Source organism: Mus musculus, chromosome 11 (assembly GCF_000001635.26).
Source record: "Mus musculus strain C57BL/6J chromosome 11, GRCm38.p6 C57BL/6J".
Classification (NCBI taxonomy): Eukaryota; Metazoa; Chordata; class Mammalia; order Rodentia; family Muridae; genus Mus; species Mus musculus.
In genome coordinates this window covers 64,404,932-64,549,110 of record NC_000077.6, presented here as the reverse complement: position 1 = coordinate 64,549,110, position 144,179 = coordinate 64,404,932, and the positions used below count along the sequence as shown (strand labels likewise).

The window sequence follows — 144,179 nt, the reverse complement described above, 5'->3', positions numbered from 1 at the left end:
TGTAGTTCCCAATTATCAACCTATGCATCACGACCCCTTGGGGATCTCACATATCAGATATCATATCAGATATCCTGCATGTCAAAAACTTGCATTATGATTTATAACAGTAGCCAAAATTACAGTTATGAAGTAGCAAGAAAATGATTACTGTGGCTGGGGTCACCACAACATGAAGAAGTGTGTTAAAGTGTTGCAGCATTAGGGAGGTTGAGAACCCCTGTGTAGTCAGTTTTAAATCAGTTTGAGTTGCACAGTGAAGAAAAGAAAAGAAAATCTGGGTGTGGTGGCGCACACCTTTAATCCCAGGCAGAGCCAGGCGGATTTCTGAGTTCGAAGCCAGCCTGGTCTACAGAGTGAGTTCCAGGGTAGCCAAGGCTATACAGAGAAACCCTGTCTCAAAAAACAAACAAACAAAAAAAAACAGAGAGAGAGAGAGAGAGAGAGAGAGAGAGAGAGAAGAGGGGAGGGGAGGGGAGGGGAGGGGAGGGGAGAGAAGAGATAGCTACCAATTCATCTCAGTGTCAATTGGTAAACGATGATGTTTTTAAAACATAGAGAAATACACACACACACACACACACACACACACACACACACACACACACACACCAGAAAACCAGGCTATGTGTACAGTGCTTGCCAATTTCCAAGCTGTAATTGCTCTCACTCGGGCATCTCTTGGGCTGTCTGGTCATCAATGAATATGACATATGCAAAGCTCAGAAGACATGAAACTCTGGCCCTTCCTCACCAGTGGGGAAGCTGCACCACAGCACTGACACACAAGCTGCTGTGGCTACTAGCAATCTGGATGGTGGGTAGTCCTAGGAATTTCTCCCTCATGGTAGTCTTGAAGCTAGCAGGAATGTAAAAGAGATAGCTATACAAACAGTGAGAGGAGGTGGGAGGGAGGCGCAGGAAAGGGCTGGTGCCTTAGCAAGAGGGAATAGCACACACTTGAGCACCAGCCTAAAACCAAACAAGTAAGAAGAGACTTTCATTGGCCACAGTGGAGTCATGGAACTGAGAAAAGCAGCATTGAGGAGGAGCTGTCTGCCTGGCCCCTGTTAAAAGTTACCAGATCTGATGGACTGGCTGGGCAAGAGAAGACATTCCGAAACCTTTAAAGAAAAACAGCTCCCATCAGTTTTCCATATGGTGGCTCTCCCAGTTTGGTTTCTGTTCTTGTGATAAAACCTTTTAACAAGAGCCACTTTGTGATGGAAGAGTTTACTTGGCTTGTAGGTTATAGTCTATCACAGAGGGAAGCCAAAGCAGGAACACAAGGTTGAAACCTGGAGGCAGGCATGGAAGCAGACCTCATGGAGAGTGCTGCTTACTGGCTTACTCAGCTACTCAGATGACTCAGGCCTGCTGGGCTAGGAATAGCACTGTCCACAATGACTTAGGCCATTAATTAATTAAGTATATATATAATCAATTAGCAGTAAATAAAATGCCCTACAGACAAGTCCGCATGTCAGTCTGATGAAGACTATTCTTCAGTTGAGGTCCCCTCTTCCTAGGTATTTCAAGTAACAAGCTGTGGCTAACTATGATGTTGTGCCTACAGTAAATTCCTGGAAAGAAACATACCTTCTAGCTTGCTACCAGGAAGGATTTGTATGAGGACTGTTCAATGATTGATGCTTCATTGAAATATACTTGCATAAGGCATACAGATTGGTTCAATGGCCTTTGAGATAACCTGGGAGAAACACTTCCCATGAGGATAGTCATATAATAAAGAACAAACAAATAAACAACAACAACAACAAAAATCAAGTGGATCATTTTTTAGGAAAATGTAAGTACAAGAGAGATACAAAAAGAGTAGAGTTATTTGTCCTCTATCAGCCCTCCCTGCAGTGTGAGACTCTGAGCGTGAGGAACACTCAGCACTGTGACAAGCAGGTCCCCATGTTCCTACTCTGAAGTCCTTTACCACAGAACACACTCTTGTCTCTATTTCTATATCCTACGCTCAAACAAATCACAAACAATGAATCCATAACACATCAAGCATGTTTGTAATAAGGACAGCGTTTGAAGTGTTAAGAAGACTCTGAGGAAGCCCTGAGAAGAAGCAGAGGTAACTTTGAGTTATGGAGCAATGGGATGAAGCACAATGACAGCCCTGAAAGTTGGCAATGACCACAGTATGACCACAGTGGAAGAATGAGAAGGTGGGGGACACTGGGAAACATCTGAGGGAGCACACAGAACAGAACTGGAGTCAAGGGGGCATGGGTGGGGAGTAGGAGAGAGCAGAGGAAGTCATTAAAAACAATGATTCAGGAGGAGGCAGCAAGAGACTTTGAAGAGAAAGACTGAGTGGCTAGAACTCACTCTGCAAACAAAGGCATAACAAAAGTTCTGGGAAGTCGTCAAGACCTTCTGGAAGATTCCTACAGTGATAGCACGCAGCCAGGAACACAAAAGTAGCAAGATCGTACCTCAGTACCCATTCTGATAAACACCGAAATGTGATCTGCTCAAGGCGCCATTTATACTAAATGATGACAACTGATACCCAGCATTGATGAAGAGGACACATGAGATCTCCAGAGGCAGCTATACAGACAGGTTACTTTTGGCTGGACACACTGCCAGGGCTTGAAGATGAGCCCTAAGCAACTGCATCCAGCAGTATGAAAGAGGTGGGCTGGCCAAAGGAAGCAAAGATAACATCTTCCTCGTGGAAGAAAGAATAAAGAGGTGCAATCTGAGAAACCAGCTATCTCAGTTATCCTCACTAAAATGCCCTGTTTCCCCTGCAAATGCCCAGCCCTTATAGAAATGTTACGACTTGCTTCATACACCTTCTCTGCTAATAATTGGGTTAGAAAGAAATGGAATGGTTTTATTGTGGTCATTGCAGAAGAGAAGGGCAAAGCCACCTTGCACTGCCTAACATGTGGTAGCTGCTCAGAAGGGCCTTGCGAATGCAATACACTTGGCTTTGAAAGTCTCAGCTTTGATGTGCCCTGTGACCATGCGCCTGTCACATATCAGAAAGGGTAGAGCAGCCGCTGAAGGCTCCGGAGCCAAAATAGACAGGTTGAGGTCAGATCCCAGCCCCTCCCACTTGGTAACATTATGGCAACATGGCTACTCTGTGTCTTGATTTTCTCTTTCATAAACTATGTTTCTAAGGAGCTGTCCACAAAAGATTATTAGGAACCTAGGGGAAACAATATGTAAGCTTAGCTTAGCATCTACTCCAGAAAAAGCAGCTGACAACAAATGGCTAGAAATGCCTATTAATGTCTCCTTATCTGAGCATTTACCTCTATCCTTATCAAATGAAAGTTCAAAATTCTTTGACATCCAAAATGGACCAGGACTTTTGAAGTTCCTGAAACCAACTGACAGGAGTGTGTCCCCTGCTGCTTGCCATAAATACAGTCTTGATTAAATTTCTAGCTTGTGAACTGATCAGAATCATTTTGCAGAGGGTCACCAGAACTCATAAGTTCTTCTAAATTTCTCCAGGTCTCCCCAACTTGCCCTTTTCTTTCCCACCTCTGCCCAGGTTAAACCATTTCCCCCGTAGTGTGAGCCTGGGATGCTGCTGCTGTGCCCTGAACAACTTGCTGCCGGGACCCTACTTGCCCTTGGGGGCTGGAGGGGAGGTGGCGCTGGAAGCAGATGAGAAGTGCTCCTATAATAACCTCACCCAGACTCCATTGGCCCCAAGGAAGCATCGCTGCTAAACAGCAGTTCCCGATTGGCCGGCACTGTCTGGGCCAGCAATCCTTGGTCTCTCAGGCAGTCTTTACTTAGGTCCCCCTGCAGGAGATGACTTTGCAGCTTCATGGCATTGCATGGAGGTTGCTGTCACCCTTCCCCCTACAGGATGAGATGCATTTGACCAGGCACCATTTAACAAGAGCACAGAAGTGTCCCTCCTGGTTCAGAGAGCTTTCATTCTCTTAGCCCATTGGCTGCTGTGGAAAGGAACCCCAGACCTGCTTAGTTGTATCACCTCCACATTCTGATAGGGTGATGCCCCAGAGCTATCAAGGGCCCAGATGGTAGGGCAAGCCCAGGAATTCTATGCTTTCAAAGAGCCGTTTGCAGTGCATGATGAAACCTTACACTTCCATGCCCACGTTACCCTGAATGCAACTTCTTTTCCTTTTCTGATGTATCCACACAGTGTATGCGAGCTGCCCAGAGCAGTCAAGAGGGGGGGCAAAATCTATATTTATGTACCATTTATTATATTGTGCTGGTAAAATTGTTCTATCTTAATTATTGTGGTTTTTTTAATCTCTTGTGTCTAACTAATACATTAAGCTTTGTTATAAATGTACAAATATAGCAAGCCACATAGTATATCTAGGGTTTGCAATGGTCTGTGGTACCAAGAATCCCTTTGGGACTTGACGTAACCCCTGAGGATAAGATGGGACTTGTAAAATTGTAACTGGCTTGGACAGACCCTGGAGCCCAGCCCAGTGTGCCACACAATACCAGAGTATTCACTTTCTCCCTCCAAACACAATTGAGAAGCACCAGCCAGTGCACTGGCGTGTCCAGCGCTGTCTGCTGTGGGTTGACAGGCAAGTCAAGGAGAGGTAAACACAGAGCTGAAGAGATTGCTTACTTCAGCAGCCTGCCGCTGAGACCGGGTGTCAGGGAGGAGACCATGGCAGCGTGGGTAAGAGGAGTCAGCAAGTCAGACCAGATGGTACTGCTGTCTCCTACAGAATACCAAAGGCAGACTGCTTGACACCCAGATGACAGGGCCAGTGAGACTGAGCAGTGGACAGCTAGTGGAGGCCAGCAGTTGCCCTGGAAGGACTGGATTGCCTTTCTCTTTGCCTCCAGTTTCAAGGAGATGCTATATATGAGCTGTGTAAGCCTGCAGCCGTGAGGCTGAACACTCCTAGTTTCTCACTACGGGGAGAGTCTGTCTAGGCTTGCTCTTTAGTTTCAGATTGATAGAATAGGAAGGGTCCAAGGGCTTGCCTCTCCTCTATGGAGGAAGGCAACGAGGATATGAGCAATGGACTAGAGGAATGTTTGGGGAGTCTGGGCCTCAAGGAAGTTGGGACAGCCAAGGTCAAAAATTGCTTTGCATTCCCAAATTAGACTCAATTGAAATGTAGAATATTAGCAAAGACTTAGTGCATAGTATTTGGCATTTGATTGCCAGTCCCAATCCTTTGTTTATGCCCCTGGCTACTCACATCGAATTCTGGAAACTGAGCTTAGGGGATGAGAAAGGATCAAATTGCTTTTGCTGGCTTTAAAATCCTGAATTGTTCGAAACTTCAAAAGTTAAAAAAAAAAAAAGAATGCATATCTTCCTTTAAAAGAGAGAGAGAGCTAATATATGTTAAGGATGTCATCAGTATTTAGACAAGACAATTTTAGTGAGGGTATCTGAGGTAGCTGACTTCGCCTCAGGTTATGGCCTCTATCCTTTCCAAACATTTTCCATGAGGAGCAAAGGGAAACGACCCAGTGATTGCCCTGATTCTTTAACTCCATCCCACTTCCCTCTTCCGGGTCTGTGGAGAGCTACAGCACATGCCTGACTGCATGAAGGAGAGGGACAGACAGCTGTCTGCTGAGTGCAGAGTAGAAGGCAAATGTCAGCGCACTTCATAAATCCACATCTGCCCATACTACTTGTTGGCAAATCCGTTCTCTGACCCTGAAGTCAAAGTGGAATAACATCCTTCTGCGGGGACTTTCCACCCTAAATCACAACTCACTTCTCGACAGGAAGGTCCCCGAGCGAGCCAGCTGCCCAGCTCCCCTTTTCTATTGGAGGCAGCTGTGTGTGCTCATCCACTCCTTCCTTTGCTAGAATATAGGCCAGAGATGCACACAGGCAAAAGGGTTGTGTTGGTGGCCAGCATGGGCTCCAGATTAGTAATGTCTTAGAAAGCCATGGTCTATGCTTCCCGGCTACAGCTCAGCCCATGCAAACAACATTTATTACCAAATTGCCAAATTCTTGATGGAAAAGACCTCATTGTCTCCATTGCTGTTGGGGTTAATGGGGCCAGAAAGAGAAGGAGGTTCCTAGTGTCCTCAGGAGTAGCTGGATCAAGCAATTCATCCCTGGGCAGCATCGCTGTTAGCTGGTAAGAGGGACCTGAGTTATTGGGGTAGATGGCTGTGGTAAAGGACGCTGGTGGATGCAAGCTTCCCTGGCAGTGGAGAGCTGTGTACCCACCGGGGCAGCTCAGGGCTATAGAGCAGATGTATTTCCTGCCTTGCTTGTATCACTCAAGTTCTGTAACCAAAGAGGTCCCTGGTGACACATTCCTCCAACAACTCTCTAAACCACATTTCCCAGGAAAGTCTTTCGGAGGTGAAGTAAATGTTAACATGAAACATGGTGAGGGGCCAGGTCAGGTAGTGCTGCGGACTGGCTGTAACAATTCACACAGAGCAGCAGACCCAGCAGACAGGTCTGCCGCTGCAACGTGGGGGTGGGGGTGGGGGGCTAAATGAGTCTGCCAGTTTCTTTATACAGCTTGTCCAGAGCAGAGGCAGAGGGAAGCCCAGCCTCCACAGGAAAGACTACACTAGTGGTCAGAGATAGCACTCAAGCCTCTCCAGGAGGCTTGTCCTAAGTGGTTAATTATTAACGATCATTGAGATGCACTGCGGTTGTCGCACACCAGGTCTGATTGTGAGAGCCTGGTATTAGGCTTTTATTGAATCTTTTCAGTTATCTGGATAGGGTGCCCCTATTGTTCCCATTTTCCAGATGACAATGAAGTCAGAAGTGACATCATCTGCTTTGTAGACTTTGGGGAAGCCAAGTGGCACCAGGGTATCTGTGTGTGCATGACAGGCACCAGAAATGGAAATACAGTAAAGATAAACTCCCATGGTGAAAGGCACAACCTTTTTTGGGATCCAGAAATTGTGTCCATTTTCCTCTTCCTTTCCCTCACCCCATTTTATTCTTTTTCAGTCCCTGACTGCTGGTTAGTGTTAGCTGTAGTGTTAGGACGTAGTGTAGGGAAGGGTGGATCTATGGCAGTTCTCAGTACTGAGATAAGATAAAGACAGCAGAGAGGGAGCATGGGAAAAAGCAAAGCACATACACAGGCGAGCACGAGGCACATGCAAGCAGGTGGTGTGCGCACGTATGCGAATGCATGAATCACCATTGCATTAGGGCTGGAGTTGGACGTATCCTGGGCAGGGTGGCGCGGATGGAGGGGAAGGATGTAGAAGAGGGACAGAACCCTGTGGTGAGAAGTAGGGTCTATGAAGTAAAGTCTCCCAAGCAAGGCTGAAAGGAAGATCAAAGCAAAACAGGCTCAGCAGTGAAATGGCTCCGTCCGTACAGAAGAAGAAGTCAGCCCTAAGTCAGAGATTGTAATTCGCTGGCTCAGAAGCAGAGCAAGTGATGAGCACTTCAGATGAGCAAGACCAGATAAGCAACGTGTGTGCTAAGAAAAGCCTTGGAGGAGATGAGATTCCAGTTCCTTCACACAGAGGGAGTGGGAGGGACTGTGTTTTGAGTGGACTTTCCAGCCATCTTGAATTGGTTAAACAAACCAGTCTATGAGAGTCTCCAAGCTCAGCAAAGGCAGCTGACATTTATTTGTTTGTTTATTCTTGATAAATGGGTAGAGTTAATGAATGGCTCCAAACTTGCCTTATGAAAAAAGGGGCACTAAAGCTCTAAACTTGATTGCCTTAGACTCAGGATGCTATTAACTTAGGTGTACTTAAGCCAAATGAGCACAGACCTCAGTCTCTCATCTTCAAAGGGATAAAAGGGGAGCCACACACACCCTAAAGTGATGCCATTGATCCAAACTCCTTACTTACTTATTGTACAGGCCTTTGGGTAATTCCTTCTTCTGGCTGAGAGCCCACCCTTTTTCTAGGCAACAGACTATGGCAATAGTCACAGCACACCGCATCTGAGAGTAGTCTGTGTGTTGTATGATTCTGCCTGTCTATGGGATTCTTCTGAAGGTATTGACTTGGAACAAACAAGTGTGTTGCAGACGTCTACTTGTTAAGGGGCCGAGGATGGGTTTCAGGGGCTGCATGAAGCCTGCAGATGCGGAGAGCATCTTCTAACAGCTGAGCTAAACCCCAAGCGACAGCAAGAACTGTGTCCTCGATGCCAAAACTCTCCCAGAGAATTCTGCATTTACCCGAATGAGCTCCTGATCAGCTTCTTCCACAGAAGAACCTCCAGGAGCAGATGCAGCCTGGTTAACTTCAGGTTGGCAGACTCCAATCAGAAGACAGAGGGAAGCTAGCCTTGGATGACTGGCCTGTAGAGACTGTGAGGTAATAAGTCTGTGGGAAGTTTATCTCCAGTAATACATGAGACAAACACTAACTTCAAATGACAGCAATAAATATCTCTGGCCAGTCCGTGTAGCTCAGTAAATACTCCAGTACTGCTCTGGATTGACTCCCAACCCCTGCAAGCTGAGTCACAATTCAAATTCCACACATGGAAACTCGAGATTATTTGGAAAATAGGACTTTGCAAATGAAATCAAGTTAAGATGCTATGTTCATTAGCTGTACATCAACTTGACAAAAGCTTTAATCATCTGAGGGGAGGAAACCGTAACTGAGAAAATGCCACCATAAGGTGGAACGGTAGGACATTTTCTTAATTGGTGATTGATTTGGGAGGGCCCAGCACATTGTGGGCTGGGCCACTCCTGGGCTGGTGGTTCCTGGGTCTATAAGAAAACAAATTGAGCAAGCCCTGAGGAGCAAGCTAGGAAACTGCATCCATAGCCTATGTGTCGTCAGCTCCTGCATCCAAGTTTTGGCCCTGCTTGAGTTCCTGCCCTGACGTCCTATAATGATGAACAACAATGTTGAAATGTAAGCAAAATAAATTCTCTCCTCCCCAACATGCTCTTGGTTTTATGGTATTTCTTTGCAAGAATAGGAAACCTAAGACGGATAAGATCATCCTGGGTTAGGATGGGTGTGTTCTATATGCAGTAACTAGAATTGCTAAGAATGGTGAGACTTGGAGGCTGAGGACCCTCAGAAGGAAGATGGTCATATGAAGACAGAGGTAGGAAAAGGAGATCCTATAAGCCAATGAATGATTTGGGTGACCTTGGGTGACCCTGGGGTTTCCTGATTTAAGTTTCCCACCTTTGTTCACTCTACCTCCTGAATTTACAAGCTATGAAAGAATAAATTTCTGTTGAATAAAGTAACCCTATTTATAATACATTATTAGGACAACTTTAAGAAATAAATAAGCGTATGGCCTAAATCCTCAAGACTTCTAAATCTATGCTCATTAAGGTGATGATATTTCAGGAAAGGGTTAGATATGTATTGTGCAGGTAGGTACAAGGAAGAGCAGTAGAGAAAATAATTAAGAGTGTTCCTGCTGATATAAATCACATCACATAAGCAAGATGTACTGCCAGATGTAAAATGGAAGAAAGAGTATTAATTTCATAATGATACAGGAGCATTGTTGTGTCCTCCTCTCTTAGAACATACTCTGCTACCCACAAAAATAAATTTGATTATAAAATATAGTCAATTAATCTAAAGTAGAAAAAGTGGGGGTAGACAAAAAATGGATGAGTCAGCTAGAAAGCAAGAATCAAGATGAAAATCTTCACCTCAAATCTGTCAATGATGTGTTAAATATAAACGGTCTAAATACCTCAACTCGGATTGCCAAACCATTCCAGATCTAATTATATGTAAGAGAACAAATGTGATGAAGATAAGAGGACAAAAGAAAAGATTTCCCATGTCAGCACCAACCAAAATAAATCTTGGATGCTTATACTTAATAGTAGGAAAAAATTAGAATTTTGAACAAATATCTTGGATAAAATTATTTTGTAATAATAAAGAGATCAATTCACTAAATAAACACAGAAATCCTGAATGAACCCACTATAACTTCAAAACACAAAAATTAAAATGGAATATACCTATGAAAATAAATAAATATGAAACTTCTTGAAATATTGGATATACTCAATACCTTAATTGTAATAATAATAATAATAATTCAGTGGATATTTGTATATATAACAATGTATAAGACTATAAATTAACAAAACACAAAATGGCAATTTCATGAATTGTTTGTTTAATTACATGTTATAGAGCTATTAAAAGAATATTATAATTCTGGGCTAGAAGATGTCTCCATTGGTAAAGTTCTGCTATGCAAACATGAGGGACTGAGTTCAGATTCCCAGTACCCACATAAAAAGCCTGGAATCCCAGATATAGGTAAATGGAGTGAGGGATCCATGGATGCTGATGGCCAAACTAGTGAGTTCAGGTTCAATGAGAGATTGTGTCTCAGCAAGGAAGATGGAGAACAGCTAAAGAAAACACATAGAATATGTGTTTGCCTAAACGGGCAAAAGAATATTCTCTCTCTCTCTCTCTCTCTCTCTCTCTCTCTCTCTCTCTCTCTCTCTCTCTCTCTCTCTCTCTGACACACACACACATGTACAACATGTACAAACATATACACATGAAGTATATGAGAAACTTGAAAGGAGTAAGATAACTGTTTAATTAATAAATTCCAGTTAACTTTTACTTAATCAGAAAAAAGAGATTCCTCTGTGATTCTTATAAGTGAGTGTTAGTTATAATCGATTTGCATAAAAGGAGGGACCACATTAAGTGCAGAGTTTGATAAGGCTTATTATATAAAGAGCACAAAGCTAATATTAGCATTGAAATCCTCAAATTCTGCTCACACCATCAGTAATGTTGGGATCTTCAGGCACAATGTTCTGCAAATAAGTATCAGACAATTTGCCATCAGTGTCCTTGTGTAATGTCGAAGGCCTTTATTAAATAAAATATAAAACACAAGCAAAATGTATTTTTAAATCAAAATAACACTGAAAGGGAAATGCCCAGCACGAAATGTATTTGAAGACATGTTTCATAGTGTTAAATTTTTATCATAGAAAATATATTTTATATAACATAGAAAGAAAACATGGTACAATGATACAGTTTAATAATTTCATTTGAAACAGGCACCTCCCACTTAAAGCTAGTTTAATCAATAGGGTATTTTCATTCATAACTTCCTAGTGGCTTTCTTATGGAGAACTCATACTTCATGCATTGAGCAGTTCTGGCTTAAACTTTTGGGATGGGCAAAGATGTTATTTTTGTCCATTAATTTATTTATTCACTTGACATCCAGATTGCAGCCCCCCTCGATCCTCACAGGCACCCCCTCTCATGATCCCTCCCCATTTCTTCTCTGAGAAGGGGGAGGACCCTTCCAGGGAACCAACCCACCCTGGCACCTGAAATCACTTCAGGACTAGTTACATCCTCTTCCTCTAAGACCAGACAAGACAACCCAGTTAGGGGAGCAGGATCCACAGGCAGGCAACAGAGTCTGAGTAAGCCCCCGTTCCAGTTGTTGGGAGACCCAAATGAAGACCAAGCTGTATATGCTACTTGGTTGGTGGTTCAGTCTCGGGAAGCTCCCAAGGGTTCAGGTTAGTTGCCTCTGCTGATGTTTTTTGTGGAGTCCTTAACCCCTTTGGGTTCCTTAATCCTTTCTCCAACTATTCCACAAGACTTCCGGAGCACGGTCTTATGTTTGGCTGTGGGTCTCTGCATCTGTTTCAGTCAGCTGCTGGTCAAGCCTCTCAGAGGACAGTTATGCTAGGCTCTTATCTCTCTTCTTGGCTGTGCCCCAGTCCCCAACTCTGCTGGCTGTCAAGCAAAGATGTTCCTTAGAACAGAATGTGCCTTGAGTGAACCTCACCCGCCCCCACAATCAACTTTCATAAGAAGTATTCAAGAACTGGCATGAGACAGAAGAAGTCCCATCTCCACTGAGGAGTTCTATGAGGAGGGGAACATTTGGAGGCTCAAGACACTCATATACTCGAAGTGGGTAAAAGACACTTTTTTCATGACTCAGACATGGAAAGGCTTTTTTAGGTGCCTTGAAAGGATTTTTGTAAAATATTAATGATCATCAGACTTGGAACTTCAGACAGAGGGCCTCTTTTGTGTAGCACACACCAAAAATATTTCTACTTCAGCAAATAGAGAACAAGGTGCACCAGATGAACCACCATCCAGTGTGGTCCACACCCACAAATAGACCCACTAAACGTTGTGCTTCTTTCTTGGTTGTAGGAGGGGCCAGGTGCAATAACTTATCTTTCACCTTAGAAGGAATATCTCTGCATGCCCCACACCACTGGACTCCTAAGAATTTCACTGAGGTAGATGGTCCTTGAATTTTGGTTGGATTTATTTCCCATCCTCTGATACGCATATGTGTTACCAATGAGTCCAAAGTGGTTGCTACTTCCTGCTCACTTGGTCCAATCAGCATAATGTCATCAATATAGTGCACCAATGTGATATTTTGTGGAAGATCCAAACGATCAAGATCCCTTCTAACTAAATTATGACACAGGGCAGGAGAGTTAATATATCCTTGAGGCAAAACTGTGAAGGTATACTGTTGGCCTTGCCAACTGAAAGCAAATTGCTTCTGGTGGTCCTTATGGACAGGTACTGAGAAGAAGGCATTTGCCAGATCAATAGCCCCATACCAGGTGCCAGGAGATGTGTTAATTTGCTCAAGTAACGAAACTACATCTGGTACAGCAGCTGCAATTGGAGTTACTACCTGATTTAGTTTTCGATAATCAACTGTCATTCTCCATGATCCATCTGTTTTCTGCATCCACACCCACAGTGTCACACCCATTCCAACCAGGTCATACCTATTCTAACAAGGCCACACCTCCAGATGGTGCAACTCCCTGGTTCAAGGATATACAAACCATCACATTCCACTCCCTGGTTCCCATAGACTTGTTCAAAACCATGAGTCTATGGGGGCCATATTTAAACATAGCATAATGCAAAATGCATTTAGTCCAACTTTCAAAGTCCTCATAGTCTATAGCAGTCACAACAATGTTAAAAGTCCAAAGTTTAAGGTCTCTTCTGAGATTCATTCAACTTAATTAACTGTAATCCCCAAAGCAAGGCAGGAAACCCAAAGCTGGGCAAACTCCAAACTCTGCATCTCCATGGCTGATGTCAAAGCTGTCTTAAGATCTCCACTCGTGGTCAAATGAGGGAAGAAAGCTCTAAACTAAGCCACACACTTGGATTGACTGCGCCAAACTATTAAGAGAATCTGTTAATTTACTTATTTTTATGAATCTTAATATGTTTACCAAAGAGCCACAGGAATTTCAGATTTACTTTTGGGAAGTCACAACTTTTAACAGCAGCCAAGAGATTAGGAAGCTAAAACTGAAATCAATTGGACTGATAGACAGAATGTTAATGGTACAGTCCATAAAGGCAGAGACATTGTAAACTTTCATTCCACAGCATGTAAGTCTTATTTCCTAGCAAATATCTTCATGGTTGGGGCTTGGTCTGGTGCTGCTGTGCATACAAATTCTAAATTCTGAACCCCAAAATCTGGTTGCCTCTAGACAAGTGAATTTTCATGAACATCAGCCTTTATTGTGTGAAACTTGCCCCCCAATTTAAAGCTATTGGTTAAATAAAAGTGGCTACAGCCAAATAGTGGGGCGAACAAAGATAAACAGGGCTTTGGTTACTGGGCTATGGGTTGCAGGTAGGAACAGGTAGGGAGGCAGACAGGCAGGCAGGCAGGCAGGGAGGGAGGGAGGGAAGGAGGGAGGGAGGGAGGGAGGGAGGGAGGGAGGGAGGGAGGGAGGGAGAAGTCAGAGAGAGGAGGAGGCTGCTATGAAAGGAGATAGACCAGGAGCATGTGCCCAAGAAAAGTGCATCCTGAGGACAGTCTGGTGGAACAAAAATGCAGCCTAGGAGAGGCTCAAACAGCAAGTAAGTTGGGAAGTACAACTGGGAATCACCCAGAGTAGAATATAAAAAATTAGATTAGGGATACTCACCCACTAATTGTGCTAAAGCTGATTATTTATTTAAATTGGTAGAACTCAGTCTTGATTAATGGGGGGCTGGGCAAGTCATGGTAAGAACAGTTACTATATATATTACAACAACATTTCACTTTGTGGCAATGTCAGTAAAGGTTGGATATGGCAGATATCAGCACCCATTGTTCCATGGCTTCGGGTCAGACTTCTAGACAGCATCCCAATTTGATTAACCTAGTTTTTAGAGTGGTTTGGATGAGGCAGCATCCTGGTTAGTGCATGACTTAGCTCTCCTCAGGCTTTCATTAATTAACTGTTTATTTATTTTCCTTTTCATGTATGTTGTGGTGTTCATGAGTGTTCATGTATGTGCATGTACTTGTGCTCTGGGTTTGCATTTAAGTCTGAGATTGACTTTGAAAATCTTCAATCACTCTCTATTTTATTCATGGAGAAGGCTCTTCTCATTGGAGAAAGGGCTGGTCCAGCTAGCCACTTTGCCCAGGAGTATTCTAGTATTCTGTCTATTCCATCACAGCACTAGAATTCTAGGCAGGCTATCAACCCCACCTAGCAGCATTGTCAACACCCTTAGCAACATTACCATCCCCAACTAGCAATATCACCACCACCCTCGCCTAATGACATTCATGTGGATTCTGGGTATCTAAACTCAGGTCCTTACACCTGATACTTGTGTGATAAATACTTTTAACTGCCAAACCATAGGCTCAGCCTTCATCAAGCCTTACAGAAGTGAATTGTGGCGTAGACTATATACCCTCCAGGTCACTACACACATGATAGCAATCTCAGTGCTAGAATTGGCCTGTATCATCACCAGGATTCACCTGGGGATTTGTTTGATGAACTTAGCTTTCAGACCTTTATGTATCATTACAATACTGTGTCAATCATGAACAGCCCTATCTGGAGACTGTGACAGAAACCTTTCACACCTTTGAAGTGGGCTATTTGCACTTGATGGTCACCCCACCAAGGAACCTTACTTTGTATTGTCTGTTGGACCACTTACCAAGGGAAGCTCATGATTTGATTCTGAAAAAGAGAGGGACACAAAACCATAAAACCAGTTTCCATCAAATTGTGTTACAGACAAAACATTTGTGCTCTGCCTTCCCTACAATCTGTATGTTGAAATCCTATCCCCCATGTGATATGGTGGGATGTGGGGTATTTTTGATGTGTTTAGATAATAGATGAGAGATTAACGACCTCATAAATCAGACCCACACTTGCTCTCTTTTCCATGTGGACAAAGCAAGAGCAGACCTGTTACGTACCAGAACCTGACTTCACTACATAACCAATCCACCAGTATCTCAGAGCTATGAGGAAAAATAAATTTGTATCATTTCTGTAAGCCACACAGTCTATATTAGCTTATTATAGTACCACATAGATGAAGATAAATTGTTAGCAAGCTTTAACATCAGGAAAACGGAGAGTATATACTTGGGCAGTCTGCTAATTTCAAGGTAAAATAATCTTGAGGTAATGTGGTTATCTCAGATTCCATCTACTCTCCAGAGAGGACTGGAAGCACATAAGAATAATGGGATAAACTTGTAAGGGACTGAAGCATAGACATGAACACTTTGCAGGTATTAGCCTGTATAGTAATCCTATGTTCTAAGAACAGTCCTCACCCCTTTACAGACTAGAAGGTGAGGCACAGAGAGACTAAGTGTATCTCGGAATCACACAGCTGTAAAGGCACAACACTGAAATTGAAATAAGAACCAAACTGAGAGCCCTTGTCCTTCACTAATACTCTGCAAGCACCATCAGTAATGAGATTTTATTTAAAATATGGAGTTGGAAGGGTCTGAAAGTGTGCCAGGTGATTTGTGAGCTTTATTGATGTATCTAGCCCCCAAATCAGCAAAGGTTCAGTGTGGATCAGTTTCATCTGGTATTGCCAGCTAATGAAATATGTCATTACAGTTCCTAGAGCGTCTATATGAATATATCTATAGTATATAGATGGAGGCTGATAGTGTCTGGACTGGGTAGTTATATGTCAACTTGATACAAGCTAAAGTTATCTGAGAGGAAGGAACCTCAATTACAAAACTGTTTCCATAAGATCAAGCTCTAGGCAAGTCTGTAGAACATTTTCCAAATTAGCAGAGAGGGGAGTCTCATGGTAGATCCCATGAATACACCAAAAGAAATATGGGTCTGACATAGATTCTGACCCTGGAGAAAAGGCAGAGACAGAAAGACCCAGGAACTTGCTAATAGAAAAGCAAAATGAGACGATTAAGCAACAATTGTTTCTTTTCTGAGGTTTAGGCTGTCCATTAAACACAATATGGAAATATTAACTGGAAAATTTCATCAATAAGCAACTCGGACATTTTAAATGACAAGGTATTTTGAGAGGGATCATGAATACTCCATTTTATCCAGTGTGAAGCCTTCTTCTGTCCCGAGTGTCTAGGCTGCATCATCTACCTGTTCACTCAAACACCAGTGGTCCTGGGCTAGCACACCATTGCCATGGTGTCCAGATGTGTGCAAGCAAGACTTTGTACTACTTAATGATAGCCACCAAACAGTAGAGATGCTGGCAGCTCCAATGTGCCAAGAGAAGTTGCAAAGTGTTTTCTTTCATTAAACACTCACCATAAGATATTTTGAGACACAAAATGGAGAAAGTGTATGTGTGTGTGAGAGAGAGAGAGAGATTGCATTAATGTAGTTTACTATAATATATTGCTATTACTATTCCATCTTATTAATGAAAGTCTTACAGTATCTGATTTATAGACTGGACTTAATCACATGCCTGATTTTATGTATAGAAAATGCACTGTGTGTCAGTTGTGGTGCAATCCAGTTGCAAGTGTCCACCTCAACTCCAGGAACATAATATACTCAAGGGACCACTGTGACTGAAATTTGTACCAACACTGGAAGGCGGTGGGGATTCTCTGGGTGTGGGTGCCCACTTAAGGACTGGGCCTTTACAGCCTATCCTGGGAAGGTTGGTCTCTGATCATAAGGTACTCTTAAATTAGGTCCTGCAGTATTCTTCTCACCTCCACATCAGCAAGCATCTAGGGGTGCCTCTGTTGCACAGTGATACTTGCATTCTATGGACGAAAACAATGAAGCACAGTTGCAAATGGTTCTTTTCTCATGATCATCTCAAGTAAGCCTGGGTTCACTGTGGGTGCCCTTTCAGTTAAAGAGAGAATGGTGAATGGGTAGTGTTAGCATTCTGTTTAAGCTCCACCCCACAGTTACCTGGCAACCACCAGATAGCCTGACCCACTATAAAAGGGGCTACTTGTCCCCTCCTCCCTCTCTTACCCTCTTGTTCCTCTCTTGTTCTTCTCTTTTTGCTCCCTCTCTGTCTCCACCCACCCTTAGCCATTCCTTTTCTCCCTCTCTCTCTATGTGCTCATGACTGGCCTCTTCTCTTCTCTTCTCTTCTCTTCTCTTCTCTTCTCTTCTCTCCCCCCTTTCCCCCCTCCTCTCTCTCTCTCTCTCTCTCTCTCTCTCTCTCTGCCTCTACTACCCTCTTAACTCCCTTCCCCATGCTCTGAATAAACTCTATTCTATACCATACCATGGTGTGGCTGGTCCCTCAGGGGGAAGGGATGCCTTGGCATGAGCCTGCTGAGACATCCACTTGCCCCATACCTCACCACACCCCCATAGGACATATCTCCTTTCTCTTCATCTTTTTATGAACACATCAAATAGCAAATGGACTGTTTGCATGGGTGACTTGAGACATAAAACATGGATGGGACATGGAGGAACTGGTCTTCAGAACTCACAGGTTTATGGTTCAAACACAAAAGACTAGATGGTGCAACTCAGCTTTGGAGCTTAGGAGGGCTACTAGAAAAAATGAGAACATTGTAGTACCTCACCTCAAGGTAGCTCACATCAAGAGGAGAGCAAATGTGGTCTCTCTGGAGAGCTGGACACAGCATGAGTGCTCAGGGTGAAGGCGTTGTGAGAAAGGATGAGTGGGTAAGCCTCCAAGCCATGAGTGATAGGCAAAGCAGAACCCATCCAAGTGAAGCCACTCTGTGCTTTAAGAATGGATGATCAGGAGCATCTCAAAGCACAGGAAGTTTGAGAAATAGCCGAAGGACTGGAGAGGAGCTGGTTCCTGCTGTTGAAGCAAAGAGTGGCAGACACTAAGGACAAAGAGAGCCAGGGAGGCAAGAAAGTCCAAGGAAGGGAGGAGTAGGGGCCACTCTAAAGGACACAAGGGGGTTATAAAAGACAAGGCTAAAGGTTGGGAAACAAAGAGACTCTTTCTCTTTACAACCTAGTAAGACATCGAGTGTCCAAAGCAAACCCAGAAGATAAACATTGATGAGTGTGTACAATGTTGTACACTTTCCCTGTATTGCTGGAAGGAATGATAAATAGTATCGTCACCACAGGACAACACTGGGAAGATCTTTTAGCAGTTAAACAGAGCTCCCACCCCCACATGACCCACAAAATTCCATTGCTAGGCATGCACTCAGAAAACTGGAGCCAGACTGTCCAGTAGGTAATTGTGTATTGAATCCACAGCAGCCTTATTCACGGCAGTGAGAATGGAAGCGATGCACCCTGCGCTGAGACCCATGAATACACCCATGTGATATGGTATATTTCTCTCTGTGTGTTTGCATTATAAAATATTATTCTCCCTGTCTTAGTTAGGGTTTTACAGCTGTGAACAGACACCATGACCAAGACAACTCTTATAAAGGACAACATTTAATTGGGACTGGCTTACAGGTTCAGAAGTTTCAGTCCATTATCATCAAGGCAGGAGCATGGCAGCATTCAGGTAGGCATGGTGCAGGAAGAGCTGAGAGCTCTACATCTTCATCTGAAGGCTGCTAGCAGAATACTCACTTCCAGGCAGCTAGGATGAGGGTCTTAAGCCCAAGCTCACAATGGCACACGTACTCCAACAAGGCCATGCCTCCTAGTAGCGCCACTCCTTTGGCCAAGCATATACATACCATCACACTGCCTTAAAGAGGAAAAGAATCCTGGGACATGGTACGGTGTAAATAAAGCTTAAAATGGTTGTGCTAGGGAAATAAGCCAATCACAAGCACCGCCTATCACAATAGTCACATGAGAGTCTAGAGTTGCTGTTGCATAAAGTAGGATGGTGGTCACCAGGGACAGGCAGTGGAGAGAGCAGAATGTTAATGTTTAGTGAGTAAGAGATTCTACCTGGAGTAATAGGTTCAAACTAGAAACAAATGGAAATAATTGTTGTAAGACAACATTGTTGATATAGTTAGGACATTGAATTATGTACTCAGTGGTTAGGATGGTAAATATATATGTATTGTGTGTGTGTATGTATATATATATATATATATATATATATATATACACACATATATTGTGTATATGTGTGTATGTATGTATGTATATATACATATGTGTGTGTGTGTATATATATATATATACATATGTATATATATATATATATATATATATATATATATATATATATGTATATATATATATATAAATTTTGATGGAGTCCAGAAGATAAATGGGAGTTAAGAAAATGTCTCCAGAATCACTGTGAATTCACCCAAGTCCAGGCTGATCCAGTTTCCTGCTCAGAAAGAAGCCTTCCCTCCTCTCCCCACTGCCTATTTGGCAAACCCTAGATTCAGAAGGCACAAGTGGCCGATCATTGGCAGGAAACACATTCTTCATTCCTAAATGGTTGCAAATACTGAATTCTCTTTAGAGTGCCTGCAAAAAAAATGGCTCCTTCCTGCCCAGTTCTTCAGCAAAAGTAGGAAGGGCACAAGATGCAGAAGACTTGAAGCATGAGAATTTGCAGAAAATAGCCCATTAAAGGAAAAGCAGCTTGTCTGGACCAAATCAAAGAGACGAGAGCCCCAACAGTTAGCACAAAAATAAGGGAGTTTCCTTATAGTTATATTTTACTATTCAACGTGGGCGAGGCAGTCTGCAAATTAAAGGGGCAAAATGAATAGATCAGGAAAAAGCCTCCGTTTAGAAACTGTTATTAAGAGTATCCTTGCTGAGTCCTTCTTACAGAACTATTTTAGAAGCAGGGCAGATAGTGCCCTAGAGCTCAGGGCTAAGGTAATGTCAGGGCATCCTGGAATGAGGGAAAATATACAGACACACAAATCAGAGACAATGCCTGGCATTCCCTCTTACACTGACAAACAGGATTGCTCTAAGGAGAAAAGAAGGACTTGTTGGCCATGTGGCACAGATAATTTGGTGGCTATGATAGTGAAAGTATAGATTTGTTATTTTTCCTAAGACAGGTTCTTACTGTGTGGCCTAGGTTGTCTTTCGACTTGTGTTCTGCTCCAGTCTCCCAAGTTCCAAGATTACAGCTGTGCATTCTATTGATATCCATGAATAACAACAAACTTGGCCATAGTTTTGAGGAACAAAGTGATAGAATAAATGGTATCATTTTAAAAAATGAAACAAAGTAGTCATGGCTCACAGCCTCATTCAACAATATACCCAGAGGCTGGAGAGACAGCTCAGCTGTTGAAAGCACTGGGTGCTCTTGTAGAGGATTCTGGTTTGATTCCTAGCATTCACATGGCAGTTGAAAATCATATGTAACGCTAGTTCTGGGGGATCCAATACCCTCTTCTGGCATCCTTGGTATACTCACAATCCACATCTTTGCATGTGGCAAAACACCAACAAGTATAAGATAAATACTTAAACATGCAATGTCTCCAGACTTGTGGAGATGGAAAAGACCCCAATGATGGGGTTGATCATCTTTGCAGTTTTGATGCATAAATAAGAGATGCAGGCTCCACAATGTTGAGTGAGTCAGTTGACTTCACCAGTGATAGCTAATCAAATGTAGTAATAAGATTGTTCGTGAGGTTTAGAGTTTCATCACTAGGGTAGAAAGAACTGGTAGAATCTGAAGCATATCATTAAAATGAGGAGGTGGGAGGAGGCATGGCACACATGCTCAAAATCCCAGCTCCTGCAAGGCTGAGACAGGAGGATTGCTGGAAGTTTAAGTCCATCCTGGACTACAGAGTGAAACTACTACTTCCCTCCCCAAAAAGGTGAAATCAAAATGTGATTCTCAGATAAGCAATGCTATCTAGGCAGATGAGGCCATGGAGTGCCACATAAGGGTTATAGTTTCATGGCTTGGTGCCCTGCTGTGAACATCAAAGTCCGACATTACCAGAAAGCCCCAAGATTGATGCAAAATGGTGGACTCCCTTTGTCAGCAAGACTTCTCCTCTGACCTTGTCTGGGTAGCCCAAAAACCCATATACCCTCTACTTGCATAACGTCACGTAGCCTTGCTTAGGTTACAGGTTTAGCTCCATTTCTCCCAATAAGAACTCGATCAGCAAGCACCTGAGATTTCCAGAAAGTCTCCCCATGCCTTTTCAGTAACTTAACCTTCAACCAATTACCTTTGCCCATCCTAGATATCTCCTTCCCTAAAACTATGTAACTCTTGATTCACTCTGATTTAAGTTGAACTGTTTCCCCAAAGCTGATCCCAGAATGACAGACATCATTTCTGTTTGTATTCATGGGCCTTCTGAAACCCTGTCCATCAAACCTGCTGCCTTTGTCCTTGTGGGCCAGTGACCCCTAGGAGAAGGGAAACCTACAACGATTCACTATCATTCTCATTGCTTAGACTCAATGGCACATGGGAAGCCATAACCCTAATAGAGACGATGGGCTGACAGGGACACAAAGACCCAGAGCAGCTTCAGGTTCTAGAAACCAACTCAGAAATAGCAGCATGGACAAGGGACTCAACAGTAAAACTGGCAAAGATCAGGTAGGAAAAAATGGGGCCAGAATCAAGTAACTAAGAGGGACTTCACAGACATAGCGAGCAGGGATAGTGGTGGGGGGCAGATTGGTAAGGTACCATGGGGCAAACATTGAAGACATGATGAGGGAAACTGAGATTAGGTAATGTGCCTGAGTTGGGGAGATTTCCAACCCATTGATGGGAAAACCTAGAGAAGGCTGGTGGAAGGGACACACCTCTAATTCTCTGTGCAATCATTGCAGGTAGCTGAGACTAATCAATGGTCATCTTCTTATACTACACTTTTAATTGATGACTTCATCAAGTGGCAGGTCCCAAGGGCTCTGAAAGAGTCCAGGATTTATGAGTAGATGCAGAATGGTTAGCTCTGCTCTTGGCAGACCCTAGAGAGGGGAAGCCAAGGCTGTTGGTATTCTGCTATTTCACATTCACAGTGGGAAGAAGAAAGCATCTTCCACATGAAAGTTTCAGACTAACACAGGTGAAAGTTGGCAGGAAGGGATTTTTTTTTTCCTTATGAAAACCTACCCTAGGAAGATTTACATTCTGAGAAAAGTAAGGAAGCCTAGAAAGGACAAGTTAAAGGTTGAGTAGTCTGAATAGAAAATGAAGTATGATATTGGAGCAAAAGCATTACCTGAAGTGGGGAAAAACAATTAAGGATTTCATTGAAAAGAAAAGAGAAATATAAAACCCATGCACAAACTTTGATGCAAGTTTTGACACAAGTTAAAGCATCTAAGAGATATCGAATGAAGTCAAGATAGGAAGTTGCTGTGAGAGGTTTTGTAACTCCTTTGCTTGTGGGCAGGAGTAGGTCTGTGGAGAGAGCTATGGTGGGTCATCTCATTGTGTTTAAGTCTATAGTGAAAGGAAACACATTTAAGCCAAATGCAGAATGTAGTTGTGCTGCCTTATTCTATAGGAAGGACCCACAGTACCATTATAGAGCATATAGTTAGTCTGTTAGTAACAGAACAACTGATGCAGGATTTAGGGTCAGATCCTACAGACAGGGATAAGAATGAGGTTTGTATCTAGAGGTATCACTTAATGTTCTTGATAAAAGACTTTGTTCCTACAGAAAATTACAGTGAAATTGTTAGAAAGCTTTCCTGCTTCCTACTACTCTGTTTGCTCAGCTGTTAAAGACTTGGGGAAAAAAACTCAGAATTTTAGTGCTTTCTGGGAAAACAGGTGGAAGAGAAATACCACCACCTGCAGCAGACGGCCTTTCAGAGTAGAAAGCCAAGTTGCTGGCTGGATCCCTCTACTGATGGAAAGAGGGGGAGGTGGGGCACTGGAAGGTAAATAACTGGCCTTCTAGTAATGTCTACATCTCCTACAGAGTGTATATTTTGACAATGTGCCTTCTTTGTCATTCGGGACATTTTCTCAGAGAGAAGGTCCATGGGGGACAAAGGCACCTGAACCTCCCTAGGTGTTGACATTGGGCATTCTCATTGCTTTTTGAGAACTGAAGCTGACAGCCGTTGCCTAAGTAGATTATAAGGCTTTCCCCAGGAGCCTGCAACAGAATGTGAACATTATTAAGTATATGCATTTGGGAAGGCCAGTAGAGTCAGGGACCAAAGTTCAATCAGATCAGCAACATATGGTTGGAAAGGATACAGAGATGCGAACATAAAAATAGGAAGTCGGATGCCAAAGAACCCATCACATCATTCCCAACAAAGACAAGATTCCAGGGGTGATGAGCACTCTAGGTGTCATATAAAGTGACATTGAGAGATGCCTGGAGTGCATGGACCAGAGGGTGCCAGCATGTGAAGTAATAAAAGCTGGTCCCAACTGAGGACCGTGGCTTATTTATGTTCCATCGAGAAGCTAACCAGGGACTGAATCATATCACACTTGATCCTTGAGAGCACCTAGATGACCACAGCAGGACATGGGGGGTGGGAGGGGAGGAGGAAAACAATTCAACAGGACGTGTTCCCCACTGACTGCCACTTCTTATCTGACAGGAAAACTAGGGGAGAGTAAATCACTGAGTCTGTGGTTATTAAAAGAATACCACCAACAGATGAAAGCTAAACTAATATCGCCTAATGTCTCACGATGGGTCTATATAAGAAACTATTTCTAGCCGGGCATGATGGTTCATGCCTTTAATCCTACCACTAGGGAGGCAGAGGCAGGCAGATTTCTGAGTTCGAGGCCAGCCTGGTCTACAAAGTGAGTTCCAGGACAGCCAGAGCTATACAGAGAAACCCTGTCTCGAAAAACAAACAAACAAACCAAAACAAAAAAACAAAACAAAAACAAAAACAAAAAACCCAAAAAAACAAAAAAAGAAAGAATAAAAGAAACTATTTCTATTTTTAGTCTTTAGTTTCTCCCTAAGCTAAACTCGCTATGTTATCACCTTATTCAAGATGCTGCAATTTCTCAAATTTCCCCAGATCTACCTTTCGTCATGTCTTTGAGGGAAGGGCTACCATCCCAGCACTCCATTATCTAACAAACAGGTCTACTATTTCCCTATTCATGTTCTCCTCCCACAAGCCTGAGACAGAATACAGATGTCTCTGCATGTTGATGACCATATTTCAGGGCCAGGGATACTAAGGTAACACTGGTGTTTCCCCAAGCAGCCTGAGCGTTGTTGTTGGGTCATTTTTCCCCACCTGAAGTTTACTGAATCTGTGTTGTGGAAATATGATTATCTGTTTGGCGGGAGCTGTTTCTGAAACTGCTATGGGAAGGCCCCATTCTGTTCTCTTTAGTACTTCTCTTTGCAAAAGGGCATCTCCTCACTACAAGTTCCAACCAAAATACTGGAATGGGGGCTGATGGGATATTAGTCATACACCAGTCAAAACGCACTGATACAAAAGGACTTCACCATTCTGAACCTCAGACCCCCTTGGGGAACATCAGTGTTACCAAAGCACCCCTGGCCTTTGGAACCTCATCAACAACAAGCAGACACATCTGTATTCAACCTCAGCCTTGTGGGAGGAGAACGTGAATAGAGATGTATGCCTGGTTCATCGAGACACGCCGGCCTTATGACAGACTTACATCATTTTATGCCATGAGTTTCAGCATGATTGACAACTTGGTTGACACATTTTTTTTGTCTTGAATGTTCATCTGGGTAGTACAGCATATATAGTAGCATTTAAGACATCTACCCTTGAGATACCAGTAGCTCTTATCTCCGGGGACAAGAGAAGAGGGATGGGAAGTAATCTTGGTTAAGGATCAGACTCTTCCTTCATAACTTCCTCATCTGTAAAGCAACGCTAACGAGAGGGGGGAGTTGCTGTTTAATGAGTGTGTGCATGAGTTATGAGTGTGTGTGTGTGTGTGTGTGTGTGTGTGTGTGTGTGTGTTTCCAGAGACTAGAAGAAGGCATTGGATCACCTGAACTGGACTTACAGGTGGTTGTGATTCTTCAATGTCAGTACTAGGAACTGAACTTAGGTCCTCTGGAAGAGTAATAATTGCTCTCAACCAATGAAGGGGCCTCTGCTCTGTGACGATAAAGCATTACTATTTTACAGACACATTTGTGGATGGCAGGTTTGGTATGGCTCAAATATGACTCATCTGGCGTAATAGACAAGGATGCTAGGAGAGACTTGTCCCATTTACAGCTGTAAAATTTGGGGTTTGGTATTTACTGGCTCATCTGTGTTTTTAAACCCTATATTTGAATGCAAGATGGACATTTGAGCCACATTATCAGTGGTGTTTAAGGTTGAAGATGGTACCGAGAGAGAGAGAGAGAGAGGGAGAGAGAGAGAGAGAGAGAGAGGGAGAGAGAGAGAGAGAGAGAGAGAGAGAGAGAGAGAGAGAGAGAGAAGAGAAGAGAAGAGAAGAGAAGAGAAGAGAAGAGAAGAGAAGAGAAGAGAAGAGAAGAGAAGAGAAGAGAAGAGAAGAGAAGAGAAGAGAAGAGAAGAGAAAATTAGAGTGTGGTTAATTCTTTTAAATTAATAAAAACCTAGGTTTCTAGAAACGTATTAATGCCCAGATGTTGGGATGAAATCAATGCACCTCAGGTGCTGAGTGATGCTCTTACATACTATGCCTATGATCCAAAAACAAAAGGTTCAGCCTGGCTGCTGTCCTGAACAATGTTCCAGCCCAAAGAAAAGCTCGGGGTAGTGGCATGGCTTTACAGAAGAGGGTTTTAAAGAGGGATACCCATCCACCCCCAACCCCCAACCCCCCTCCCTCCCACTCCCCTCCCTCCCACCCCTCCTACCTCTGTGTTCCACCTGAGATCAAAGCCTATTGTTTGGGGTAGCTAAATGGACAACTGTATAGGATGCCAATTCCATTCACAGCAGGAGTGAGCTCTCACTGAAGGCAGAAACATTTTTGTCCCTTGTCCTCTGCAAAACTAAGAGAGATCCCCAGTCTTGTTCATTATACATTTCTGAGATCCAAACCTTTAGACACCTTTTGGGAATCTTACAAGTTAGAAAGTTTGCCTGGAGGACTCTTTTCATTCTTCTCTTAAATAGGATGAACAAAAACACCTACATGCAAGAGATCCTTTGCATTCAATTTTGTTCTTTTATTATCTCTTCCATGGGAAAAGAGGGAGGTTGCTGAGTGCAGCTGTTAGATACAATTCTGGGTTTTGTGCAAGCTGCTTTTGCGTAATGGCAGGCAGAGAGGGGAATACAAAAGATTCAGAAACACAAACAAATCAAAAGATGAGCAGGGCTGAAAGTGAGTCTCCGGTGGCCACAGGTGATGGCTCTCAGCGACTAAAAACAGACTGGCTCTGGACACCAAGGGCATAGAAATGTCGGAGACAAAGTGGAAAGGGCGACCTAAGTTCAGGGCTTAATTCCCATGCATGAGATATCAGCAAATAAATCCAAAGATGACAAAATATTTAGAAACTTAAAATGATGTCTTCACTTCATTTTAACGCCGTATTAGTCTTCCTAAGAGGCATGTACATCCCTGACAGGGCACCTATGACAAACCCACAGTCACCCAGCATATTGTAAAACAAACTCTAGTTTCTCTTGATTGACAGCAGAGAAAACAGCACACTCTTTTACTGTATTAGCGTGTCTGGCCCTTTAAATTTCAGCAGATAAGAGAAATATTGATGGGATAGCAAACATGTTCCTCATGGTCTTAAACCTGTGGTAAAATGGCGCTGACAGAGTAATTATGAATGTTTTATATGATCAGCACATACGTGCTCCTCGCTAAACCAATTTAATTCCCATTAATGTTAATCTCGTTAATACCCACTCAGAGAGCAAGGAGTACTCTTAATAAACTATTGATTCATTTGAGCCATTTAGACAGGGAAGGGAGGAGACATCACCATTCCATCCACAACTATGTCTCTTTGCTTAGAATATTTTCCAAACATTAATGAGCATTAGGTTATAATTCATATGAGAGGGAAATGATGGACATGGATAAAGTGACCGAGTGACAGCTTCAATCTGTAGGGGGAGCTGGGAAGAAGTTGTTAACTGAGGTCAGACCGGAGATACTACAAAGAAAAGGGGGGGGGTTCTAAAATAAGGAAAATGGAATTCGTATTGATAAGTTCTAATTGAATTGGGTTTTTCTTTAAAAAGAAATAAAGAAGTCAAACCAACAGCTAGTAAGTGCTACTCTGCGACACTCCTGGTTCTGTCTGTCCATCTTCTCTCAACAGAAGAGCTCAGTAATTTCTCTGGGACTCAGATGACCACCCATCGGTCAGATCTCCTTGTCTAAGCATCCTTTGATCAGCCAAGGGGCAAGATAGGCTCCCTAGAGGGCTTGTGTCCCCATCTCTGTGACTTCCTTGAATACAGCTTTGTAATGAGGCTGTGTGCCATAGGCCAGCCCGGGACTCACATTGCAGTGACAAGTCCCCCTTGTGCTTTCCGGACCACTCCGGAGCTTCTAAAGCTCCAGGTGTCTTATATGCTCTAGCCGGGTGGGGTCAGGGGCGGTGTCATAAAATAGAGAAAAAGCAGCGGCAGACAGGATTTTTGTCCAGGATCCACTATCCAGCTTTAAGATGAGTCATTCGACCTCCCTGAGACTCAGTTTCCCTCATCTCTGAACTAGAAAATGATGATCTCGAGAAACACACTACATGCTTGCAGTGGTGGTGTAAGGGCCAAAACTACCATCGAAAATGGCCCTGTGCATGCTGAGTATCTTAGCGAGAAATGACTTAGGAGAAAAGTGGCACAGGAGAAAGAAAACTGGAAGGCCAAGTCTCAGTTCTATCAGGTCTTTGTGGGTAACAAGAGAGGTTTACCCTGGGGGGTTTCCTAAAACAGTTTAGTGGAGTACTGGTGCTCATTCTTTGTGAATGAAAGCTTATAACGCAAAGGAACGGGAGATATGAGATGCTTAGATACATGAAATCTCCTTTTCTGCTATGCGCATGTTTGGTGCTGGTTATCCACGGGGACCGGAAGAAAAAAAAATACTGCAACACATACTCTTAATACAGAAATATTAAACCGTCTTTTCTCTACCGACTGGTAAAAAAATATATTATATTTTGATATTATTTTTTTTTCTTTTTAAATTACTTCTGCTATCCATCCCAGCCAAAGTCGCGGCCGGTCATCTGGTAGAACTTGCGGTTGAAGGGCCGGTAAAAGTCACGCAGCTGCCGCAGCACCTCCCGCGCAATGGTGGGGTGAGCGCGGCCCTTAGTCTTGCCCAGGCAGTGCGGCTTGCCGCTGCCCTCCGCCTTCTTGAGGCACGGGAAGCCCTTGGTCTGGTTGAAGTAGAAGTGCTTGTCGGTGATGATGCGCTTGAGGCCCAGGAAATCCTGCACGCGGCGCAGCTCGCCGGCCGGGTCGCTGACCAGCCGCTCCCCGCTCACGAAGAGCATCTGGCCGAGCGGGAAGTGGCGCAGCCAGGGCTCCAGGTGCTTGGCGTACAGGCCGATCTGGATGGCGCTCCAGGACGTGTCTATGAGGCCCGCGCTGCGGTTGCGGAACGTCAGGCTCTCGAAGCTGGGGATGTCCGGCCGCTTGGACAGCGTCTGCGTGTAGTCCGAGATGGCCCTGGTCACCGGGTCGCGCACCACCACGATGAGTTTGGTGTCCTTGGACATGGCCGAGATGCGCGCGGGTGCCTCCCGGGTCACAAAGTAGCTGGGCGTCTTCTCCATGGTGATCTGTCCCTCGAGGGTTCTGGGCATCAAATCCCTGTGGGAAAGCAAGAAGGCGTGTTAGAATCTGGAGAGTGAACCAAGTCCCCTTTTGGACCCCAAGAAGTGGAAAAAGCCACCCAGTCTGGGCTCAGACTTCCCCTGTGGGTGGCAATTCCAGCTCCCTGACTTCCTGAATGCCTGGTGGCAGTAACTGCTCTGCATTTCTTGAGCATGTCTTTTAATCTTAACACTAGTGGCCATAGGTGAACATACATATAAACAACAATTCTGTTATTTTTGTATAGCAGAAAATACAGACAAACCTATACTAGGAAGTTTCCGAGTTCATCCGTCTTAATTTTAATTTTAATTCCTAATGTAAAAAATGTCTGTTTTGTGCTAGTGAGTGAATCTGACTGTGCTTTCCACTCGGACTTGCATTTTATGCATAAGTCTGTGTTCCATACCATTGGGACAAGCATGAGACATAACGCCTCTGTCATACAGTTTTTGTGGCAATTATTGAATGCACCTCAAGTGCTCTGAAATGCTCCCAACACAGCATAAAGGCTCTGTTAGTTAGTTATCCAACTACAGTATGCAATGTCTCTGTGTCCTGAAAGAGAATTACATTGTCACAAACACAATTATAGTGCTATCAAAACGCATTAAAATACGGGATGCCATCCTGTCCAGGGCTGCCTCAAGTCTTAGAGTAGTGTTGTAGAGTAGTACAAAAACTAATAATGTCTCTCAACAAGGATTTCCTCATTAACAACGGGATCTTTTAAAAATATTTATTATTATTATTTTTTAATTATAAGTCTCCCTGTGAGTTTGTACACAGGTGTTTCTGGTGACCAGAAGTGAGCACTGGCTCTCCTGGAGCTAGGCTCAAATATGGCTCTGAGCCCCCTGAGAACTAAGTGCTGGGAGCTTAACTCTAGTGCTCTCAAAGAGCAGCAAGTGCTCTGACCCACTTAGCCATCTTTTTGGCCCCTTCTTTTCAGCATAATATCAAAGTGTGTCCTCCCCTAACGGTGATTAATTCATCCCTAATTCCAGCTACCTGCCTCCAGCAACAGTCCGAAAATAGTACACGGAAATTCCAGGAATAAGCAATCCATAATGTTTACATCACAAGCCATTCCAAATAGCATGGGAGAATCTCCCAGAGTCCCTCTCTGTCTATGCCGGACACGAATCTTTCCTTTTCCCAGCACATCCATACTGTATGTACTACTTGTCCATTAGCCATGTAGTGGCTAACTTGGCAATCACATTAGCTGTCACATTATCAAAGTTCCTATGCAGTGGAGGCTCCAAAGAGAAAGGGCAGCCATGGGGCATCAGAGCACAGCACACAGGAGCACACATTTAATACTGCAACTGCATGCAAAGGTACGGGGCATGTAGGGAAAGCAAAGGTAGCAGGAGGGGCTGGTATTAATCTGCATTTCAGACCCGTCCCCAACTGGTGCTCTTGGGAGGAGGGCAAACCTCATGGGTACAGTGGAAATGGCTTTTGTCATAAATACCTATCGGCTACATTGAAGAGTTCTGCTTTCTCTTTTGACAGCTGTATTTATTGTTCATTTTATCGGCTGTTTTGCTTCCCTAATTTTGTAGTATCTATTTAGCATTCAGACTAAAAGGGTGTATTTTTAGCACACATTCAGCACCCCGTGAGCAGTTTTAGTGTTGGATGCTTCTCTTTGCTGGTGTCCTAGCACCTGCCCCATCTTCACTGGTTGCTAAGTAGACAATAAGTGGGAAATGTCAACTATCAAAGACAAAGCACGTCAAGTGACTCTCATGCACATCATATCCCCTCCAGGAATGCACAACAATGGCCAGTTTCACATAGGAGCTTCCCTCATCTACTCCCTAACTATGCCAACTGGATCGCTTTAAAGCCAATTGGCAGACATCCTCTCAATTACTTTGCAAGTATTTCTTCTCTCATGAGGGTTGTTTCTGGCACACATTCCTCAGCCTTGTGTGCCTAGTGCTAACAATGTTTCAGCTCACACAATAGTGCTTTCCTCCCATGTTTGTTATTTTAGAAATCTTAATCAAGTGACTTTACTCTTCTTTGAGGTGGGCATGCTAGTTGTATATTTGAGCTATGGTGCTCAACTCCTATTTTTAACTCTGAAAGAATTTTGCGATTTATTTTATAACCCATCTCTTGACTATACCTTAAGATCCAGATGTAGGTGAGCACAGCTGGAAATGGGTGCAACATACCTGAAATGCCCATTGCCCTTCCTCACCTGTGCATGCCAAAGACTCCGAGGAATCAGCTAGATCAAGCACTTCTGGAACTTAAGATGCCCTTGTACAACACAAGCCAGGAAACCTGGCCAAAGCTGGTTGGAATCTCCCAGTAAAAGAAATTTGATCAAATCTATGGGAAAATGTTGAGCTTTAAGCAAACACCAAATATTCTGGAGGGGTAAGGGGTGTGTGTTGACTTAAAAACACAGGGGCAGATTCCTGTCTCCTTGTCTATAATCTCTAAGTTATAACTAGTTTACTTCACATTTTGCCTGAAATCTGAAAGAGAGGGCAGACTGCTCTTGGGAGTTCTTAGCTGGCTCGTCTCTTGGAGCAAATAGATCCCTAGGAGCCTTTCTCAGAGATTGAAGCTTCAGATTGTGCTTGCCCAAAACAAACACTACTAAACCGCAGAAAAAGAATCTGTATTTTAAAAGTCTATCTCAAAGAAGTGCTTAAAAAGAGACAGCCCAACAGAATTTCTCAAGAAGGTCATTCTTATCACCTCCTGTCACCCATGGGATGGGGAAATCTGACTGGTTCGGTGGGAGGAAAGAATTTGTTACACCATGGATAACAACCCAGGATCAAGAGTTCTGGAGACTGATTGCACAACGTGTGTGTATGTAGTTAATACCCTTAAACCTAAGGACACAGAGACAGACCACTTTATGCTGAGTACAGTTTACAGCAAGTTTTTAAAGCCCTCAAGAAGGAACAAAGGCTTTGAGAGGTGGATCTATCTAGATTATGTCTTTTGGCTTAAAGATGACTAAGCACTGGAGCTAATAAGTACGCAAGGGGGCTGTGGTTTCACTTTCATCTTGCTAAGCCAAAGGGAAATAAAAATAATTTTGACCATTTGTAGAACTGATCTGAAATCAGAAAATGAAATTTGTGGCTTCTACCTTCTAACTGCTGACAGGATGGGGCGGGGAGAGACAAGCTGTAACTTGATTTACCTAAGCTCGGGTTTTCATTTCAAAAGGGAAGTCAAGGCTTAGGCATCTGGCCTGTAAAGGACAGACAGAGCAACTCTGCTCCAGAGTGTTGCGCAACATTGCTCTAAAATTAGTGGTGACCAGTGACCTGAGTCCCACTGGCAGGAGGACCCCCTCAGTCCAGACAACAGAACCCCAGATAAAACCGGAGATGCCTTCTCTGCCATGACCCTGGGCTATCCAGCGTTGGCCCAGTGGGCTTAGACATTAAAGAAGCTTGGCTTGAATGTCATGAGCTGATCAATGTCTTTGGAGAGACACAGACTGACTGGTTGTTTTGGGAGAGGTGAGCATAGTCTTCAAGTGGATACAGTTACCAGAAAGAGCTGTTCATCAAAGTTTGTGTCTGCTTCGAATGTCATGCCACCATCATTTTGGAGCTGATATGTCATTGGGTAATCTCTATGGGTCTAGGGATTGTTCCTGTAGCTGTCTACACTACAAAAAATGTTGGAGACAAACAAGCCAGGACAGGCAGGCTAAGTTGATTGTTCTTTTCTACCAAAGCCAATGGTCAAGACCATAGATTCTGGTGGGAGTGCTAGAATGACCTGGAGGTCTTTCTCTCTCCCCACTGAGCAGGGGACACACTGCACTTGCCGTTGTGTGGGGCCTCTGGCATAGTGTAAGAATCAGGATGCCCCTTTGGATTGTGTGGCCAATGCTTCACCATTGGTCTGCATACAGACACCTCTGTTACTGGGAGAATCATCCAGAAGTAGCCGCCCAGGCCACTCAGCAACTACATTTGGTATGCTTCTAATCTAAATAAGAAGGTACAAAAGGACCCATGTGTTCAGGCATTTTTACCAATATGAGCCCATTTTCCCTGGATTCCCATTGTCCTCATGTTGTCTTCTTGATCCCTGTGTTCCCTATGTAACTAGTACCAACCTTTCTCCATATATAGCTTCAAATGAATGAATGGGTGGATAAATGGATGGATGAAAGGATGAATGGATGAATGGGTGGATGGGTGGGGGTAGATGGATGGATAAATGCTCCTTTCCTATTTGTTTTTATTAAATTGCATTTATTCAATTTTGACTGATCATCTCTTACTATATAGTACATTCAAACAAATCCTACATTGCTTGTAGATATAAGCAGGCTGAAAATTTACAAAAGTAGAGTCTAATGATTCTGAAGGAGGAAAAATGTTTAGAATGCATTGAAGAAACAAATTAATAAAATGATAAACTGGAGTAAACGAAAAGTAAAGACGTTTGGCAAGCGATACCATCATGTGGGTAAAGAGACAAACCCCAGCATGGAAGTATTTACAAACTGTATGTCTGTCAAGAGCCATATCTGTAATACACAAAGAACTCCTACAAATCAATAAGTTAAATAAATAAATAAACAGAATGAAAGAAAATGAGCAAAAGCCTTGAATAACAATTCCATAAAAACACAGTATTCAGATGTTTAATGAATTCTTGAGAAGTTATTTGGATTGATTAATCAGGGAAATGAAAATTAATACCACCTGTATCAATACCCCAACCTGACTCATCCACCCATACAGCTAGAGGAAAAGTAACTGAGGTTTTCCCAGTGTGGGTGAGGATGTGCAGCAACTGGAATCTTACTGGTGGAGTGCAAGCAGACACGGTGACTCTAGAACTGGTTGGCACCATTTATGAGAGCCAAATGCATATCCCCAGCAACTAGTGACAGTGCACAGCTGTCCACCCATGGTCACATACTCATGATGGTCCCAAATTCAAGGTACCCAAATACTCATCAAAACCCGAATACACCCAACATATACGCCCAATACAGCACAGTCAGAATGGATGGCTTCACATCTGCCAATCACACCTGCTTGTGTCTCACAAAGAACACTAATCAACTCAGCCAGTCCTGGTACTGTGTCTGCCATGTGACCTCTATGGTGGTTTGAGTGAGATAGTCTCCAAGAGTCTCTGGCACTTGAATACTTGATCCTCAGTTGGTGTCTCTGTTGGTGGGGGTTTAGGAGACATGGTCTGGGGTGGTAGAAGTCTGCCACTGAGGTGGAGTTTGAGAGTTTAAAGGCCTACTCCATTTCAAGTGTGCTCTCTTGGTTTCCTGATGATTTGAGATGTGAGCTTTTAGCGTTCCTGCCGTCATGCATGCATGGTGCTTGCAGGCCTGCCTGTTCTCTGTGATGGTGTCAGACTCATAAATATCCCTCTGGATCTGTCAGCCCCAAATAAACCTTTCTTTTTATAAATCACCTTGGCCGTGGTGTTTTATCACAGCAACAGAAAAATAACTAAAATAGCATGCTCCATGAATAGTTGGTGATCAGAGCTCTGAAGATGGCTTTGTTGGCAAAGTGCTCACCAGGAAAGCATGACGACCTGAGTTCAGATCCCCAGAAATACACAAAATGTCAGACACAGTACTGTGTGTCTGTAACCCTGCACTGGGGAGGCAGAGACAAGAGCATCCTTGGGGCCCAGTGACCAGCATGTTCAGCCAATCGGTGAATTCCATGTCTGGCTGAGTTAGGTGAGAGACCCTGTCTCAAATAAAAAAAGAAAAGTGAGCCTCTACATTCTTGTGTGTGGCTCCCCTCACAATTGCACTTGTGCACGCGCACACACATACAACCATAAAGCCAACAAAAACAAAACAAAACAAATAAACAAGAAACTCCTGTATCAACTGGTATATCAAAACAGCTTCTAAAGAGATGGAGTCCACCTGTCCTGTTACTCCTCGCACAGTGTATCCACTTTGTGTAAACCTGTTGTCGAACTGTACACTGCAAGTTGTATCGTTTTATGTATTTACATTATAGTTGAATAAATATTTCACTACATATTATAAAAAATAAATGGCCAGTTCCCCATAAGGCTCCAAGAAAAGCATGTGTTTCATAAAGGCCAAACAAAAAATAAATCACTTTTGCCAAGCCCGGCATATCTCCGAATCGTAGGGTTCATCTATCTAGGATTCCTGGACCCCACCCATGAGCACTATGCTCTTACTCCCGATAAACCATAAGAACGGGAGGTGTATAACCTTTATCATACACGTGGATGCCTCTTCCCACATCTGGGGCACAGAGATGGTCATTGCCACAGAGAAGGTGCTAAAGAATCTGGCCTGTGTGGAGGGATGATCTGATGATAGCTCTGTAAGTGGTGCTTGCAAAGGGCTTTAGAAATAACATTCTCATTTTATCACTGGAGATCTGTAAGAGAGATAAAATGGACCTATGATCTCCTCCAATATAGTTAACTAATACTAATACGTATTACATAATAATACTAATATAATACTGAATGTATACTGATAATAATACTGCCTAGTTGGTAATAAACGGTCCTCTCTGTGCCTGGGACTTGTTTCTTCCTATTGCGTCAGATAAGAAGCCAGCAATGAAAGGGGTTTAGAAAAGGAATCTGCAGATAAGGACTTAAAAATAACAGCTTGGGCAACCACTGGAGAAAAGAGATCCCAAGAGAGTGATCCAGAACGCTGTGGAAGATTCAGAAAGGCCTGGGCTCAGGACTAAAGACAATGAGATGAAATACTTGTCTGCCTACGTGAACTACTTGGACCAGTGGCTCTTAACCCGTGTGCCATGAATGAGTCACACTGTGGGGTCTAAGCACCTTTCACAGGTGAGACCAGTGGAAAACATATTTACATTACAGTTCATAAGAGTAGCAAAATTACAGTTATGAACTAGCAACAAAAGTAATGCTATGGTTGGGGGTCACCACAACATGAGGAACTGTACTAAAGGGTCTCAGTATTAGGAAGGTTGGGAACCACTGGGTTAGACTAACAAGATGAGGACACAATCAATGACATGCCAATGACTGTGCAGGTGAGGTTAGGTGGACAAATGATTTAGAAAGCTCTTCCAGTGTAATCCGGGTGTGAGGAGCTTATCGTCAAAGGTGACAAGGACAGAGGAGGGGAGAGTAAAAGTCATGTTCAGAGCAGGGACATGAGGATGCTGCTTTATGTGGGGGTGACGTGTGTGTTTCCAAAGAGGATTACAAAGGCTTAAAGGCAGAAATAATGGTGACTTTACAAACTAGCAAGTTTGGGTGCTGTGCAGGTGGTAATCCTTCCCCACCTCCACCCCCACCCTCACCCACCCCCCCAAAAAAGAGAAAATAGAAACACGTATGTAGTTTTCTGTTTGGTGGCATTTGAATTACTTGTAAAAAGAGGTTATTTATTCCCAAGGACACAGAGGGAGACAGCATTGGTGTTGCTCTGAAATGTGGCTGTTTCACACTTCTGTGAAGACAGTCAGTATGGCTTCATAGGAAACTCAGAACGGAGAGAAACAATACAGAGTTCAGCTACTTTCTGTCACTAATAAGCTGTGTGACTTTAGGTAATTCTTTGGGCCTCTGTTCAGCAAAACACAATTGGTTCCCTGTATGATCAGGACACTAATTTGTCTAACGTGGTGTTCTGAAGAGTAGAAACAGAAAGATAAGGGAGTTGAGGGCTGAGTGGATTCTTGCATTTGATAAAAGCAAGTTCGTGACAGAGGAGAACTGCATCTATCTCATGCTTCCTCGAAATCAGATGAAGTTCACAGATCAGGCTGTGTTACAAGTAACAGAGCCAGGGAAGTCAAGATTCAAGCTTAGGTCCTAGGAAGAGCCTTACAAGAAAGAAGACAATGGGCACTTATGAACCACTTTCCACAGACGGGGGGAAAAGAATCATCACTCTGGTCTCACAACCTCTGGACCAGCTAAAAATGAGAATTTTCCCTTCAGAAGACAGAGAGGCAACATGGTTTGTCCAGAGTTAGTTATGACTAACAGGAACAGAATAAAATTCTAGGACTTTCTCCAGTTATAATACATGTTCTATCAACCCTTCCAAATACTAGGGCAGCATCAGTGTGACTCCTTCTATCAACGGCACTGGCCATCTTGGACACTGTGTCTAAATGTTTAATTATTACGTGCATTTCTTTCCTCCCATTCATCTTGGCATGTAAGCTGCCTGTTCCAAAAGCTGCCCTCTACAAGAGAAGCCTAGCTGTGAGGGGAAGTGCTGAGCTGCAACTCAAGGGCGATTTAGCTTGAGGGATCAATAAATCTGGTCAGTTTGCATGAGCATGCTCTCAGTCTGTCTCCTGTGTCGGTTTCTGCAAGCCTCCGGCTGCAAAGTACACCAGCCAGGGCTTTCTCTCTGGATGGCCAATGTCTGCAGGTAGTCCCTGGAGATCCCTAAGCGTGTGTCTAGAAGGGAGGAAACCACATTCAATCGGGAGCTGTCAGCTTGCTGTCTCTGGGGCCAAGGCTTGCTCATGTTAATATTTCTTTTCCTGCTGCTGTGATGTGAGACCCCTCTCAAACCGGGACTCGTGACTCTGGACAGGAAACTCCTCCTTCTGATGTTTGAGTTGGCTTCTGAGGGAGAGGGAGGCTGATGTGATGAACCAGCTCCCACACTGAACAAACTTGTATGGAACACTCTAATAATCATACTGAGAGACGTTAAATGTTCAGTTGAGAGCCCGGGATACTTTCCGGTGCTGTGGACAGTCAGTGCCTTCCAACACCCTGAATGATCAAAGGACACAGGAATGGAAGTGATTCCGACTATCCTCGATTCATGATTCATCAGGCATCAAGGTTTATTTTTAGAGCAAAACTCCAAGGGAGTAGATAAAGTCTAGGATTCTTGATTGCTCATTTGGAGAAACTTGTGAAAGGCAGAATATACATCTATGGTCATCAACAAAAAAGCACCTTGAAAGAGGAGGAAAAAAGCTATCTTGGGCCCCATGTTTAAAAAGTGACCATGCCTGTGAACATTGATGATCAGCCTCAATGATCATATCAGTCATTGATGATCTAAAACAACGGTTCTCAACATGTGGGTCTTGACCCACACAGAGGTCACGTATCAGATATCCCGCATGTCAGATATTTACCCTATGACTCATAACAATAGCAAGATTACAGTTATGAAGTAGCAATAAAGACATTTTACAGTTGAGAGATCAGCACAACACGAACTGTATTAAAGGGTGACTGACATTAGGAAGGTTAATCTAAAACTAGACCAGATTCCCCCAAGTTTCATTGTCCCCCCACTGAACTTCACTAAAGCCTCCTTCTCGGATAAAACATAGCTTCAGATGAAATTTCCACCTCTGTTTATGTTGTCACAAATGCTACTTCAAAGTGCTATCTGACCCATGGAACCAAGAGCTCCTCTGTATAGACATACAGTAAGACCATCAGTATCTAAGAAACCACATGGGTGGGTAGGAATATGTCACTTTGCTCCTTCAGAGAGGGTGAAAGCCATCTCTGAGACTGGGGTTTCTTATACTCCTCTACTTTGCCTGCAGCTCTTCCACCGAGTTGCTGCCTCCTGCCCTAGCAGGGCAAACACTAGCAAGTGTGCTAGAGTTTGGGAATAAAGACTCTCAGAGACATGCATGTAGAAAGGGAAAACCCAGTTAGGCGCCCACTGGGGAAGAGAGTTAAGGATGGAGCTCTAGACTACATTAAGTGCCCAAGCATCGTAAAAGTTTAAAAGAAAAGAAAATCACTTTTATGCTCAGCTAAGCTTCACTTCACCTGAAGCAGGGTCAGGATGACGTGATGCTCAGAAGTACAAAGATTTGAGAAAACTTGCACCCACCCCGGTTCTTAGAAAGGAACTTGCATGCTCATTTTAGCCAAATTACTGAACAAGTCAAGTTAAAAAGCTCTTGAATGAGTCTGTGTATTTCTTGAATGAAGTCTGTGTATTCTGAAAAAAAAAAAGTTAGGAGCATCTAAAATCAGAACAGAATATGAGTCTTACTAAACCACATTTAATGTAGTTAAAATGGTGACAAGTCCCAGAAATAAAACAGCAGCGTTTTACATGGTCACAAGAACCAATGCTGGAAATTCACAAGCCCCGAAGAGGGGTCTGCATGTTTATGAGCAACTAACAGACAGACAGAGAGACGAGACAAACCAAGAGATTAGAGATAGACAGCAGACACCCAGATACGGGAGAAAAAGAGACAAACCATCCAAATTCCCCACTGCTGTCTTCTGAGATGCTCCATGGAATTGTAGCCTTGGGGCGGGGGGCCCTGAGAAATCCCCTAAGTTCCCCAGTGACTTCCCATTGCACTTGGTTCTAAAGTTTCCATGACACAAAGCTGGCTGAGATCCTGTGTGTCTTAACCCTTAGTTCGCTAGTCTGTCTTACTTCCCATTGTCTTCATTCTAAAAAAGACTGTGCCCAGAGCATGGCCACCCTGATGTTGGTTCCTGAAGAGTAACATTTGTCATTGAGCTCCATGGGCATATGCGAACGCAAGACAGCCGTAACTAAAACACAGCCCAACAGCCGAGGGGGACATTCCCTAAATGGCTCAGGAACCAGGAAGATTTGTTAAACATTAGATTCGATCCAGCTCTCCTCAGCTTACCTGGAGCTTTAAGTCAACTATTTAGAAGAAGAAAGTGGAGTTTCTAATGAAAGCATGGAGACCATGGGCCAACTTGGATAAACACTTGGGTCCTCAGAGACAGCCTTGGCAACTCCCTCTGAGCTTAATGACAGGTTTGAGGACTCTATTGCTGCTGTGTTACTGTGGGCAGGGTCTTCAGCAAGGCCGCCCCATCAGCCCAGAATTATCAGGCCCGTACATGTGTACAGCTAGAGATAAGGCAGACTGCACATCCATGACTTGGCAAGCAACAACAGAAAGCTTGCAGTGGGGACAATCTATTAAGGCAGGAGCAGTGTAAATTTGAGACCACAGGGAGTCAGTCTCTTTGCTCCATTTTGTCAGTGGTGGGCTTTGGCTTCTTCATCCCTTCCCCCACCTCTCCCTGCCTGCCACTTTTTTCTTCCTTTTGCTGAGTTGTAGACACAGAGTAGCAATGAAATCAAAGGCCTTATAAGTTTGGGACAGGAGAAGAGCTTGAAGTTATGATTCTGGTGGTAGCTGGTGGCCCAGACTCCCTGGATGCTCTTTCTAAAATTGGTCTTCAGCATCCTGGGCAAGCCTCTCAGTTTCCTTGATTTTTAAGTAATAGAAAACAATACAAATGTAATGCCAAAATAGCACCAAAACCAATGCCAAATATTTGTCAAAGCCTCCATCTACAGCGAAAGTTCCAGGGTACCAGGGTCATGGCATGAGGCTGCCACCAAACTTCAGGAATGCAAGGAGGGAGTGTCCATCATCATGGTGGGGCATTTGCCACTGCGAAGGGGCAAAGCCATCTGTGGAAGGGAACACAGACAGGGGGCTCTAAGTGTTCACTCGAACAGTTCAGAAAAGGACATGAGTCTCTCATTCAAATGCACATACATACGGTAGAAGCCATCATACCAGTAAGCTATAATACGGTGCAACCCATAGTCCTAAACATGGTCTCTCATCACCAAGATCGTTCAGGCTCCAGGGAAATGCTTCTCCAAACCTCTTTCCCTAAACTTTTGAAACGAAATCCCTATATGCTATGAGCATGCACGGGAGGCACTGATGGACTGATACCAATGCTGGAGATGAAGGAAAGTGCTTCCGATTTGGGGAAGGATTTGAGTAGGACAAGAAGTCAGAAAAGGGGAAGGACAAAGGATGTGCTGAGCAGAGGTTCCTGCTAGTTAGAACCTGCAACTGCTGTGTGTGTGTGTGTGTGTGTGTGTGTGTGTGTGTGTGTGTGTGTGATTTGCTTCTCCTGATCCAGTTTGTGACTGAAGGTGCTCACACTCACTATGAACACATAGCATTTACACATAAAGACAGAAGCACGCTTCTCACAGAGGCCAGGAGCGCTGCTTGCAACAGGTTGACCTGTCTCAGGGAAGCAGGCCATTCATCACATGGACTCTATAAGCACCTAGGAGGCATCCAAAGCTGGATCTCAGAATGCAATAAACAGAAAAGGCTCAGGAAAACTAAACTACACACTTTTAAAAAAATTAATGAGTCTATTTTAAATAGGTTGCATTTCAAAGTTTTACAGAGTCACGCAATTTATATTTTAGACTGTCCTATAGCGTCATCTGATACCTGGCCAACCGCACTCTTCTGGTGGCTTTCATTCTCTGACAGACAACATTTAAATTAAGACACATGAAAATTTCTGGCAAACTGGGTTTCTTAAGTTCTACATTCCACTTTAATTTACATTTTTTATCAGAGTATATTATAATTTCCACATTCTTTATATCTATGATCGCCAAACTAAACTCCATACTTCAAACCAACATATTTTTTCCAACTTTCTGATTCTATCTGTGTAAAACACAAGTAACAAGCATCCCACAGTGCCGGAGGCTGAGAGAGGAGGGGGCAGCGAGTGGCTGCTTAGCAGTTATGGGGTTTCCTTCTGCAGTCATGAAGATGTCTGGAATCAGGCAATGGTGATAGTTAGCTTTTTATTTCTCTCAAACTTTTGTGAAAGCAGCCAAAACTATTTTCATTTTCACTTTCTCTTTTTCATTTATTCTTTCCCTGTTCTTTAGTTTTCATTGTTTTTGAGAGGCTCAGATGTAGTATGTAGCCTCAGATGACCTTGAACATCTGACCCTCCTGTCTCCATGTACCCATTGCTAGTATACACATACTTATTTCCTTACACAGTCTATACAGCTTTTGAGCCGCATATAGGGAAAGGATAGAAAACATGTGGTATGCAGCTCTAAAATATTTACTATCTGGAACTTTTCAGAAAGCATTTCCCAGTCTGTGATTGAGACCATTACTGTCAATAGAATAAAATTAATATGAGGAATATTGATTGCGACATAATTAGTATTTACTGAAGTTAAGGGTTGAAAAATAAATCTTAGTGTGTGAGTGTCATAGGTCATGATTTGTGTATATCTTTATTTTTATGGCTCATCCAAAAGCTGCTGGCCCAGCCACAGCAAATCCCAAATGAACAATAATAATTAAATTGAGTCATCTTTGGTGTTGTGCCAACTTTTAGACATACGAAAACAATAGGTTTAAGCTTATTTTTTCTGTTTTATTGTTACCAAGGAATATTTGTCAAAGTAAAGGGAAAAGCACATTTCATCTAACAGTGAATTAGCTTGATTTATAACTTTTTAAATGTTTAGGCATGTGGTGTGTGAGCCTTCAGTGGTACCCCTGTCCAGGGATTTGGAGATGTGAAGGGTAGACCCAGAGAGCATGCAGAGGACCCTGAGAAGTCATTAGGAAGAAAAATGAGGCAGAGAGACAGGACCCTTGGTGCCAAATAAACCTGAGGGCTGTCAGGAACAGACCCTGCAGGAGAAGCGGTTCACATGCACTCTGTCCCTCTGCCACAGCAGAGATGTCTCAGACGCCTCCCATCGGTGCACTGGGCCCAAACCCTTCCATCAGCACAGGGACACAGCCTTTTAGGCACTGTGCTGAGACTGAGGGAACACAACTGCTTTCTAAGAGGCCCTTTAAAAATATTTTCACAGTTATGTTGTTTTTCAGATCATTGTATCTATGCATGCAGTGTGTTATGCACATATTCAACTCCAATCCCCACTCCGCTCTGACATACCTTTCCCACTTCTGAAGACTCCTACTTCCTCCCAACTACGCCATCTCCTACTTCCATGCTTTTTTTTTTAAATTTACATCTAAAGTTGCTTTGTCTGCATGTATGTGTGTACTATGTGTATGCCTGGTATGTATGGTATGGTACTATGTGTATACAAAAGCCTAAAGAGGGTGTCAGGCACCCCTGGGATTGTAGTTACAGAGGCACCATGTAGGGCGCTGGGAATCAAACCTGCATCTGCTCATATCAGCACTTGAATTTACTAGTCTTTTCAATTCTGTGGCTGGCTGGGAGCTGTGGTTTAGGTCTCATATCATTGGAATGCTTTGTGAATAGCTCCAGACCAGGAAGAATACCAAAACTCCACACTCAAAATATGTTTTTTCACTGAAAAATTATTTCTTTAAAACATCATAAAGCCAAAAAAATAAAATTCTTAAGTAGGAGCATTGTAAGCTGGGGAATGTATGCAATTCACTGCACACATCTAACAAATACATGCTGACTGGCTCAGTAGATCAATTTGTGTTGAATTATTACTGTATACATAACAGGCTTGTTCTCAACAAAGATTTTAATTTAGCAAGCATCACTGTGGATCTGCTTGGGCCAAACATCCTATTAGAAAATAGAGCTGCCAGGGCCAGGAAATGGGAGTGGGTAGGTTGGAGAGCAGGGTGGGGGGAGGGTGTAAGGGACTTTTGGATAGCATTTGAACTGTAAATGAAGAAAATATCTAATAAAAATTTTGTTTGAAAAAAAAGAAAGAAGAAAATAGAGCTGCTTGGATTACAATGTTCCTGCCTTCAAGAACGTGCCCCCTACAGGAGGCAGACACTGTGATAAATGCATTTCAGTAGCAGAATGGCCACCCTGCGCATGGTTTTATATCTAGAGAATATTGGTTCCACCTAAAGGATTTAGAGGAGGTTGACCAAGCAGAATTGTGAGAGCAGAGAACGGGCTGCTGATGACAATGGCACCATGAGTGGCCTTCAGACCCTCCCCAGGGACTACAAAATGGAGGCTTTGCAGGCACGAGCAAGGGGCCGTCTCTCCCACATTACATACAATTCATTTTATCAGAAGATTTCCACAATGGTTCATCCAGGTCAACTGAGAAATGGAACATTTTGAAGAAAGTGAAAACATGGAGGTTAAAGAGATGGAAGCATTTCCTGCTGAGGAAGAAATAAATTAAAGAAATACAAGTTCAAACACACCCATCTTTCTCATGTAGAAGACTGTCAAAAGTAGCATGGGTAATGCATTCCCCCAAACAGGAAGCAGACTCGTCATTATTTGCTGAGACTACAGTTACGGAATTGTTTTTTTAAAAAATCAAAAGATTGTGGTAAAAGCATACAACAGAACATTTCCAGGGATTAAAGGACTGAGCTATGTCTGTTTGCTATGACTTAGACAGACCTGCAAAATAATGCCAGGCTACTTTTGGGTGTTTAATTTGTGTAGCTCTTTGTATATTCTGGATATTAGCTCCCTGCCTGAAGTGTACCTGTCAGAGATTTCCCCTCATTCTGTTTACTCTTCTGGTATTTCCCTTGCTGTACAGAAAGCTTTGTGGTTTTGATATAGTCCACCTGGAGGCCTGTTCCAAAAGTCCTTGCCTATACATACACCTTAATGTGGATCCTCTAAGTTGGCCTCTAGAGGTTTCAGTGTTTTAGGATCTAAGCTAAGGTCTTTGATCCACTTGGAGTTGATTCTTGTTCGGGTCAAGAGATAAGCATCTAATTTCATCTTTCTGTGGATGGTACCTAGATTTGCCATCCCTGTTTGTTAAATAGGCTGTCTTTTGTCCACTGCATGTTTTTGACACCTTGACTAAGAACTAGGTGGTCAGAGCTGTGTGGGTTTATGTTATTTCTAAGTATACTATTCTCTTCTCCTGGTCTGCAAGCCTCTTTTTTATGCTTAGTACCAAACTGTCCTTGTCACTATAGCTCTGTAGTATAATTTGAGGTCAGTTCTTGTGAAATCTCCAAGTGCTGCTTCTGTCTTTAGGATTGCTTAGACTTTTAATGGTCTTTTGTCTTCTGTTTGGATTCTTGGAATACTTTTTCTAGTTCTGTGAGAAATGTTATTCTGGCTTGTCAATTTGATATTAACTAGAGTCATCTAGGAAGAGAGGCCTCACTTGAGGAATTGCCTCCGTAAGATTGGCCTGTGGGCATTTTCTTGATTGATGATTGAGTTGAAAGTTCTCAGTCCAATATGGAACAGAGCCACCTTTCGGCAGGAGGTCCTGGGTTGTATCAAAAGCAGGCTGAGCAAGCCAGAGAACAGAGTTCTCTGGCTATGGTCTCTGCTTTAGTTCTTGCCTTGAATTCCTGCCCTAGCCTCTCCTGATGATGAACAATAACTTATAAAGTAAATGAACCCTCTCCCTCCCATGTTACTTTTTGGCCGTTGTGTTTGTCACATCAAGAGAAAACCAAACTAGGACAAATGTATTTGGAATTATCGTAGGGAATGTCTTGAATCTGTAGATTACTTCTGGTAGCAGAGATTATATGATAAATAGAACTGCCCATCAACACATGGGCTATTGAAATGAAGGACCACAAATGGCCAATAAACATCTAGTCATCAGTGATACGGATATTAAAATCAGAGATGCCACCTTAATCCCAGTCAAAGAGGCTATCATTGAGGAGTCTGAAAACAAACGCTGGAGATGTTATGAACATAGAGGAACACTTACTCACTGCTACTGGGAGTAAAAGTTAATACAATTATGGGAATGATTTTGAATGTTCCTCAAAAGTTAAAAACAGGATTAACATATGACATGGCTATACCACTCCTGGGTGTGCACCCGACTAGTGAGGCTCTGTATTCTCCTACAAGGATAATCACAGATACATGTTTATTCCTACTGTATTCACAATAGTAAGGAAATACGATCAGCCAAGTTGCACACAAAGGGAATAACATAATACTTTTCAGCTCCTTCCCACTTTGCTGCAAGTTCCAGTGCTCTGCCTTCACTATTAGGGTATGTGTAGACTAGCTTCTAGGGAATGAAAGATGAAGTGAAGTTGATCTCCTTCTGCTGCAACAGCTAAAGTCTCTTTCATGCCAGCCTTTAGCAACTGACTCCCCAGACATGTGAGTTCAAGCCATCTGGTTGACCCACTGGTGAGTGACCACATGAGCCAGACTAGCTGAGATTCTAAGGTAGCATGCGTCAGCTAAATGGCACAGATCTGCTTAATGAGTAGTTGTTGCCTGTCTGCGGTTTTTGGTGATGTCAGGAAACATTGTTTGAGCCATAGGTAATTGGTATACTGAGGTTTTATGACTATAAGCTTAATAAAATACGGGCAGAAGCACCCAGCCTTACTAACAATGGGTGCCTCTAGAGAATGCAACTGCTGGCCCACAAGAATGTAAGCACTGAGAAACAGAACTCTTACTACCTCTGGCTTGATACATTTCTTTCCCTTAACTGTTCTTAAAATCCCAAACTTTATAAGATAAGATAAGGAAGTCCTAATCCTGGTGGCTACCCTGGCTTTAAAATAGTCTGAGGAACACAGTACTCACATTGTATGTCAAAAGCTTTAGAGTAGCCAGCTTTTACTCATGTCTCAACACTGATGGGCTAACTGGTCATGAACGAGCTACCTAATCACTATTTTTCCCAGCTCCTTTGTGGAGATACTAGTGGCTCCAGCTGAGAGTGGGGTCATTTAGCTCATGACTATGCCTGTTACCAATTGGAAATGCCATGGTAATACCCATCTTGTCCAAACGTAAGTTAAAAGCGTTTCAGATAACTGAGAGTGTTGGTGATGGTGGTATTCTTAGTGGTGCTGAAGCTGAAGACAGTGAATTTTAGTCATAGTAACAGCAGGTTGTCCTATGATCTATAAACCCCTTGATGCTGGTCTTGTGGCTTTTTTTTAGATCACTCAGATAGTTAAGATATTTAACAGACAACCTAATACCAAAATGTAGAGCTATTTCATTCACTTCCACCAACGGTCTGAGAGAAGATATGGCTATTGTTTAACTCTTGCCAAGAGCAGACGTATAAAGAAAATTATTTGTTGACTTGATTTGGTCAATCGCCCTACCTTAAATATCAACCAACACTTTTAACCATCTGGAAGGCAGTTAAAATGATGGCACACATATACAGTCTCTGAGGGACACATCCTAGTGTACAGCACGGATGCTTTAGGAAGAGTAGGATGTGGAGACCACATGCAACAGGTCAAGATCAAACAAGCACTCCTCTCGACAGCTCCAGCATTCCCAGGCCTCTTAATCTGTAATATATTTTGGGGGAAACAAGTCTAGGGTTTCTAGCAGTCCTACCACACACTGACATCTTAGAAGTTCAGAGCCAGGCAATGTGAAGTAACTGGCCTGCTGTGCTAGGTAGTTTTATGTCAACTGGACACAAGCTAAAATCATCAGAGGAGGGAACCTCAGTTAGGAAAATGCCTCCATAAGACCAGGTTCATGGAAGATCTGTAAGGCATTTTCTTAATTAGTGATTGATGAGGAGAGCCCAGTGTATTGTAGTGGTGCCATCCCTCGCCTGGTGGTCCTGAGTTCTATAAGAAAGCAGGATGAGCAAGCCTTGGAGAGCAAGCCAGTAAGCAACTTCTGTGGCCTCCATATCAGCTTGTGCATCCAGGTTTATTTGGCTTATAATTCCACATCCCTGCCATGCTTAGGCTCCTGTTCTGAATTCCTTCAGTGATGAGCAGTGATGTGAAAGTGTAAGCCAAATAAACCCTTCCTTCCATAACTTGCTTTTGATCATGGTGTCTCTCTGAAACAATAGAAACCTTACCCATGATACCTGCCATTAAATCAATTAAACAGGATGACGAACCTCTGACCCTACCCTTTTGACTTCCTTCGGAACTGTTCCCAACCCATGCATGTCTGAAGAACCAACCTATAGTGACTACCCCAACAACACAGAAGAATATACAGATCTGTCCACCAAGATTAAAAAGAGCTCTCTTGCTCATGATATAACCAGACCATCGTTTCTACATGCTATTGTGATGGTTTCAAACCTTCTGCCCCAAAGCAGATCCATCCATTGCAAGCTCTCTATCATTTTGGAAGGCTCTGTAGGTTTCCTGTGACCCACTCTTGGCCTTTCTTCCTTGGGGCAGCAGCTACCTACCATCTCCCTAACCCCTGCCTCTCTGCATGGCTCAGAACCTGCCCCTTGGCTGGGCTGACCTACAGATGCCATTAGACGCCCTTGTATTTTGTGTTCTGCTTTCAGATTCTCTCTAATAGCCAATTTCTTTGGAGGCATACAAAAGCAGCCTGCTCTTCTCTGCCCCAGTGAGCAGGATGTCCTGTGCTTTCTGATGCCCCAGCCTTTCCCAATATAGACTTCATCTTGGGAAAAGAAGTAATTAGCCTGATGGGAACTAAACAGCCATTTCAGCAGTTTTCTCACTGCTGGGTTTGGAAGCAACAGAGGCCCAGGCAGGTCAGAAAGAAGTTGAGTATGCTACACTCTCAATGCCCCACTAAGCTCAAATACCAGCTACTGGCACCCAAAGCTCATTAGTTCTGACCAACACAGCTAATCATCCGAGTGATGAATCAGCTTTCATGAGCACTCAGAGAAGCAGTCACTAATGTTTTAACCTCAAAGTACCCTGGATGGCCTGGAAGACCCAAGTCTTGAGCAATGCTATAAACTTGAAAAACAGTCCTTCAAGTGCGATGATACAGAAAACTAGGTTCACGTGGGAAGGCCCTTATATGGGCTAACACTGCTCTTGGAAGAAACGTTGGCTTGCCATTATAGGCAAGGTTCCATGCCCCCTGGCAACCAAGAGAAGTCTTAGGATGTTTCTCAACTTCAATGCAGCTGGCAGTATAGACACAGAGAAGTTCTTCATACCGTGCTGTGGTGTGCATTGTGGGCCTTGAACATATCCCTAATGTGTTCATAGCTACCCTCTGGGTGTTGGGTGGCACCCTCCCTTCCCTAGGTGTGATAAAACCAGAAATGTATCCAGACATAGCCAAAGGTCATGAAGAGTCCAAACTGTCTCTTGGCTATTAACAGCTGCCTTAAAACATTGCAATACGCTGGGCGTGGTGGCACACGCCTTTAATCCCAGCACTCAGGAGGCAGAAGCAGGCGGATTTCTGAGTTCGAGGCCAGCCTCGTCTACAAAGTGAGTTCCAGGACAGCCAGGGCTATACAGAGAAACCCTGCCTTGAAAAACAAACAAACAAACAAAAAACAAAAATAAACAAACAAACAAAACATCGCAATAGTAGACTTGCTGGGCATGGTGGTGCATACATTTAATCCCTGGAACTCATGAAGCAGAGGCAGATGGATCTCTGAGTAAAACTCTGTCATGCACACACACACAAAAAAAGTCAAGACTATAATGAAATGTAAGATATAAAATAGACACTACCATGCAAGATAAAACATTATTCATAACCACTTTTTATTTACTAGCTTTTTTTTACATTTTCATAGAAGTAATACTAATAATACAAATCTCTAAAAGGCTGATTATTTACTTGTATACTGTGAAGGTGTTGACTTTGTTTTCCACTTAGATGTTTCGCGTTGCCCTCTGTTAGTGTGCTGTATACTCTTCTGGGTTTGTTTTGATTTAATTCAGTTTTCCTTCCAAATGCTTGTTACATGGATTATTTGTTTATTTATTTATTTATCTCATTAAGGCAAGCCTGACATTCAACCTCTACCATAGACAACATAAGGATGTCAAAAGAGAACACCAGCGGCCATCCAGGAGATCAATGCGTCTGGACAAAAGGAGTAAAGGAAAGATTGAAACAAAACTCCATCTCTGGTCTTATCTGAAGACACACTCTACTGAATGGTGTCTCCTTAAGTTTCACGTATTTAAACTATATACATGGAGAGAGGATGCAAAGCTACTTGATGGCTACCAGGTGCCTTTGGTCTGTTTTTACTGTCAACTTGACACAACCTAGAGGCACCTGGAAAAGGGGGACCCTGGTAGAACTATCTTGATCCGACTGGTCTGTGTCCATGTCTGTGAGAAATTTTTTAATGTGTTAATTGATTAATTAATTAGTTAGTTAATTAGTGTGGGAAGGCCCAAACCACCTAGGCAGGAAGGCATGGACTGTGTAAGAAAGTTAGCTGAGGGAGCGAGAGAGGGATCTAGTCAGTAGTGTTTCTCCATGGTTTCTGCCTCAGTTCTTACTTGAGTTCCTGCCCTGACTTCCCTAAGCGATGGTCTGGAATGACCTGGATGTGAAATCATATTAACACATTCCTCCCTAAGTAACTTTCATTCATAGTGTTTATTAGCACAGCAACAGCAAAGGAGGTAGGACACTGGGACCAGTCCCATGAGAAATGGCATCAGTTGTCATCTGGGGACATGTGGCATAAGCATATGGAAAACTTAAGCAAGTATGCATTGGTAAAATAGAGTATGTTAGTTAGCATCCCAGCAAGGTGATAAAATGCCTGAGACTGTGAACTTATAAGAAAGAAAGCTTTATGGTTTCAGAAGGGTCAATCTGTGATCAGTTGACCCACTGTTTGGGGGCCTATGGTAGGGCAGCATGTGATGTGGGCAGTGTCTGGAAGAAACCCAATCACGTCATCATATCTGAGAAGTAAAAGAGGTGAGAAGGAAAACAGAAGGGGCCACAGTAAGAAGCAGAGGCAGACTCCAGTCAGAAGTCTCACCAAGAAAACAGACAACAAAAATGCTGGTGAGGATGTGGAGAGAGAGAAGAACCCTTATCCACAGTTCTGTGAACCATCAGTAATTATGCAAATCAGTGTGAAAAAGGAATTTCCATACAGCCCAGCTATAACATTCATATGCCCAGAGGCCTCTCTGCTCTCCCACAAAGACACCCACTCATCCATATTCACTGTAGCCAGGAAGAGGAACCAGTCCAGATGTCCACCAACAGAAGGATGGGTAATGAAAATGTGCCATATACACACAAAGGAATTTCACTCAGCCATAGAAGTATTGAATTTACAGGAAAAAATGATGTATTTGTAAAGCATTACATTATATGAAGGTGGCCCAGAAAGACAGGTATAGCCTGTTCTCTCTCATGTACATAGTCCAGCATCATGTATGTGTGTGTGTGTGTGTGTGTGTGTGTGTGTGTGTGTGTGTGTACACACACACACACACACATAAGTTTAGGTGACCACAGGCTATGAGACTAGGAAAGAGACAACAGAAGGGAAAGATATGTGCTGGAAGAGGTGGGGTAAGCAGCATGCATACCATGCAGTGGAAAGGAGGATGGGAGAGTGAAGTGGTAGGGGCTGATCTGGGAAATAGGGAGATGGGAAAGGGAGAGCAACAGAAGTAAATTTTGAATAACATCTTAATAAAACTTAGTGTTGTATATGCTGATTAAATTTTGTGGGTTTATTTTTGGTTTGGTTTGGGGGGTGGTTTTTGGAGACAGAGTTTCTCTGTGTAGCTCTGGCTGTCCTAAAATTCACTCTGTAGACCACATTGGCCTCAAACTTACAGAGATCTGCCTGCCTCTGCCTCCTGAGTGCTGGAATTAAAGGTGTGCACTGCCACCACACCCAGCAAAATGCTTTGAGGTTTAAGATGAATGAATCTGAGACAGGAGGAGGAGTCAAACACAAGCAGTCATACCAACTAAGACATTCACATAAAAACAGAAGGGACTAGAGCCTGAGTCTAAGACTCAAAGAGTCTTTAAAAGGCCCAAATGATGCTGTATCTATGTTTTTCTAACATATTTCCTTTCTATAAATACAGTGACCTAGCCATCTGTACCTGTGTCTCTGTGGATGATGGGGAAATAAACAAGGAAGATATAAAGTGATATAGTTCACACAGTTGTATTCTCAAGAAGGAAACAAGCTCGGTTAACTAAGATGTAATGATGTAAGGACGAGCCCTGCACTCTGGGCATTCCCATATAGGGGTTGGGCTTAAGAACAAAAAACATGAAGAATGAGAGGGGGGACACACAGATAACAAACCAAACAGGCACAGGGAATCATTGTAAGAGCAATCCATGAGAGACGGTGTCAATCAAATGTCTAACTCTGCAAAGACAGAAGTAAAGATGCTGAGCCATCAGAAGACATGATCACTGGCATGCCAAAAGCACATTTCCAGGATCTGTGTCCGTCCCCAAAAGATGAGGTTCATTGTTATTGGAATGCCCTGTCTTCACCATGATCATTTGAGACACCACATATGTATGCATGCACATATGGAAGCCAAAGGTTCATGTTGGGTGTCTTCCTCCACCACTTTGCTTTCTACCTTATGCTTTAAGATAAAGTCTCTCACTGAACCTGAAGCTCCTGTATTTGTCTAGACTGTCTGCCAGCAAGCACAAGAATGCCTCTTTCTCCCCATACAAGGTGCTGGAGTTACTGGAGTACACCACCATTCCTGGCTTTTACATGAATGAGGAGATCTGGTCACAGGTCCTCATGCTTGACCCAGCAAACACTTCACCCACTGAGCTGTCTCTCCAGCGCTGAGGAGGATGGGAAAAAAATCCCTAAGCCACAAACATGTTTTCCTTCAAACTATTCACTGACGCCCGTGCATTCTTTGGGTTAAGATGTGTAATACCAACTTCCTGTTTCTTCTTTGAGGCAGACTGTTTGCTCTCTAGTTCCCTGTGAGAGTTAGTTTTGATTTTTTTCTTTTGTTGTTTTTGTTGTTTTGTTCTGATTTTTTGCTTATTTTTCTCCATATCTTTTGATCAAATATTTTCTTTTAGAATCAGGAGACTTGTGGGGCATTTTCATTATTCCTGATGTCCAGTACATCTTTTAAATTGCTGCTTGAACTCTAGAGAAAATAAATCGGATATTTTGTCACTCATTTTATGCTTTAATTGTGCATCACAGAAGGACACAAAAGAATGACATTCTCACTCTGTCTCCTCCAACTGAGCCTGTCCTTTGAAAGACACAGCCTTACGTCTGATCAGGTTTCTCCCTCCTGACCTCTAAGGCCACCAGAGGTGAATCTATAGTTGCCTATATTTAGCCCTAAAAGAGATTCTTCTTTGCCCTACCCCCCACCTTGACTTCTTGTGACATCTGTCCAGGGTTGAAGAGAAGAGAAATATTACTTTCTTTTCTATGATTTCCTTTGTCAAGCTGAAAGTCAGATAAATATCCCGTGGGGAGGAAGTAGGGAGTGGGTGCAGGAAATAGTATGCCAAGAAGGAAGTTAGAGCAGAGTGGAGAGGTTGGCTGCCCTTTATGTGACCTCCAGGAAGGGTCTGAGGTCAGCCCCTTGGACCTCGTGGACCCTGAGATTGTCATCTGCAGGTCTGAGTGCCACTGACTTGCCCTGGCCCTTCTGTCTTCACTGAGTGGTCTCAGATCTGACCTGGTCACTGCACTGCAGCCTGCTGTCCCTTGGGCCCTGGTATGTGAGCCTCTGGCTGCTTCTCACCATCTCTCGTAGGAGAGGCATTCCATTCTTGGCTCCTAGATTGATTGCAGTTCTTCTGCACAGCCTTCTCTGAATGCTAACTGAGAGAGATCTTTGACCTGTGGACAATGACAGTCTGCTTCATGACAGACAGTACATTTTCTTTGTTGATAACCGTTGGTTCAGTTTTTATCCTGGGATCTCAGAGAAGAGCAGACACACAAACTATAAAATTTAAATCTCTACACTGAGCTGGGAGGCATCGCCAATTCTCACTGTTTTCATATTTGGGGTTGGGTCAAGCTATGGATTGGAAGTGTTTATCCCTAGGTATTCACAACTGGCTGCTTGATCCCCAGTATAGTGGCTTCTTTAGGAGGTGGGACCCAGTGAGTGGTTAAGAAGTCCCAACTTCACAACTGCATCAGTGTTGACCCAAGGGAGTCTTCCAGGGGTGAGAGCTCTTCCTAGAGGAGCTGTTGTAAAGCCAGATGACCAGCATGGTTGGCTCCTTCTGCACATGGCAATTTTCTCTACCACGTTGTGAAACAACCTAGAACACCCTTACCAGGATGCCAGCCTTACTAATTGGACCTGGAGCCACCAGAACCATGCTTTCTTTATAAACGCTTTCTTTATAACCCCAGGCTCTACTTATTTTGTGATACCAACAAAAACTAGGCTAAGACAGTCATTTCTTTAAGATATAAATAAATTTGAAACAATGGACTCTTTCCAGCACAGGGTACAGATAAATTCAGAGAAGTAGGTAGGGGGACCTCACATCTTTGATCTATGGTCTCCCATCAAGAAGTCACACATAGCATCTGTCACCATTCTAGGGACAGGGGACCCTATGCCAGGGATTCCTCGATCCTGGCCACAGATGCCAGCCCCATGTTCATTCTGCATCTTCCCTCTGTACCCCATGAACCAAGACTGTGTGTGTGTCAGAAACAGTGTGTCAGGAACAGAGAACAGATGGTCTGTGTCTGTCCTTACCTTCTATCCCTCACCTTTGTGCTTGTAAATGGATTCTCCCCTGCCCCACTGGGGTTTAAAGATTCAGAACAGGGGCCTGCTGGATTCCCAAAATGATGCTCTAAAGAAAGATGAGGGAGGGCATGAAACATGAGGAAGAGAAAGCAAGGATGCTCCAGGGACACAGAGTTGATTCTGCCTAATTATACTTTTTAAATCGCTCTAATTGTTCTGTTTAATTATTGATGTGGAAAGTGTTTCCTTGTAGAGGGGGAGTTGAGTAATCAGTAGCCCTGAGGACCCGCAGCCAGACATCACCTGCTCTGGGCCTGGTAATTAAGGCATTACCAGTCACCACTCAAGTGGTCCAGGCCCCTGGGAGGCAGCTCCCTCCCCCAAGAGCAGGAGGATGGTTCCACCACAAGGCACACACAGGGACTTTGGAAATGCCCTGAAGTTTCTTTCCTGAGAACAGAGAGGGAGAAAGATGCTTTGGTTTACTCCTAATCTGCTCACTGATCTTCTTTCTTTTACTAAAACATCTTTACAGACCACCTCCAGTCCCTCCAGTCCCTCCAGTCCACCCCTTGCTCCCCTTCATTATCTGTAACTGTGTGGATTTCAAGTAACAAAATTCAACTATTTCGTGGCAATAAACACTGTTTTTAGTGTCTAAGAGGAGCTCAAGGACCTAGTCAGGCTTTAAAGGGTTTTCTTGTTTTCTTATCCAGTACCTATGCCCCTTGGTGACCAGGGAAGAAGCAGTGCATAGGGGTAGTTAGAAAAATGGACACTGACACATGCTATTGGTAACAGAGTAGAGGTGGGGAAGGTTGAGTTGGCCGCTAGGATTTGATGCGAAGTTCAGTTCAGTGTGGATCAGATCCTCCAAAGCAAGGAGCTTGAGTCCCAGCATGAGGCCTCTGTTTCCACACGTGCAAAACAACAGTGCAACCAAGTCCTTTCATCATCGAACATTCTAAACCTATGGGCCACAAAACCAGTGAGGTAAATCTAGTGATGAACCCTCCAGCTCATCCTTTGAGAGAGGAGTTGCTATATTCCTGGATGAAATACGGTCAGCTGACAGGCACCTGCCATTGGAGCCCTTGGGGTCACCTCAGCATATGCTTAACTCCAGATGGGAGTCCATCAGTGACAGAATAAGGTAGCTGCATCCAAGATTAGCACAGTGCCAGATATTTGTGATGAGGCATCTGTATTAGAAAGCATAGCACATGGGGCTGACAGGAACTGTCTGATTGGCAGTCTGAGCAGTCGTTCTTACCGTCCTTCTCCTTTACAGACACCTCTCTCTGAGTCACATTTTGCACTTGCAGAATTTGTTGCTCAGAAAAACCAAATAGTAACAGACAATGAGCTGAGAGGTGGGGCTGAATCTAACTACCGAGCAAGCAGAAATCGGGAACATGATGGGAGTAGTCTTGGAGTTTGGCTTTGATGGATAGGTAAGCGTATGAGGGTAGAAAAAAGAAAACAGATGTTTCAGGGACAAAGCCATACACTGAAGAATGGAAATGCGAAGAACAGGATATGTGTCATGGTATAGGGTTGACACTGGACTTCAAAATGGGGTGAGTCTGGGGAGGAAAGCTAAAATGCACTGAATCCAGTATCAATAGCCACAGCCATTGTAGGTGCCCCCACCTACACATGCCTATTGGTTTGCACACTCCAATAAAGGAAACTGCCAATCCTTAGAGAATAATGAGCTACCCAGAGCAATAAAGTATGTAGAATTCCAGAACACAGAACTTTTGACAGCCACTCCCTTAAAAAAATATTTCATTTCTATGTAGGTGGTTTCCTTGTGCAAGTAGCACCTGATATTTGTTAGGCAGAGAATGAATTGTTTGTCCCATGGTACAGCAAAATCAATCATATCATAATGTCAATCTATCGTATAAAATCCACTCTCTCCGCTCTCATTTTTAGGAGAGAAATGGGCAGCTTACTCATTCAGGATAGAAAAGGGCTTCCTCATGGGGACTTAAAATAATTTTCCCAAGACCATTTTCTAACAATGAGGACCACCCATCCTAAAGAAGACCTCATTCATAGACATTGATTTTTATTCATTAAACAAACCGCAATAGCAATAATCCATCTTTAGCTAGATTTCAAGCCTATGTGCATAGTGTCCTGTGACTTTTTTTGATAAATGCTCCCAAGTTAGCTCACTGCAGGAAATATTGTAGGTCACAAAGCCAGCTTGGCTTCCCACAACGATCTCTAGAAACACAGCCCTTAAAAGACCACTACAAAATTCTGTTTACATTACTTGAATTCATTTCCCATTTGTACTTGATAAAAAAAACAAAAAAAAAAACAAACAAAAAAAAAAAACACTCCAGGGAATAATATATTTTGTGGGCCAACTTTTAGGAGGTGAGAAGCCTTTTGAACCAAACTTTGATAGTAAAAAAGGAAAGAATGACCTTCTAGCTTCATCTCTTGCTTTTGAATGTGATGCGCCTATCCTCCAACATGAAGTTAACGATGGGGTTCGATCCCAACCCAGCACACAAAGAGTCTTAGCAGACTTGTTCTGAGATGGAGATCCCTGATAACAGTGGCAGCTGACAGCACCCAGTCTGCTGTGTAGGAGGCGAAACTCACTGTAGGAAACACACTTCTTACCATATAAATAGGATGTTCAAGGTTTATGGTTTGCCAGATTGCCAAACAATCACATTGAGAAGAGGGAAGTTGTGTAGCATATTCCTATCGTGTGTGTGTGTGGGGGGGGGGGGTGTCACGATTCAATATTCTATTCTTACCACTTATGATATTAATGTGGAAATCTTTTGTGAAGTTTTCTGGAGACGACTAATATTGTTTGTAAGAAAACAGTAACTCAAACTTATCCACTATAGCTAGGAAAACAATGTAATCCAATGACGTCTGTATTCAAATGAGGGTGAGCGAAGCTATAGTGGTTCCTCCCTTAGAACTATTTGAAAGCCACACCATGAGGTAAAAGGGTGTCTAAGCAGGTGAGTGTTACAGCCAACCTCATCTTGTCTACAAGGATCACCTACTATATCGAGTTAATAACACTTATGTTTTTGAGAAGGCACTCTAGTGGTAGAGACATTTAAATTTACTTCTGTCATCTATCTATCCATCAGACATCTCTACGTGTGCACCAAGGGAGGAAAATCGCCCATCAGGACAGAAGGTAGGACCAGGAGAGCTCATAGAGACATATCTACCTTCATGTCACTTTGAATAGATGCAACCCAAAGCTCCTCCACCCCTCAAAGACTCTCATGCTCAGACCCGCATAGTCCCAGCTGAAATCTTATTCTGATTTTTAGGTTTCAGTGAAGTTGACAAGGAACTACGGGGCTCATTGTATCTGGTCATGTCTTTGGGTAAAGAATGTCTGAAGATAGCAAGTCCAAAGCAGATGGCTTCATGAAGTCTTGAGCTGAAGACAAAAAAATCTCAAAAACTATGTAGTTCACTTACACCATTTATAACTGTGACAAAAGTTAAACAAGGAGGGCATGGCTGTCTCTACTTTCCAGACAACAAAAGAGCCACCTGTGCAGTCAACTTGACAGTAAGAAAGAGTGTAGAACTTGAATTCAAGACAAGTTTCCAAGGCAGTACTGTTAAAGTCAGTGGACCATAGTAGTTTTTACAACCCTATTCAGATAACCTGCTGGGATGAAACAGATTGTTCTCCTTGCTTCTCATGGTAACCTGTTTGTAAATATTAGAGGAACTTGCCATCATGTGACAGTTTAATTTAAACTGTAGCCCTGAATCATAGACTTTCTATGCTTACTCACCCTCTCCCAGTCAGAGTCAGTAAAATATGCAGTCAGAACAAGTGTGAGCCACCCAGTCCTTGTATTGTGCATGCGTGGCTTTCACTTCATGAGTGACAATCAGTACAAGGCAGGCATTTTAACCCTACTAGTTGGTGATTTTATAGCATTAACTCAACTCCCCCCTACTTGAGCCCTGAGACTTATTTTGGTAGGCAACTGACAGTCCTGATTGTTCTTCTCTTTCTGTGAATGAACACATTGGATTTCATATTCTGATTAACAGAGGCAAGATGCTACTGAGTTTCCAACTGGCCAGCTGAGATGACCATCCTCAAGGCCATCTTAAAATCATCCTGTATACAAGGGAATGTGTCTTGGACAAGAGCCTGACTTGATTAATTCAGCCCAATGCTTAGAGAATAAAACACAAAGTGACTTCAATGTCAGCCATGGATTGAGTCTGTTCCAACAGTCGCTGATTCTTTAGACAAACTCATGGGGAAAGAGCTCACTCATCAACATCCAGAACTTGGGGTGAGACTGTGCACACTTTTTCTTACAGAGCAGTTCCTGGTTGACTGGCCACCCATCCTGGCAGATCACATGCCCTCTCATCAAAATGGGCTTTAAAAATGGATGTTGTGTTTGTGGGAAGTGTGAAGGATGGTGATTCTAGCTACATCCCAATATCTGGGAAAAGAAAACTGAATCTGTTTATCCCCTTTAAAAATCCTGCAGTCAGGAAAGACCTCCTTGAATGTTAGAAACTTGAATAGAGAAAAATGTCCATTGCTCTTCCCTACCCCCACTCCCTGTTCCCAGCATCTTTGTTTGAACCGAGTCTCAAAAAACAAGTAAATCTTGGGCCAGACTAAGCAAATCACCTTAAAAAGGAAGGTTAGAGAACTGTTTATTATTTGAAATGTCTCTCCCCAGACCTTGTTTTTGATGAATTGGCTTCAGCTTCATTACTTCATGATATATCTCCCTTGACATTTAATTATACTTACTCTAAACACATTAAGCGAATCAGTCCGAACAGCTTCTTATTAATATGCAAATTTCTCCTTTGAAAACCCATGAATCTGTGAAAAATCTCTTTAGGCTTCCATTAAACCCACTCAGGAAGTTGTATACCTCACACAGACACTTGCCCCATTCACTGACTCAATGATTCAGTATTTACTAATTGTCCAAGTTAACTATTCTGGCCACATCAAGGGGAGGAGGCAAGGAAGCGAAGGAGGACAGGGAACCAAATGGGATTCAGAAGCTGAGCACTTAAAAGATGAATGATCAGAAGACCCGGCTTGAATTAGAGGCTGGTAATTAGAGTCGAAAATCAAGCCACATTGGAAGCCCTGTCAGCCAGATGAGCTGAAGCAGCCTGCTAGCAGGGTGAGAGCCGATGCCTCTCACCACTGACTTCTCTGGCAGTTGGTGTTAAAGCTGCAGAAGAAGCTACGTAAAAAGGATGTGGGGGTCTCCTGCACATGGAGAGATGGCCTGTGCCATCCAGAGTGCTGGCTGCACACATGCTTCTTTCTGCTTGCACTTACAAAGGATCTGATTGCTATCTGCAGCACGTGGGGACTTAGATAGGAGGCATTCTAGCTAGCACAGGCCCAGGGAGATAACCAGGAAGGAGTCCGGAGTTCAGATTGGTAAAGAGGGTCCTGAGGCTGACAAGGGTCAGAGGCATGTTATAAAGAAGAAAGGAGAGTCCCAGAAAAACGGGAAACGGAGCTCAGCTCGGCACTTTGGGCAGAAGTAAGCTGGGTGCTTGGCAACCGGGCCATCAAGGCAATAGAGGGAGAAAACTGATTTTCCAAGAGAATCCGAGGGCTCAAAGAAAGAGGAGCATGGCAGACAGCAACCTAGGAAAGGAATCTGCGCATTAGGGACTTGGGAGAAAAGCAGTCCTTTAGTCCTTTGGACAGGACATTGAAGGTGGGGGTGGGGGACAATCATTTTGTTTAGTATTGTTTTGCTTTGGTTTTGTAGTTCTGAGGCTCACGTCCAGGCCCTCACATATGCTAGGCAAATCTTGCACTAAGCTTGTTCCTGGCCACAAAGTACAGCCTGAGCTGTCCTCAAATTCACAGTGCTTCTGCTTCGTTCTGGATGCCCAGTGATACCACCATAGCCGCTTGGTTTCTTGAGTAAGGTGATAGCATGTGCTCTGTGCTTTTCAGTAGGGCTGAAGCTGAATCTGATAGGTGACATTAAGGAAGGGGCTCCGTAAACAACAAGGAGTTCCACACACATGTGACCCCTGAGCAACCACTTTCATTCACACGCCAATTTACAGCTGCCCTCAGGCACCACAAAGGAATTAAGCTCCTAAGTGATGCTCACATCAATGTCTTGCTCCAATCCAGATCTCGTATAAGGTGATTTTATATTACCTCATTCTCACAGTACCGAGAAGGAACGGAGAGACCAGATATCATTGTCTCAGTCCTGTCTGCAAGAAAATTGCCTGGGACACAGATCCTGCATTAGCAATGTCCCCGGGCTTCTGAGGAACATCAGCAGGCACAAAGAGTTGTCATGGAGTGTTTATGTTTACATTAACCTTGTGGATACCAGTCATTTAAGAGGGGACGCATCTTTGGCAAAGAGTTCAGATGAGAATAATGAAAACCTGGAGAAATCTGAATGAGCCGGGATAGGTGATGTTACTTCCATGGTCATCCCTTTGGCAACCACCTCCTCCAGCTTTGGACAGGGTCTGCAAATGGGGGTAGCAAGAGCCAAAAGGGAGGAAACACAACAACGCAGAACAAAAGTGCCATTTACTGAGGCCCAGGATTGTAACCTCCAGTTCAGTTAAGGTCTGTGCCTCAGCTTCACGTCCTTGAAGCAAGCCCAGGTGTTTGCTTTGTGATATTAACAGACACAAGTTGCTTCCTTGCCACTGAGACCACAGAGTATGACAGGACCATGGTGATGTAGATAAGAGTTCAAATTCTGACTGTGCCATTCGGCATCTGGGCTGACCCGATTCTTTGTTTCTACAGGTGGATTTAACAATTAACTTCAGTGTTGTTGAGAGAATTAAGGAAGACACACACAGTAAGAAGGTGCTTGGACTAACTGTAATAGCAATTACTGCTGTTAGGCATACTCCCTGTGGACATGTTGCAGTCATCAGAACTTGGCTCTTCAGTGCATGCAACCTCAACCTGCAGAACCACAGAGCACAGAGTCAGGGCCACAGAACACACCCTCAGGACTTCTTGGTACAGAAGGCTCATTATGTAAAGCCACTGGAAAAACAGAGGTATTGAATACAGATCCATTGCTTCTAGGGCAAATACAGGGAGTTTCTGGTCTCTATATCAGGACTATCCAATTCCCAACCTTGTTTATTCATCAACATTGAACAATAGCCAGTGGCACTGTAACATAGGTCTGTAGGATGCTTAGACGGCATGTGCATTTTCTCCATAGGACACTAGGCACTGGATAGCACTTCAGCAATGTGTCATTTTTAACGAGATCACAAAGCAAGAGTGTGAAAATGTGAAAGTCAAGCCCTGCACAGATATCCTAGAATAATCTGCCACGTGCAATCTGAAGCAGGAGCCTAAGGTCACTTTGTTCACCCAGAGCTGTAATGTTTAGGTACTCAAAGTGTCCTCTGGTGTGTGCATGTACGCATAGAACATGGCTCAGCTTTTATTCCAGAGTTGCAGACATGTTTTAGTGAGTGATGCAAATCTGTAAAGGAGAGAATAGAGCATACTTCATGGGTGGATAGATTGAAAAGGTGAGATGTAAAACCTGTAAAACTGGGTAGCTAAACTGTGATGTGCTCCCCAACTATTGTGTGTGTGTTTCGGTGTGTGTATTTCGGTGTGTGTGTGTGTGTGTGTGTGTGTGTGTGTGTGTGTGTGTGTGTGTGTGTGTGTGTGTTTTCAGTGAAGAATGAAAAGTTAATTGATATCAAATTGCTTCCACTTTACTGGCCTATACCTTCTAGATTTTCCTGACCAGGAAAAAGGGGAGCCCACGGAATTATTCTAGATTTTCTTACAGATACCAGAAATAGAATGTGTACCAGATTAGCAAGGTCTTTTCAAAGTGGCTCAGAAGCAGCTCAGCAAAGGAAAGCTGCTTCTTAGCCTTCAGGAGTCTCACCAGTGGGCTTAGGTTCAGGGATGCTGGCATCATTCAAGAAGAACTCACTTAGCCTCATTCCAATTCATTTTCCCAGATGTTCAGCTTCCAATCCAAACCTATAAGGTGCTTAGGTTTCAAATAAAGGCTTAGGTTTAAAGATACGTGTGAACCATCACACCCACTGATGGCTAATTTTTAATTCACTATGTAGACTTGATTTTTTTTTTTTACAAATAGAATGGGATACATTCTTGCTCAAAAGAAATATTTTTAAAATAAACCTTTCTTAAAAATCTTAAAATAAATTACAACCATCTCTCTCCTTCTTAACTTCTTGGGTACCAGAGAAGGTACCAAGCCTTCTCATATCTCAGATGCATTGGGGAGATAACAAAAAGGGAGATGTTCTTTGGAATTAAGACTTACAATCTGTAAACTAAAATCCACTTTACCAATAACATTGCTATCTGGACCCACTAACCCTTTCAGGGTGGGCTCACATCCAAGAAGCTGACTATAACGCAGAGGGAAGATCTTGTCATACAGTCATGAAGTCAGTATGTGTTGAAAGTATGTTCACCTCCTCCATCTTAAGAAGGCCACACAGACAAGGGCCAATGCTGAGGAGGGCTCTGTTGTCACTGGAATGCTCTAGTGCTGCAGTCTTAAGTCTCCCAATCCCTGTCAGTGTACCTCTGTGTGTTTGTATGTATATGTCTGTGTGTTTCATATATGTGCATATGTGTGTGCCTAAGGAAACCAGGGAACAACCTTAAGTATCAATCCTCTGGCATCAGTAACTGTGGTTTTTGTTTGTTTGTTCGTTTGTTTTCTTTTGAGATGGAGTCTCTCCCTGACTTGGAACTCAACAAGTAGGCTAGGCTGGCTGGCCAGCTTTCCCCAGGAATCTGCTTGTCTCTCGTCGCCCACTGGTGGGATTACAAACAGGCAGCACCGTGACTAGCATTCTTACATGAGTTTTAGGATTCAGACTCAGTTATTCCTGTTTGTGAGGTAAGTAGTCGACCATTTAAGTCATCTCCCACTTCTCTGTACAATCATATCTGCCTCGAAGCCTTCCCAATCATTTTACCCAGGACTCCTATATCTCCCCCCACCTTTGTCCTGGCTTCACAGTGCGCCTCCTAGCTCTATGAGAGTGACTATACAGATTTGTGGCTCAGAGCTCTTTCACGTGTCACTCACAGGTTTGCCTGTCAATCTGCAAGGGACAGGAGCTTCTCTGGAACTAGGACTGCTCACATATGCACATCTCCACATGGCCTCTCCATTCTGCCTCTGCACATTGCTGTCTGCCCAGGTGAGCCAGAACCAATCTCTCTCTCTCACTACCAGAACCTAACACACAGGGTCCAAGCGGCAGCTCCACTCTGCCTGGGCTCAGTTAACCTTAACTGATAGAATGAGCTAGCTAAAATGCAAGTGATGAATGGAGCCCTTTCCTGTGTGACATGGGGACCCTCCACTCACCCTGGCTGCAAAGTGTCACATGTTTTATGCATGTGCATCTTTATACAGCAGCTGGAGACACAGAAACATCTTATATCACCTAAGGCCAACTGTCTGTCTGGAGTCTGGCTGCCTGCCCTGCAATCCATCCTTCCACAGCTCCTTCATCTTTCCCAATCCCCACTCCTGGGGCAGTCTTCCGCCTGCCCCCATTACATAGCACAAAGGCGAATAAATCAACATGAATCTCTTATTATCTTATTTTGTCTCTGTTCCCTCCTACCTTGTCCTCCCAATCCTGAATGGGTTGAGAGAAATTAATGCCGGTGTCTCTGGCAAATGTATTGCACCTATAATTCAGTTCTAAAACAGGCCGACTAGCTGTGGCTAAACCTTGGAGGTTCATTTTTCACACGTGTAATTGAATCCCTCCATTCAATTTTCTCCCAGGTATTAAAGACAACTGATGCCTCCCTGAGAACTCTTATAAAATATCTCCCAGGCACTTGTCAGTGGAGAGCAAGGTTGCCTCTGGAAGCCAATGGAGACAGGGCAGGATGTGAGAAGGCAGTGGCCCAGTGTTTGCCTGTAATTCACAGGCTAAAGGTCACTGTGACGTTCTGCAAGTTGTAAGAATTCTGTATTTCCTCAGTGCCCACTTGATGACGTCAACATTTTTGCAAAGCTGAAATCTCAGCTTAGGTATCTTTATCAGGAAATTGAACTGACTTTTAGAACTAACGCATATTAGTTCACACTTAGTATTTGAAATGACATATTGTTCACACACTGTGTTTCAATCCAACAGAAGGGGGTTTAATCCAGAGACTGCCCAGGGATGATGCTCACAGTGGTCATGTGTAGATAAGATACTTCTGGTGTTTACAAATAATCATTTTTTTCCAGATAAGTTTATTTTGTATTTTACTTAACTTGTTCCATTCCTATCTGGCTTTCGGCCACTTGATTCTGACACAAGTCACCAGTAAGCCACTGAAGTCACTTCCTGCCGGCTTTTCTGGTGCTACTTTCTCTTCCAAAGTCCACTCAGTTTACCCTGGTTTTTGTTTTGTTTTGTTTTTTATCACTGTCTCATTTCTGATCCTCATCCCTAATCCTCCTGTGTTTTGAAATTCTTCGTGTGTGTGTGTGTGTGTGTGTGTGTGTGTGTGTGTGTGTGTGTCACATAGGTAAAGGTCTGGAAGAACACTAAAACAGCTCATCCCAATGAGACCCAAAGAAGGAACTAAGGGTGGCAAGATTGGTAGTGGTTCCCTTTACCTACTGAGCCATCCCTTTGGCTATTGAAATGTTCTAAGCAGTAATTCTGTGTCAGCTGTTCCCTTATAATGGGATTTGAAAACCATGTGCCAGTGAAACAATGTGAGTCAGGGATAAAGCTGGATGCCTTTAATACCAGCACTGAGGAAGTAGACAAAGGAGAACCTCAATGAGTTGGAGGACAACCTGGTCTGGAATTGAGAAAATTCCAGGCTAGTCAGGGATACACAATGAAACTGCCATCTCAATGATGTGCTTGTGTGTGTGTGTGTGTGTGTGTTGAAAGGTACGTGTGGGTTTATGTTGGTATGTGTGTATATGTGTGGGTATGTGGGTATGTGTATGTTTGAAATACTTGACACTATGATTTGCGTTGGTGACACTGCTACAAAGCCAAGAGCCATGTAAAGGGACTCTGAACAACACCTTTCAACCCGAACACCTGTCTAAGCAACACAGAAACACATGCAGGGTTTACCCCTTGGCAAGTCCTTGGGGGTTTATTTGGCAGTTTGATTTGTCTTTTCACTAAGTGTCTCTGTAACATCAGGACATGGCAAAACAGAAGTACCTCCATGCAGGAAGGAAAATGGCCCTGGGAGGGGACACAGAACAAATGCATCAAGCCTTTCTTGTTAGATATTGGTTATATCTCACTGTACCAGAAAGCACCACAGAAGGTAGGGCTCAGAATACTTCAGAAGTGGTTAGTTACCCGATTCTGACTCTGAAGTGTTGGGAAGATGCTGCTGAGCATTTGAAGTTCAACCAATCATTCACTTTAATTTGGCTGAGAGCTGAGCTGGAACTATCATGGCGGACATGACTTCTTGCCACACTTGTGTTCTTAGCCATGACAGCTGAAGAGCTGAGGACAGGTGAGGTCTCTCTCTCTCTGTGGCAGAACTGTGTTTTATTCGGTGGTCTGTGGCTCCAAGTGAGATGGAAGAGAAGCTTCCTGGTCCCTGCACGCCATTACTTCCACCAAATGCTAATGTACTCATGAGGCTAGTTCAATTCAACAGAAATTGTTAGATTCTAGGTCCTGATGGGAGAGCTGGCATACACACATATAGTAGAGAAGAACTGTTGGTAGATCTTGGAGACTCTCTACCAAACTATTCCTCCCTGCTCTCCTTCACTCAGACTCTAGCAAGGATGAGGACATTAAAGGTCACATGGGCGCTAAAGACCCCTGGCAGTTAGCATCCTCCCCCAAACGTTTACCTCAAAGGTTGAGCAGTGCAAATAACGCCCTTTGCTTTTGATGTTGCCTCATAGTTGCCCCTCCATCCTTATTTTAAATTTGTTGGAGTCTGAACCCAACTAGTTGGTCTGTGGCCGAGATATTAAACTTGCATAGGAGTTTGAGCCCATGCAATTTCTTTCTCTGTTATTTATGCTACTTCTTCAAATCAGAAGAGACCTTGGATTCTAAGTGTCTCAGGAAAGGAAACATGCCAGCCACATTTTCATTTATAGACAATGGAGTATTTTCTCATTGAGCTTCTAGGAGTCTAAAGGACTCTTCAGAATTCTTATGTACAAGTGTTACTGTCCATTTGATTTTAAAGTCACCACCAACTATATAGGATTAGATTACTTGGCAAGGTTTCAAATTTGACATTGTGGGAGTATAAGGAGATCATGGCCACTGTTCTCTAGTTTGAACTTAGTAAATGAATCTAAATTCTCTCCATTCAACTTGGTTGAGACTTAAAGAAGACTCAGAGCGATAGCATTTATGTCAAGGAAAGCTAGTTCCTCAGGATGAATTAAATATGCCTTTTCATAAGAAAAAGAAGGGTTTTTATTTTTAATTGACTTTACTGTCATAACTCATCACAATGTCCTTGGGTGACAATCTTTAATATTCTAGTGCTTTGTGTCCCTATGTGTTTAACAGTGAGCAGGATAACTTCCTCTTTCTGAGCTCACATTGGGAATTCAAAGGTGAGCAGGAAAAGAGAATTAAATAGAGTCTAGTTGAGGGAGGGGGTTGGTTTCCATGGCTAAGAGCGGTTTATCCTTGTAAAACTCTTGCCAGCTGTTAATCCAATTATCTCTTTGGGATTCAGTTCACAAAAATTGGCATTTTTTAAAATTATCATCATATATCACATGAAAAATGTATGCCTAATTGATAAAATATATTTATTTCCTCAGCAACTCTTTCAACAGTCAGTTTCAAATTTTCCTGCATTGAGGGAAACCTGCCTCCTCCATCTATGTCTTTTTTCTGGAAAGCCATTTAAAAATACTTTTCAGACTTCAGGAGAGACATGACTTCCTGCTTATGGGCCAATTTTGTTCATTATTTCTGTGGCTCATCAACCAAGTTTCCCTGTAGAAGGTCACCTTCTCATAGAAAAAGCCTTCAGTCTATCCTCTAGGACAATCTTGGTGGTCATCGCCCAAAGGCTGCTGAGAAGACAGAAATGGGAAGGAAATGTCCCAGGCCCCGTATTTAGACAGAGAAATCCACTTTTATCAGTTTTGTTCATTTTCATTTCGGTTTAAAAGCCCACTTGAACTAAGAGTTCTCAGGTCATCAATTGTTTGAAAGCAACTGCGTAAGGGAACACATGTGGTTTGTAAATCCTGCTAAAGCTATTTTTACATTGTGATATAATTCTCCCTACTGCTGCTATGAAAGACTTTTTTTTTTTAAACTGAAAGCTATGATGTAAGCGCTTCAGACTGACCTGTTTAGCCCCCAAAGGCCTCCTTGAAGGTTCTGCCCTGTGCTTTGAATGTGTTTTGAGTGGATGCCAAAGATTTCCAGTCTCCTCAGCTCAAGAGGGCTAAGAAGCCAGGCCAGGGGGGAAATCCCAGCTGTAAAGTTTGAAAAAAAATCTCAGATATTAATTCTGACCCATGTGCCAACATGCTGCCATGGCCAGTAAAGCGAAGTAATCTTGCTCTAGACTTCTCAATCTGTGTCCTACTAATGGATTTTTATCCATAGTCCAAAGGTTACAGATTAAAGACCCCATTTCCACCTCTTTTCATTAAATTATTCTAACCTCACCCTGCGTAATTCATCACTGTCTCTCTGGCTCTTGGTAGAACATGTTGGGAATGGAAGAAGCAGTGTACATGGTCCTAGTCTCCACCTTCCACACACATTCCAGGAACAAAGGCTATGAGTCCAGCCTCTCAGAAGCTGAGAATGGGCTTCCCCTGGTTCATTCTGTGCTGCAGTAGTCAATTCCAAGAGTCCTGTGACCCACGAGAGCTCACGTTTTAATGGCATCGTACCCCTTGTTTCTTTTTCTTGACACTTTCCCATGTCATTTGAGGTTGCACCTTTGAACATCTTGGCTAGGATCATGTGTTGGCTGTTTACATAGCGTTCATTCTGTGCACACCAATCCTGACTGGCCACTTGGAGAAAGGAAATGAAGGTCAGGAAGTTCACGTGGCCCTAAGCTCTCTGCACCTGTGGATTGCATTGGCTTCACTGGTTTTCTGTACATTTAATAAAGCCTGTTTATGAAATGGGGGCCTTGACGTCACTGCTACTTGCCATGTGTCAAAAAAAAAAAAAAAAGCATTAAAAAGCATGGAAATCCTAACCCGCAATGAGATTATAAATGAGAGTTAGCAGATCAAATGAAAACCTAAGAGCAAGGCCCAGATCCAGTAGAACTCGTGTCTTTGTGTAGGGAGGGGCACCAGGAACAGGGTTGCACAGGGTAACGGCATATAAAGCCATGTGTGCACATACTATGTGGAGGACTCAGGAGAGACTGACCCTGCCAATATTTTGATCTAAACTTCCTGCTTTCAGAATTGTATCCGAATAAAACGATATTGTGCTGACCAAGAAGGGGGCTCAACAGTAAAAATATCTGCTCCTCGCTCAAGCTCAAGCTCAATGATGTGAGTTCCTTTGAATCCCATAACCTGTGGTAAGGAGAAAACAAGAGTCCAAAATTTGTCCTCTGAGCTCCACATGCAAACTGTAGCAACACACACACCACCACCACCACCACCACCAATAACAACAACAACAATACTACTAATAATAATAATACTAGCCACTCAGCCTATAATAATTTATTATTGAAATACATTTTGCCTTCCTCTTAAAATATTCACAAGATGGATGATGGCTGGTATTCTTAAGACAGGAACTGGCTACCAGAGCAATGAGGCATGTGATCCTACAATTAGAATTTTCATCCCCCCTCCCTGCACATGGCCCACTAGCAAAGAGAGATGGGACAAAGATCCTGTGGATCACAAATGGGCAAAATGGGAACCAATCACATCTGTATACGAAGAAACATCTATAAACCTCCAAGTGGATCACTTTGTAGAGTTCCTAGGGAACTGAGCACACAGAGGGACCCAGGAGTGCAGCTGGAGACAACATCTTCCCACATGCTTGACCTTGTGCGTCTTGACCATCCTCTTAGCATACATTTTTGGTAACAACTTTCCCAGCAACGGGCAACTATAATCAAAGATTTGCCTGTGTTCCATGAACAAATAACTAAATCCCAAAGTGGGTGATGAGAAACCACTGTAGCTATTTGACAGAAGTGTAGGTGACAACCTACCACTTAAACATAACATCTAAAGAAAGTGGCCATCTAGTGAGACTGAGCCTATAACCTGTGAGATCTCTCACTATCTCTAGGTCCAAATTGTGGGAACTGAAGTTCATGTTTGGCTGACATCTATTGGAGAATTCGTTGGCAAGAGTGCTGTGCTCAGTGCTGCATGAAGTCGAATAGAGAGCAGTCGATTTTCCCCTCTGCCATAGTCAGAAGGGGAAAGATCTTTATCCTTATATCACAATTATATCCTTATCCTTCAAAAATGCTGATTTGTAGATGAGGCTTCAATGTAGAGAATCACAAAGAAATGTAGGAATATTTGGAAATTGTAAGATCAAAAGCTGTGGGGCTGGAGAGATGACTCAGTCATGAAGAGTATGCACTTCTCTTGCACAGGACCTGCCTTTGGTTCCTAGCACCTGCATCAGACATCTCACAACTGCGTGTAACTCCAACTCCTGGGAATCTGAGGCACTTTTCTGGACTAAGTGGGCATTTGCTCTCACATGTAGATTTCACAAACAGACATATACATATACACATAAAAAAAAAAAATCATCGTCATTAGCGTCACCAGTATCCTATCATCACCATCAACACTAACCTCACCTTTCAGCAGCAACAGCATCACCAACACCAACACCAATCATCACCTTCATTATCCTCACCAGCATCACTATCACCATCATCATCATAATGGCTATTTGCAGAATAAAATGAAAATACTTTAAACAGATAACATACATACATAATTCAAAATATGAGGCACTATAGATATACGTAAGTGAAGATAAGCAAAAAATATTTTCATTTCAATTTAATCAAAAGCATAAATGTAAATGTGTGTCCACTGAGAAGACATTTACAAATCCCAATGCTAGAAATGTGTATTACATAAAAAGAGCAACAACACGAGGTTTAAGTGAGATGGGCAAGGCATTCCCCATTCCAAAACAGGTAAGACACACGAGGATAAACTATGGAAATAGAGAAGCATAAACTAAACCAGTCTTCAATTGTCAAGAGCCTGAGGTGACCCTTCTAATTAAAGCAAACAGCCCTTTCTGCAAGTCACCAGTTGAAGGTCCTCTATTTGGAACAATGACTGAAGCCCAATATTTTTTGGACTGGCCCAGCCTGTTTGTGTGCTCATTGACTGGCACTGTTATGGAGAAGTGTTAACAAGAGGCTGTGACTCAGGTGAGCAATAAGGACCAGATGGTAACAACACAAAAACAGCAACTCCCACACCCTGGTCCTTACAACAAGCATAATTATTATAAATGGGACAATGATGGCATGAGCAGGGACCTAAGGTTTCCAGGGGGACCTGCACAGTAGCATCCTCTACCCAGGGATGCAGCCAAGACTCAGATAACAAAAAGCCCCCAGATTGATTATTGTCTATGAACACGGCACTCACTCGATGGGTCATTGTCCCAGTCTGATTAATGAAATGATGATGCTAACAGGGGTGTTCAGCTTGCTGCATCCTGTGGCCTACTCACGTTGTGCAAAATACCCCCCTGACCATCAATTCTTGGTGCCCTTGTCAGATAATTGTTTATGAAAAGACGGATGCGTGTGGCAATCTTGAGTGAAGGGGGCTGATGTATGTGTTGTTAAGGCTTGAAATAATCAGCTTGGCAATAAATGGCCTGTGTGTTTGTCAAATGACAAGCTGGGAAGCATTAGCATTCCTCAGGCACCGTGCCTTCCTCTCCAAGCTGGTGTCTAATGACTACCAAAGATAGCCCATGAATAAACGCTTAGCCTTACCCAGACGTATTACTCAGCCAATGCAGACATACCCCAAACAAAATTGATATCTTAATGATACAAGTTTGTGTAGAGTAATAAAAGCCTAGTGAGAAAGACCTGGAGAGTGAATGAGGCCAGAGACATTGTTCCACAAGGACGTACTTCCCTGCAATGTGTAGCAGCATTTGCTTATGATCATGAGAAAGTTTGGGGCTCTGGCCTTTTCTCTTCTGTTCAATTCCCCTGACTACCTGGAAGGCCTATCTCTTCTCTGGTTTTACCTGGCAGCTAAACATCTCTAGACATAGAAAAGGGTTTAGATTTGCTGTTACGTTTTCTCACACTCTACAAAGGTATTGCAGTCACATGATCTCTGATGTAAGACAGCTAAGACTGGGTCTGAGTAGTGGTAGCCTTTGGAAGTGAGGCACAGTCATCTCTTCCAAAGAAGCCATGGAAGAGACCTCTGTTGCCCACGCCCACACCACCCAGAGCATCCTGCACGATGCTCAAAAACTCCCATGGGACCCTTTACATCCAGCTCCTTGCTGGCCGCAAGTTTTGTTTGAATACAGGAGCACATGTGCACATTTCTCTGCTGTTTCCAGCAAACATCCTCCTTCACCATCATAGAATCCTGGGCAGCCCCTCTGATCCCCACTAGGATACATGTAAGTTCAACTTGTCCTTTATAGATGGGTTCCCAGAAAAAAATAGCATCGCCTCGCCAACTCCATTAACGAGCTTCAGCTCATTCCTCTAGTCTCTCCATCCTCTGGTGGCTCGAAGCCCTGACCGTCCAATGGAACCCACACCCCCTTTTTGAGTCTCTTTTCAACTTCCTTTTCTTCACTGAAGCTCAGTGATTCAGAACTTTAATCTCCTCACCTCGTTAGCAAAGAGGGGTGACATCATTTTCAAAACTTGCCCTCTACCACATTAACCTTGCCTTTCCTCCTATAGCTCTATATATTAGGTGTCCAATAAATATTTGTTGAATGAATGAAATATCTGGAGCATGAAGGATGGATTCTGAAGACAGATAAGTTTGGGAGAGTTGAGATTAAGTGTGTTTAGTCTCTAGCCTAAGATCCCTCAGATCTCTTAATGCGCTAAGAAGCTGGGTGAAGCTCCAAGATCATATGGAATGTGACATTGAGCAGACTTATTTCACATGGAATTCGTGTTTTTCAGGTTGCCTAGGAACCTCTCAAAGAATTACATTAGACTTAATGACTACCAAATTTCCTTTTGGTTATGCAGTTTGATGCCAAGTCTCTCTCACAGAGACCTGCCTCTCATTCCTATCCATGGGGGGGGGACTCTTTAACTTTATTAATTTTATCTGCCCAAACCTTCAACACTGTGTGTCTTACCTATAAAACTCCAATCCTCCCTCCCTCTCTTCTCTCTCTCTCTCTCTCTCTCTCTCTCTCTCTCTCTCTCTCCCTCTCTCTCTCTCTCTTCCTCTCTCCCCCTCCCTCCCTCCCTCCCTCTCTCTCTCTCTCTCTCTCTCTCTCTCTCTCTCTCTCTCTCTCTCTCTCTCTCCCATACCCTTGGAATCCCTGGAGAGATAGATTAATGTCTTTTGTAGAATAACAAAATGACCAGTGACTGTGGACCCTGCTGCTTCAGAATAGAGACTCTTGCCAGAAAGTCCAAGACAGGCTTTGAGGGCTGAAACCTGCAGTTCTGATCTATCAATTTCTGAGGAGAGCAAGTCAGCTAGAGATTAAGTTAAACATCAAGGACCAATGATTCATAGAATCTCACTTATACAGTAAGTGTTCATAGAGATTCAAGCCAGAGTCAGAGCAATTCTGGGCTGGCGAGCATGGGACGGGTTCTGGGAATGTGAGGTAGCCCAAGGAAGCAAAGATACCCTTATCTCCATCCGCCCTGCTTCATCTTAAACATTCCTCTCAGATGATCTTGCCCAGTCCCAGTAAGTAAAATGTTTGCTAGATTCTGAGAGTTGCTCTTGCCTACTACTTAGTCTGAGAAGGGTATCACAGGAGCCCTAATTTATATTCCAGGAGGACAGGAGGACAGAACTCATGAGGTAGGGAAGTATCTGAATTGGAACATTCTCATGAGAATGAGCTCATAACCAGATTCTAACCTTGGGCAACAATTTAGAGCTTTTGGAGGATCGTATTTGTGAGGAGACAACAAACATACTTGTGCCGGATGTGATGTTTGTATGTGTAAATGCTTAAGTCTCCATGTTTAAAAACACAGTCCAAATCCATACTGCCCTAACTCCACTCATTGTAATAGCCACATTGCTGACTTATTTTTCCACATCTTAGTGTTATTTACTTGTTTGGGTTTAGATTTCAGTAGCAAAATACAATAGATGGTGAGAGTTGAGCAACATTGTATCCCTCATAATTGTAGGGTCTGGAAGGTCCAGGGTCAAGATGTGGCCAAATGTTTTGTCATTTGGTTTGCAAATGCCCATGGGATTGTAGTACTCTCACAAAGCAGAGATAGGAAGGACACTGGCCTCTTTCTGGGTTATTGCAAACACTAATATCACCAGGAGAGCTCCAGCCTGATGCCTTCACCTAATCCTGATATCTTTCCAAAGGCCACACCCTTGCTCCTCATCACAATGGAGACTAGGGTGCCAACATAGAAATTTTGTAAAGACAGATTTATTCTATAATATATATATATATATTCTTTTGCCCTCCTTTTGGTACATTTAGAAAATGGAGTACTGCTCAGCTATTAAAAACAATGAATTCATGAAGTTCTTAGGCAAATGGATGGAACCAGAAAATATCCTGAGTAGGTAACCCAATCACAAAAGCACACACATGATATGCACTCACTGATAAGTGGATATTAGACCAGAAGTTCGGACTACCCAAGATACAATTCACAGACCACATGAAGCTCAAGAAGAAGACCACAGTGTGGATACTTTAGTCCTTCTTAGAGAAGGGGGATCAACAAAAAAGAAGAAGAAGAAGAAGAAGAAGAAGAAGAAGAAGAAGAAGAAGAAGAGGAGGAGGAGGAGGAGGAGGAGGAGGAGGAGGAGGAGGAAGACGAGGAAGAAGAAGAAGAAGAAGAAGAAGAAGAAGAAGAAGAAGAAGAAGAAGAAGAAGAAGAAAAGAAGAAGAGGAGGAGGAGGAGGAGGAGGAAGACGAGGAGGAAGAAGAAGAAGAAGAAGAAGAAGAAGAAGAAGAAGAAGAAGAAGAAGAAGAAGAAGAAGAGAAGAAGAAGAAGAAGAAGAAGAAGAAGAAGAAGAAGAAGAAGAAGAAGAAGAAGAAGAAGAAGAAGGGGGATCAAAATACCCATGGGAGGAGATACAGACACAAAGTTTGGAGCAGAGACTGAAGGAAAGGCCATCCAGAGACAGCCCCACCTGGATATCCATCCCATATACAGTCACCAAACCCAGACACTATTGTGGATGCCAACAAGTGCTTGCTGACAAGAGCCTGATATAGCTATCTCCTGAGAGGCTCTGCCAGTGTCTGATAAATACAGAAGTGGATGCTCTCAGCCATCCATTGGACTGAGTACAGGGTCCCCAATGGAGGAGCTAGAAAAAGGACCCAAGGAGCTGAAGGGGTTTGTAGCCCCAAAGGAAGAACAACAATATGAACCAACCAGTATCCCCAGAGCTTCCAGGGACTAAACCACCAACCAAAAAGTATACATGGAGGGAATCAAGGTTCCACCACATATGTAGCAGAGGATGGCATTGTGGGACGTCAATGGGAGGAGAGGTCCTTGGTCTTGTAAAGGCTTGATGCCCCAGTGTAGGGGAATGCCAGGACAGGGAAGTGGAAGTGGATGAGTTGGTGAGCAGGGGGAGGGGGATAAGGTGGGGGAGGTTGGAGGGGAAATGAGGAAAGGGGATAAAATTTGAAATGCAAATAAAGAAAATATCTAATAATAATTTTTTTTAAAAAAAAAGAGAGAAGAAGAAGAAGAAATCATGGGGCTTCCTGGTTCATCCACACATCCCCAAAGCCATTTGACTACAGGAATTTTACCCCCTAAAGCTGTGTGACTAGGCTATGTAGCTGAAAGGAAAGATTTTCTGCAATTCTACCAAGCCTGCGGCAGAGATCAGGATCAGGGTCTAGTTGCATGAACAGTTTGGAGCCATGCACACATTCCAGAGAAGCAGCGGGGAAATTCACAGCACTTGGGAGGTAATTGCCAGTTACTGCTCTACTGGTCCCAATTTTACTAGCAAACAAGCAAAGTATAATGTATCAAGCTTATTAAAAATAAAAAACCAAAAGTGCCCACAAGGGGAAGGAAAACGTCACAGAGTTTACCAAGATCCAGTCATCATCAGAGCTAATGTCTGATGGCCCCACGCCCTGCACACTGTCAGGGGGTGCTGATATCTCTGTGATACTGTTGAGAGCTCACAAGCTCTGTGCTACTTCCACAATGGTAATCAGCAGGTTACCCCCACCCCCATCCAGGAAGGCAGCCTAGTCCCTGACATGGCAAGGCAATCAGATACTCAAACTTTCTTTTTGAAAGAGACATAAGGCAAGGGATTGATTTTTCAAACAGGAAAGTTTTCCAAACCTGCTTGGGAGGAGTAAGAACCATCCCTGAGCTTCCAACGAAGATCATTTCCATCACCTCCCTCAGCCCGCTTTACCATCCCCTCCACCTGAAACCCTCTGTACCTTAATATCTCAAACTAGCAAGGCACTCACACAGCACTGCCCACTGGAGTTGACCGTGTCTCCTGATGTGCTCAGTTCAACCCCAGACACCCAAGCCTGGCATTCCTGAAATTTTATTCAGAGGCATCTAGGAGACTGGCAAAGAATTCACCAGCATTTACACCTGAAAAACTCTATTGTCCCCCACCCATTCAAGCAGCCTTCTTCTGCCCACGTCTCCAGGCTTCTCTGGTGAATCACATCCCAGTTTATAGCCTACATATCCGCTGATACAAAGCATACGTGTCTCCCTGTGCACACACTGAACCCAGGTCTCTCAGGTATCTACCTGCCTGGTACAGCCTCCGTCTCATTCCAGAAAGTCTTTCCAAAATATTTGCTGTGCTAAACAGGGTTCACATAGTGGGAGGAAGGGAAGCTGAAGCCAGCCTTGTTTAAATGGGTTGCGTCAATGTTACCCATTTCACTCACAGGAATTCTGTTTGGCAACTGCGAGGAATGGCACAACAGAGAAGTGTGAGCTAACTAACCAGAAGTTCGCTCTCCAAAGTTTCAGCAGGGTTATAAAATTAAAGAAAACTCACAGAACTCAGGATAGTCACACTGCAGCAACGCAGGCAATCACCACAGACCCCTCTGAACAGGAGAAGTCTCCCTGAAAGAGCAGGTCACAGCATAGAGAGCAAGGCAGGAAAACTAAATCCCCAAAGAGAAGTCGTAGCTCATCCAAAAAGGAAACAAACACAAGGAGCCTCCAGACAGGAGCACTCCTGGAAGATGCCTCAGGCAGAAGGCAGCTGTGAATGGAGGTCCTGGACCGTCACGTCACCCGGGGTTCCTTCTCCTGTAAGTGAATGTGCCCCTTCTCCCGTGTGAGAATGTGCCGAGAGCTTCCGGGCAGCTCGGAACCACTTAATTAGAATGGGTTTTTCATTAGCTGGATCGCCCCTTGTGTGAGGCAAATCTTGTACTCTTCCTTCGGAGTGAATCAGAAGCCAGAATATACCCTTGAGCAGCGGTCACCAGATAAAGCCCCACAACAGCCCGAGAAAGAGTGGCCTTAAGAGTGAGGGGAGCGGTAGAAGCCGAAATTAGAAGAGGAAATGTAGTAGACAGAACCCGAGGAGAGGCCTCCGTGAAGCTGCCCAAGCCTTCACAGAAACAAACATGCTTCTTCCAGAAGCAGAGATGAGTCGGGCTGAGCAAAAGTGGGCGGGAAGGCAGGAGTTTGCAAATGGTATGGAAACAGGTGCCATCAGGAACAAAAACTGAAACAGAAAAGTTAAAACAAAACAAAACACCTAAATGTTAAATATCACAGAGGAAGCTTGGAGGACAAAATGCAGGAAGTAAGGGGCAGACGGGCTGGGGGGGGGGGGGGATGCTGCAGGCAGCCCCATGAGGCAGGTAGCTACGTTAAGATCTCAAGACCTAGGCTCATAGTCTGAAAACATCCACCAAGACCAGAGTTCTTGACCAGAGTTCTTGAGACAGGACAAAGGGACAAGCACATAGTCAACATTTGGTGTTTTAGAAGAGAGACTCCTTGTAAGAAAGAAAGAAAGAAAGAGAGAGAGAGAGAGGGAGAGAGAGAGAGAGAGAGAGAGAGAGAGAGAGAGAGAGAGAGAGAAGAGAAGAGAAGAGAAGAGAAGAGAAGAGAAGAGAAGAGAAGAGAAGAGAAGAGAAGAGAAGAGAAGAGAAGAGAAGAGAAGAGAAGAGAAGAGAAGAGAAGAGAAGGGCTGAGGTCTTCACACCAGGAAATAAGTTTGGGTGTAAGGGAAAATGTATACTCACAAATGGTATGTTCTATGGAAATTTTATTTGTTAAAAAACTTTTGGAAAAACAATCGGACCTGCAAATCTTAATTAAATGCTAAAAGTATGCCTTGTTGTTTAAACTACAAAGAATACAAACAGAAATCAAAATTAAAGCTTCAAATACAGAATTTAAAAACCAAAAGCCAATAGATAATAAAACTCCAAGTATGGAAATGAATGGCTGACAGTTCTAAGCAGAGTCACAGCAAAGGTCATGGCAAGCAGCTTCCCTGTGACAGACCAGTTTATTCCTTTAAACACTGTATCTGCAGCTTCCTGAAGACGATACATTCCACCTCCAGTAGTGAGAAGTTGTCTATAAAGTTCATATATTTCATGCATTCTTTTAAGAACTGGAGAATGCAGAGATCTGAAAATAAAAGAATTGACCACTCAAAACCTAAATATATGTCTAAATAACTACCATGAAAACGCTTAGAAAATGTCAATGTCAAAAAATAGCCCTTGGAAAAAAAAGGATGTATTGTTGAAAAGTTAATAATAAAGTGCCCATTGATATAATACAGTGGTTCAAACCAGACTTGGTGAGGTAGTTTGAATGATCCCCATAGGCTCAGAGTGACTGCCACAACTAGGAGGCATGGCCTTGTTGGAGTGGGTGTGGTTTTGTTGGAGTGGGTGTGGCATTAGTGAAGTGGGTGTGGCCTTGTAGGAGTGGGTGCAGCTTTGTTGGAAGAAGTGTTTCACTGAGTTGGGCTTTGAGATTTCAGATGCTTGAGATAGGCCCATGGTCTATCTGTCTCTGTCTCTGTTTCTGTCTCTGTCTCTGTCTCTGTCTCTCTGTCTTTCTCATATATATATATCCTGCCTGCCAATCCAGATGTGGAATTCTTGGCTTCTTCTCCAGCATCATATCTGCCTATGTTGCCAAGCTTCCCACTGTGATGCTAATAGGACTAAAACTATGAACCTGTAAGCTAGCTCCAATGTTTTTCTTTATAAGAGTTGCCATGGTCTTTCTTCACAGCAATAGAAACCCTAAGTAACCTGATACATAATACTAGACACATAATAATAATAATAATAATAATAATAATAATAATAATAATAGTAATAATGGTCTAGGCCCAGATCCAACTGTAGATCTCAGGGACTGTTTGAACATAGTGTTACAAGGCCTCTTGTAGTCACATTACTCTTTCTGTATGAGGGCTCATAGTGGCACTTATCATATGGTGTAATGATAGCAACTACATAAGTCAATGAACAAAAATCACTGATTTATTTTACAAACTCCAGTTCTAGTAGAGTAAAATGCATACAGAACTTTGAAGTGCCTAATGTCCAGGGCCCGTGAGCATGAGACCCACAGTGGGAGACCAGAGAGGAAGTGTCCTACTTCCAAGCTGCTCAGCGCACATCGCAGGCAAAAGGCCCCAATTCTTCCAAGCACCACAGAATCACCTCTCGAGCTTCTAAATCTGCACTAGGGCCCACCTAGAGATGGATAAGATACACGTCTCTCGGGAGGAAACTGAGCCCACAGTGTTTTTAAGCTTCCAGGTGATTCCAATAAATAACCAGCTCGGGGGGGGGGGGGGGGGGCACTGTTCGAGGACAGGGGATGCTCACGCTGACTGTGGCTGTGGGCCTCTGCTGACCATCTCTAACTCTCTCATCTTGGGGAAGAATGCTAGACTCTTTTTTTTTTTTTTGTCTTGCCCTTTGCTACTTGATTTCCCTCTGAGGAAAATCCTTCTCTCTGCTAATCTTTCCTTCTGAGATGTAGCAAACCTGGACCATCCCTCAATGCTTTAGCTATAGGTCATCCGACATCCCACAAAGCTGGAAATACAAGGGAATTCCAGTGGGAGATTTTAGAGAGGGGGGGGTGGAGAGAGAGAGGAGGCAGGGGAGGTGGGTTGTGCATTTTACTGGTGCCAACATTCCAGATATGGGTGGGTTTTGGAGAGGATATATGCACAGCAGTATGGGTGGGTTTTGGAGAGGATATATGCTCAGCAGTATGGGTGGGTTTTGGAGAGGATATATGCACAGCAGTATGGGTGGGTTTTGAAGAGAATATATGCACAGCAGTATGGGTGGGTTTTGGAGAGGATATATGCACAGCAGTATGGGTGGGTTTTGGAGAGGATATATGCACAGCAGTATGGGTGGGTTTTGAAGAGAATATATGCACAGCAGTATGGGTGGGTTTTGGAGAGGATATATGCACAGCAGTACGAGGTTATGGTTTGTTTGGACTGGGTGGCACTGAAGGCAGATGTGCCTGTTAGGCCAAGGAGCTTGGCCCCTGACTGGAGACAGGGTCATGCAGCAAATGTCTTTTCCAGACAGCAAAGCTGCAAGCAAGGATCGATGTTCAGACCCTTTCAAATCCCTAAAACTGAAGAAATAACTGATTGGATTCCACCATTTCTTTCTCCCATCCCATCACAATTTCCACCCCATGTTTGCAGGAATGTTTGGGCAGTAACTTCAGCTCTGTCTCTAGTCAAAGGCAGCTTGGGCAGTCTGGGAGAGGGTTTTTAAGCTAATGACTCATGCCAAGAGATGAGTCAGACACAGACACAGCCATGGCCAGGACAAGCCAAGAAGGGCAGGGACAAACGTGTCCCCCGAAGACAGACACGCCAATCCATTCAGCAAACATTTCACATCCTGTCACCAACATGGCTGCCAGGGCACACAGGAGGGACAGAGAGTGGCGGGGATGTAATGCTAGCCAATTCCTGACACTGCAGCCCCCTCCCTTCTGGCTCTGATCACCATTACATCCTGGGTTTTGAATGACCCTATAAAAATGTCCAGAGTGAAAGACAGATTCAGAAACTGAGGAAACATTATCCTAATGGCGCTCCTTTAACATCCTCCACGCTCCGTCTTCGGCCCTCCCCCCAGGTCCTACCACCCCCAGCCCATCCCCAATCCCCAGGTCTGGCCAGGCAGAGGATTTATGAGCTGTAAGTTCTGTTTTTCTACATTGATGGAAATCACTGGCAAGCATTTCCACTGGGCAGAACCCCATCCAAAGAGTCAAATATCTAGGCACCCAGCTGAGCTCCAGAGGTCTGCATTTATGAAGCTGATCGATGTGCCCTGTGGCCATAAACCATCTTCTATTTACCTATGACAGCACAGTATTTGAGTTCATAAAAGGATGATTTTTTCCCCTAACTTCCTACGCCTGGAAGGCCCCAGCTTCTCTTTACTAGGGGCTCACATACCAGGTGCACACAGTGTTTAAATGAATAAAGCCAGTTGCAGGCTTCTCTCACTCTTGAGATGAAGGAATTTAAGGGGACCTAATGGGACCCTGATCAAGATGCCACAGATTCCCAGGGATGTCATACATAGTGGGAAAATATATGCCTACTGTCCTGCATAATACCGATGGCACCTGAAGCCCCTATTGGTTTCTTCATGGATTCACAGACACCTCCCTCCCTGTGAGACAGAAGGAAGTAAGTTTTCCCAACAGCACCAAATCCCCAGGATAGAGTGAACAACTGTCTTTCAGGTTGGCCTGGTGCCGAAGGACACTGAGGTTGGAGTCTAAGGGAAGTGGAGGGATTAGAGCAGGAACTGGAGCCTTCAATGGGAGGCTAGCTTTTTGCCCTTTCAGGAAGGGTAGTCGTGTGGGTTGGTACCGATTTTATCCCACAGAAACCATCGCACACTCACACAGGTCCTCATTATCTGGGATTAGGGGAGGCAGAGTTATTTCTCTTAGAAAAACTGGGGTTAGGAATACAGGTAAACTGAGAAAATGCGGCAGTATCCAGGCACTGTGCACCACTGTGCAGTGATGACACAAGCATACATCTAGATACAGTTCAAAGGAAGTCTGGCTGGTTCTTTCATTTTGACACTCATTGGTTCTAAGGATCACTAAATCGATAGAATCCAGAGGACAGAAAAACCCAGCAAAGCACTAAAACCTGCCCTAGGGTCACAGAGCCCCAGGATGGGACTGAAAGGCGTCCCCTCCTCCTTCCTACTACTGGATATGTGCCTTAAGGAACATGGCTGTTCTTTTTCTTATTTCTCCAGCTCCGTCTCTCTCTGTCTCTGTCACTCTATCTTTGTCTCTCTGTCTCTCTTTCACTGTCTCTCTCTTTCTTCCCTCCCTCTCTCCTCCCGCTCTAACTCTCCCACTATGTTACTGTGTTGACCTCCAGAGACCCTCCTGGCACAACCTCCTACACACTACATTTATAAGATATTATCAAGCAGCAGTAAGCACATAGCTTGAATATCACAGAACAGCACCTATGAGTATTGGTGCCAGGTACATCATTTTTACTATTGATTATGGCTCAATGCATGAACCAAATTACTGATGTGCAAGAAAGCACTTGGATGCATGCCTACACTGAAAATCTGAAGAGCTTTTCCTGAAGATGAGTCTGCATGACTTTGAACATCTTGTCTCCCTACGTTTCATTCATCCCCCCAGAGCAGCGCCTCATGCTGTGGCTAATGCCAACTTTAGATATGTAGCTCCGTTCCACCTCTTCACAGTTACATACACCCCACAAGCACCTTAAACTATGGGTCACAGCCTCATATGGGGTCTGGTAAATGATAATGGCGGTTCACAAAACGTTCATTAGAGCAATGTTTGACACACAGGGTCCAACATCGATTCACACGCAATGGATTCAAGCTGGTTGGGGGAGCACCGGCCTGTACTGAGCCACACAACCTCACTGAAGCTTTGGTTTGGATCACACAGCATGCTCACAAACTGTGCATGTCCCATACCATACTACACCAATGAACACTGCCTCAAACACCAGGGCTTAGATTCAAGGCTACTGTTCACTTTGAATTGTGGTGTTTTTGCTACACCAGAAAGTTTCTGATATTACAGAAACATAGCAAATTAATCATAGAAAGCAGGCATTTAATAGTTTCCTACCATTAAGCCTTAGCATGTAGGTATTAAATTAGCATACCTTTGGGATGTTCCATGTCAAAGTGTTTGATTATGAAGACTACAGTCTGAATTGTTGTCTTGAACTTCATAAAATAAAATTGTTCAATGAATTTTGGCTTATAGTGAACAGAATTTCAACAATTTTTGATATGGCAGTAGATCTATTTCTGGTGGTTTTTATATGCTTTTCTATGAAGCAGCTTTCTCTCACCACTGACTGTCATAATGTAAGAATACCAAAATCATCTATGAAAAACAGCGAAGACGCTGTACACCTTGCAGCATCAAGTATTCAGCCAAGATGCAACTCTTTATCTAAAACAAGCATACGCATCCACCTCATTAAAAGTTAACTTTGCTTTCATCTTTAATAAATGGTAAAATTATGTTTTCATCAAAGGAGACTTGTTTAAAACACAGTTCTTTATAATTTATTATCAGTTACCATTTCATCTGCATGCTGATTTAATAGATGTAAGATTGCATACTAATTGCTCAGGCTCAATGGGTCAGCAGCAGCCTAAAATGTTTTAAAAGGAGCTAGAGAGAGGGGCCCAGAGATACAAATACAGCTGCTTTTCTGGAGGACTGGTGTCTGGTTCCCGAAACCTACATCGTGCCTCACAACCTGCTGTAGCTCCAGGTCCTGAGGGATTTAATGCATTCTTCTGGCCTCTTCGGGGTCCTGTATGTATGTGACATATATACTCACACTTATACATAAGTTAAAACAATCATTAAAAATAGTATAAGACGCCTGTTATGGAAGACACAAGAATTGAAATATCTAGAAGATGTTGGAAGGCAGGCTCTCAAACTCTTCAGGATCTTTTGGACAACAGCTTATCTTTCCGAGATGGTTCTCCAAGCTGAGGAATCTTTACCATTTCATCTGAATGTATTTATTGTTTTGATTTCTTACAACATGAATCATGACTTATTAATATTTTGTTTAATGCTTTCTACCCACAGTTTTGTCTCTTTGCTTCCTCTACTAGAGTGATCAACATTCCCAGCTTGTGTTATTCCCGCCCATTTAGATGATTTCTTTTTCTTTTGGTCCTTATATAAAACTTCTTTTGCATAGTAATAAACTTAAGATCTCATGCTTACGTTGCAGTCTCCCGGTCAATGAAGATTCAAGGTCTCAACACTGAGCACTACCTCTCCTTTCCTTATTTTAATTTTACTACTAATAAAAGATTGTTATTGATTGACAAATGTTTTACATTTTTATGAGTCTTGTAGTCTCTGCCTACTTACAACCTCCAGGCTCCTTGTTCATCGTCTCGGCTCTTCCCAATCCACTCTTCCTCTCAGCATGGCAAGGGGTAGCTGCTTACCAGAGGTCTGTTTACCAAACGATCTTCACATTCCAGCCACTGGAGACTTATTACAGATGCCTTGGACCTAGGTGTGTGCATGCCTGTGCATGCACACATGGGATCCAGGTGATCTGAAACACTGAGGGGTCTCTCCATCGCCGATGTCCTGTAACTTTTATTTCACATTTGATTTGGTTGTTTTCCCAATCCGATTTATGCTGTCCTCTTATTTTTGCATTATGATCAGGCATTTCATTTGTCCGATGGTGTGAAGCAGGCATGAGTGTATCTTATTCTGTGAGTGTTCTGTGGTGTCTGGGGTCTGCTCAGACCTGCTGGGTCCACAGGTTGCCTTCAGGATGAGTTTCGTTCCTGACATGACTGAACTCTGTTCCTTACTGTACAGTAATCGTCTTCATCCTAGATCATGGTGGGCCAGCATGGGAAGTGTCCTGAGAATCAAGTTGTGAAAATCACCTAGAACAGGGCTTGAGATTTTCTACGACCAAAGACACCAAGGGTATCAGTGGTCCTGAGGTAAGTTCATGGGATGCTTTCTTACTTGTGGTTTCCTCACTTCACTTCCTGAGTAGAGTCTCACACACCCAGGATGCATGGAAACACAGCCCAGCCCTACAGATTTCACTCCTTAGACTTCATTTGTTTTGTCATTTGTTTGTTTAGAGAAAAAGCCAGCTTTCTTGAAACTTTCTTCTCAGCCCAGGAAGTTTGGTGTTTTCTAATCTATGAAGATAGGCATGGAGCTTGTCAGGGCATTTGGCTTTTATGGGAGCCACAGTTCATTCACCTATGACCCCATCCCCAACCCCCAGAAATGCAGGCTCCTCTGAATTTGAGAACCCCAGGCCCCTCCCTGAAACCCTGCAACATTGCCCCAATACAGGCAGGATTTCCTTCTGGAACTTTAGCTGCAAGAATTTGTTTTTGTTTGGGGCAGCTGTGCTGTTTTACACAACATTTTCATGTTTATCCACAGTGGGAGCAGGGGGGAAGATGGCACCTCCCCCCAGTTTAGCCCATCTCGTGCTGGAAACTTCATCAAGGTAAACAAGAGGCTTCTAGAGTAAATGCCCAGGCTACGTACTCCAGACAGGCGGCCACCTCACTGTGGCCACAATCTGCATCCATCTCTGTCCCAAAAGGGTCTCTGGCCATTCCTGCCTCCGCCCACCTTCCTGTTCCCAGGAGCCGTGTCCTAGCTGTGTAGGCTGGAAGCTCTATTCTGAGAGACAGTCTTAATCCCCCCTGGAGAGCAGCACCACACAGAAGATGGGAGTTAGCAGGTCATCAAACCCTCCTGAGATCCCCTTTGGCTCTAAAGTGACAGCGTCTTCAAGAACCACCTACATTCGAATGTTCTCACTGCCGTTGAGAAATCCAGCCATAGTCAGGATGCACAGTAATGGAACAAGTGTGGGCTTGGTTACTTGATATCTTCCCACCGTGGTACTCCAGTGTCTGATCTGAATGGCTGGCTGTGTTCTGCTTAGGCCAATAACTCCGAAACTCAGTTCTTGCTTTTTTATGCTAAAATGAGAAAATGTCAAAACTGTTGCTTCTGATAAATCTAGGTATCACTTAGGGATATTTATATAACGATGTCTAAGGTTTAAATCAAGTGCCTTTTTGAAAGGCCAAAACAAAGTCCTATGAAGGAAGACAACTTGTTCCAAACGAGTCAATAAATGACAGGTTCAGTGGCAGAAGCCCTGAATTACACAGCAGAGTCTCAGTGCTCTCCTCCTCCTCCTCTCCTCTCCTCTCCTCTCCTCTCCTCTCCTCTCCTCTCCTCTCCTCTCCTCTCCTCCCCTCCCCTCCCCTCCCCTCCCCTCCCCTCCCCTCTCCTCCCCTCTCCCTCCCTCTCTCTCTCCTTCCATCTCTCTCTCCTTCCATCTCTCTCTCCTTCCCCATCTCTTCGCCTCTCCTTTCCCACCCTTTCTCTCTGTGTGAGTGATTGAAAAAATGTAGGATGCTGACAACATCCGATGGTGGTTAGCAACAAGCTGTGAGAAGTGCTACAGGGGTTCACACCTGAGGTTGAAGTAGAGTTCATGATAGAATTGGCTATTGAACATTCTGGCTTCTGTTCATAGAAATGGGCTTCCTAGAGGAAGGGTCCTGGATGTGTTCAATCTGCTAGGTCATTTTGTCTGCCCAACCTTCAGACCCAATCTCTTACTGTACACTATTAAAGAGATGGAGATTAAACAACTAACATTTAGGTTTCTCCCAAGTAATTATGCTGTCTGTGCTAAAACCACATCCAGTTTTTTTTTAAATGAGAAAAACACCGACTCAAGGAGTTAAACATTCTGTTAAGGATGTGGGAAATATGAAAAGGGTTAGTTAACATTTACCTATGTTGAAGAAAACAGTCAATCTTCAAATATTATGTGGTCTTGAGTTTAACAGTCTAACCCAAAGGGCAGACAGGGATTTTTCTCTTATACATAACCTTGGAGTTCAAGGGGATGTGGGAAAATATTACAATCAGATCCAGTAAAGTTTAATGATCAAATACTGGTCATCCATGAGATTTGTCACCCTGCCATCCCAGCTGCCAAACCCATTTAATCTTTAGTGATCCTGCTTCCAGGACGCTCCTTTTTTGCCCACAGCCCTCTGCCTGGAGGAGTGTCTCCTCTCATACAGGAACCCAAGGTTTAGTGTCTTAATTCCTCTAAAATTCCTGAATGAAAACCCTAATCTCAAGTGTGATGGGATTGGCCTTCCTGGGGTATCTGATGTAAATGAGGTCATGGGCACAATGGAGTCAATAGCTTCTAAAGACTATGAGTGGTTCTCTGTCCTCTTTATTATGGGAAAACTCATCAAGAATGTAATAGTCTACAAACAAGGAGGGTGTCTCTTTTAGATCTCTGTATCTAGTGGTGTGACCTGGGGCTTCCCAGCACAGATAGCAGGAAACAGCAACAGTTTGTTCTTTAAGTCACTCAGTTTACAGTGGTTTTATTCTGACAACTCAAATGGACTAGTAGACCCCTTGCTGGAGTTTGATACCCAGTGTTCTCCATACACATCCAGTATCCTCTGCATCAACTTAGCCCATATCTACCCAACATCCACTTCCCTAAGTATTTAAATGTCTTTGCCTGCCATGACCCTGCTGAAAAATGCTGCCATTTCCATAGGGAAAAAATTGCATACCTTTTAAAAACGAGGTTCTATTGTTTCATTCTGGTTTTAACTTGAAATTCTTCTCATAGACAAAATATCCACTCCAGTCACATCAGTCCTCCCTAGGCCTCCTCCTCCTCTTGCTGTTATCTCAACTGGGGTCCCTGCAATGACTCACAGGTGATGTAATTCTTACCACTTTTTAAAGTACTGACTCATTCTAAAGAATTTCCCCCAAATAATGCTACACTCAGGAGACTGTCCCCAATACTGTCTCATTAAGGAGACTTCCCCCAATACTGTCTCATTAAAGAGTCTTTCGCCAGTTCAGAAACTGATACAGATCTATATAGTTCCTGTCTTATTACACACGCTATCTCTTAGGGCCTTTGTGATTCCTCTCTAAACTGCACTCCATACTAAGGAAGAATAAAACTTGCCTTTTAAATGCTTTTTTTTTTAAGTTTCATAAGGATGTTCAAAATGAATGAATGAAAGAAAGAAAGAAAGAAAGAAAGAAAGAAAGAGAGAAAGAAAGAAAGGAAAAAGGAAAGAAAGGAAAAAAGAAAGGAAAAAAGGAAGGAAGGAAGCTATGATTTTCCAAGCCTCTATTTTAATTTCCTAATTTTCCAGATTGATAGAGCTTCTGTTGCTGAGATGCATTAGTCAGATAAGAGTGGGGTAATTTCAAAGGAAGGAGAAAGAGTTCCTGGGCCCATGAGTCTACTACATCTTTTTCATTCCTTATTCCAACTAAGAAAACCTTGTTTGTTCCATTCCGTACAATTGTGACTTGTGTCCAAGTAGGTGACAGGGAACAGAACAGAGCAACCACTTTGGCAGATAGCTCTTACATGATACAACACTCTATAAGTTTAGCTCCTTTGACAGTCTCAGAGACTCCCAAACAGCATGAGCCCAAGCAGAGAGTTGTCAATATATGGTAAGAGAAGAAAATGGTACTGGAAAGGAATGGATGGAAAGTAGGTGGGGCTTGACTAGAGAGCTGGAGCCCAGCAGGTTTTGAAGCTTGGGAAGTATTCCCTGTCCATGCTATACCTCATCCCCTTCAATGAAGGGAGAAGACAAAGGCTCCCAGTGCAGTGAGTGGGAAAGTAGCCCCAGCTGTGGGTGGCACACTCACAGCAAAGTCCTGTAACAGTTAAGGGGCTTAGCATATATGGGATGGTCCCCAACTATAGTGTCAGCACCACAGGGGATCATAGTAGGGACATAGGGACATCAATTCTCAGGCTTTTCCTTAGGCCTCCTGACTCACTAGAGTAATCCCTGGGCCTCAGATCCAGAACCTTGTATTCTAAGGAGCTCCTGAGAACCTGCCAGGGTTGAGACACTCTGCCTCATCAGCTGGTGGTGCTGGAAATATTGACTCTGGATATTAATCATCTTAAAATCATAATCATTGATTATGCCCCATGTGGAGAACCTTGGAGCAGCAAGAATGGGTGGATCTGGCTTGGCATATCTCATTGAAAGTCCAGCCACTCACAGCCACATGGGGGCTTGGTTTGATCAATAGACCCATTGCTAGCCCATGCACATGGCCTTTTGGGAGAGGTTTCACCTCCTTACCATGCTGCTGCTTCTCCGCAGAGCTGCTCACAAAACCAGGCAGCTAATTTCCATAATTTCTGACAGCAAGCCAATACAAGACCCATAGCCCAGTCTTTGAAAGCCGCTCCTGAGAGGAAGTCAGCCATTACCACTGAGTCTTGTTTCGTGTCGGTGAGTGAGTGGGAACAGCCCACAGTTAAGAAAAGGATTCTCCCCCAGCTTTTGAAGGAAGGAGTATCAAAGAATTTACAGAGTCAGGCGGTGGTGGCGCACGCCTTTAATCCCAGCACTTGGGAGGCAGAGGCAGGCGGATTTCTGAGTTTGAGGCCAGCCTGGTCTACAGAGTGAGTTCCAGGACAGCCAGGGCTACACAGAGAAACCCTGTCTCCAAAAATCAAAAACAGAAACAAAAACAAAACCGAAAAAATAATAATAATTTACAGAGGTTTCTTTAAGACCTCCACACCAGCTCTGGAAGTGACCCTAAAATAACCTTTAAAATTACATGGTATCTAGGGCATTTCATTTTAATTTGTACGGCTCCACAGAAGATCAAGAGATATGTTAAGATTTAGTTCATTGATCCAAAAGAAAATAACCTCCTCCCAAATACCTTTATTTTGTTGTGTTTTGTTTTGCCAGTAAACTGTGTGGTATAATTTGTTACAATTTTCACGTTTGGTGCTGACAGTTGGCCAAGCAGGTATTTGTTTGATAAAATGCCCTACCTAAGATGCTATTGATGGGCGGAGCTGAAGTTTCCATCAGTACTCATTCCGAATGTCTACACTCCCAGTCCTCTAAAGTGCTCTCCCCTCCCAGTGCCTGGTGTACCCATGAATTCCTTTCTATCAGCCTTGCTTGAGGCCCCCCTTCTCAGTCACTTCTGTGCCACACAGGCTTTAGGTCTAGAGGGGAAAAAAAAAACACCAAAGCTAAAGACCCTGGCCTGAGTTTTCTTCTGTCACTGTGATGACAGAAGTCGGTCCATGACAGTTCTGTCTGTGGAAGTGAAAGGCTGGAGTCGTGTTAAACACTGAACAGCAGGGTGGCGGGGGCACATGACTCACAGGAACCCAGAGAGCAGAAGCTACGAAAGTTTTAATTTCATTTTAATAAGTCTTTAAAGTCCATTTACAAGCCAGGTCTTCCATAGTGAACTCTGATTTACTTTTTCAACCCTTTCTGAAGCCTGGGGCCCCTTTGCCTCGGTTCCCAATTGTAGGGATCACAGTACTCAGGGAAGACAAGGGATTTGGTCCTAACTTAATGAGAGGAAGTGAAAGACTGTCATTCACCCTCTTAGTGTGATGCTGGACGGGCCCTCTTCTGCTAATATTTATTTCTATTTTATATGTTCAAGTGACTTTTCCTTGCATGCATTTCTGTGCCCCACATGTGTGTGGTGTTAGCAGAAATCAAAATTCCCTGGAACTGGAGTTTCAGAAAGTTTTTAGCTACCACGTGTGTGCCGGGAATGGAACCCGGGTCATCCAGTAGAGCAGCCAGTGCTTTTAAATACTGAGTCATATTTTCAGGCAGCTTTGAACCACTTCCCTAAATAAGAGCAAAGCCAACAGCATGTCAATAGACAAAGTATCTGCAAGAGTGGCAGTTGCTTGAAATTGAATTTTTTATAAGTCAAAAATAGAAGTTGATTGTCCATTATCAGTAATACTCATGCAATCTGTAATGATTCACCATCTAAACACCAAGGAAAACATCAGGCTGTCAGAAAGCTGACAGTTTTGACCCCATGACACAATTACAAGATCTCAACTACCCAAGAGTAGCACACTGTATCTTTTTTGCAACAAAATCAAACATTCATGCAATTGGACACCTGTATTGGCTAGTTTTGTGTCAACTTGACACAGCTGGAGTTATCACAGAGAAAGGAGCTTCAGTTGAGGAAATGCCTCCATGAGATCCAACTGTAAGGCATTTTCTCAATTAGTGATCAAGGGGGCAAGGCCCCTTGTGGGTGGGACCATCTCTGGGCTGGTTGTCTTGGGTTCTATAAGAGAGCAGGCTGAGCAAGCCAGTAAAGAACATCCCTCCATGGCCTCTGCATCAGCTCCTGCTTTCTGACCTGCTTGAGTTCCAGTCCTGCATCCTTTGGTGATCAACAGCAGTATGGAAATGTAAGCCGAATAAACCCTTTCCTCCCCAACTTGCTTCTTGGTCATGATGTTTGTGCAGGAATAGAAACCCTGACTAAGACAAATTGGTACCAGCAGAGTGGGGTATTCCTGTGACAACCTGACCATGTTCTGGGGAGGACTGTGGAAGGACTTTGGAACTTTGGGCTTGAAGATCCATCCATTGTTAAGAGCTCTGTCAGATGTTGTGTAGGAGCTTGGAAGATAATGTTGAGAACACTGCAGAAGATGGAGGTCTGGTTTGTGAAATTTCAGAGGGAAAATTAAAGACTCTTTTCAGGGCCATTGCTGTTTTGATTGTGAAGATTCTGTAGTTCTGGTTAGCTGGGGCTGAAGAATCAGCTGTGATTAACAAGATACCAGAACTACTAAAGCAAAAACTTTGCATTACTGGGACTTTTGATGCTGGTTAGCTGGAGCTAAGAAATTAGTGGTGATTAAGAAGAGACCAGCATCATTGAGGTGACATCTTCTGGGAAGTGTTTTCTGAGAGCACAGTGGCTGCGTTCCAGATATAGCCAAAGTTGTACCTTGTGCTCTGGCTGGACTTGGTAACGTGTAAGGGTCACCCAGGTGGTACTGGTTTTGAAGGCATGAAGGAGTTGAGCAGAGCAGCTGAGGCTTGGCACTGTGAGAGGCCATGGAAGGCCATTGGTGAAAGTGCAGCCCCAGTTGCAATTGATGGCCCAGGACTGAAGGGGTCATGCAGTGTTTTGGAGATGCCAGTACCATGAGATGACCACCAAGAGCAGCAGCAGCAGTGGAGTAGAGGCATCTGGAGCCTAGAGGATGACGCGTGTGCTACAAAGGGCATGGCTGGAGAAGTGACCCAAGCCCTTGGAGGAGCCCAGAAGATCGTGAGTTGGATCCCAGACATTGGACGGTTGGAGATTGATTTTTGCTTTTGATTGTGACTGTGCCCTGATATTTTCCCTCTTGAAGGAAGAAACTGTTTTAGTGATGCCCACAGTTAAGAGACTTTTAATTTAAAAAGACTTTGGATTTTTAAAAGAGATGGATATTTTAAAGAGATTGAAATTTTAAGAATATGTAAAGACTGTGGGACATTTAAAGTTATTTAGACCTTGGGGATGAATAAGAATGTAAGGGTTGAGGCTTACTAGTGATGTGTTTGTGTGTCAAGTTGACAAGGGGTCAGCTGTATTGGCTAGTTTTGTGTCAACTTGACACAGCTGGAGTTATCACAGAGAAAGGAGCTTCAGTTGAGGAAATGCCTCCATGAGATCCAACTGTAAGGCATTTTCTCAATTAGTGATCAAGGGGGCAAGGCCCCTTGTGGGTGGGACCATCTCTGGGCTGGTTGTCTTGGGTTCTATAAGAGAGCAGGCTGAGCAAGCCAGTAAAGAACATCCCTCCATGGCCTCTGCATCAGCTCCTGCTTTCTGACCTGCTTGAGTTCCAGTCCTGCATCCTTTGGTGATCAACAGCAGTATGGAAATGTAAGCCGAATAAACCCTTTCCTCCCCAACTTGCTTCTTGGTCATGATGTTTGTGCAGGAATAGAAACCCTGACTAAGACAACACCTTTTTCCGTTAACATGAAAATTTGCACCTTTCTTACTCTGCATCATACAGGAGCAAGAACTCACTCACATTTCCACCTGTGAGAGCCTGCTCAGGGTATGAATTCACACTGCCACTTAGAGATTACTTTAGCCCTATGTTTCGAATGTGCTGCAGCATATGAAACACCCATGTGCACACCAGTGTCACATAGGCAATGCCTGACAAGACAAACATCAAGATGGTCGCAAGGGGATGTCCTGGCTTGTTTGTTTGCTTGTTTGTTTCTAGGTCTTAGGTATGGAGGAGCAAAGGCAGTCAGTTCTGCCGTTGTGTGAAAATGTCAATCACAGAAAATTGCACTGATTAGGAAAAAAATCAGCAACAATGCTAGGAATGATTTCTGAGTGATAAATGATCAGTTCTGAAATACTTCGACCAGCACAAAAGTCTCTAAGATTTTCTCCAGGAAGCAGGCACTGGAAGAATTGCAGCTTGTGTGTTACTGTGAAATGCTGAGATGAGAGCTCTCTAAGTGGGCTTGCCATACCTCCTTGGGCAGCTGGGTTTGAAACAGTCACTGTGGGAGTGTTGTCCCTGTTGCCTGCATTCGGTGGGGACAGTTTTCTGTATTTTTCTATGGATGGATTCATGCATAAGAAAATATAAAATTCCCATGATGCTCCAATGGATTAAAAAAATGTATTAAGCTCCCTGGAAAGAAGACAAATGATATAGAATGAATGACACTGTGTTCCTAATAAATAAACACATGTGAATGTGAGCTAACAAAATAACTTTCCTAAAATTGTTCACAGGTACTACGCTGTATTCAAACTACCAGTCACACGGACAACAATCTCTTTGATGAACATTGAGGAAGTTTACTGTCCAAACAAGTTATACTATGTCAGTGCGTGAGGATGTATCTTAGAATATTCTCTGGAGGCTTCATCAGGTAAGAGTGCTTACTGTTCTTCAGAGCACCTGGGTTTAATTCCCAGCACCCACATGGTAGCTTACAGCTCCAGGACCAAGGGATCCAACGCCCTCTTCTGGCTTCTGTGGATGGTGCACGCCTGTGATGAACAGACAGACATGCAAGCAAAAAGCTCACACACATGAAATAAGTAAAAACAAATTTAAAATGTGTTGTGCACAGACTAATAGCTCCAGAATGTGTTTTAAAATGCTAATCAGTTAAGAACTGGGCTAAACAACCCTGAGGTCACTTCTAATCCCAATAATCGGGTATAACAATAGTGTGCTTTTTTTCCCTTAATAATAAGGCTTTTAAAATATGAATTAATAAGTTCCATTCCCAGAGGGCTGTGCTTTAGTGCAAACTCCATCATTTTTCAATAGGAATCAAGTATTATAAAAATACATTCAGTCACACATTCCAAGTGGATATGTTTCTAATTTATAGCAAAAATTTTAATGCACTTTTACATTTCACTGTAGATATAGCTCAAAAATCTATATGGACATGAAATGTTGCCTCTTTCTACTATTTCTTTGTTTCTTCCTTCCTTCCTTCTTTCCTTCCTCTCTCTATTTCTTTCTTTCTTTCTTTCTTTCTTTCTTTCTTTCTTCCCGTCTTTCTTTTTTCCCATAGCATATACTGCTAAACAATTTAAATTCCTTGCTCTGGGTTAGGGACACCTATTTTCTTGAACTGCCATCTCCACATTCCTTTGCCAATAAAACCCAGCCCACAGACTCATCCATTTTCTCGATGTTACCTGAGAACAGCAGAAAGCCTTCCTCTCACTTGAAAACTACCTTCACTTAAACAAACAAACACAAAAGGCCTTCCCGGGAAAGAGTGTGTCCGGCTAACCACTTCCTTTTCTCCCTGGTGGAGATTAGAGACGAGAAACTACCTTGGAAAGCACGGCACCTCATCATTCACATCCGGGTTCAACAGTTCAGGCTTCTGGAGGCCTTGAGAGAAAATGGCTTTCCCTGAGTTCCCAGCATGGAGCCAGTCTGTCCCCTGGAATTCTGATAGTTCTATAGGAAAGTCAGATGTTAACATCAGTGCACTGAAGTTGCTTAAATATCCAACTGGTGATTTATGTTTTTGAATTTCCTACTTTAAAGGGCGATGATTTGGCCAAAGCTTTGAAACGTGGCTCATGCATCATGGTAGTCAATGCGTAGTGGTGAGAGTCTAAGCCAACTTGGGAAAGTGCTTCTGTGAACTTGCACTTCTTTGCTATTTAAAGATTTTTAAACTGCATTGTGCATGGGGTGGAGGGAGGCAGGCAAGCCATGGTACACATATGGAAGTCAGAGGACAGTCAACGGGGCTCAGTTCTCCCCTTCCACCATGTAGGACCCAAGGACTTAACTTGGGTCAGCCTTGTCAACAAATGCTTTCACTTCCCATAGACCCCATTTGCTGCTTTATAACTGCGCTTATATTAGAGCCAAAACACAACCTATCCACTGATGCAGTTTGATAAACAATTAAACCGTATACGTAGAAAAAAGCATCTCTCATCCAGTGATGTCTAACTATGTCTCAGAGTCACCTCTTCACAGCTGCAGGGCACTGTTCTTTCCTTCCTCAAAGTATTCTATTAATGATTCCCATGCTGTGTTTCCTCTAATGGAGGGATCAATCATGGGGAAAGTACATCTACAGTACTGCCACAGCTTTCCAACACTGTCAGCAAGTGTGACCCTCAGTGAGTGCACACACACAGAGACCCTGATGGCTGTGGGTATCGTGTAAGGGGCTGCACAGCCTATGAGGTCCAGCCAGTTGCTAGTGGTAGTAAATGGCTTGAATTTCTGGGAAAACCACACTACTATCCATCCCTTAAAAGGCATCTTCATGAAGGAACGCCAAGGGAACAAAATTATGTACAAGCTGAAAAAGTGGTCAAGGAAGGGTACAAGGAATCACTAAAACCCTCAGGCACAAAGAGGAACAAGGCTAGACGCCGTGGAGCACGGGTGCATGCATTCTTCATCTGGGAACTTCAAGACTCATCCATCTCTTGGGGAAGATCCAGGAAATACCAGTGTTGACAATGAAAAGAACCTGAAATTGCTTCCTTTTTTCTGTGTGTGTGTGTGTGTGTGTGTGTGTGTGTGTGTGTGTGTTATATGCACATGCATGCTCTCACGAGTATGGATGTGCATGTGTGCAGGGTATGCTTGCATGTGTGTGCATTTGGCCTAAGGTTGACATGATGAGTCTTCCTTGATTTATTCATTGAGGCAGAGACTCTCAGTTCAACGCTGAGCTCACGATACATCTGGTCTACCTAGCCAGTTTGCTATGGGAATCCTTTCTCTCTGCCTCCAAAGGTGATCCTTTGATATTTATACAGGTTCTGGGGATCCAATCTCCAGTCCTCATACTTTTTGCTCCCACAGCAAATACCTCAATGGCTGAACTGTCTCTCCAGTCTCTCAAAACTGCTTTTTTAAAAAGAAACTTGAGAGTTTTAATCATTAACAGATATTAATTTTGCAAAGTGCTTTTAGATATGTACAAGTATAACTTTGTTTTTTTTAGGTATTTTCTTCATTTACATTTCCAATGCTATCCCAAAAGTCCCCCATACACCCCCCACTCCCCTACCCACCCACTCCCACGTCTTGGCCCTGGCATTCCCCTGTACTGAGGCATATAAAGTTTGCAAGACCAATGGGCCTCTCTTTTCACTGATGGCCGACTAGGCCATCTTCTGATGTATATGCAGCTAGAGACATGAGCTCCGGGGGGTACTGGTTAGTTCATATTGTTGTTCCACCTATAGGGTTGCAAATCTCTTTAGCTCCTTGGGTGCTTTCTCTAGCTCCTCCATTGGGGGCCCTGTGATCCATCCAATAGCTGACTGTGAGCATCCACTTCTGTGTTTGCTAGGCCCCGGCATAGTCTCACAAGAGACAGCTATAACAGGGTCCTTTCAGCAAAATCTTGTTAGTGTATGCAATGGTGTCAGCGTTTGGAGGCTGATTATGGGATGGATCCCCGGGTATGGCAGTCTCTAGATGGTCCATCCTTTTGTCTCAGCTCCAAACTTTGTCTCTGTAACTCCTTCCATGGGTGTTTTGTTCCCAATTCTAAGAAGGGGCAAAGTGTCCACACTTTGGTCTTTGTTCTTCTTGAATTTCATGTATTTTGTGAATTGTATCTTATATCTTGGGTATTCTAAGTTTCTGGGCTCAAAGCTGCTTTTAAATCACACTTTTCTTCCTGCTGGCCATTTTGCACTGACAGAGCAAATGCAATGCTGGCCCTGAATGCACTCCACCTGCAGTGCCCTCTCCCCTCTGCTGCCTGCCTTCTCCTCTAACCAGAGTTCTGTGGCATTTGTACTCACAAGATGAGGCAATTACAATGCTGTCACTGCTAAGCTGCAGGGAGAGTTACACAAAGGCTGACTGACAGCAGCGATGACTTGGGGAACCTTTCAGTTTGAACCAAGAGGATTCTGCTTCTTCCTTCCTGATTCTCTAGATCTTCCACACCTGCCCCTTGGCCCACGTCCCTCTCACCCTCTAAAAACTCCCCTTCATGAATCACTCGCTATTCTGCTCCCCAATGGATCTGTGAGTAGACCAGAAAGACAGTTGTGGTAAAGAATAAATTATTTACAATATTCTAACGTTGAACATAGACATCAGAGGAATAATTACTACCCACAACTATGCTTATTCTAAATCAGGCTCATCAGGAAATATCCTCCAGGTTCCTTCTCTGTGAAAGTCTATGAGTTGGAGAAATAAAATCATTATCAATTAAATGAGCAATCAAACATTCTAACAGTGTATTTTGGGGCCACAAGCAGCAAATTGTGACTCAGATGACGGGTAATAAGCTGGCTTGATTTTTTTCATGTTTGAGCATTCTTTATTTTATTTCATTTCTAGTGCTTGCTCATCAACACCAAATGTCCAAGGAGGAGAATAAAGTGGCAGGACCATGTCTGAGAGTGTGAATGTTGTCTGTGGTTTGGTGTTCACAGTGAAGAATGGAGAACCCACAAGAATACATATAACCAATGGCTGACACCTTCTAAACGTCCGATAGATTTCTTCTTTGGTTCATGGGACTTTTTGGTTCCAGCAAGTGTTCAAGGTCAGTTTTGCTTTTCACACACATGGAATTTAAAACAGGTTGATACGACCTTTGTGACCACTCTGGCTAGTCACCCACAGAAACAAATCTTCATGGTTTGTTTCTTTTAGGAGCAGCCACCACCATGTGACCAAAATATTCAAGAAGACAGAATGAACACATGGAATGGCATGCATGTTCTACAATTAACACTGAACACCATTTCCAACCTTACAAAGAACACAAACACTGATGACTCTGCTGTGAAGAGTCTTGGCCTCTTAACCAGAAGACCCACGTTCAGTTCCCAGTACCTATGGCTTATACCTGTAGCTCTAGTTCTAGGGGATCCAATACCTTCTTCTGGCCTCCCCAGGCACACACACACACACAATTTGGTAAAAAACCAAACTTAGCTGGAATTCTTTGACAAAGAAACTATTAATGAAATAACCACCATATGTAACCACATAAATGTACAAACCAGGATAAAAACAAAAACAAACAAAACAACAACAACAACAACCTCTCTCCACCAAAAACCCAACAACACAATTGTCACCCCTCTTCATTTCAGAACGATTTGTTTCTGCTGATTAGTAGCCAGAGTGCTCACAAAGCAATCATGAAGACTCACTGGTCAATTCAAGTCCAGGACTGTTCTGGAGGTATCAAAGGTCAGATACGTACATGATACAGTCCTGGGAATCTTACCTCACTGATGAATTCCCATTCATCCATCAACTTATTAGTGGCTTCTGGCTTCTGTGCACCACACAGCCTACAAAGTCTTAAAGTCGCGAAAGACTTCTTAATTGACAAGGCAAATATTCTCAACCTTCTACACAAACTTTCCACTGCATTGAACTTGAGACCATCCCTTACTCCACGACAACATTTTAGGTAAATTCTAAAGACAACAGGTTCAAGAGAATTTTACAATAAACATCCATCTACCAAGGGACTTGGTTCTAAATATACATTCTGATATTTTATTGACATTTTTAACTATTCTTCTACCCAATATTAAAAGAAGTACACATATCAACCCAACTGTTTAAATGTTATTTAAAATTAAAATCATAGACACCTATAGAGTTCCTTCTAAGTATATTTCCATGTTCAACATGTATTGAAGAATCTATTTCCATAAGATCAAACTGTGAACTCTTTCTATCCACTGCTGAGTTCTGTTCAACACTCAGTGGGCTCATGGTTAGCATGACCTACTAAGACAATGGTTCACAGCCTATGTGTGACCCCCTTTTGGGTCGATGGCCATTTCTTTCACAGGGTCAAATATCAGATAGCCTCCATTATCAGATATTTATGTTATGATTCATAAGAGTACCAAAATTACAGTTATAAAGTAACAATGAAAGTAAATCCATTGTTGGAGGCAATCACAACACAAGGAGCTGTACTGAAGGGTCACAGCATTAGGGAGGGTTACTAAGGCCACGCCCAGTGTATGCTAGCCTGCTCTGACACACTCATGCACTCTGGCAGGCAGCTACACTTTCATATCTAAATAGAGTTCACTCTTTTGGATGGATATATGTCCTTCCTCCTCCTGCGCCCACTGCCACCACTTTCATTAATACCAACTACAATATACTCAAGATAAAATGCTCAAATAGTCTCCAGTTTCTGCCCATCCCTTCATCACTGATAGCATTCCCCACAGGTTTATAAGCTCTACAGACAAAGCATCTTCACCATCATCTAGATCCCTCAATGGGCACCCAAGTGACTATGAATCCACATGCTACGTATGAGGACTGGGATTCCAAAGTCGAGGCAGCATGCAAAGCCAAACCTCCAACAGACCGCCAGTTCCCTCTCACAGGGCCCTGCCCCAGGAGCTGCATAGAAGGATGATGGCAGCCAATGTCCTGAGGTCATGGACCATTTAAAGGAAGGCCAAAAAGAACTGAGATCCGTGTCAGTGAGAAATGCATTCAAGCAAGCTTATTAGTCATTTTTATTATGAGTACATATGGTGGTATAATATACACATATTGTTGTAAATTATAATATTGTGCAGAGCAGTGGTGGCACATGCCTTTAATCCCAGCACTTGGGAGGCGAGGGCAGGAGGATTTCTGAGTTCGAGGCCATCCTGGTCTCGAGTGAGTTTCAGAACAGCCAGGGCTACACAGAGAAACCCTATCTTGAAAAAAAAATTATTGTTAGTTTGTTTTCATCTTTTTATCCATACCATTTAAATGTGTGCACTAGACAGAATGCTTAACTTGCAAAGATAATTTCCACTAAATTGCTTTAAAAATTATTTTAACAATGTAGCAATTGTGCCTATTTATAAAATAGAATGTGATGATCCAATACATTATACAAATTATGCTAACCAAATAGTATAATTAGCATTTCCACCTCCCTAAGGGTTCCCATTCTTTTGTGTTATGGATGTTTGGATTACATGTCTACTTTCCTGTTAGATAAGAGTGGCCCAAAATAAAGCCCTAAATCTTGAAATACATCATCTATTGAACCTGAACCTCAGAAAATCTTTACCCAGTCTTCATTTTCAACTTGACACCTCTTCACCTCCACAGACAGAACGGAGAACTCATCTACACTGGGAGGCTGTTGTTCAAATTGTAGGTCTGGTGGCAGTGAGCCAGATTTTCCGTCATTGTGTTCTCATTACTGATGCCCAAGTACCCAAGAGAGCAAAAGGAAGAAGGGGGCGTGGCCAGCGAAGAGCAGTAAACCAAATACACTCAAGTTCAAAGTCTAGGAAACATCAAAATGGATAATCGAGCTTTGAAAATAAAGAAACAAGCGACAGCTACTTTGGTGTTTGTGTGTCCCTTCCAAGACAGAATGTTTGTAGCTGGGCCAATAACTGCATTTCTGCAAAATGGCCTCATCTGGAGCCATTCTGCATGTTTCAAGTTTCCCTGGGCTACTGCCATGCTGTCCCAGGGCAGAGGATGCTAAACCAACTGTCGCCACAGCAGGCATGCTGTGGGCTTCTGAGTGGGATGGGGATGGAACTTACTGGACTGCACTTCCTCTCACATGTCCCCCCAAGTGTCCCTGGCCGGTGCTCAGCAGAGGGGGACGTGAGGTTAAGGAAAAGGAAGCACCATGGCTGTGGAAAGGCTTTACCTGGAGCCTGAAGTCTGCAAGAGACAGGCAGTGTCCCCTTGTCTGTGGCAGCAGAGGCGCTAACAGCAGGGCTGGGCATCCAGGGGCCAAACTGCAGTGCCCATAAGGCCTGCAGTGTGAGTTGTCTGGCCCTCTCCAGTTTAAAAAATTCCTTTAGAGTCTTGACCCAGTGGGGTGTGTATTATCATTATCATTATTATTATTATTATTATTATTATTATTAATGTGACAAACATATTTTACATCCAAAGTTTTTAGCAGGTGACAAAAATGAGGTTTGTCTAAGTGATAAGGCTCTTCCTGATATGCGGGACCCACTCTAAGGTACTCTTTTATACTCTGCCATAGCTGTATAGCATCTCCACTTCTTAAAGTGTCGGTTTTGTTACACACTAGTGTCCTAAGAGACACGTGTCATGTCACCCACCACCTTTCCCTTACCTAACTCCTGGCCTCAGCGAAGACGCATCCATGAGGCAGGCAGGCGTCTGCCTCCTCAGACTGGGTGAGTGCACACAGGTGAACTTGTTTCCTTTTGCCTGTGGATTTCCAGCAGACACATGCCAGCCTGGCACACTCAGGCATGAGTGAGTATTCCTATTCTTCTGACATGTCAAAGGACGTGGAAATAATGAGCCTTCTTTTCTACACGCCAAAGTCAGCAGAAACAGAGAAATAATCTCTCCCACACTTACTCTCTTATTGCTCCTCTTCGCCACGGGGCAAACACACCTGAAAATCCCAAGAATTTTCATCGCAAGCATCAGGTCCCTATGACCTCCCCCCATACAAATATAAAACAGATCCAATTTGTTTTCTTTCCATCATTAAACTCTCCCAGGGCATACTAACCAACCCTCTGGCTTCAGGAAAAGCCTTTTAAACAGATACTGTTGCAATCCCAAGGCCTCCTACACCAAGAAGAAAGAGCAAGGCCCCATTAGGAAGAAAAACAAACCAATTTTATTTCTTAAAGGAAAAAAAAGAGAAAAGAAGAAAAAGAAAAGCAAACCCACATTTGATGATGAAAGAAACTACAAAAATAATTAGAGTCCGTCATGAAAATTTTTTTCAAAAGAAAGAAAAAATAAGCACGAGTTTATGTTTACTTAAAATCACTGTTTGTGACATAAAATCACTACATTCTGGGACCATTTCCCTCCCTTCCCTTGTCTAGAACTTTTCAACATGAAGTTAGGGCTAACATGGCTCCAGTTAAACAAGGTAGCGCTGGGAGCCATCTCCCTATGGACTAGAAGCACTTTAATCTGATCTCTTCCATAAATACCCAAACTTAACTGAGAATCTAAAAGAATTTATGACAATAACAAACACATCATTTTTGACTTTTCCATTCAACCCACCCTGGCAACTTTGTTATTTCCTAGTGAGAAAAGAAATCTAATTCACAATAAGAACACTGAAAATGGCAAAGGAATATTATTCCCATAATTTGATTGATTGCTTCCTATTCTGAACACTCAAGGAAAACCGAAAGAAAAAAAAAAAAAAAAGAAAGAAACGAAGCCTTTCCGGTCTGGTCTCCAGTTTCTCCTGCTAATCTTTTACAAGCAGGCAACACCATAAAACACAAATTAGTTACAAGGATCTAAGAGGCAGGCAAGCTAGAGGGACCCCCAAACCAACATGCATCAAAATGCTGAAGAGCCAAAAGCCAGGCAAATGAGGAGAGACCAGATTCAAACGGAGTCAAGGCTTTAATTAACCAATTCTGGGCAACTAAAGGTTATCCCACAACTGGCCCCAGCTCCGATGAGTTTCTGTCATTGTTGCATGTAAACCCAAACTAAATAAAGCTAACTTAGGGAGCACACTTGTCAATAGCTAGGCATACGTGGGTGTGGCCTGGGCACTGTGGACAGGCTCTGTGTTCACAATGACCACGAGACAGGACTATAGTAATGAAATGGAATACTGCTGGCTTAACCGTGGGCTGTGTTCTGACTTGGGGCACTAGCATACCTTAATAACAAAAAAAAAAAAAAAAAAAATAAAACATCAGTCCAAAGGTGAGTGAGACAGACACTTTGGTAGACTTGCAGCTTACAAGAAGAAGGCCTGCTGGGAATCCTTACACACAAAGGAGACCTCAGGACCATCCTGAAACTCTAGACCCTGGGTACCGCTACCACCCCACCTTGGCCCTTTTCAGAGTGCAAGCACTCTTTAGATTACAGTCCTGGCAGTGCACTGGGTTCTGTGTGCAGCAGCTCAGACACTCCTTGCTTGGCTCACTCAAGAGGTTGGCTTAAGATTATTGCTTTTCTTTAATGGATATGGAGAGAGCCCATTGACTGGTACAGTATTATTAATATACACAATAGAATTCATGCAATGCCTGGCCTGAGATGGCTTCAGTTATTTCAATAAGCTAACAATGATATTAATTCAAACTTGCTTTTTCAGCTCGAGTCTGATGTGCTGCCCAATTTTACAGTTAATGGTCCCTGATCAGAATCAACTAGTTCCAAGTCATCTACTGCATGGGCTGGCTTCAGTAGCCATCATCTTTGGGACCAAGACTCGATAGCTGGGCAGGAACAACATATGGACATTTCTGTGGGACAATCCAAGAATGCCCAGGGAGTGAAGCGCACTGGAGGGCTAGATGTGGGTCAATGTGAAGTCACGCCATTCTATCATTGTGGGTAAGTTACTTTCCTTTCCAAACCTGTGTTTTCTCTTATGTAGCATGCAGGAAATGCTTAAAATATTGATCCTCATAACATCATTCAGACTACCTACCTTTCATCTCATTCAGCACACAGTGAAGGCTCAATGCAATGGGTTTCAGCTACTTTACACCTAAAGTGGTGAGCTTTGTCAGATACCTGTTACACGTTTCACATAGCTGGTTTGCTGTTTTGACAAAAAATAAATAAATAACTTTTAGGCACGTTGTTACCCATTAAAATGGCAAAGGATGCCAATAGTAGAGAATTGATTGGTATTGACTCACAGAATTAATCTTATTTGCACAAGCATCTACAAAGATGCCTAAACCAGATTCACCAAAGACTGGCCAATCAGCCTTTGAAAGGAAAAGCTACTGGCTTCCTGGGGGCTCTGGAAGGAGCTTCTGTTGCTTTGCTTTAAGCCAAAAAAAAAAAAAGTAATGTGGATAAAGCTATTTTTACAGTTGTTATAAATACCAGAGGGGAGATGTTTGAAGGAAGATTTGTCAGCACTCTGTTGAATGAGAAGCCCAGATAACACAACTGTGCAGTTAAAAACGGAAGCACAAAATGACAGTATGCCACCTAGGCAGGGGTTTCAAGTCTGATAATGCTGGCAGTACAGACAGTGAACTCAGCAAGGAAGCCACTTAGCTATAGGATGTGTCCTCCACCATGGCTCTCCTGCACTCTGTAATGGATCTCTCCATCTCTTCCAACCTGGAATGTAGAAATAGCTTCAGGTTGCTCTGGGAGTGTCTACACCATAGCAAAGATATTGAGCCCATTTAGTGGGGAGATTTATATAGGCTGGTCAGGATATTCCAAGCCATGTTATCAACCCTACTAACGTCTATACCCCATAACCAGCTTCCCCAGCTCTGAGACCTACTTCTCATATGTTTGTAGTTAAAAATGAAAAAAAAAAAAAAGGTGGGGGGGTGACTCTGGAGAGATGGCTCAGCACTTAAGAGCACTTGTTGATCTTGCAGAGAAATTGGGTTTGGTTCTCAGCACACACATGGTAATCTGCAACCACCTGTAACTCCAGTTCCAGGGGATCAACACCGTCTTCTGACTTCTGCAGGTTATGCACATGGTACACAGACATTACGTGCAGGCAAAACACCTGCACATAAAAATGATAGATGCTAGATAGATGGATATATATATATATATATATATAGATAGATAGATAGATAGAGAGAGAGAGAGATGATAGATAGATAGATAGATAGATAGATAGATAGATAGATAGATAGATAGATATTTTTTTAAAAAATTTTTAAAGCCAAGTGTCTCATTTGCCTGACTCCTATTTTGGCTCTTCATCTTCCTCAAGTCCTGTCATCTGTACCATGGCTCCCTGTCCCCAAAAACCAGTCGAGGGGAGGCTCATCCTGCCTGGGACCGAGAGGCACTGCAAGAAGGGAGGCAGCCAGCCCGCAGCGGCCTCCAGGGTAAGGGAGCTTGAGACACAGCATTGTGTGCAGAGCACCTAAGCGCAAGCTGCCTTTTCTGTTCCCTAAGCGCTTCCTGGCTCCTTTGATGTCTTCATTTGGGGGTTTAGGATAATCTTAGCTATTTAAGATACACAAAATAGCACAAAGAAATTCTTGGTATATAAACTACTCCTCCCAGGGAGGCATCATTACACAGGTGCAGATCAAGTACAACACGCTGGTGAAAGCCAAGGTATCCATCTCAGTTAACTAGACTGAATGTGGTAGCACATGCCTATAACCCCAACACTTGGGAGGCTGAGACAGCCAGTCTGGGCTACATGCAGAGATGCCATCTGCAAACAAGAAACAACACATACAAACATGAGAACCTACCTCTCCCTCTATTCACCCTAGAGTTCTTCCAAGAACCCCAGAGAGTGCCCGACATAACGTAGCACTAAGTGCAAACCACTTATATGCACTCACACATAAATGTAATGGCTTTTACCTCGCCACTGAGCACTTCCACGCTGTGGCCACAGCTTCTGCACTTTGAAGCATACAAGAAAAAATTGTACAGGTTTCTTTTTTTTTTTTCCTTCAGAATTCTGCAGACAGAAGACTCATCATGCTACAGACCTCACGAACCCAGCATTCGAGAGAAATCTCTCCCTTGACTCAGATTTGGACTTTTCACTTAAGGGAAGCCCTTTGCACCTCTTCTTCTTCATGTCCAACATACCAACTCCTGGGCTTTGTCTCATATTAAGTAGACTAAAGATTGGTTACCCAGAAGCACGGAGGATACTAGGACAGTGGAGTTGGGAAGGGAGATGGTTGCTAAGTACACTAGACACAGGGGTGACTCATGTCCCATAGAACGCCATGCCACATCCTGCTATCCAAAAAGGCTCCAAATTTGAGAATCGTGAATTGTTTGTCTCTGGATTGCCCCATTGATGTGTTTTTAGACTATGATTGAGCACAGGTAAGTGGAACTTCAGTTATATGGAGGCTGCCACATAATGCCATTCATTCAACCATCTGCAGCATCCATGTGTGCCTAATTTGTCTCCACAAACACGTATTCTTCTGTTCTAGGCCCCAATTAAGAGAACACCTCCCTAAATGTATATGCTTCTTAATAATGAGTCACTGTTGTCTTCTCCCATGTGAAAGAGATTATGCGCCTTACCAGGTTTTAGGCCACCTTGACATTTTTCAAAAGTCACACTGCACCAGTGTGTTGCAAAGCTCAATTTGGAATCTTGGGACTGTCTTATTTACATGGGTTCTGGACACAGGGGATGGGGGTGGATGAATACCCACAGATGAAAGAATATTATGTTCAATGAATAATATCAGGACAACGTAGAAGATCTCAGCAAAAGAGGCCCCTGGGTTAACTAATTAAGCTCACTTCTGCCAGGCTTCCAGTCATGTCCCTACTCCTTCTGCTGTTTTAACCTGACCCCACCTATCCACAGGCCCAGAAATGCATCCCTAACTGATGTCATCACCATCCCAAGAGTTGTCCTGCACTTGGTAGGCACAGGACAAGCGCTGGAAGGGTTAAGCTGGCTTCTGTATGCCTCCTGTTCTATTAAGACCCTCCTCCAGAGCTGCACCACGCAGGGGAAGGAATAAGCCTGCAATAAAGTCATCTGGAAGCGTTTTCATCTGAAGCCAGCTTTCAGAAACAGAGGCAAAATGCACTAACAAAAGTAATCTGGGCATATGGCATTCCTTCCTCATGCACATGTCTAATATAAATCCTCTAATCATTTGTATCTTGCTTTTTGGGTTTATTGTCAAGTCAAGTCTTTTATTTCTCTCCAACAAATAAACTGCCGAGAGAGAGAGAGAGAGAGAGAGAGAGAGAGAGAGAGAGAGAACCACCCATACCTAAAGAGATCAGTACAGCAGCTGGGCTACGAAGCCTATACCTGCTATCTAAGTTCATTATTATTTCTTCCTTTCCCCTTCCCCTTCCCCTTCCCCTTCCCCCCCTTCCCCTTTCCTTTCCTTTCCTTTCCTTTCCTTCAAACACAATTAGTCTGGAAGTTGTCAGGGAAATTTACTGAGTATTTTACCACTAGGTGGCGCTACACAACACATTCAAAGTAGGTGGCTCACGAGCGAGAAGGAATTTTGTTTATATCCTTTCAAAGACTCTCTCTTGCATTCCTAATGGCAAGTACTTAACTGCATTATTAATAAACACTCCCCCCTTCCTGCCAGACATCTGCCATTGTCTGACAACTCCTGAGACCGGCTAAAACTGTACTCTGCAGTGTGGAACTCAAGAGAGGCGTTGGACAATCGTACGTGTTCAGGTGCCTGAGAAATATCAGCTACTCAAGAGTTGTATCTATCGTTGGAAGCAGGAATTAGGCGAGATCTGAGCACTGGGTTCACATATGTTTGCTTATTAGTTGTATCCATATATCCCACAGAAATCAAATCAACACAAGCTCTCAAGTGTTAAGCCTCTGACCAAGGCGAAGGCTAGAGGGCAGAAGTGTTGCTTCTTTCTTGTGCGTGTATATAAAAGGCACATGTCTGGTAAGAAACTTGCACAATTTTAACTCATGGCTTGAAGATAACAAAATTCCTAGACACCCAGGGTTTCATATTGTTGGGAAATAGAGACCAAGAAACTACACTAGATCGCCTTGTTTTATATTTTGGGTTTTTTGTTTTGTTTTTTGTTTGTTTGTTTTGGGGGGTGTTGTTTTTTATGTAGTTCCTCACTAGGGAACCAAACTAGCTTCAAGCTTGAGGTCTTCCTTATTCAACCTCCATAGTTCTGGGTTACAAGGTGAGTCACTGTGTCTGGCAAAACAAGTTCTCTTTATATGCCGCATCTCTATTAGGTGAGGGTAACGCTCTTTTCCTCTCCCCCCCCCCCAAAAAAATATCTAAGTATACAGGGTCCCTGCCTGGACCCAGACATGGAACTGATGGTGGGTACAATTTATATTTGCTTAAATGTGTCCCATAGAGAGACAACCACTTCTTATGGTTGTTTATATCAAGGACGGTTGTTTGCTTTGTGACCAACACTCTTCATGATGTGAACATCTGGTCTATGTAAGGTTAGCCCCTGTTGTCATTAATTGCACAGGCTGACTTTATTCCCATGACCCCTCTAAAATACAGACTTGGCGCTTATTCTTCCCTGGCCAATCAACCAGTTTATTTATGTGAGACAAATATTTGGGCCAGCGTGTTTTCTGTTAAAAGGGGGACGGGGAGCAGGAGATCATAACGCTGTGGGAGGATTTCCACCCAGAGATTGTCTTCACGTTCACACACAAAGTGTATCTGCATGCTCTGACCCTCAGATCATAAGGGGACGTACACACAAGGAAGTGCAGACCTGAGGTTTTGCAAGAGGTATTGCAATTCTTCTATAACCAGCATTTCTTAGATATTCCCCAACCATTTAATGAAGTTCTTCATACAAATGCCATCCCTCCCCCTTCTATTGTATTTCTACTTCCACACACACATACATGTATAGCACACACACACACACACACACACACACACACACACATGCACAGCTGATTAAGTTGCCAATGATATCTATGGGGGAGAAAGCCCAGAATTCCAGACAATGAGAGCAGGTGGGAAGTGTCTAGTCACTCAGAGCTCCTGGGAATTATAGTCATGGAGGAAATGCCTCCCTTTTTCTCTACACACGTGGACTCCCTAGGCTCAGAGTCCTCTTGGCCCTGGTTCTTTGCTTACTCAAGGACATTCATTGTCTCTGGACTTCACTCCATATGACCTTGCATGGGTGGCCAGGATCTGCACCTCCTTTAGCTTAAGTTTCAAACTCTTTGTGAAAGAAAGGGATGGTGGCCCAGAGGGTAGGATTGGCTCCTGGAGGTGCTGTGCAGCTGTTCCCAGCTGCCACGAGATGCAGCGCTCTCCCAGAAACCAGAAGTGCCTTTGTTCAAGTCATCGCTCCAGTGGCCTTGAAAAAGAAGGCCATGATCTATGATGTTGTAAGGTCAAAATGTTTCATATTTTGATGAAGTTAGGAGCTTCAAGTCTTCACACTAAGTACTTGTTCATCATTTCTGTATGTGATAATGTGATATTCTTGACCGAAATGGTCCAGTCTTGCTAATGATGGGAATTAAGATATGGGACATGGTAGTACTAAAGACAACATAGTAAATGCTTCTAAATATGGTCCAAATAAAGGCATAGAGTATTCAAGGAGCCACTTATGCGCATGTGTGCTTGTGTGCATGTGTGGATGTATAAATAGATAGAAGACAGACAGATGCACAGCAGGCCCTCTGTATCTATAGGTTGTATACCCAGAGGCTCAGCCAACTGCATGAAACTTACAGAAAAAAAAATTGCATCTGTGCTGAATATGTCCTGACTTTTTCTGCTATTATTCCTTTGACAATACTGTAGGAGCTCTTTACATAACATTTATGTCCTATCACACATTATAAATAATGCATACATGATTTAAAGTGCAGAGGAGGATGCTTTCAGTTATGTGTGAATATTGTACTATTTTATAGGAGAGACTGGAGCATCTGCAAAGTGTGATACATGCAGGGGGATGGGACAAATGGCCCCAAAGATACCAAAAGGAGTGTATATATGTGAACATACACATGTTCGTGTGTAGTTTATTTAAATACTTTACAAATATGTATCCTTTGTCTCTGTAAGGAAAATAGAATACCTTTTAGTTGGTACTGATGTAATAGACAAACGGGGAGCGGGCCCTTTTCATTCAGTTCAAAGCTCACCTGCCCTGGAACTACAGTAGAGAGATCCAGTCTTGACTTCCAGTAAAGATGTTTACATTTTGAAGAAAGGAAAAGGATGTACACTCCCTTTTATAGTCATACCACTCGTGCAATAGCAGTGGATATTGTTCACTTGGAATGAGTACTATCCCATGACACACAAGCCATAGACATTTGTCGTATTAATACTCTCTGCTCCATTAAGTCATGGGGGATGCTTTTCAAATTCAACAAGGAGGAGTTTCATACCCAAATACTTCTACTGGAGTGTGCTGAGTTGTTATATATATAAGTCCCCACACAGAAACATTTTTAGGGTGTTTGGTAGGAACATTAAAACACTTTAAATCAATAAGAATAATATCCTGTCTAGAGATTTTGAGTAACAAATTCATTTTCATTTTACTATAATTTTTTTTCAAAGATGGATTTATACTCTACTCTGGAAACACAGCTTACATTTCTATTTTCATCTTGATGGTGGAAATAAAGAAACACCTCAGCAACAGAAATTTCTAACTCTCAAACTCCCTCTCGAAGAGATTTCTTCAAACTTCCTTAAAGCGAAAGCTTTCTCCTTTTGTGAGGACAGTAGGGGGCACTCCCACCGCAAACTGTTAGGACAAATAGTGACAAAGAAGGAGAGAGACAGACAGACAGACAGACAGACAGACAGACTAGACATGTTTTGACTCCCCATATCACTAAGCATCAAAAGTATCACCTATATTTTTCTCTTCTCTAACTTTCTTCAGGGTGCAAATAAAAAGTTTGGTTTTGTTGTTGTTTTTTCCTGCCCCTGCCCCTGCCCCTGCCCCTGCGTGTGTGTGTGTGTGTGTGTGTGTGTGTGTGTGTGTGTGTGTGGTCTTAAGTATGCATAGAAATTCTATATTGCAAATTTGGGACAACTTACAACAGTCTAACCAGACCCTTCTTCTGAATATTAGGTAAATATAAGTAGCCAAAATGAACAGCAGCTTCAAGACAGCCTGTGTGGGGTTTTCTCACATAGAGACTTCAGTCTTCAGTCCTTCTCACAAACATCAAACTCCAAGTTCAGAGTCAAGATGAAAAGAACCCGTGGGGAAATTTTCATTAAATAATCCCATAATCCAGGCTCCACAGGTTGGGTCCTCTTAAATAAGAGTTTCTCATATAATTCAGTGAGCTTAAATTTATGCATTCAATAAAAAAAAAAAAAACCCACTCCACTGTGAATGTTAAAACAAAGACATTGTTCCGACACTTGGAAAATTAAATTCACCAAACCATGAAGCCTACTGTGCAGTTATTTTTGTAACCACCATAAATTGCTTTATAAAACTCCTCTACTGGATAAACAATCCAAGGAGATTTTCTTCATAGTAAAGGACAGGGCGGCCTTAAAGTTTATGACTTTTTCTTTTTCTTTTTTTTTTTTCCATACTTTTTTTTTTAAAGTAGTTGTGTTTCGAGTTACCTCAAAACCTTCTTGCTTTTACATGATTTCAGAAAGTTCCACAGAAAATCAGATCCAGGTCTGTAGATATACCATGCCCTCAAACAGACGTTACTGGAGTAAGAAGAAGCAATCCCATCTTGTGAAAATAAAGTTTAGTAGGGCAAAGCAAAAATGAAGGGGATTAGTACTAAATGTTTCACTATATTTAATTGTACCTCAGAGCCCAGGGCCGGCCTGTATGTCTCAGACTGATGGCTTGAAATGGGTCTCTCCCTGCACTGTATGAGGCCACATTCAATGCGAGCGGCTCTAGATAAGAGTTTTAGGGGTCTTTAATCACTTCATTCTTGTGTCCTTGGGGAATAGCACAGAACAGCCTTTGTGTCCAGAAGAAGGACCTGTTGTCCAGACTCAACAGGTCACTGCATAAGAACTTCCCAGAGGATAGGGCATAAATGACAGAAGCATGGGGGAGGGAGTATATTTAAGTGGCTGATGATTTTAAATGATATATATGCTATATCAGGGGAAAGCTGATTGTTTTTCTTTCCAATGACTGGGAAGTTACTGTTTTTAGAAGTGTTTAATGTTTGAATTTGATTATTATTTTTTTAGGACTAAACTATAAATTCAGCTCCCGAAATCAATCTGAACATGTTCTTGACTCTACAAGTGAATAAACTCGTCACATCATGTCTGTCTGTATTTTATGAATGGTTCCTTCCACGTGTACCTCAACTGTGTCATAACTTTTCTAATATTGTTTCAGTTATAATGAGAATGAATATTTTATGAACAGGCTGAACTTTATAAAAATGAGAAAATTCTAACCATATGAATTTTGTCCTTGAACTTGGAGGAGAGGGGAAAATAAATCAGTATTTTTTACCACAAACCAAATCCAGGCCACGCTAGAATTTATTAGAGTTTGGCTAACTCTGATATTATAGGTGATCTGAATTTGACACTGGCAAATCAGCTTATCCTGTAAATAACATTTACTTCCTAAATTGTATCCAGCGCATTTTCCCATGATTTCCCCCCCCCCTTTAAAATTAACTATCTTATTTGTAAAGATAATAGTTAGGAGATCTTTAGAAAAATTTCTGTCAGGCTGATAGTATTACCAACAAAGTGTTCTTTAAAACCCAGTTAGTCGTTGCTGGCACGTGATGAGGCATAGATTATCCAAACTACAGGGACTCTTGACACTTTTACTAAGTTTCTATATGACTTACCACCTTGGACAACTATCTGGCAAAGGGTCAAGGCAAATAAATACCGGAGCAAAGACCCATGTTAACCACAGGGAATTACCCCAAAGATAAAGGAATAGACATAGGCTTCCCTTGGTAAGCCCAGTAATGAGGAACAGTTTTCTAACTTAAAAGGAAACTCTCCTCTTTCCTTTTCTTTTCCTTTATCTAATTACTAGGGCGATTTCAAGGAATAAGATGTTTGGGGAACTGGGGAGCCCTGACAATTAAAATCAAGATCTCCATTCCTCTCTCCATCTGCCCCTCCCCAAGGGAGAAGAACGGGAGCCCAAGATGGGAACAGCTACTGCTCCCCCTTTGCCATCCCTTCCTAGTCTCCCCCTCTGCACAGCCAGCGCTCAGAAGTACCCATGGGGGTCCCCGCGCTCACCGGTACCAGGCGAGGCCCTTGTGGTAGCTGCGGTCAAAAAAGTGGGGCTCAGCACCCACGGCACGCACGTCGGGGTGCACGCGCAGGAACTCCAGCAGCGCCCGCGTGCCGCCCTTCTTCACGCCGATGATGATGGCCTGCGGCAGCTGCTTGCTGCCCTCGTCCAGAAGTAAGGCCAGGGTCCCCGGCTGGGCCTCGGCCACGCTGCTTCCCGCCCCGGAGCCTCCTGGTGCGGCGGCCAGCCCAGGGCTCTGCTCCTCCTGGTCGCTGCTGTCTCCTGGCCCCGACCGCCCGCGCCTCCTCCGTTGCCTCAGCTGCAGGAGGCGCTTCCTTGGCGCTCCCGCGGGCCACATCGCCAGTTCCCTGGGTCCTGCAGGGACGCCGCGCCCCGGGACCCCCGCGACGGGGCCCGAGCCGGGTGGGCAGCGCTCCGCCAGGCAGTAGAAGACGTAGAGGGAAGTGAGTAGCGAGCAGAGCATCAGCAAGAACTTCCTGAAGATGCTGCGCGACAGTGGCTCCGCCGGGCTGGGCTGGGCGCCGGTGGGACCCGAGGGGGCCATCCTAGCCAGAGGCGACCTCGGACGGCGAGCGGGCCATGCTAGGCCACGACTGTGCTGGGAGCTCCGCCATCCCCGCTGCCAGCCAGCGTGCTGCCCCGCGGCCGCATCGCCTGAGCCGCCCTGCGTGCCTGAGAGCTGCCCCGCTGGGCGGCAGCAGGGGCTGGAACTAGGGACCAAGCACTGCGAGCCCTTCTTGGGGTCCTGGGCTTCGGGCGACGAGGAGGAAAGGGGTGCGGGGCCGTGCTTAAGAAACCATGGTCTTGGGTCTGAAACGCGCCCGAGTCCTGAGCCTAGCTGCGCAGAGCTCCGCGCCCTGGGTCTCCGAGAGTCGCCCGGCAAGGGAGTCTCTGCGGCGGCAGTGGCGAAGGTGCTCGGCTCAGCAGGGTCCTGAGCGGTGCGGAACTTGGCTCAGCGATAACACATCCTTGGCTCAGTCCCCCGTGGAGCGGGCGCAGGACTCTCGGGCCGAAGAATTGTGTACGCTCCGGTTAGAACGAGTGACCCTTTTTCCAGCTTCTGCTCTCCTGGCCCGCCCAGGAGCGTGCCCTGAGTCCTGGCTCAGCTCGTCTCAGCAACCGAGCAAGCAAAGTCCCCCTAGTCCCTCTATCCGAATGGGACTCAAGCCTTCTGGCCTCTTGAGCGCTCCGGAAGTCTACCCACTCCTCTGGGGCCCCAGCTGGGAACAGCTTGGAGGGGCCCCGCTGTGCGGGACCTGTCAGCCACCGCTGCCACTGTGCTCTTGGGCTCTCCCCGCAGCCTCCTCAGCCGCTACCGCCACACGTGGGACGCGAAGGACAGCAAACTTGGTGGTGACGTCAACGGCCCAGGCCAGACCAACGCGGGGATCCGCTCTAGGGTGCAGAGCAGAGGCGCAGGGGCCGGGCTAGAGAGGCAGAAGGGGTGGGACCGGGACAAAAAAAAAAAAAAAAGGTGACGAGGCACCGCCCAATACACTGGAGAGGGCGCGGACGACAGAGGAGACGCCCCTTCCTCGCACTCCCTCTCTCCTTTCCTCCTTCCTCCTCCTCCACCCCTAGGTCTCTGGGCGCTGTCAGATTGACAGCGCCTGTATGATTGCCTGAGTCTAACGCCCAGCCAGTCCACCCCTTGCCGGATTGGGGGTTCTCAGACCTCTCCAGCTCAGCTTAGTCCTTAGCAGCCTTAACACCCCCAGATCCCCACTTCCTGATTCCCTCTGGTCCCAGCTTCTGTATTCCTACCCTTCTCCAGCCCACCCATCCCATCCCCTCTCATCCCAGAGACTTCTGAAGTTTTGTTCCCAAGAGTTCTTGGCAGGCCACGCCCCCATTTGTCTGGGCAAAGAGACAGCTTCAGTACAGACTTGCCTTCTACTTCCCTGTCCACTGAGGGCCCTTACAAGTCTGTCTGTTAGTTTGCTTGCTTGCTTGTTTTTCCTTTGGATTTATTTAAAAAGATGAAGAGTCTCATAGGACCTGGAAAGGAACCCCTTAGAAACTAGATCAATAAATACACCAAAACAGAAATTATATTTAAAAAATAATAAGTACAATTCCAAATCCGTATAACCAGTTGTTGATAAAGTTTAATACTTTGCATATGTGCACCACCCACATGCGTGAATGTGTTTTCACTCTTTGAGAGTTAAGAGTCCTTCCCTAAACAACGGGTTCCTTTTTCTCTTATTTCCCCTGACCCCTAGATACCCTTCCCATGCCCCCAAAGCAAGTCACAAAGAGGTAAAATCTGCCCCTTGCTGGCTCCTGGGGAGGTGAGTAGTAAAATCTTCAGGAGATGTTGAAGGTTTGATTGCTTTCTTTGGCTGTTACTCTGTGGTGGTTTTGTTTTCAATTTTTCATTTATTTGTATTTTATGTGTATGGCTGTTTTGCCTGCATGTGTGTCTGTGCACCACGTGGGTACCTGGTGCCAGCTGGAGAGTTCTAAATCTCTTTGAACTGGAGTTCCTGACAGTTGTTAGCCTAGATGTGGGTGCTGGGAATTGTACCAGGTCCTCTAGAAGAGCAGCCAGGGCTCTTACTGCCGAGCCATCTCTTCCACCACCAGATATTTCATTTTTGTCCTAATCGTATTGCTTCCTTATTTCTGTCTCCTGCAAGATACCTGGCAATGTGGGCTGTGCCCTGGTCACTGTAGCCCAATCCTGTGCGCTGTAGACATCTTCCTAGCTCCCTAACCCCTCCCCTCCCTGTGCTAATAAGAGTCCAGCAGTCAAGAGAGCTAGGTCTCAGGAAACTCACTTAGGAATCCTGGCTGCCTAGCTTTGACACTCAGATTTTCTCTCCTCTTCCTGCTCATTCCCCATTTGACCAAGGAAGTGTAAGTTAGGGGGTTGCCTTTCAGCTTCCACAGGGGCCCTACTGATTCTAAGTTTGCTTGGATAGAACTGGATCACATGTGGCCTGTTGGGTAAGAATAGTGCCGTGTTCATAAACTACCAGTCACAACTGATTCCCAGACCAATGAAGATCTGTTTAGAAGCAGAGACCAGAAAGCACTGGTCTTTGCCCAGGATGAGCAACATGCCTTGCCAAGTTTCCATGTCCTATTATGTCTGAAAATTGGATATTGACAAACCACTTTGAAGCTTAAGGTTTAATGTGTTTTGAAACTTTCCTCTGTGTATTTCAGTCTGGTTTGTAGAAGGAAGACAACAAAAACAGAGACCATTTAAAAGTTGCTCTGAAAGTGTGTCGTTGTGCAGATGGTCACCAGAATATATGTTTTCTCATCTGGAAAGCACTGAGCTCCCAGTTCAACTGTAGTTCATCATAAGGTGATATTGTATATAGTATATACATCGTGCATAGGAATGATGTGGCCCCAAGCCCCCAGACTTTTCCTAGCATGCAGAAACATAAGCTGAATAAATGGCTATTATGCATATTGACCTCTGTGGCACTCTGTGAAGAGCAGAAACCATATTGGAACACCTTTCTCCTCTCTCTCTCTCTCTCTCTCTCTCTCCCTCCCTCCCTCCCTCCCTCCCTCTCCCTTTTTTCCTTCCCTCCTTTCTCTCTCTCTCTCTCTCTCTCTCTCTCTCTCTCTCTCTCTCTCTCTCTCTCTCTCTCTTTCTCTCTTCTTCATCCAAGCCTTTGGATACCAGTGTATTTTCCTCTTCTTTGCACACCTTAATTGAAGCCACATTTTAGATGCTCAGTACCCACATGTAGCTTGTCACTACTGAAGTGACAGCCCAGAAGACAGTACTGTTTCAGAGGAGGAGGGTCCTTTGGGCAGTAGTAAGACACCCACATTTAAATAAAGATAACTCATGGGAGCTTTATGAACAAAAGACTTTTACAGAGAAGTAGCTGAGACAGAGCCTGAGTTTATCACAGGACTCCTGGGCTAGTTGCCTTGAAGCAATGAGGATTACATCTACAGAGGTGAGATGGATCATAAGCAGAGGGGGAAATCATAGCTAGAAAAAGCCAGTTGTAAAGCAAAGGACTGTACCTTGGTGTTTGGACAAGCTGGACTAAGATGACCTTCTAGGAAAGGAATCTGAGTGTGTGTGTGTCTGTGTGTAAGCTCGCATATGCAAACATGTACAAATAAACAGATGATAGATAATACATATAACATCATGATAGACTTTTCTTTTTATTTCTCCATCCCCAGGAAGCAAACATATATAAGAAACCACCCTAATGTCCCCTTCACTGTCCCTTAATTGTCCCCTTCTGTATTCCTGCCTTCATCTGGAACATCTAGAGTCAGTGTGCCCTGATGGACTAACCAACATAGAAGCCAGAAAGCTCAGAAGCTGGCTAGTATCAAGTATTCAGGTCATCTACCTGCAGCAGGAACAAGGAACACTGCAAAGAGATCGATGGTGTCTCACCTGTGAGGACACATGGGTTTTATGAGCTTCGTGAGAAAAATTCTCTACCCATGCTCATCAGAGGATAGGGCTATACTCAACAAACTACTAGACTGTATGCTGCACATTCAGTTCTTGATGGTACTCCTTTTTGTTCTCTCAAGTCAAATGGTGTTCATGTTTAACAATCCTGTAGATTCCAACTCAAAATTCATCTTCAAGAATGCCTTCTTCGTCCATCTCCTCTCTTTCCTTTGATGAAAGATCCTGGTTCAGAACCTCAGAAAGGACCAGAGTTACAGAGACGACTGGCCTGGCCACCTATACCTCCCCCTTAGGCTATAAGTACCTCACTGCTCGCTGGTACACCTTCAAGATCAAACATATTACCTGATGCAAAGATATGTCCTGGGGAGATGCGCTGAATGAGCCAATGAATCAAGAGAAGAGCTACAAGATTGGGGGTGTGTACTGGCTGGTTTTGTGTGTCAACTTGACACAAGCTGGAGTTATCATGGAGAAAGGAGCCTCCCTTGAGGAAATGCCTCTATGAGATCCAGCTATAAGGCATCTTCTCAATCAGTGATTAAGGGTAGGAGGGCCCACTTCGGGTGGTGCCATCCCTGGCCTGATAGTCGTAGGTTCTATAAGAGTGCAAACTGAGTAAGCCAGGGGAAGCAAGCTAATAAGTAACATCCCTCCATGGCCTCTGCATCAACTCCTGCTTCCTGACCTGCTAGAGTTCGAGTCCTGACTTCCTTTAGTGATGAACAGCAATGTGGAAGTGTAAGCTGAATAAATCCTTTCCTCCCAACTTGGTTCTTGGTCATGATGCTTTGTGCAGAAATAGAAACACCCAACTAAGACAGGAGGGGTATTCAATGAGAAAAAAAAAGACTAAGAGACAGGGGGGACAGTACTTTGCTGTAAACTGCACATGTTTCAATGGGAATGATTAGCCTGGGCAAGATGTTAATGAGAGCTAGAGACCATAAGAAATGAGGGGGTAAAAGCAGAAGTCAGATCTTGAATACCTTGTATGATTTTTATGAGAGTCCCCATCGTGGTAGAATGTCTGTGAACATAGACATGGCTGCCTTTGCCTTTGTAACAGAGCTTTTTCTTTTACCAAGTCAGGACAGGAGTGTATGCCAATGGAGTGACCATCCTTACTACAGATAGCAAAAATGACATTCAGTTATTTCCTGGAAATGAAGGGCCAGTAGAGGATGCCATCAATTTCAAAATGTGTTGGAAGAATGGGAGAATGGGGTGCCGCTACTGTATTTTGAGTAATATTGGTAAACATGGTGACCCTAAGAGGCAGTCAATAAATATCTGTTAGAGGACTCTAAGCATCTATAAAATGTATATTCTCCATAAGCAGAATCTTGTTTTTGTTTTATTTTGTGTTTTTTTTTAATTTTTGTTTTATTGTTTCTTTTTTGATGTTGTTTGTCTATTTTGTCGTTGTTGTAAGTGTTTCTATTACCTTTTAACTTCAGGAAGTTTTCCAGCCTCGTACATTTTCCTCTGGTCTCTTTTCTCCCCCTCTAGTTTACACCTCACTATGAAGCATACAGTGGTGAAGCCACATATCTTTTTTTTTCTGGTTAATTTCACCCAATATTTCTCTCTCTGCCATTTCAGCTTTAGAACTTTATTTCCAGAAACCATCTTCTAGAACAAACAGAAATACCATGATCAATAAATTACTGATGACCTTACACAATTTCCCTACTCTACTGTAGTATGAGAAGCAAGGGAAAAGCAAACTTTAGGCATCGTTGGCTCCTGTGAGTTGTGAACACATTCATAGTGATTCATTCATGAGGATGGTCTCGCTTCTGTTGCTATAACTAAAGAGCCATGTGTTTGTGTGTGTGTAGTTTGTAAGGAAAAAAATTCCCCTGACGTCCCAGAGGCTGAGAGGAAGCCCAGGGGAGGGCTTCTTTAATGAAAGCCTTATTAGGCTGAAAAGTCTCTGTCCAATTCCAAGGCTTGGCTGAACAATGTGATTTTATGGTGAGAGGTTCATAAGGAATTGCCAAATTGTCTTTTATAACATGCCCACTGTTGTGATAACCAACATACTCCCTTGATAACCATTCAGTATGTGTATTACTTAGTCACCTACCAAAGGTTCTGCCTTGAAATGTCATTAGCACAGGACTTTGTGGAAGTGGTTTTCAAGCCCACAAATTCTGGGGTTGAAAAAAAAAAAAAAAACTTGAAATCATAGCCAAACTTGCTGAAGATTTGTGGATTGTGATGAGAGTCTTCTTTCAGATAGAGGGGCGTGCTTTGAGCCTTTACCTAGTTTGTGTCATTAGATTAAGCCAGTTCATATGGATTCTAGTATTTTCCCAGACCAGTTTTGCCTTGATGAGTATGAGACCCACAGGAAGGTATTTTTTTACATGGAGAGGCAACTATGAGGATTCTGGTGAGCATCTGCCTTCTTCAGATATCAGCATGCAGACTCCTGGACAAACTCTTCTTCCAAACCCCAGATAAAGCTGGCCTCACTCCTTGGCTGTAGGCAGCATAGTCCATTTTCCTACCCACGGCGTTTGGTGTAAATGATACGAGTACGCCAAGAAAAGGCTTGCTGGAATCACTGGTAAGGAATTCTTGTCATTTCCCAAGTCTTTCCAGATTAGGAGGATGCAACCTGAGTCGCTTGCTGAAGCCCAACTTTCCTTTATGATAAAAGCGGAGATCTCAGAAAACTTGGCATGAAGTGCTAGCTTCATCTTCGCCTGGGAGTTTTAACTACCCATGTTGATGAACCCTGCCTCGATGGTGGTGTTTTAAACATTCACTGAGCCTTCAGAGTCTCATGGCTCCCTTAATTGCACCACCTATCCCTTCGGTGGTCTGACCTTATGTTCACCAGCTGAGACCAGCTAGGACACATCTACTCTCACCTGTCTGTCTGGATGTACTCTCCTGCTTCTAGGCTGGTAGCCTAATGAATAGTGGCCATGTCGCCTAACTCTAGAGAGCCTAGAATAAACAGAAGGAGGAAATTCACCACACAGTCTACTGTGTGAGGGATGTAACACACTAGGTTTGTGTGTGTGTGTGTGTGTGTGTGTTTTGTTTATTTTGTTTAGTTCTGATTTTTATTACAGAGTCTGCTTTTGAAATTCAGTTGATTGTTCTCATTCAGCAAATCCACCTGTGTTGACTTTGTATTCCAACATCTTCCCAGTACAGGTTCTAAAAGGTCTATAATTTGTGAGTGGAAACTATTTTGCTCTGAACTTATTTTAGTCCCAACATTATTAAGAGATTAGAAGTCTGATCTAGCCCTTCTTGGATCCTAAGGTTACTTGGTCTCAAAATATCAGGTATATTTATAGTTAAAACAAATGAAATCAAGGATACAGAAAGTTCATATCCAAGATCTTCAGACCTCCAACTCAAGAGCCTGGTTTCTAGTTCTTAGAGTCAGAACTAACAAAGAAAAAACATACAAGTAATTATTCTGAGACATGTGTGCTGGATGAACTGAAAAAGCTAAAAGTCAACTGCACACTGTGAACTCTCCTTTGGAGCCAGACATGAAGTCATGTAATGAAAGCATTATCAAAGGGGAGATCAGAGGATGAAAATCTAAACTGGTCTACAAATAAGAGTGAGTAACATTTTATGATGGAGGAGATACAGCCAATGAAGGGAGAAAGAAGACCAAAGTTTGCCCACACTGAACTGAGCCTTTCACAGTTTACCTGGTATGTTCGAAAGTCTGTGTTTGCATGTCCCCTGACTTTGGGACATACTAAGAGGATGACCTGGGCATCAGGCATTGGCCAAGCAGGTGTCTGAATCAAGACACTGTCAGGCTTGAGCTGGAGCTGAAGGTTATTTCTTAGCGAGGGAAGATGAACCTGGAACACCGTTTCACTCTCCTACCATTGTCTAAAATATATACAATATTCCTAATATTCCTAATCTCATGTTATACATAAAATCATTTTCAACGTCAAGGTGAGGTAATGACTAAAAATAGGTTTGATGTTAAGCTTTGAGTTATGGTGGGTGGGTTCCAGAGAAATGTGAATCACTGGGAATTTGGGGAAAGACCTTGCAGACATAAGACATTTGTAATGGACTTGAAAAGATAGTTGCTCCAGATTTGAAAATCAAAACAAATAAAGCACTTATTTAGAGTGTAATTATCAGAAGTGTTCTCAGTGAATGAAATGTCTTGGAGCAGAAAGGAAGGAAAGGGTAAGAGACAAAGAGCCAGTGATCAGAGGGCTGTCATCTCGCTGTGCACCAAAGCTTGCTCCTAGCAAGTCTCTCTTTTTGGGAGACTCAGTTCTTTCCTTGTTGTTTGCAATATCAGAAGAGGCCAATAAGTCCCCAAATGTGACCATGATCCTGGGAAACCTTCCATAAAACAATCCATCAATCTTTGATGGAAATCCATCTGGGAAATGCTATCCTTTCTGGAATATTTGTGATACACATTAGCATACCATCAACTCTGAGATGACTTTGCAGAAATGAAACCACCAAACATTGTTTACCACCACTATATTGCAAACCTTTCAGACCACAGACTACCTTTACCTATTCCTTGCCTGGCAATACCCACTGTTCTGGAAAACATTCATCAAGAAATCTAAGTCTGCACTTTACAGAGCTAGCAGCCGTCGGGAACCTGGAAGGATGGATGCTTTCTGAACATATTGGGGCCTCAGCTGCATGGAGTCAGGGCTTGGTTTAGCTTGAGACCAGGTGGAAGATATTTCACCAAGTATCTGGGGTTTTCTTTGTTCTATCATCTCTCTTGGGAACCACATTCCTCAAGGGATGGGTTTTAACTAAGGTCTTGACAAATGGTAATTTTCATGAATTATTGATTTGGCCAAAAATAATTGGAAAGGTTGATAATTACATAGGCAGCACACACTCCTTGCTTTTGTTCCTAGTCTATTCTTTCCTGCTCTGTGACATATGAAAGAAATGGGTGCAGGTTTTGAAAGATGCTTTATCAAGCAGTGGCGTTGGGGAGATTTTTTTTTTTTTTGAGTAGACATTTCCAGGTTTCCAAAATTGGCTGAAATAAAAATTAAGCATCAAAGGAAACAGAACTCTGGGTTGGAAGACAGACTTTTAAATCTATCATTTTAATGCCACTGTATTCCAAACCGTTTGGACCATTGATTCCTTTTGCCTATTTCTTATCGGTTATATCCACTGTTCTGAAGAGCATGCGTCAAGAAATCCAAGTCTGTGCTTTACAGGGCTACTGGCTGTCTGGAACCTGGAAGGATGGATGCTTTCTGAACACACTGGGGCCTCGGCTGCATTGAGTTGGGGCTTGGCTTAGCTTGAGACCGCGCTTAAATCTGTCACATAGTGCTGAAAGGTGGTTCTACAATGTGGTTATTCTATGTGTTCTCAGTTTACTTTCCAAAAACAAAGGGCACAGGCCTGTGGTTGCTTTTATTTTAGTATTAATATTTGTACTTTTACTTTTAAAGATGCCATATGCCTTCATAGTAAATTTTTAAAAATTTATTTATATTAAAAATTTTACTTAAAAAAATAAAGTCACCTTTTCAATGACCATTTAAAGGGTAGGGGATATAAAGAGCAGAGCTGAGTAGTAAGAGAGTCTGTAGGAGTGTCATGGTTTCACACCTTTGCAAGAGGGTCAGAAACAGGCTCAGGACTAGGCAAGGAAGGCAGGTGAGAGAAGAGCGAGGGCAGTAGGAACTGTTCAAGTCACAAGTCTAACAGGCACTGGAGCAGAGACAAGGGAATCTGATCGTAATGGAGGCTGGGGCATTGACCTCCAAGAAGAACCCAGAGGGGAAGTCTCCGGGACAGAGCTGCCAGAGGGGAGAAGGTCTATGATGCTCTTCATCAGGAGGCCCATCTCTGAAGCCTCCCCTCAAAACTCCAAAAGGATGGAAGAGGGGCTCAGACAAGACTGAAAGGTATGGGAAATCTGGAGAAGCCAGGAGAGCCACAGAAAATAGTCCGGGAGAGATGTGGTGACCAAGAGCCAGGCAGTGCCAAGTATCTTACCTCATGATGGATCCAGGGTAGGCTTCAGTCCCCTGGGGCATCTTAGCACTCTCTAAAACCACTTAGGAGATCTAGAGGCAGCAAAGGAGGGGTTGTGAAATGAGATGAGGGGTTCTGAAATGGCACACAGTGGGTTAATTAACACTGAGGTCTGACTGTGACTTGTTATCACCAAAACTCACATTGAGGCTTCATCTCCCAGGATGAGGATATAGAGGTGGTGGGGTCTTTAAAGGTGGTGATTGGGTCTTTAAGGTGGACTTAAGCTTATCTCACAGTGACTGCACTAGGAATGAGAGACACTGGTCTCCAAGTGAATGTGTAATTCTGGATGGTGATCTATGTCTAGCTCCGTCTTTATCTGACTTGGCCTTTATCATGGCTATGTCTGCCATCCTCCAGGTCTCCCCGAGACTGTGCCAACCAGGACATCACTACACACAGCCTTTAACCCTAGACCACAACCTGAGCTAAAAGAAACCCTTTTTATTATCAACAATCTAGTCTTTGGTGTTCTGTTCGGAGTAACAGAAGATGGATTAATATGGCTCTCAAACAATACAAAATAATACACCTGTCACAGAGCACAGGGAAGGGCTTTGCACTCTGCCTGTAGGCTGAAACTTTGTGTCTGCAGGACCCACTGAAGTAGGTTAGCTTCTCTGTGGGTTTGATAAGAATGATATCAGGTGCCACAGCCTAAAACACCTTCCTACCTGCTTCATTTCTTAACAAAAGGGTTAAAGGGTTTTTATTTTTGTTTTGTTTTGGTTTTAGTTTATATATTTTTCTGCACAACAGCATAGGTTTTTTTTTTCCAGTCACAATATTAAATACTAAAAGTAAAGGACTGCCAGTGACTGAATTTTTATATGCACTGCCTTGGGTTACAATTAAATACAGTTTTAAATTTGGATAGTATAATCTCCTTTGATCTAAATAGTTCTTACTAGATTTCAGGGCTTTTAAGAACTGAGGTACTGGGACTGGAACTGAAGGCTCAGAGATCAAGGGCTAGTGTGGATCCTATAGAGGACTCAAGGTTGGTTTCCAGAACCCACCCAGCTCCACAGCTATTGAACACCTCTTCTGGCCTCTATGAGCACCTAGACTCATAACACACACACACACACACACACACACACACACACACACACACGGCTTGAAAAAGTAAAACAAAAATTTTAAAACCTGAGATATTTCAAATGACACATTGCCTCTATTTCCTTAGCCAAAAGCGTCTTGTTGGTGCTGTTGTTCTCTGGAGTACAGGGAGGCATCCTGATAAGGATCCAGACACACATAAATTATTTCATATTTGCTGCAAGAGATTTCCATTGGTTGTCCTTTTAGGACTCATCTTTCCCTTTCTTGTGATTGATTTTAAAAAAATAATGAATGTAACTGTACAAGACTACAAACTGGAAGTAGAATACTCTGCATTGCATATGCCCCACAGTTACTCAGTGGCTTTACTTGAGTGAATCGAGGCAACTTTCCATCACTGTGACAAAAGACCTGAGATGAGTTAACTTAAAAGAAGGAAAGGTTTGGTTTTGGCCTATGATTCTGATTCATAGCCACTTGGTCTTATTGCTTTCCATCTATAGTTTCACAATATGCCCAGGCAGGAGCAAATGGTGGACAACTCCTGTTCATCTCATGATACAAGGATGGAAAGAGAAGGAGAGAGAGAGAGAGAGAGAGAGAGAGAGAGAGAGAGAGAGAGAGAGAGAGAGAGAGAGAACTGGGGCACATTATTCTTTTCCAGAAAATGCCCCTAGTGACTGAGCCTTCTCCTACTAAATTGCACTTCTAGGCATTTCTTAGAGCTTCTAGCACCTCCCAACAGCGTCTTAAGTATGGTGATCACGCCTTGAAAACATGAGCCTTTTTGGAACATTCAAGATATAAAATGAGTAAGCAATAGCATGTCCATCTATTTATACAAACAGGTATAATCCAAAATTTCAAAGGAGACCAAGAGAAGCTAACACCAGGTGAGGAGGACGGATGAAATGTAGGGAATATGATGTATGAGTCACAAAAGGAGACAGGAAACTATTTCTTTCTAATAAAATAAAGCGAAAAGGACATTGCACAGTTTTAGGTAGCTACTGGATGTTTGTACATCCTCTGGAGAAAGGTGTATTCAAATCCACTTTGATGTGGGTGTCTGTTACTATTTGGTTTTGTATACTTTATGAACCCTGAATGTTAATTTCCTACCAGATGTGTGATTTGCAAGTATTTCCTCCTGCTTCATGAATTGCCTTCTCTCTGTGAGTCAGGTAATTTATCCCAACAACAGAGCAGAACTTTCTGTGTGAAGGGGTACTCCTTGCAGGCACCTCAACCCTATGTGAAGTATTCTTGTGTCATAAGACCATGATTTTTTTTATCATTTAAAATAAAATGCAATTGATTTTTTTTTGGTTTTTTTTTTGTTTGATCTTTTTTTTTGTTTGTTTGTTTTGTTTTTTTGTTTTTGTTTTTTTTTGTTTTTTGTTTTTTGTTTTTCAAGACAGGGTTTTTCTGTGTAGTCCTGGCTGTCCTGGAACTCACTTTGTAGACCAGGCTGGCCTCGAACTCAGAAATCTGCCTGCCTCTGCCTCCCGAGTGCTGGGATTAAAGGCGTGTGCCACCACGCCCAGCTGCAATTGATTTTCTAAAACACTTAAACTATAACAAACCATCAGCAAGTTCTCAAAGCATGCCAGGCAAATGGAAACAATAGTGATTTTCACAGAGCTACAAAATCATAAAAACCCTGGCTGCATAGCAAGGCAGCAGAATACGAAGCAAGTGCTGGCCAGAGGCGGAGGGCTCTTGCTTTCTTCCCTTCGGGGTTGCAGATTGAGCCAGTGTCAAGGGCCACACTCCTCCTTCCTCTACGCTCTCTTCCACTGCATGCTTCCTAGCAGGCTGAGGGCCCCCATGCCATTCTCTCCAGATAACGGGCATCCGACTTTTCCCAGGTCAATTTGTGGTCTATTGTACCAGACCTTCTGAGACAAATGCTTGTATCATTTTATTTATTTTTTAAAATAAAGACCTAGGGCGTGATAGTAAAGCAAATGTGCATGTTTAGCCATACTATTGATTCCTGCACAATATCCCTTTGCAGGCATATTATGAACCAATTAAAGTATACATTGTGTTCCTCCCCTAGGACTGCTGTAATGGATTGTTACAAGTTAGGTGACTTAAAACAGCGTTTATTTATATTCTCATAGTTCTCAAGGTTGAAAGTCCCAAATTCAAGATGCAAGAGAGACCTGTTACCCTGGAAGACTCTGCAAAGGATATTTCCTTCGCTTCACCAAGCTCCTAATGGCTGCTGACATTCCTTGATGGCTGTCCATGGCCATGTGGCCATCTTCCCCCTGTGTGTCTGTATCTATGTTCTTTTTGTAAGAGTACCAGAGATTGAACTTAGTGTTTATCCTATCCAATAGGACCACGTTTTCAATTACATCTCAATTTGCAAAAACAACATATTGGGGTGGTCTGAGTCTGGAATGTACTATACAGGCACAGGTTTTGAGCCTACGGTCCCCAGCTGTGGCAGTGTTTAGAAGACTGTGGGACCTTCTGACGGTGATATCTGTTTAGTAGGAGTAGGTTGTCCATTCATTAATGTATTTTTCCAAATGCCCAGCTCCTGAAGCGGGCTTTTCTTTGCTCCTTGGTATGCCACCCTGGGTTCCTGCTGTCAGGTGCTCCGCCCTGCCTTCCCAGTCATGAGACACTGAGTTCCTCTGAGACTGTGAGCCAAAATATATTCTCCACAGCAAAATCATAAGTAACTAGAAACACGGCATTACTAAAGGAGATTGTATGTGTGGGCACTAAGGGCTAGCGCTTGAACACGCCTTTGGAGCATACAGAAGGGCTATTGTGTCTTTGCTTTTATTGTATGCAGACCTGTGATCAGTGCCTGGCATCTTTTGTGTCAGTTCTCATAGGACCCACTGAGAGCATGTACCACTTGACAGATGGAGGAACTGGGATTTAAACAAGAAGAGCAAACACAGGCCAGAGCTGACTAGTTAGTAAATTGTAAGGCCAGGCTTGCAGGACCTGCTCTCTGACTGGAAAGGAAGTGACCTCCACCAGGAGGCTGGGTGTCTCCCTAGCTAAACAGCTGCCTCTTTAAGGAAGTTACAGCTTCTCTGACTACAGTAAACACGCTAGCCCAGCCTTCAGCTCCTGCTGGTCTGGTCCATACTTGCAGGGCTAATAAGCATCATCCAATTTGAAAGCCCTGGTGATGTCCTCTCTGAGGGATTTTGTCATTTGCAGTTTTGTTAGTTTTTACACCCACAGATGTTATTTTCACAGATTCTTCCATACTTCCTAAAGTTTAAGAGGAGAATAGGAGAGAAGGTAGATGAGAGGGAGGGGAAGCAGGAGGGGGAGAGGGAGGGGGAGAGGGAGGAGGAGAGAGACCTGGTTTCAGTTCTCTGAAGGTGTATTTAATTTCCAGCTCTAAAACAGGATCACTTCACACTTTACCGGTCTGACTGACCTGGTGGCCACTGCTCTCCGTAGCCCCTGACTCTTTAACTGTTGGAATAATATTAGCTGAGCCTGCAAAGATAATACTAAACTTTGCTAATTAAACACTAAAGGTTCAAGTTCGCCTTTGAGCTTTTTATAAGGGTGACCTCTCACACACAGCTCATTCTTTTTAAGGCCTGAGAATAACTCAAACCTTCCACCGTGCCAACCATATGAGTGTGTAGCTTTTTAAGACTCATGTCACTGAAAACATAAGGCTTTTATAGCAAGACTACATGTGATTGTTGAAGTCTTTACATTGATTGCATACGACTGAGTCTTTTTACTCAGATAAAGGGACACAGAAGCTTCTAGGATGAATATCACAAGAAAGAGCAGAAAATAAAGGTGTAACACTAGAGAACCCATCCAGATTCTGACCAGGGATGCATGCTGCACCAACTCCTGGCAGTAAACAGAAGGGCAAAGGGCACAAGCACAAGCAGAAGCAGAGGAAGAACAGGTGTCTTAGAGCAAGCTGCTCTCCCCGAAGAGCACTCTTGTAAGAGCTATATGAGGAAAAGTTCCCAGGGTACCATATGTCTCAGTGATTCCAGCAATCTCAAGGCCATGACGAGTAAATCTCACTATGAGTTTTGGTGGGACAAACCATGTTCAAGCTGTAGTGCATACCTCATCAGTTTATCTGTCATAAGGAAACAATCTAATGTCCTCCCAACCCCAGCAATGAGCTAGTTCCCCAAGACCTCTAATTGCTATGTCCCTCTCTAAACTGTAGGTCTATCTTGTACCTAGTATGATCATATGAAATCCATCCAGATGCACTTTATGTTATTGTTGGTTGATCACAATAGCATGTTATTGTCATGGACTTATGAAGTCATCTTATGACCTCAAAACCAACTACTGTGGATAGAAAGTCAGTTCCACTTCAGATTCTATGTGGAAGATGCAATCCATAGTGTGTGGAGGTAGATTCTTTGGAGATCATGAAATCGGATGCCCTACGGATGAGATTACTGTCTTTGTTAGAGAACGTGGGGGCAGGGGTTGTCATTTCCCTACAACCTGAGAATACAGCAAGAGCATTTCTGAGAATAAAGGAGAAGATGTGTCCCTATCAGCTCCCACCCAGGCTGCTACCTGACCTTGGACTCCAGGCTCGAGAAGCATGAGGAATAAATATTTACTGAAGAAGCCCACGCTAAGACACCACAATGATAAGGTGAATCGATCAATTCTGTGTATTTATTTTACCCCCAAATTAAGCATTTCTTTTCATTTACTAATGGCATGGTTCATGTGTTTAACCTTGCCCAAGAATACCTTATAGCCACAGTCTCCTTCAAGAAACTCATTTTATCACACAGGAAACACTTTTTTTTTTTGTCTTTATAAAAAAAAAAAAATCTCTGTATCACTCATTCTATATATGCCTGAACCTTCAGATGCTTATTTAGTGAGCTAATCTCTACCCCACAGGATTTTCAACCAATGTCATGTGATGTGTATGCGAGGTCCTAACCTTTGCGTAGGAGTCTTCAGTATCTGGCATCTGTGTAGGGCACCTCTGGAAAATCCTCTCTCTAAACAACACATTGTTCACTGCGTTGGCTGTGTTTATTGGATAGAACAGTGAAGATACTGTGTGGTCCAGGGATGGCAGTGCTGTGGATGCTCTGTCCGTGTTACTGATGAGGATAATTCTGCCTACCATCATTCAGCATGTCGTTGGTCCTCCTCTCCAACAGAGGAGCAAGCCTTATTAAGGAATTCTCTACATTCTTTCTAGTGTTCAAAGTACACCCTTACTCTAAGTGGCAGTTGCTCTCTGGTGTCTTTTACAAGTAGTGAAATATTTCCTTTTCCCCTTCTGTGAACCAGTGACATTTCATGTCACATCAACTTTTCTGAATTTTTAAATATCTTCATTCATCTGTCTGGTATTGTTATTGATTATTTTATATTTTACAAGAGTTTCACTAAGATTTTGATCTGGGGGTTTGTTACTGTGGTCCTGGGAAAGGCCAGGCTTTAATAAAATCCTTTTTTAAAACATTATAATAGAATTACATCACTTCAAGCCATTGGGCAGATTTGAGCTTAGGTTGTGACAATGATATAAAAAATAAATAAAACTTTAAAAAAACAGTTTTCTTATTCATTTTGCTATTTCCATTGTTGTTCATATTTTCCCATGTTTGAGTCATTAAAATTGTTCCCATTTTCATTGTGTTCTGGCTTTTCATATTTCTTGACTCTAAGTTTTCATTAAACTACCAACAAGAAATAATACCTATGTGGTGAAGTGATCATGCTCACAGATTCTTCCCCACTCAAAATGAACCAATGGGATTACAGATAGAAAGGGAAAATGGGATGATGTAAACTGGACAGGATCCATAATGTGTGGATGCAAAATGGGGGGTGGTGGATAGGGAGACACAATCAACCTAGACTTGACAGACATCCTAATTCATTCAATTTTGCTGCCTTGGAGTAGTGCCCAGGAGGGCTGTTTCACTACTTAACACTTCTCTGTTGATGGATATTTAGGACGGCACTAGTTTTGCTATTACAGGACATGGAAATCAGATGTAGCTGAGCATATGGTTTTGGCACAAGTGCAAGTTTTCCTTCAGCCTTGAGTACACTGGAGAAAAGCATTTGGGAGACAAGAGTGACCCTGGGTGGTTCCAAGGCCAGAGGCAGCAGGTGGACTGTGGCAAATGGACAGAATAGGAAGTTCCACGGGGCCTTTTCTTCTCATCCCACCTCACTGATTGCTTCGTGGTCCATTGACGGAAGTTCTCAGAGGACATTGTCTACTGAGCTCTGATAGGCAGTTCCTGCCTTTGCCACAGTAACCAGACCCCACGGAAAAATCAAGGCGAGAATATAAGGATGCTTGACAGATTAGCCAAATATTAGGCAGATTCTAATATGAACCTATTGTGTTTGACATTTACAAAACAAACATCATGTGTGACATTTGGTTACACCCAGTTTGAACCACTAGAAAAAGACAGAACTTAAGGTGAAGGAGCAGAAAAATGTAAGAGCAGAAAGAATCCTGGGAGGTAAAATGGCTGTCACATAAACAACAGCAGAATCACCTTCCATGAGCAAAATTAGGACCAGTGAGCATCAAGGGAATTTGGTTTTCACAAAAAAGATAAAGTCATGTTGATGGGTTGCTTCACAACCAAGGCGCTTGCCTTCACCCAGCCTGAAGATACAAGTTAAATCCCCAGGACCTATACTTCAGAAGGTAAGAACTGCCTTCTGTAAGTTGTCCTCTAACCTCCATATGTAGGCGCACACACACACATACACACACACACACACACACCCAATGTAACACAAAGATTTAAAGAAATAGTTTGACCTCTGTCATATGACTGCAATTTCTTCACAGAGAACATATTTTCCAATATGACAAAGTAGGAAAAGTTATAAAACAATTTATTTCCTTCCCATTATGAAACCTATTGGCTTATTACAGTAAATAAAAGATAATATAATTCAGCCAGAGCAGAGTGGAATTATGAAGCTTAGTTCTGTGTCAATACCTTCATTTACTCACCCAGAGCTACTCTGGGAATTTATAAGAATTACACTAATATCTCTGAGTAGAAAGAGGAGAAAACTGAGCAAGTGCCTTTATTTTTGCTTTTGTGGAAAATAAGTAGTAGAATTTCCTGCTAGAGAACCTCAGAATATGTGAGTGAATTCCCAGGTGGTCCCCAAAACTGCAGACTAACAACACCAGAGACAGAAAACGTTTCCAAGAACAAGATGAAGATAGAAAAATCTAAGAGTTATGGGGAAAGCATTGAATGGATAGAAAGGAAAGTTTCCACACTCAATCAGTACAGAAATAGTAGCACTTCTTGGGACTTATGCTCAAGAAATTCTTGCACGTGTGCCTAAGACTGTGTCCACTGACATGCTGGATTGATGACATCTGTGAATAAACTAGCTAAATAGTTAAAAGCCTGCTTCTCTGGGGAATACACTAGGGCTGCAAAATTGGGTGAGTTTGACACCTATGCCTCTACCAGGCTTATTATCAACTCCTTAGCTGCATGATAAAGCAAATTCCAAAGAAATGTGGACATGTCATAGTATATGTCCCCAAGTGGCGAGAAGACAGATGTGTACACCTGTAAATGCACTAACAGAAAATAAAAAGGTGTATTTCTTTCTGTAGTGTCTGGAATTAAACACAGGGTTTTATGCTTACAAGGCTAACATTTTGCCATTAACCTATGTTCCAGACCCAAACACCCAGCTCTTGTCAAGTACAAGGGAAGGATATGCAAAGGGGAGCTGCCCATGTAATTTAGTTCTTTGACATCCTTCCATAATAATACAATTATTGAAATGTAATAACAACTAGGCATTATAGGCATATAAAAATCATTGTATCAGACAAGTCCTGTATAAAGTTCAAAACTTGTCAGTTGAGCTATTATTTTATTAAGCCCTGAGAAATATAACTAGCATCCATAGTTCCCAATTCACTGATTGTTTTTTTGCATGCAGCATTATTTCCTTTTGTTTTTGTTCAGTTGTGTTTGTTGTACAAGTATAGAATCTTGAGCAAGAACAGATCATGTATTTTTTTATTGTCTTTTTTCTTACTCGCCTGAAGTGGAATTTTCTGATTTCTTTGGAGACTTAGTTTTCTCATGTCATGTTTTTCTGGAAACTGTCTTATGAGTATTTTTCTGGAGGCAGCCTGGAAAAGGGGCATGTGATGTTTTGTTAGGTGGATGCTTGAGAGAACATGTGATGTTTGGAAAGTATAAATATAGCCCAATGAACAGTGGATGATGCTAGATGGTATTAGTATGCTTTGCTGTTCTTTACTGGTCATTGTTGTGCTTTGCTGATGCTGGTCTTCACTGATGATGCTGAGTGGTATTGGTGTGCCTTACCATTCTTTGTTGGGCATTGTTTGTTATGACTTCATAGAGAGAAATGAACCAAAAATCTTCTGGTGGTGTTCTGGTGAGTTCTTGCCACTTCCACAGACTCAGCCAATTGGCAGAACCTTGTAGTTTCATCTGGATCGACCTGCTGTTGCTGATCCTTAAATGGTGTTTGCCAGTGGATCAAGCTGCCACTGCTGATTCATATAAACTAAACTGCTGATTTCCTGATCACACAGATCATGTCCACATCCTCCTTGCTCTATTAACCTTTCCTTTCCACTACCTCTGGTGGGTGGTGGTATAGAACAGACGTTAAAACACTTAAATACCCTTATTAAAAGTAGGCTTAAAAACATCTAAGCCTACACTCACCAACAGAAGTGTTTAGAGATTTATCTAAGTAGAGCTTTACCCATCTCCAAACATTTAGGGTCATGCTCTTTGTGTCTGTGTGAGTTAACACTAATGGAAAACTTGCTTGTGCCAGGACTGAGCTGTGTGTACTGTGCCTATGAACCTTCAAAACAGTCTAAGGTATGAATGGTCTCTTGAGAGGTGCCCCTGCGATTAGTTCTTGGAAGCTGTGGGTCCAAACTAATCAGAGTAACAAGTAAACAGATGAGCAGGAAACAGCCATGCTTTAGCCACAGCGCTTAGTATAAAACCAAGCAAGTGACCCACATTCAGGTGACTGATGGATGTTGCCTGAGAGTGAAGAAAACTACAAGGGTACTTACTGAGGGTTATGGGCAAAATGAGACAAATCCTACAGCTGCCATCAGAGCATCCAAAGGTGAACACAGAGGCAAAATCTTCAAGTTTCATTAGCTCCTTTTAGTTTACACAAGTTGCAATGGTTTCTTACCACTTGAGACCCAGTCCTTAAAGAGTTAATTTCTCAAGATCTCTTAACTTTTAGTAGGTGGATCCAAAACATATTCACAGGAAACTAATACCAACATGTATAACCATTAAGAATTCCTGCTTTATTCATTCATTATTCATGTGCTCTTTCATTGAGCACACATAACATTGAAGACATAGGCTACATCATTTAGGAAATGAGGACAGAGATCTTTTAGTTCTGTTGGTAGAACACAGAGTATTTTGAGCAAGAGCAATAGGGTTTGATTTACTGATTAAAGGATTAATCTAGTGTTCCATGGAGAATAAACTTAGGGAGACAGCAGAGGACCAGCAGCTCCAATTGAAGGCACTGGTTTGACACTCCATAGGAGATATCTTGCTGTCATGAGATGTTTGGGGTGATGGCTCTGGTAAGTGGAGACACATGTGTCATGTACTTTTTAGCAAGATCTGCTGGTGGGTTGGTGTGATGAATGAATGAGGAAGCTAGGAGAGGGTGAGAAGTGGAGGGTGGGCAAGGGTGAGAAGTGGGAGGGAGGACAAGAGTGAGAGGTATGAGGGAGGGCAAGGGTGAGAAATGGAGTAGAGGTTAGGTATGGATGAGAAATAGGGGTATGGGTAAAGGTGAACAATAAAGGGGAGTCATGGACAGGATGAATATGAGTGCAAGCAAGGGTGGGAAATGGGAGTAAGGGTGGGAAATTAAGGGGCGGTGGTAGGCAAGGGTGGTTTCACTGGTTTTGATCTAAGCAACTCTGAGAATGCTTGTGTGATTACACAAATATGAAAGAGCTAGATGGCTCACTGTTACTAGTGAGTCAATGAATGAATGAGTTAGAGTAGAATACCTCAAAGCAGAAATCAAAGAAGAATTGATTCTTCTGACTTTGAGGTGATCACCAGACCTCCATATAGAGATGTCAAATAGATAGATATGTCTATTGATCAGATGATAAATTGGAACTAGATGTAAATGTTGAGTGTCAGCTTGTTAAAAATAGCCCAAGCCATGAAAGTGAGCAAGATCTCATCACAGGGTAGATAGAAGTATATATATATATATAAATACTAAGCATTGAGACAGTTTTATACTCAGACTAGAAATATGGGGAATACCATCACCAGTTTCTGCTGCATAACACTGAGTGTTGGCGTCTAGATAATTATGAAGAACAGGAATTTATCTTCTCACAGGAAAGTGTGAGGGCACAGGAAAAGCACTGAAGCACTCTATGGGAGGGAAGAAAGGTTTATTTGAGGTCCCTCGAAGCTCTCTTGGATATCTGTGGAGACTGAGAGAATAGCAGACTGGAGGTGAAGAGTCTTGCCACTTTTCAAGAGACAGGTGTTGCAGCAGAGAGTTGGCTTGGAAATAAGAGCCGCTGTAGGGGAGGTGTGTAGGCCAGAAGAGCCTGGGGACAAGTGCATGGCAGACTGTGATATGTGTTACAGATATGTGTTAGCAGAGGACTAGATGACCCATTTGTCATAGGTAGTTGGCTATAGGGGCAGATAGGGTAAGGAGTAACTTTACCTGACAGAAAGAAAACTGCTTCACAACTGTCTGAGGAATACTGATTTTAGGCTTTTGTTTATGTGGTTTCACTGGTTTTGATCTAAGCAACTCTGAGAATGCTTGTGTGATTACACAAATATGAAAGAGCTAGATGGCTCACTGTTACTAGTGAGTGAATGAGGATTCACAAATCCTCCTATTTTAGCCTGTCAGAAGGCAGCAAGAACTGAGCCTATACTGCAAATTATTGCATTATCGGTGGCACTGCCATTTTTGAGGGGCCCACTCAAGATAATAGAGTGGGTCTAAAGGCAGTGGTCTAGTTCTCTGTTTCTATAATACTGTCTTGTATGCTGTGTGCTTAAAGGATAGGAGTGCTGTGTCCTCATTTGACAGAAGGAGAAAGGGGGAAAAAGCTAGAATAAAGTCTCTCTTATAAGGATCTTAGTCCCACTCACGAGGAAGGTGCCTCCATAACTTAGTCAGCTCTTAATAAGATCGCACCAAGGCTTTGGAGTGGGACACTGAAACATCTGGAAGGGACTGGAAAGGAGAACTCAGAAGCTACCATCTGTTGGTAGACAGAAAATGAGCAGAGTACAAAGAGATAAAGGACAGACTTGTTTCTAGAAGAATCAGCTACATCACTCAAGTGCTATCTGCCAAGTAGAATCAGGAGTGAGGACTCATGGGGGAATGGAAGGCATCAACTATTCCTGAGCTCAGAGTGAATGGCTTCATCGATGCAGGAAGCCTTAGGAAGAAGTTCATCTTCTCCAGACAGGAAATGTTATCCATAGGAGTATATTTGGTTTTAATAAAAATATCTTAACAGAGGACATAATTACAGGTGACTTAAAGAGAAATTGGATGGGAATGGGAGAGGAAGGTAAAGAAGAGTTAGGGTGATACATTATGATGTTGTATGTTGATGGGAAGGACCTGGTCTAAAGGGGAAAGAGGAGACTACAGGAATTAAGTCCTTGGGTAGACAAGAACACACACACACACACACACACACACACACACACACACACACACACACACACACACAGAGGTGATTCTGTCTCATTCCACTACCTCTCCAAGGGCTCCAGTAAGTTTTGCATTGCCCATTTTAAACTTACAGTTTCTGCTTTCTCAAGCCAGAGGAAAGACGTTCGTGGAGGAGGCTTGGGAGAGGAGGCAAAGGTGTGAATTTTGTTCCTTAATCTGGGAGTGTGGATTTGTCAGGGACAGAGCATAGAGAGCTTATACACCTTTAAAAACATTTACATCAACATAGGGGCACTTCCTTGTGTCCTGCCTAGCTATCTAAGCTGACCTAAGTCAGTGGAGGGATTCTTATTACAAATACCATGAAGAAAGGAAAAAAGGAGAATTTTAGAGGGTATAATGGAAGAGAGTGTCTAGAAGTTCATGGGCTTTTTAGAAAAGATGTCAGTGAGTTTGTAAAAATCATTATATATGAGAGCGTGAGTAGATACTACAGGACTCTGGAAACACCATAGCTATGGCCATAAGAAAGTCTAAGGTGACATCTTTAAGACTTGGTGATGACAGCCTATAGTTAAACAAAGTTTGGAGCCCGATAACTGCACACGGAGCTGACAACCTTCACAAGCTTCTAACCATATTGATCCTATGACCAAGATGCAATAAGATGGTATCAGAAATACTGTTGTCCTTTGTGGTTAATTCTATCACAAGTCATGGGCTGTGATCTACTCAATTCAATTCATAACACGCTAAGTAATGAACCCCGATGTAGTTTGTAAAGCAGTAGAGTTGGGTATGACTGTGGCAGTGGGTGGCAGAGAAGAGGTAAGGAGACTGTTGGAGAGGAAAAGGGGGATTTTAAAACAGCATAGAGAGCAACATTCAGAATGTACTTTCAATTTGGATGCTGAAGTCGCCACAATGCCTGGTGAAACAGCCTGCTTTTTGTTTCTTTGGTTGGTTGGTTGTGTTTTGTTTGCTTTGCTTCATTTGTTGTTGTTGTCGTCGTCATAGTTTCTAGATTGCAGCCACATCTGTGTAAGCTAAATGAAAACTTTTAAAAATTTACTACGTTTATTTTTTTCTTTGCATACTGTATACTCACTCACATATGTGCCTGCATGTAGGTGGGATGCCCCCAGATGCCAGAAGAGGGCATCACTTGACCTAGAGCTGGAGATACAAACAGTTACAGGACACCCAACATGGAGATTGGAAACCGAACTTGGGTCCTCTGCAAGAGAAACAATTGCTCTTAACTGCTGGGGCATGTTGAGCTGTAATTGGCATACATATATTTAAAATGTATCTATCTTAGCTTTTGACACATAAATATGACCATAATCATAATCAAGATAAGAAATCTATCTGTGACCCCCTTGTTATATCTTCCTGCTCTGTCTCTGCCCTGATCCTCTTCCTGGCTCTATATTGTCTTTACATTGTTTGGGATTCCATGTAATTAGTACAATGCCATATGTGACCCCTGCAGTTTGACTTCTTTAAGTATGTTTACTTGACAATTCATCTCTGTTGTTATGACTATAAATAGTTGATTACTTTCAATCAGACATTTGTGCTCTGTTTATAGGGCTGTATTACAGTTTGCTTATCCATTTACATGTTCTGGATATATGGAAATTTTTTTCCAGTTTGGAGCTGTTCATGTAAGTTGCTATGCACATCCATACTTAAGACTTTTATGAGACATAGACATGTGCTTGCATGTCCCTTGGTAAATACCTAAAAGTGATTATTATGAATTTTGCTTCACTCATATATTTTTAATTTGAACAGAAATTGGCATTCCATGCCCTTCAAGGAATAATCAATACACAGGAAAGCCAAAACAGTGGAAGCCAACTGTGGAGTCTTTGTAATCCTACCTTTGGTGGCTTTTGACCATGAATGAAAATTTGCAGTGTTCCACTTACGTTGTTACAGTGGCATAAATAAATATTTGCCAAAGATGTACAGTTTAAATCCATCCCATTCTCAAGAAATTCTATTTAAAGTCCTAATAGCCTTTCATGAAGGTGGTTGGTACTCCTCCTGTAACTCTTGGTGTGACACAGAGATCAGATCAAGATGGGAGAGGCTGATCCACACACAAACATTTATCTGAAAACATAGGACAAAAAGTTCAAGTAGCAATAGATCACTAGAAAAAGGACATTTTAATGAAACCCTCCACAGCAGAGGACAACATAGCAGAAGGTCTTAAGTGTCACTAACCTAGCTTCCTTCCCATTGCTGTGACAAATACCATGGCCAGAAACAACTAGAGGAGGAGAGGGTTTATTTTGCTTACAGGCATAGTCTTCCAGAAAAGAAAGGCAAGGCAAGAACCTGGAGGCATGGAAAGCAGAGGTCATGGAGGATGCTACTTCCTGGTTTGCTCCTTGTGGCTTTCTCAGCCTACTTTCTCATACAGCTTAGGACAACATGCCCAGAGGTGGCACTGCCCAAGTGGACTAGTCCCTCCCTCGTAAATCATTAATCAAGAAAATGTCCCACAGACTTGCCAATAGACCAAAGTGATGGAGGCATTTTCCCAAGTGAGATTCCCCTTCCCTGATGAACCTAACTTGTGTCATGTTGACAGAAAACTACCTGGCACAGTCAGCCACTCTGCCTTTGGAGCACATAAACTATGGGCCACTGCCCCTCCTGCCCTTAGGACTTCTCCCTGACTGGGGCTAAGGTGTAGCAGGTTATATTCCTACTGCAGTTTACTAAACCTAGTAAAACCGGTTAAGGACCAGTTTGAGGACCCCTGTGAGAACAGCTATACCTGTGGTCTCATCTGACTTCAAATCCCAACCTAAGTATCTAGCAGCCAAGGGACCCTGATCACACCATTCTAATCCTCATCTTAATATTTTAAAAGATTTATTTATTTTTGTAGAGTGTTTTACCTTCATGTTGTCTGTGCACCATGTGCATGTCTGGTGCTCATGGAGACCAGAAGAGGGCATTGAATCCCTTGGGACTGAAGTTACAGATGGTTTGTGGGGCACTGTGTGGATGTTGTGAGTCGAAGCCAGGACTTCTAGAAGAGCAAACAGTGTAATTGGTATTGGTTGTATGGTGGATGCTTTCTTTACACTAATCCTAAATCTTACACTACTCAAATGGGATCCTGGATTAGTAAACCAGGTACAGAATGCTTAAAAGGTCCAAGTGATGTGAACATGGACCTGGCAGGCTGGATTTTTCCACTCTTCTGTACTTGAGATTGCCTGATGGCTAAAGATACACTTAAGACTCTAGAGTATGGAAGTATGTGGTCAGAGGTTGAACACAGTGAAACCTTGTCTGAGAAATACAAACAACAACAACAACAAGGCAAACCCAACAATCTTTGGTAAATGGTCTTTGCTAATTTGGCCAATGTGAATGACTTCACAGGGCAATATGCATTTGTCTGTAGCCCATGGTTTCCACTGAGTAACTGACTTTGCCACATGCCCTTTCAGAATGCTTAGGCCAGTATCAATCACAACTGAAGTGCAATGCCATTTTGAGCTGATGGAGTTTAATGGAATTAAATTTATATCACCAAACTGACATAATGAAGGATTACCGGCAGAAGGAAAATAGGCATAAATTATAATTTCATGTGTGCTTGAATCATGGTTGAGCTATAATATAATATTTAATCACTAAGTGATGACTCTCTCAATTCAATACATTTACTATTTAACACTCATTTGGAAACTTAGGCACAGATGAAATTCTGACCAGAAATTTGGTGGTACAGATGCTGCTTGGTTGGCCAGAGGTACATCCACATAAGCCCATCATAAACTGAATAAACTCTGAGTTGAAATTCATGCAATAAGCCTAGCCGCTGGGAGGTCATGCTCGGCACCTTGGTGTACCTCCAACGGGCTGTTCCCTGGATGACTGGATGACTGTTGGGAACCGCCTCTGCTGCTGATACCCAGCACTATGCATTTCCAAGCCATGTCGCCAGCCTGAGCAAAGATGAAACTTCAGATCTCTGAGCGTAGTGTGTCACCTGAGCACTGTTGTAAGATGAAAAATAAAAGTAAATTCAGACGCTTGGAGCGTGGGATCCAGCATGACCTCTAACACAAGATGTCGTTTTGTGCACCGGGAGCTGAGCACTAAGAGATGGTGATGCTGACACACTTGTCTCTTGCCTCATTTTTCAAGTTTTTTGGCTCCATTTACAACCCTGCAGATTAATTCTCATTCCCACTTTAAGGTTGGGAAGCTGAGGCAGAGAAGATGAGATGCAGCAAGAGGATTTGACCTGCATAGAAAGGTTCACACCCTCATCCCCTACAGCACTCACAGATACCATATATAAGCCCATGGCTGGGAATAAACATTAATGCCAGAGTATCTGGCCTGAGCAAGCCGAGCCTTTCTCCCCATTGCCCCCATTCTGCCACATTTTCTCTTTGCTGCTCATTCTAGAGTTTCCCCCACACTCCCCTCTTTAAACAAGGAATGGCAAAAAGTAGGAAGAAATTATAATGTTGTTAAAGTAGAAACACCCTTTCTAAGAATGACTTTGAGGGCTGTTGAGGTGAAGTGGACTTGCTGCCAAGTTTAAGGACATGGGTGTGACCCTTGGGACCCACATGGAGGAAGAGGAAGATCTACTCATACGAGTTGTCCTATGATATCCATGTGAGTGCTGCAGAATGTGCTTGCACTCACCTACATGGAAATACATGCATACACACACACACACACACACACACACACACACACACACTAGATAGATAGATAGATAGATAGATAGATAGATAGATAGATAGATAGATAGATAGATAAAAGACAAAAGGTTTTAATATCAGAGAAGGATGCCTTTGCAATGCAGGCATCTTTCTGCCTTCTACAATCAATTCTTCTAGATTTGGTGGAAAGAAATGTTACTTCCAAATCAATAGCCTGGGCACTTGAAAAAGGTAGGAGGACATTTTTATAATGAGAAAAACATGAAGAAGGAACTTATTTGGCAGACTTATGAAAGCTATAAAATTCTAAACCTTCAAGCCTGTGTTAAAGATTAATTTATAGTTTAGTACATACAGTAAATGATGTTTAAAGCTAGTCTTTAGAGGGAGGCATTAGAACAAAATACTGCAATATAAATTGTATGACTATGCTCTGTTTTTCTCAAAGTATCTTGTGTGTTAAGTTCAACCTTCTTGGGATGATGTCGGATGGGTATCCTGAGGCTCCTCTTTGGGGTGTTCAAATGGCCAGAACCACTTCTCTCATGCTTGGAGTCCGTGGCAGTTAGAGTGAAACATATCCCCCCCTAGACTCATGTTAACACTTGTTCCCCAGGTGGTGACACTGTTTGCATGAAAGGTTATGGGACCGTTAGGAGGTGCAGCCTTGCCGGAAGAAGTATGTCATGGAGGCAGGATTTAGGGACTTATGGCCTCACCCCATTTCCTGCTTGCTTTACTTCCTATGTATAGGTTAAAATGTGGTCAACTGCTTCCTGCTCCTGCCACCATGCCATGACTTCCCCACCATGACAGATGCTATATCCCTCTGAAAGGGTAAGCCCTGGAGAAGTTAGTAATAAACCAAGTAACTAACGTAAGAGCATGATTAGTTAAAATAAGGATGACTAGAACACAGACATAAAACAGTCAGCTGATAACCAAAATGGTTCCTACGTGATCCTAAAGGAGGGGAGCATACAGAGAGGGAGTACATTGACCGAAGGGAGAGGCGTGTCCTAGATTTAAGCCAGCTATTCTGAATGTCTCTTATTTAAGGCTTAGGAGTTGTTTATTTCTAGAATTTACCATTTAATATGTAGATTGCGGTTGACTATTGGTAATTGAAACCATGGAAAATGAAACCATGGATAAAGGAAGCTTCTACAGTCGTTTCTAAATAAAATGGTCTCGATATGGGGGAAAGCAATCATACAAATTCCTGGGTGCAGATGTGGCAATCAGGGCATCAGGTGACATTTAATCCCAGCACTTGGGAGGCAAAGGCAGGTGGATTTCTGAGTTCGAATTTAGTCTGGCCTACAGAGTGATTTCCAGGACAGCCAGGGCTACACAGAGAAACACTGTCTCAAAAAAAAAAAAAAAAAAAAGACAGACAGACAGACAGACAGACAGGAAGGAAGGAAGGAAGGAAGGAAGGAAGGAAGGAAGGAAGGAAGGAAGGAAGGAAGGAAGGAAGAAAGAGATGAAGGTGAGGAGGCCTTGTTTCTCCAAGTGAATGGAACATGTTCATATCCTATGTGATCACAGATAATAACACTGGCAGAACCAACATAATTCCTACCTCCTCTGGGAGCTTCCAGAAGTATGCCATTGAAGGATTGTTAGGGAGTTGTTTAAAGGGAGTCAGTGGGGGTTCGTTCTTTTGAAATGAAAATTAAAAATGAAGGACTTGCTTACAGTATTTGAAACTTTACAATGATGTGGTAAGATGTGGGGTTCCAACACGAATTTTTTTATATGCAAAGCCTTCATATTGCTCATGTACCAGCCTGGGATAACTAGATCCGCAGTCAGTACTATAAGAAAAAGAGACACTCATTCTTTTCCAGGCAACTTAGCACATTTGATCTTTCCATTTTCCTTGTGGCCCAAGGGTTATTACATGCTTTAACTATTTAAGAAAACAAAATTTGAGATTAATTTGTGTGCTTTGTTTCTCTTCATGCCACAGACTCTGTTTCCTGTTTTACATACTCTTGTTTCTGAGTTCATTAGGGTCACAATAAAAAACACAAAGTTCAAAGAAATGCAAAAAAACAAACACACAAAAACAGGTAGAATCAAACATGGCTCCTAGACAAGTTTACACTTGGATGAATAAAAGGAAATGGAAGGACATCAGACCTCAGGAAAACTAGAAGTTTCTAGATAACACTGGAAAGTGGACTTATCAGAATATTTGCTGAGTACTTGGTGAGGTAAAATAAAATCATTGCATACTGACACAAGAAGTAAGAATGAGAAGATAAATGGTACCTCATAAAATTGCAAAGCTTCTGTAAGGCAAAAGACACCGTCAATAAGACAAAAAGGCCACCAACATATTGGGAAGGGATCTTTACCAATCTTAAATCAGATAGGGGACTAACATCCAATATATATAAAGAACTCAAGAAGGTGGACTCCAGAAAATCAAATAACCCCATTAAAAATGGGGCTCAGAGCCAAACAAATAATTCTCACCTGAGGAATACCGAATGGCTGAGAAGCACCTGAAAAAATGTTCAGCATCCTTAATCATCAGAGAAATGCAAATCAAAACAACCCTGAGATTCCACCTCACACCAGTCAGAAGGGCTAACATCAAAAATTCAGGTGACAGCAGATGCTGGCGAGGATGTGGAGAAAGAGAAACACTCCTCCATTATTGGTGGGATTGCAAGCTGGTACAACCACTCTAGAAATCAGTCTTGCAGTTCCTCAGAAAATTGGACATAGTACTACTGGAGGATCCCACAATACCTCTCCTGGGCATATATCCAGAAGATGTTCCAACTGGTAAGAAGGACACATGCTCCACTATGTTCATAGCAGCCTTATTTATAATAGCTAGAAGCTGGAAAGAACCCAGATGCCCCTCAACAGAGGAATGGATACAGAAAATGTGGTACATCTACACAATGGAGTACTACTCAGCTATTAAAAAGAATGAATTTATGAAACTCCTAGGCAAATGGATGGATCTGGAGGGCATCATCCTGAGTGAGGTAACCCAATCACAAAAGAACTCACATGATATGTACTGAGTTATCACTGATAAGTGGATATTAGCCCAAAAACTTAGAATACCCAAGATACAAGATACAATGTGCAAAACACATGAATCTCAAGAAGAGTGAAGTCCAAAGTGTGGACACTTTGCCCCTTCTTAGAATTGGGAACAAAACACCCATGGAAGGAGTTACAGAGGCAAAGTTTGGAGCTGAGATGAAAGGATGGACCATCTAGAGACTGCCACATCTGGGGATCCATCCCATAATCAGCCTCCAAACGCTGACACCATTGCATACACTAGCAAGATTTTGCTGAAAGGACCCAGATATAGCTGTCTCTTGTGAGGCTATGCAAGGGCCTAGCAAACACAGAAGTGGATGCTCACAGTCAGCTATTGGATGGATCACAGGGCCCCCAATGGAGGAGCTAGAGAAAGTACCCAAGGAGCTAAACGGATCTGCAACCCTATAGGTGGAACAACAATATGAACTAACCAGTACCCCTGGAGCTCGTGTGTCTAGCTGCATATGTATCAGAAGATGGCCTAGTCTGCCATCATTGGAAAGAGAGGCCCATTGGTCTTGCAAACTTTATATGCCTCAGTACAGGGGAATGCCAGGGCCAAGAAGTGGGAGTGGGTGGGTAGGGGAATGGGGGACTTTTGGGATAGCATTTGAAAT

General features: G+C 43.1%; 1 protein-coding gene and 1 long non-coding RNA gene across 3 annotated transcripts; one reads left to right on the top strand and one right to left on the bottom strand.

Moving 5' to 3' along the window:
• Positions 1–26,275: 26,275 nt before the first annotated feature.
• Hs3st3a1 (heparan sulfate (glucosamine) 3-O-sulfotransferase 3A1) lies at positions 26,276–113,779 on the bottom strand. Of its 2 annotated transcripts, XM_030245593.1 has the most exons (3): positions 112,485–113,063; positions 85,199–85,378; positions 83,769–84,574 (listed from the first exon to the last, which is right to left on the bottom strand). In XM_030245593.1, exons 1-3 carry the CDS (start codon positions 113,042–113,044, stop codon positions 84,511–84,513), a joined length of 804 nt encoding a protein of 267 aa, XP_030101453.1. In that variant the 5' UTR covers positions 113,045–113,063; the 3' UTR covers positions 83,769–84,510. The 2 variants fall into 2 exon arrangements, with proteins under 2 accessions (NP_849201.1, XP_030101453.1); NM_178870.5 differs by lacking the exons at positions 83,769–84,574; positions 85,199–85,378 and adding an exon at positions 26,276–28,913 and having other exon boundaries at positions 112,485–113,779.
• Positions 112,437–115,976, top strand: F930015N05Rik (RIKEN cDNA F930015N05 gene). The gene has a single exon (NR_028445.1). It is a non-coding gene; the product is annotated as an RIKEN cDNA F930015N05 gene (long non-coding RNA).
• Positions 115,977–144,179: the final 28,203 nt, after the last annotated feature.

Coding starts and splice junctions, on each gene's coding strand:
- Hs3st3a1 (NM_178870.5), bottom strand. CDS start 113,044: ATGGCCCCCTCGGGTCCCACCGGCGCCCAGCCCAGCCCGGCGGAGCCA. Junction 28,914..112,484: donor AAGGGCCTCGCCTGGTACCG/GTGAGCGCGGGG, acceptor GCTTTCCCACAG/GGATTTGATGCCCAGAACCC.